The following is a 121,896-nucleotide window of genomic DNA, read 5'->3' on the forward strand; positions in this document are numbered from 1 at the left end:
TAAAAGGTATTTCTGAGATATTTGTATATCTTGGAATTAATTGTGACAGTTGTTTATCTGAATTTAGATGATGATAAATTTGAGAATCATTCTCAATAAGGTTGAAAGAAAATTTACTAGTGTTATTGTTTGGCACTTAAGTTTTTTTGTATGTTCCTGTAAGAATCAATTCTAGTAATATATGTGAAAACTGCTAGTCACATACCTTTCAGTTATTGCTGATAAAGGGTAAAAGGGTGAGAAAATTAATGAAATGTGTCCCATACCTTGGATGTACTGCAGTCTATTAGAAAAGATACGTGCAAAGGAGGTAATATGGCACAGTATGGTTCATGCCGTCCTAGATGTACTTAAGGAAGTCTGAGGAGAAAGATTTTAGGGCAGTCTGAGGAAGCTTCATGAAAGATGATGATATTTGAGCCAGTTTTTAGAAGATGCAGATGACACCACCCTTATGGCAGAAAGCAAAGAGGAACTGAAGAGCCTCTTGATGAAAGTGAAAGAGGAGAGTGAAAAAGCTGGCTTAAAACTCAACATTCAAAAAATGATGATCATGGCATCCAGTCCCATCCCTTCCTTGCAAATAGATGGGGAAACAATGGAAACAGTGACAGACTTCATTTTCTTGAGCTCCAGAATCACTGCAGATGGTGACTGCAGCTATGAAATTAAAAGACTCTTACTCCTTGGAAGAAAAGTCATGACCAACCTAGATAGCATATTAAAAAGCAGAGACATTACTGTACAGACTAAGGTCCATCTAGTCAAAGTCATGGTTTTTACAGTAGTCATGAATGGATGTGAGAGTTGGACCACAAAGAAAGCTGAGTGCTGAAGAATTGATGCTTTTGAACTGTGGTTTGGAGAAGACTCTTGAGAGTCCCTTGGACTGCCAGGAGATCCAACCAGTCAATCCTAAAGGAAATCAGTCCTGAATATTCACTGGAAGGACTGATGCTAAAGCTGAAGCTCCAATACTTTGACCAATTGACATGAAGAACTGACCCATAGGAAAAGACCCTGATGCTGGGAAAGATTGAATACAGGAGGAAAAGGGACAATAGAGAATGAGATGGTTGGATGGCATCACTGACTCAATGGACCTGAGTGTGAGCAAGCTCCGAGAGTTGGTGACGGACAAGGAAACGGCATGCTGCAGTCTATGGGATCACAAAGAGTTGGACATGACTGAGTGACTGAACTGAGCTGAACTGAAGTAACAATTTTTCAGGGGGAAGAAAGAGAAAGACATTTCAGGCAAAGACTGTAGGATGTGCCAAGACAGGAGAGAGATCAAAAAGTTGTGTAATTGGAGATTATGGATTCTGTGGGGAGGAGGCATGGGTTGGGGAGTGTTGGCCAATGATAGATAATAGTATGGGATATGTGAGGGGCACTTTATGCAGAGATTTTTTTTTAACTCCGTAATAAGATATGGAAATGGATTCTCTGACTAATGGGGTGCTGTTAGTTTTAGGAGATTTCAGATATGTATTTCAGTGTGTCAGCTGGCAGAAAGACTGCAGAGAAGTGGAGAGAAGAAATATTGCAGATGGAAAGATGCATGATAAGAGGTCAGTCACAATAAGTTTGGATGCATCAAATCATAAATGGCTTCTCTGTGAAAGAATAAATCATTTTAGGTGTTGTTATAAGCAAATGACGTGCATCTTTTATTCTTTTGCCATAAAAATTAGTGCTCTAGGGAATATAAGACATAAGCCCAACTTCTTGAAGTTTTGTGGCAAATATTAATGACAAAGAAGTAGTTGTCATTACTTGTAGTTCAAGAAAATTTTATGTAGAACTAATGATACCGTTGTTTTAATCTCTTCTGTTATATATCAGATGTTCTCTTTTAGAAATATGTAACACTACAGGAAGGAAATAATAACCATCCTTTCAATTATTTAAAACATTCTTCACCTTTGTCATATAAAATCTTTGAGGCCAAGGAGGCTTCTTCATTAATGGGACTACAGTCAAGGTGAAATGTTGTGTTTTTATTTTTAAAACATTTTTGGCCACACCCCACGACACTGGATCTTGACCAGGGATCACGCCCTTGCCTGTGCATTGGAAGATGAAGTCTTAACCACTGGACCACTAGGGAAGTCCCTTGTGTTTCTATTTAAAGTTGTCTGAGTAATCATTTACATGGTGTATTGACAATATGCATTTTTCTTTAAATATTACTCATATAATTACTTATTTTGAGTAGGCAATTTGATTTTGAACATAAAACTGTAGAATTAAAGTATTACTAGAAGTATTACTAGAGACAACATCCCTAATCCAGCATCCCCATTGAAATAGAGGAGGAATCTGAGGGGCCAGAATTGATTTTCCTAGATTACACTGCTAGTTTTATATCAGAACTGATATTAAAAGTCAAGTGTCAGAACTTTTGATCCATTTCTTTTGTTTTACATTTTCCATGTCCACAAAAAATGGTCAGCAAGGACATTCTTTATGATTACTACTAGTAGTTTGAAATTTACAAAAATGATTTTTGATATTTTATTGTATTCTAGTTATTTGAAAATTAGTAAAATGCATAAGTTTATATAGCCATTATCTTTTAACTACAGTATTTTAAATGCAGAATGCAGAATACTCATTTTTCTCTCCACACAAATGGTTTTTCTTTACTAAAGGATTAGTTACTGGTGATTTAGTATCATGTATTTGTGATTTAATATCACTTATTTGTGAATTTAAGTTTCTTTAATTTCTTGGTATTGTTATTTCTGTGTCCAACTTGATTAATTCTATTTTTAACAAAATTATATCATGAGGTTTAATAATAAGAGGATTTTTCTTGTGAAAGTAGTTATTTCAGAAATCTATCAGATTACATTAGCAACACTAAATTCTGAATGTTTTCAGAATATCCTTCAGCTAGGTATATTTTTTAAAATATATATTTTTTACAGCTGAAGATGCTTCTGACCATAAGATCATTTAGATATAATACATATCAATAGATATATTTGGCCAATAATTATATAATGGGTACATAAAAAGGTTAAGGACTTTGCATAGTAATACTTGACTTCTCTGTGGTGTTGGCAAAACCTGAAAATTGGCTTGAACAGAAAGAAGCCAGTGAATTCCAACTAAGTCACCTTATGCCATCTACATTGGTGAAATTGTAAAATGCATGTTTAGATCCAACTCATTAAAACTATAAGCATTATAAATGGAGTTTTCCATTGAGAATAAATATTTAGTTTTAGCCTGACATAAATCCAAGGGACCCTGGAAAAAAAAGATTAATATAATTTCTCAGTCACTACATCATTAATATTTTATGTATAAATAGAAATTCATAAAATGAATTTAAGTAGCAAACTATGTACTATAACATTTATTTACTACCAAGAAATTTGGACATTGTGTAGTGAGGAGTTGAGATTAAAATGTTTACAACCAAGAGAATTAATTGAAATTGATAACAGTTGTAGATGGCTACTATTATTGTTGTTAAACTTGCAAGTTGGAATACTTGGGCTTGATCTTTTGCACACAGAAAAGTTCACAAAAACTGCTTTTAATTGACTTTATAGTATTTCTTGGTAAATCGTGCAGTAGGTTGTTACAAAATTCATGTGAACTTTTATGTATACAAATGTCAGATCAAGTGCAGGTTTCATTAATTATATATATTTTAAACTTCCAACAATAAAAACAGAAGCCAAGAAATTAAATACAATAAAAAATGAAATATTTATTCATTTGGCTCAATAATGACATAGCTCACCATTCTTTTTAATAATAGCAATTCCCTGCATGCAGTTCATCAATACACTACAAGTAAATAGTTGTGTAAAAGGAATTAACATTACTCTTTTGGTTTGTGCAAAAACAAAAATTTATATCATGTTAAGTAATTGCACAACTTTGCCACTATGTTCATGGCTAAAAGGGACAGAGCCCAAGTTATATCTCTGATAGCTTTAGTGCAGCAGGAATTAAAAAAATAAGACTAGTCTGCATAAGCAAATACTACAAAAGTTGAGTTAAAAAAAAACCTTCCATGAATAAAGGGTTATATTGAGGCAACCATAGTTGGTAGAAAATGACCTAGGTTTGAATTTTTGACCAATGTACCCTACTGGAATGATAGAAAAAATATTATAACAAAGAAATCCACAAAACCCTTGTCTAACTTTTATTTTAGGAAATTATCCATTGAAAAGTCTAATGGATTCAAAAGTTTGGAGTTGTGATTAAAAATAAAAAGCAAAAGCATAAAGTAAAATAAATTGCCATGTCATCAACTTGAAAATAATTATCTTATGTATAAAATGCAGCAAATAAAATTGATCATATTTTTACATTATTTATATTTAAATAAGTTTTGGACATATTAGCAAAATACGAAGTATATGTTTTGACAGTAGGCAGTATGCAGTGTGTTTCCTTGAATCTAGAGAGACACCATATGACACTCAAATTGAATTAAAAATGGAAAAGGAAAAGTGCTTTTAAATAACTGCAAGCTATTCTGCTTGACATACTAGACATAGAGCAGGTTGAAATCACTGTACTACCACCATGTGACTTCTAACCAAGACTTGTGAAGAATGGATTGTGTAAAATAGAGCAGCATAGGCAATTAACATGCATTAGTGATAGTCTTCAAACTATTTATGTTTAATGAATGGTGCAGGATACATCCCTGTTGGAAGCTTGCAAAAGACACATATACTGTGGTACATATTTGATTTAATAGAAGTTGTTTATCAGGATATATATATATATATGTATGAGTATATATATATATATATGCAAATATGCCCCCACAGGATAAAATAACTATTTACATAACAGAGGGTGTGTTTAATTGACATAAAATGTCAGCTTTGCTGAGAGCAGAAGATGGCAAAGCAATACTGCAGCAGAAAGTGGAACAACTATTCTAAATGATGCTTTAGATATACTTTTCTAGAACAGATTTATTAGATTACTTTTTTTGGGAAAACATTTAACCAAAATTAAATATAGTGCTCTGGAACTTAGAATAAAATTTGCACTTGCTGAAACAGAATACTTTGCATAAAAATAATCCTTTAAAAATTAGAGGAGACTTTACAGGCACATAACTGTATAGATAAAAACAAATGTAGACTAAAACACTTTCAAAATTAAAGCCGGCTAGAAAATGGAAGTACCTGATATTATTGTTAGCATTTTTTTCTGGTTTTGAGCAAGAATTTCATCTCTTGGGCAAAGCTCTTGTCTGATTTTCAAGAAACTTGTGGAGTAGGAACACAGGACTGTTATATTCTTTTTTCTCAACCTAAAGCTCATTTACAAAAATAGTGATGTAGTATTATGAATAAACTATGAATTAGCGACCAGGGAAATCCACTAGAACAAATTTTGTAAAAATATGGCAGATATGGAAGTTAAAAATAGAGTAGATGCAAGTACTGTACTAAAAATGTTTGGTGTGGTTACAATGGATCACTTTGCACAACTATCCCTATGGTCTAGGTAGCCATTGAATTTCTCCTCAGCAGTGTCAGCTGGTAAAGAAAACAGTAACCTCTTGTCAGTGTTGATACCCTGACTCACAGAGTTGTAGTGACACTGTCTTATTATAGGCACTGACCATGAGTATTTGTTAAAACAGTCAGTTTGGCATAGACCTCCTCTGGGAGTTCAGTTGACACATTAAACTTTACCTTCTTAGGCTGTAAACAATTAATCACAAAGATAATTCTTTGTTTCTTTTTTTACTTTTGATTTTCCCTGACCTCTTTCCCTTTGCTTTCTTTTTCTGGTTTGTCCTTCTCAAATTTTTCTTTGTCTGGCTTTGTTACACTATCATAGGAAGGAGGAGAGGTGGTAGAGGAACTTCCATCTGTTTTTTCTGGGGTGGAGTTCCCATTTAATTTGTCAATAATCATGTCATCTTTTATAGGTAAGTCAATCCTCCCTTTGATTGCCTCTTTGTTATACTCATTTACTACCTTCTTTAACCTTTGCTTTAAAAGATAACACCTGAAATTACGCTGAATGATAGCAGCAGACACCTCCTCTTGTTTGCGTTTCAGAGTGGTTGTAATGGGCTCATAGGAGACTTTGGAGGGGTTTGACGCCATGAACCGATCTTCCATCTGAATTCGAAGGGCGTCCATCTCTCCACTCTCACCCAAAACACGCTTTGTAAAGGCAAATAAGATGTCAAGGCAGTGGATCCTGTCCCCACTGACCATGGGCAGGTCCATGGCAATGAGCTGGACTTTGTTCGGTTTTGCTATGAGAAGAGGAGGATCCAGGGCAGCTGCAAAATCAGAGAGCTTGGAGAACTCTATGAACTGGGTGGCGTCGGGATCAAACTTCTCCCAAACCTCGTAGAACATCTCAAAGTCGTCCTCACTCAGGGGCTCTGCGCTTTCCTCAGTAGCAACACTGAAGTTCTCCAGGATGACAGCAATGTACATGTTCACCACGACCAGAAATGATATGATGATGTAACTGACGAAAAAGAAAATCCCAACAGATGGGTTTCCACAGTCTCCCTTAACTGAGCTGCCAGGGTGAATTGCGTCAGGGTCACAGTCCGGTGGTGCACTGTTGAGGATAGGCGCTAGCAATCCATCCCAGCCAGCAGAGGTGGTAATCTGGAACAGGCAGATCATGCTGTTGCCAAAGGTCTCAAAGTTGAACATGTCATCAATTCCAGCTTCCTTTTTAACATAGGCAAAGTTGGACATTCCAAAGATGGCATAGATGAACATGACCAGGAAGAGCAGGAGGCCGATGTTAAACAGCGCAGGAAGGGACATCATCAAAGCAAAGAGCAGCGTGCGGATCCCCTTGGCCCCTTTGATCAGACGCAGGATTCGGCCAATCCTGGCAAGACGGATCACTCGGAACAAGGTAGGGGACACAAAATATTTCTCTATCAGCTCAGCCAGAAACATACCTATGGAAAAATACAGAAAACCACTAAACAGTGAGTATTTTAGGCTTATATGAATTGAAAACAATAAATTTGTTTAATGAAATAAAACTCATAAATTTGTTAGGAGTATAAATCTTTACTATTTGGATCCACTTCCTATTATTACCAATGAAAGATTATAGAGTTTAATTTGATAATTCTATAATGTCATAAACCAATATGGACTCTTGCAAAATACTATAAATTAAATAATCTCACACACTCGTGTGGCATTTTAAGATTACATACTCCCAATTACTATGAATAGTTATATATGAAATGTTTCAACAACAAACAAAGACTATTTCTGAAATCTTCAAATATATTGCTTTCTTTTTGAATACTGTCATTTTTGAATTAGTGGAGAATGACCAAGAGTGCTGAACTTTAGATCTGTACACATGATGATTCTCAGACCTAATTTCCATGTTACACAGGTGGTAGGCTGTGGGGGATTTTTTCAACAACTCTACTTCTCTGTAAATAAACCATTCTTACCTACGATGGAAAGAATCACTACCACAAAATCAAAGATGTTCCAACCTATGGTGAAGTAGTAGTATCTGAGGGAGATCAATTTCAGCACAAATTCTCCAGTGAACAAGATAATGAATACAAGGTTGATTCGGGACAAAACTAGAGTCATATATTTGCTCTGGTCATCAGTTTCTACCATCATAGTGACCATATTGAGACAGATAAGGATCATGATACTGATATCAAAAACTTGTCTGGTGACAAAATCAAAGACCATTCCTTGGAATTTGTTCTACAAAGAGAGAGAAAACGAGAAGGTTAATAGGCATATTTCATAAATAATGATCCACAAAAATGCAGATGAAGTCCTTCTGTATATGGCCCATGGGATGTGTACCCTTCTCACACTGCCTGAAACAAATCTGTTAAAAAAAGAGAAGGAAATGAAAAATGTCATATGACAGAAGCAAAGCATAATTGTTTTATTCAGATTCTATGGGAAGACAAAGCTGAATGACATAAATTGGTGGCAACTGACTGATAATGTGCATGGGCTTTGCTTGATTTTAATAACTGGTAATTTTTACAAAAAATATAACAACAATAAAGATTTACAAAGTAGGTTAATGTAGACAGACTTTTAGATGGATGAATATGCCAGTTGATTTATCAACACTTTAGGAATTTTGAATTTTGTTGTATTTCTGTCTGTCCATGACTCAAAATATCAGTCATTTTTTATTTAATTCTGCTTCTTCTAACAATAATACTTAAGTGGCATTCAGTAAAGTAGGTTTATTTCCTTTTGTGTATGCTGTCCTACTTTCTCCCTCCCCTCCCTTCCCTCCTGCCCCCGCCCCGCCACCCCGGCCCAGACTGCACCCTCTTAAAAATTATGCAAAGTGAAGTCATTTATAAGATTCATGAGACTTTGTCAAGTCCTAGTTCAGCAATTATAGGCTATGTGACTTTGGGTACAATATATATCTTCCTTGGGTCTTAGTTTCCTTGTTCCTTACCCATCTAAGAGGATAGATAATTTAGAATACAATTCTGTGGACATAATATACCATCTTTTTGTCTTTTCACTATAATGAAGCTCTACAGGGTATGCGTTCTGGATAAATCGTGTGTGTGTGTGTGTGTGTGTGTGTGTGTGTGTGTGTGTGTGTGTGCTGAAACCAACTATTTTGATGACACCCTTTCCTTTCTAAGCAGGTGAAAAACTGTTCTCTGTTACAACAATGGAGAGAACAAACGGCACAGAGGGAGGCCATGGATGTTGAATGGGACAAGAGGGGGGCCATGTAACAGATCAGAGCAGGCGAAACTGGGTGCACTGTTGGCAGCTGGAGCACGAGCTTGCTTTGGGAGCAGTTACCGGGAACTCTGACTTGGAACTTTTCAACTGACAAGTAAAGAACATTGCCTCATTTTTAAGAACTTAGTAATTCTCAGAGTGTAGTAATTGCAACTTGTGTTATACAATATGTACTTTACAATTAGATCATAGTATATATATTGGTGATATCACCTAATATGTTCTGAACCAGCACTGCCCAGTTTCATCATATGGAAATAGGGCTTTGGAATGTTCAAGGAGATGAGTAATTCTTACTGCAGGCCGAGGTATGGGTTTCTGAGGTTTCTTAGACCCAAGTTTCTTCATTGCATTGTAGTATTTTTTCTGTTCCTCTGTCATAAAGATGTCTTGACCTCCAAAGTAAAGACATAGTAGGAAACTGGTTACAATCCAGCCTGTTTTACAGCAATACTTTTACAAAAATATTTCTGAGTCTTTCCTTTAATCCTTCTTTTCAATTTTTAAATGGATCTTACCCTACTTCATATAGATTTATCCTGTGAAATTCTGAGTACCTTAACATTATGTAAAACCCATAATCTCATAAAACTGTGATTAGTACAGAATTCTAATTTGATAATATTACATTTAGAAGGAGGCTCAGGGGTCTCAAATATATTTTCATTAAAGAAAAAAATCATAGTCCATTTCAGTGTTGACAGCTTTATTTTTTTATTCAACACTTTTTGAGCACTTGCTGTAAGACAATGTATTCAGTATCAGAATTACGTAGATCTGTATCTATATGCATCTGTATGTAAACAAATAAAACAACCCATCACTTCAGAGATAGCAATAAACTCCAGGATTCAGAAACAGGCTTTATATATGGGAGTGGTTCAGATGTTAAAGAATCTGCCTGCAATGCAGGAGACCCAGGTTCAATCCCTGGGTTGGGAAGATTCCCCTGGAGAAGAGAATGGCTGCCCACCCCAGCATTCTTGGCTGGGAGATCCCATGGACAGAGGAGCCTGGCAGACTACAGTCCATACATTGTAAAGAATAGAACACGGCTGAGCGACTAACACCCTTAAGCTAGACCTTAGAGGATGATTAAGGGTTTGCTAGACAAAGCATTTTAGGAGGAAAAAAAAATATCCTGTGTAAAGTGATGGAAAAGAGCATACCTTGTTCAGAAAAGGGCAGAAAATCCATGTAGCTGTGTGTGTAGCAAGTGATAGTGTTAATGGTGGGTGGGTGGTTACTGAGGAGGAGGGAAGTGAATATAGAAAGTGTGTGGGAGAAGATGAAGCTGGAAGACTGGGTGGAGAGAATTCCTGAAAGGCTCTGTAAGCAAGGGTAAAGCATGCAGGTCCACTGGATGTTTTGAGGCAATATGGTCATATTTCTAAGTCAGAATGACACTATGCAGATCTGCAGAGGATGAACCTGGAGAGGAGCCACCAGTTAGAGGCTGGAATCCTCTGCGGCTGAACTGACCACATAGTGAATGGAAAAGAGTATAAAAATGACCTAAGTTGGTCATGACTATGAATGTCCTGGTTATTGGGATGTAAAAAAAACGGAATCTCAGAATGGGGAAAGGCGAGAGCTGAGGAATACTTATCTTCTTTTTCTGTTGGTTGAAGTTATCTATGATGACACCAATGAATAGATTCAGAGTGAAGAATGACCCAAAGATGATAAAGATGACAAAGTATAAGTACATATACAGATTTTCTTCATATACAGGCTGAAGTTTAACCTAAATAATATTGAAAATATTAAATAACATTTAAAAACACAATAAGTACTTGGGCTAAATTAAAAATTTGGTGAGTGTTGTTACCTTCTGTAGAGCTATTTTTTGCCTTGACATGACATATTGTTCTGCAAAAGCAGTTCTTTTTTTAAATTAGTATGACCTAGTATAATCTGCCTGCAATGCAGGAGACCTGGGTTCCATCTCTGTGTCAGGAAGATTTCCTGGAGAAGGGAATGGCTACCCACTCCATTATTCTTGCCCAGAGAATTCCAAGGAATGAGCAGTCTGGTGGGCTCTAGTCCATGGGGTTGCAAAGAGTCAGACATGACTGAGTGACAAACACTACTAGTATATTGAAAGTCTGTAATTTTTATGATTGTTCTTGAATCTGTTTTCCCATTGGGGCTTACCTGTACATATTCTTTAGAGTAAATAACAGTGGTATAAACAAGGCAAACATTTTGAACCTACTGTTTGTCTTACTATAATTTCTTTTTTTTTTTTTTTGCAGTTTTTTCAACTTGGGTTTGGAGTTGAAACCCAAGATAACTCCTTATCTTGGAGTTAAAGCTTTAATAACAGAATATCGACTTCTAAGAGGAAAATTCAGCATAAACAGATGTGTGCTCAGGAACTATTTTTATTCCTATTTTCTAAATTGAGTTTCCCTGAAACTTGCTTACTTTTATCATGATATTTTTGGAAGCTGCTTCACAGACTCTGATTTATCATACTCTCCAGGGATGGAGGAGACTAGTTCCTTCCTGTCTGAGCAGTTTTCCCAAACTTAAGAGTCTCGTTTACTGGACTGACCTGACTGACCTGTTATTAAATGTATAATAGACATATATGAACCAAAGTGTCATTTACATGGAAGTGAATTGGCTTAAAAAGAGAATCTCTACATGCAGTTGTCAATGTTCTGATGGCTTCTAATATAATATTCTGGGCCTTTCAGTTAAATTATCACAAATGTTCACTATGGAAAAGTCTAGTAACTATAAATAGTTATTTGAGTGATACTTACATCTCGTGAATCAACAGCTGCATACATAATGTCCATCCAGCCTTTAAATGTGGCCTGTTAAACAACATATATTTGAATTCTGCATAAAAACCTAATCCAACAGTATGCATTTTACCATATGAAAATATGATAGCTATTACAAATAATTTTTGTATAATATTTTGAAATACTCTACAAAGAGGCTTGAATTCTCTACAGTTGAAATTTCAATGAAACTGAAATCGAATAGGATTTTATTTCAAACTGGAACTTGTTTTGTCTTGGAAGGTATTCTGGTTTTTCCTGTGCTAACATTTAACTAGATGAATCTCAGTCTCAAATCACTTTCGGAAGCTAAGCTCTATCATTCAAACCTCTGGTGTGTTTACGCAATCAACTGTTTTGGTTAATTTCTTGATTAGTTAATATATTGTCAATTATGTCAAAATAATTAAATATTACACATTTAAAAATCCACACCAAAAGATTTGCATTTCCACACCTAATAGCTCTATACCCTGAAGATGTAGATACAGTTAATTATCTGGCTAATAGTCTATACCTTTAATTAATTACTACTATATATATTATTATTTTAATACACAAAATTGCTTCTTTGGCAATTATTGGTACAGAAAACTAAAAATGGTACTAACGCATTAACAATAATAGAATAAGAAAAAACAGGAAGCAGAAATATAAAACCATATTAAAACATACTAACAACTGAACACTGGGGAAAATACATTAAGATCACTGCAAAATATCTTCTTTACAGTCAAGCCAAGCTAATAGTACAGCTGTTAGAGCGCAGCTGTTAGAGCACAGCTGTTAGAGCGCAGCTGTTAGAGCACAGCTGTTATCATCAACTACTTTTGTGCTGTCAGATATTAATCACTCAAAGAACATCAGAGAGATGATTTACTTAAATCTTTTTCAAAACTCATACAGTAGGTACTTACCACTTGAAGCAGTGCAAGATAGCCAGCGCCAACATTATCAAAATTTACTTTCACATTTTTCCACCGAGCTTTCTTGCCAAGAGCCTGACAGTCACTCAAATTGTTAACTTCACTAACATCAAACATGTTACCCGTTGTAGTGTTTACACAGTGATAGAACTTGCCAGCAAACAAATTCACACCCATAATGCTAAAGATCAGCCAGAAGATGAGACACACCAACAGCACATTCATGATAGAGGGAATCGCTCCAACAAGGGCATTCACAACGACCTAGAAGAGGAGATAAGGATAAGGCAGCTTACAAATCGTTAAAATGGAAACCATTTCTCCCATTATATAGTTAACATAAAATGGGTGTTTAATTAGTTAAATAAAAATCTGGGTGGACAAGTTGTTTCTTCCAATATTTTCTAGAACATATTCAGTAAGGGAAAACAGACAGTGACACAACTAAAAAGCTAAAGGATTTAAGGAAAGCAAAATATTCCAAAGTATGAAAAGAAATAAACAAAAACCTGATAGAGTAAGATGGAGTCAGAAAATGTTTGTATGCTAGGGAAAAACAGAAAAAAATGTATTAAATACCAACAGAAGAAGTAGTCATCATTCAGCAATTCATTTTAATTTTCAAAGGTATTAATGAATAATTGGTGGTTTGAAAACATGGTTAAACAAACTCACTACAAAGAAACAAAGTAATGATAATGCCTTAAATCTGTGTCCCCAGATCAAGCTAACTTTTGATGATGATGAAGAATAGTATTAGGAATTTACAAGGTCATTTTTTCCCCTATTGATAATTCCTAATTTTTTAAAAAGTGAATTAAGATGGGAAATAAAATGGAATTTATCTCTGGACATAAAAGTACTGAACGTATTCCCATTATTATTGTTCCAAATCTCTTAATGGTTTACTTCAGGGCACTCATTACTTTACCAACCCAGGCCAACCTATTTGTTGAAGGAGAAGTTCCATCACCTTTCCTCTAATTGAATTCAGAAGAGATTAATATGTATTTTCAGATCTCTAGCAGTTTGTATGTTTTCTTATCTAATTAATCTGTTTTATCTAGTTAATTAATATTGTGACTATTTTGTTAAGCACTTATAAGTGAAACTATTATTTTTAAATACTGAAACATTATTTTAGAAATCAACACCAAAGAATTTTAAATTAATATCAAAACTTGAAATCCAAAATTATAAAAACTTCATATACTAGTTGAATCTTATTTCTTATAGAAATTGTCATGTATATTATACCAAAACCAGGTATTTTTTCTCTAAAATTTGTGTAATATGACCTCCCATAAATTTTCTTATCATCAAGTAAGTGCATGATACCTTTTACCATATTTTATAGCTAGAATATTAATTCTATCATATTATGAGAATTAAAAATGTTAATGTAGAATAATTTTCAGATTAGAGCAAATTTGGAAATTTTTAATTTTGTTCAGTTGCTGTCTGCCCTCAAAAATGAATTATTGATATGGAACCATGCAATTAGATGAAGGCTTAAATAATGCCAGTAATACTAAAAGACTGGTATGGAAAAAACTTGAAATTACATAATAATTTTTAAAAATTTTATCTTGTGTGTTTATTTATCAAGTAACAATGAAGTAAAATTATAATGTAACACTAAGCATTTCCTTGCTTACAGCACATCTGGAGAGTGGTTTCATTCTTCCTGGTGAGTGAATCTCAAAGTCAAGGCTGAAGTGTTTTTAGTGCTTCAACAAACCACTTCCTAACATAAAAGCCCTATGGCCTAGAAGAAATTCAATATCCATGTGCATTTGCAAGCTGGATTAAACAAAGCTGGCCTTAGTGCTAACTAGTATTTTGAGGGGTGTGGCAAGTAGATGTGAATATTGTGTACTTTATGTTTAGATGCATAAAATGTACACTAAGGAAGAGAGATGGAGGGGCAAATACAAGTGCTAATGGAAAAAGTGAACCTCATTCAGAATGCTCACTTAAAAGGGAGGTCTGTAAAACAAACCCCAGGGGTTGCCTGCAATGCTTAGTTAATTATCCTAACCCCTACTTAGGTTGCTTAGGATATGCAGATTTTGTCAGAGGCTACAATTTAGTGTTGTTTTCCTGCACAACAACTTTTTATTACCAGTATTAATGAAAGAAGTAAGGCACACAAAAACTTCATTACTAGTTATTTTTAAGAAATCCAACTACCTATTGAAAGGAAAAATATCTCCTCCTAAGATGAATGTCAGTAGTAAACAGTCATTATAAAATGTATAAGCAGTGAAAAGAAATAAACGGCAACACAGAGTTTGTAGTTGTGTGGAAACATCCTTGATCTGTTACCAGGAGACCTGGATTCTAGTTTTAGTACTGCCACAAAAAATTTTTTTTGAGAGTCTGTTTTAATTTCAGGAGGGTAGGCGTAGTGATCTTTAGGATTTCTGCTTTGAAATTGTATAATTCTATGAAATAAGTGTCAGAAGAGTGTGGCACCCCTCTGTCTCTAAATCATTACCTACATTTAATTTTAATATGAATCATGAGAGCTTTTATTCTTCTTACCCTCATGCCTTCAAACCGGGATAAAGCTCTCAGTGGTCTTAAAGCTCTTAATGTCCGTAGGGATTTGATGGCACCAAGTTCTGAGTAGCCAAGAGCATTGGCTACCAAGCTAACCAAAGAAACCTGAAGAAAAAACAAATATCAGTCAGTCCACCAGGAAATAAACTATTGACTAGAGGCATGAGATGTAATATCTCTTCTTTAGTGCCAATCAAACAAAGCTCTAGACAGCCCTTGGCAGCCTTCATTTTCTACACAGTAGCGTGCTCATTTTACCTTTCCAGTCTCATACTAATTGCTTTTCTTCCCAGTGAAACTGGAGTCCTTGCCCATTTATGTAAACATCCATAAGGCCCTCCAGTTAGATATTTTACCCATGGAGCCCTTTTCAGCCTGAACATGGACCACTGATGATTCGATATTTAATTCAAAAGTCATATCCTTCATAGATCTGTGTTTAACATCATTGATTAATAATCATATTTCATTTCCAAGTTTTGCAGTATCCTGGTTACGTGTATTGCAGGCACTGACCATACTTCCAGGTCGCATTAACTTTTTATGGACTGAAATGAAACATTCTTCTTTCAATGTTTCTAATAATACCTGGTTGAATATCTTTAGTCAGTATATGTTGGATAAATAAACAAAGAAGAAAATATTGCCTGCAAAAACATTTTATCAGACCACATGGTTTCATAACAATGAAGTTTTTTTTTAACCTAAACTATTGGATTTATGATTTAGAATACAATACCTCTCATTCAGAGTGATGATATATCTTTCTGATATTTACATAAATGTTGTATTACTTAAATATATGAAAGGTTAAAGAAGACATGTCTTTTTTCGGGAGGAAGAAGCACTATTTGCTCTGATTTTCTTTTAATAGGCTGGCTTAGTTGCTTAGTCATGTCTGACTCTTTGCGACCCCATGGACTATAGCCTGCCAGACTCCTCTGTCCATGGAGATTCTCCAGGCAAGGATACTAGAGTGGGTTTCCATGCCCTCCTCCAGGGAAGCCAGCATTTATTAAGTGTTGAACGTTTACTATATGCTAGGTTCTGTTCTGATTGTCTTATACCTATAAATCTCCAGAAGTATGTAGTATTACTTTTGCTTTTCACTGATAAAGAAGTTGAGTTTTTCCCACAACTCTCCACTTTAAAAAAAAAAAAAAAAAAAGAAGATATACAGAGTAGAAAGAGATGAAGTTAGAACCCAAGTGATTGGACTTCAAAATTGTATCTTAACCTTTTCCCTCCATTATCAGAAATTCATTCTTAATCTGAACCACAAAACTCAAGAAATGACTTGAATGATTATCTTCATTTCTTGTAAGGATTATATATAGCTAGTCCTTTTCTTGATACAGAGGAGAGAGGATAATTTATAAATCCACTGAATGGCCTCAGGACCATGGTGTAAAGGTGACGCCAAAACCAGAACTGAGACTTTAAGGCAGATGGAGCCACTATCCCCTTATTGTTAATATTGAACAGAAAAATAAATGACTTGAATGTTAGACTTGACTAGTGGCAGTATAATTTACTGAGCTATTAATTTCTGTCTAGTGTTCACTGCTACAGAAGACTGGGAAGATGGGGAAGGTTATTATTAGAGAACACACAGGCCTTCTACATTCTGGACTCATCTGCCTCAGGAAGCATTCACAACTTCTTTGAGTTTCTGCAGCTGCTTCTGAAGACTTATCTTCCCAACCAGGTCCTGAGACCTGGGCATTTAAAGGGAACATGAAAGTGTTAGTCGCTCAGTCTTGTCTGACTCTTTACGACCCCATGGACTATAGCCTGCTAGGCTCCTCTGTCCATGGAATTCTCCAGGCAAGAATACTACCATTTCCTTTTCTAGGGGATCTTCCTGACCCAGGGATCAAACCCAGGTCTTTTGCATTGGAGGCAGATTCTTTACCATCTTAGCCACCAGGGAGGCCCCATTTAAAGGGAAGTGACAGGAAATTTCTCATGACTGTGACATAAGGAAGCTCATGCTTTAAAAGGAAAGGAAAGATAATGGCTAGAACCAGGAGATTCTGGAAGGACAGCAAGTTGTGGCTTCAGAGCTGAGAGGCACTACTTGCATATAACAACCCCATCACACTGGGGTGGCTCTGCTGGACACTAGTGAACCCCCCTTTTTTATGCACCTGTCATTTTGTGTAGAATAAAAACTCACTTTATTGCATTAATTATTGTGAAAAACTAAATTGGACATGGCTGAGTGACTTCACTTTCACTTTTCACTTTCATGCACTGGAGAAGGAAATGGCAACCCACTCCAGTGTTCTTGCCTGGGGAATCCCAGGGATGGAGGAGCCTGGTGGGCTGCCATCTATGGGGTCGCACAGTCAGACATGACTGAAGTGACTTAGCAGCAGCAGCAAATATGGTTTAAACTCAATTTTGAAGTTAATTTTAAAGATTTGAAATAGTCTTAAAATTGGAAGATGATGCCTAATAATGATGCCTAATGCACCTAATATCGGTGCACGCGGGCATGCTCAGTCATGTCCAGCTCTCTGCAGCTCCATGGACTGTAGCCCACTGGGCTCCTCAGTTATATTGGTAAGGTGCTGTAAAACTTACAATGATCTTTTCCACTCATGAGCTGTGTCTCAGAGTAGTCAAATGATTAGTCCAAGAAAAGGTAGCAAGGGGCAAGAACATAAGTGGAATTTCTGTTTTCAGGTCCGGTGTGATTCCCACCTCAGCAACTTCATACTCAACCTTTCAATACAGTGTTTTAGTCGCTTATGCTCAACACAAAAGACATCCTTACTAAGGTATCCGAAGTGTAACAGAACCTCTTTACCAAAAACTGAATTTTAAACACAAATTTACATGACTCTAGGTACCTTACTATCCACAAAATATATGAAACTGTCTGTGCTAGACGCCTGGGGGTGGTTTAGTTGTCAGGCACACCTTCCACGTTCCAGTGGCAGTTGAGACTGGGAACGAAAGTAATAATACAGGAAAGAGTTGATGGTTCTGAAGAAGACCTTGGAAGTCCTGTGATTGTTTAATGAACCAAATGATATGACATTATTTCCCTTAAAAATGGCTAAAGATAATTTTTTAACTTCAGTATAAGCAGTTAAAAGATTAGAACCATAGGATCACCTCCATACATTGAAATGATACATTTCAGTGCAAAAGCTTGCTTGATTTTTAATGGAGAAATTTAGAAGTGTTTCTATTAAAACCAGAAATGAAAAAAAAATGCCAGCTACTAACATTATTTTTCCCCCAACGTTATTAACACTTTCTGTAAAAAGAAATAAGAGCTAAAACAGTTAGAAAAGTAAAAGTCATTATTTACAGATTTGTTAATGTTGACCTAAAAAAAATCAGAATAAAATGAAAACTACTCTAAACAATAATATAATTATTTTAGGTTCTAATATATTTTCCATATTAATTTTTTAAAGTTTGTATGTATCTTTTGAAACTGCACAAACCTTAAAATATTATAAAGAAAAAACAGTATAAGAATAATCTAAAATATTATTGTTTTAAGAAGAACAATCAGAAAGGACAAATTCCACCCAATATTAAAGCTAACTATAGGATCTTCAATAATTAAAGCTGTCATATAAATAAACAAAGAAGTAAATGAAACAAATCTAATTTGGACCCAAGGCATACTGGCATATCAAGTTTTAGCATATAGAAAATGGTAGTATTTTAAATGAGAGGTGAAAGAAACAAGGGGGACATTTTAAAATGTTTTAAAATGTCAAAATCATTTTGAGGACAATAGAACTGGAGCCTTACCTCACACCTTACACCAAAATAAGTTCTAGATTGATCAAAAATTAAAACATAAAAATGAATAATGAAACAAAACTCAAAAAATTTTGAGAAAAAAAGCATGAGAAAATGTTTTAATAATCTTAAAGCAAATGGTCTTTATAAGCATAAGAAAAGGCTGATATATTTGATTATTTGACTAAATCGATATGAAAACCTTTTTACATGGCAAAAAAAGCTCAAAAGACAAACGCCCAAGTCGGCAAATCAGTCATACCACGTGTGACAAAATAGTAAACTTAGTTAATGTAAAAAGAAGTCCTACTAATCAGTAACAACAAGGTCATTAACCATAACATACAAATTCCCTCTAAACTTTCATTTTAATATATTTGTTTGAACAGCACATTTATTTATACTCTGTATTGAAATTCAAATAGAAGGAAATCTAAAGAATACACAGAGAACGCACAAAGGGACAAGAAGGAAAAAGGTTTTAAAAAATTCCCGAGTTTAAAAAAAAAATAAAGTCCACTGGAATGATCACTTTCTCCACAGAGCAAAAGCAGCAGCAGAAACCCAAGTGCTTGCAGAAGTAAGTCAAATTTTTCTAGTGGGCTCTGAAAAGGTTCTGGACCTGGAGGCACCATGTTCTCCTAAAACAGGGGGTAATGCATGGCACTGAGAACAGAATTGATTCAAGTCTCTACATAGGGAAGCTGGGCATTCTTGACTGCCTTCATCCACTTCTCCCCAGCTCTGCTAGAGAGCATAGTGGAGTAATACTCCTTCGCGGCTTACAAAGTAAAATCTGTATTTGCTACAGAGGTCAGAACATAGCAGCAATAATCTGCATTGTGGTTGGATTTCCCTGTTAGACCACAAAAGCCTCTTTAATACATCATACAATGGAGGGTTTTCCATTAATACTATCATAGGGTTTAAACAGTCTGTGGTCTAACTGAGTATTTCCGAGAGCAGGCACCTAACGTTTCAGATTCCTGGGTGCGTATCTCCTCCCTTTCAGCCCAGAACAGTTCTGTTTATTGTCAGATACACAGCTTCTAAAAAGGGCTCAGTTGGTGGTGAGGGACAGGTACAAAGCATCCATGGAAGTGATGGCAGAGGGCTCTTGGCAAAGATGGGAGACTGGGGATAGTGGAGATGGCAGGATTCTTCAGCTGTGATGGGTAATGTAGGAGTGGAGTGAAGACCACCCAGTGTTTGAGCAATGAAGAGCAGTTCGTATGCATCATCAGTCAGGAATGAGAGCCCTTACACTTTTATATAAGGGGTGTTTGTAACTCAAGGCTGCTTTTTACTTTGGACATTTTTCTACTTTTATCATAGGTTTTTGCAGTTTATTTGTCTATAGCTTTATACATGACTCGGAAATTCAGAGGAGGGCATGGCAACCCACTCCAGTATTCTTGTCTGGAGAATCTCCATAAACAGAGGAGCCTGGTGGGCCACAGTCCATGGGATTGCAAACAGTCAAACATGACTGAGTGACTAAGCACAGGAAATTCATAGTGCTCACCAGACATGTAAAGGCATCTCAGTAATGATGGTTTTGTTTATGGCAGAGGGAAACTGGAGATAACCTTAGTGCTCATTCCTGGAGAACGGATGAGTAAATTCTGGTGGTACATCACTGAACTGCACTGTGGAATATAGATACTATGGGTTCCATAGGAATTTCATTTAAATATTCCAGACACCATTTATTTTAATAAAATGAGGATTTTGAATCAGGTGATTTCTAAGTTTGCTTTCTTGCCTGGAATTCTATGATTCAGTAATTTCAAGACAATTAAAGCAATATAAAACAATATGTTATTCACGTTGGAAAGATAAATCGCGGTAACTTTACTAATGGATATATCATCTTTAATCAAGTACTCACTCTACTGGGAAAATACTTGAGTGCTGGTCTGATTGATAGCATGATTACTTATGGGGTATGTATTAATAATTGGGAATCTATCCTTAGGTTTAATTATCATTATTTCTAGGAAAATAAGAATTGTTTTTGACATTTAATATAATGAACATGTTATCGGGTTGGCCAAAAAGTTCATTCGGATTTTTCTATACAGAAAAAGTGAATGAACTTTCTGATTGAACTTTTTGGCCAACCCAATATATAATAAGTTAATAGGTAAGGAATTATCCTGTGTCTAATTTCTTAATTTACAAAATCGAGATCATAACAGTGGATGGCTCAGTGGTGATTGTGATGATTAAATGATTTAAGGCAAAGATTAGTCATTATTAATATTATACATGAGAACCATTATCTGCCTTCACTTTCATGCTCAGAATCTTAGCAGTGGTGAGCTGGTATAGTCTCTCACGGGAATGCTTTTAGAAAAAGAAAGAGCCATGTGGATCTTTCTAGGAAGCCATTGCTTGGTCCAGCTAGTCATTGTGGTGTTGGTATGGTGTTGAAGAGAAGGGTTCAGACCTCCAATTCATTTTTCAGTTGGTAATCTGGAGTAGAATTTGCTGATTGACTGTGAGGTGTAAAAGAGAGGGAGAGGCTGAAGATAGGACAGTTAGCGTAGCTTCATAAAAACACTACTACCAGAGTAAACAGGACATTCAGGAAGAAATGCATGATTGTAGGGTAAAAGTAATGATTGTACTCATCAGGAGGAGTATCAGGACGTATTATCTGGGAGGCAATTAGAAATGTGAATGGGGTTTAAGGAAAGACCAGAATTGTGCTGAAACTCATAGTCTTTTAAAACATGGAACACAGAATTTATGCTGTTAATAGGATTATTTCTTTAAACCTAGCCAGCAAAAACTTTTTCATATTAATACACTGATAATGGTGAAAGAATTAGATACTCCCCAAAAAGGAGCAAAGTGAGTCATCCCTACTAGGAGGCATTTGCAGAAAAAGCCAAAGCACATACTAGACTGTTTACATAGAACCATGTCTGAGAGACCAGAAATTGATATGAAATGACAGTAATTTATAGCTATCCAGTTCTTTCATCTCGAAGTTCTCTTAATTTAATCAAATCTTTCCACAAGAGCTGCAGGTAAAATTCATGGCGGGTATGTATTGGTAAGACATCTTATTGTTTTCATTCACCATTGCCGAAGCCTGCCATCTTCAGAGTGTAATGTGAGAACTGTTCGACTGGTGTAAACTTTTTGACCTTTAAATTTATCTTGGCTCTGTTGCAAAACACAGAACAAAGGAGTACAGTGCTAGACAGAGGTATCTCTGTTGCCTATAGCTGTGTGACATCTCTAAATTTCATTTTATAAACTTCATTTTATTAATAGCAAAGTAGAGGTAATATTAAGAATTACATCACAGGATTGTTGAGGATTAATAATATATTATTAAAGAGATACTGACAATGAGATTTGTAATGTAGGCGGTTAGGAAGCAGGGTCATTAGAGCCAGACTCCTTGGTTACAAAACCAGCTTAGCCTCTGTCTTAGTAGCGTTAGTCATTCAGTCGTGTCCAACTCTTGTAGCTGTAGCCACGTGGATATAGCCCGTGGACTGTAGCCCACCAGGCTCTTCTGTCCACTTCAGACAAGAATACTGGAGTGGGCAGCCATTCTCTTCTCCAGGGCATCTTCCTGACCCAGGAATCAAACCTGGGTCTCTTATATCTCAGGCAGATTTTTTACCATCTGAGCCACCAAGCCTCTTTCTTATTTACTGTGTTTACAACAACAACCTTTCTTTGCCTTAGTTTCCTCATCTGCAAAATGAGACTAATTTTGGTTTCTAACTTACAGAGTTTTGAAGAATTAGGTGAATTAACATACATAAAGTGATCTTAGCCACAGTTGTACATTAAATCAGCATTAAATCAGAGTTACCAATTTTCTCTATTGTTAGGTAAGGCTCTTAATCAGTGCTATTCTGACAGGAAGGGCTAGGCATTTATTGTGGCTACTAGTAGCAATAACAATTCTGGCTTCATTATTGAGGATGCTGATATGTCAAGAATAAATGTTAAGAACTAAGGTGGGGGTTACCAGATTCTAGATGTTGATAACAATTGAAAATACACATTAGATTCAGAAAATGTCCCTGTTCTGCTTTTGTTCACTTCATCAGAGCAGCCGATGAGGATTCTAAGGAGCACTTGAGCAAGCAGGATGTCTGAGTAGCAGATATCAAGCATCCATTTCAGCCACATCAGCAACCTGTGCTGTCTGTAAAGTGGAAATTACTTGTGGGCAATAAATATTTTATGATAGTTGAATCTTTACCTGGAGTGTGTTTTGGACACTTAGCAGCTTAGAATAATTTAGAACCAAATTTGAAGTTGTCAGGATAGATGCCCAGTGTATTTTCTTAGGATGAAATTTATGCAAAAATCTATAAGGAGTATAAGAAATGTGATTTTTTCCCCCATAAACTATGATCAATTTAATACATGTTCAGTTCATTCTGTGGATAATCATAGCATCTAAAATATAGCTTGTATAGTTATAATACAGGATAGTTTGGTTTTCATATCTTTTGGTCTTTGGATAGGACAAAAAAGTATACAGAATCAGAAAAAGTGGTCCATCGAGTATGCCATTCTGTCAAAGAAAGACATGGTTTAAGCTGTCCGACTTGATTCCAACCAGAATTATCATACTTGCTGTCTCTGTCTCCTCACCTCCATTCTTTCCTCAATTTTCCCAATGTTTCTAGTACTCTATTCTAGTACTTTCATGAGACAGCTCTTAACCATGACACCAATGATATCCATTCTGCCAAAACTAACGTCATTTCTCAGTACCCATGTCACTTGCCTTCCTTGCAGCCTTTGACTAAATTGATCCTCTGGACTTCTATGATACCATGTATATTCTGTTTTCCTTTTTCTTCTAATTGCTACTTCTCAATCTAGTTTACTGGATTTTTTGTGTTAATTTTTTTTTTTGGTAAAAATACCTTGTTTTTTTGTGTAACTTCTAAAAGTTGAAGTGTCCCTAGAGTCTGGTCTGGGCTCTTGTGTTTATCATGTTGCATTCTCTGCCTAGGTGAGCTAATCCAGTTGCTTCATGACTTCAAAAACCATCTATTTCCTGATGACTTCTCAATTCATAATCAGGTGTTAACTTCCCCTCGATCCCAAGACTTGTGTAAACCTCACCGCATACTCTTCAATGTCTAATTGGCATCTCAAACTTAGTACATCCCTCTTCCATCTACCATCTGCTTGTCCTGTCAAGCCTGTTTTCTGATCTTCCTGATTCCAGTTAATGGTTTCATCTTCTACCCATTTGTTAAGATTGAAAAAAACCTTTTTTGAATCTTTTTCTTCATTCTTTATATCCAGTTCATCAGTAAGTGTTAACCACATTAGTCTAAGACATAATCTTCTCTTTCCTAGACCATTAACACAGTTCCCTCATTGGTCTCCCTGGTTTGACATTTTTGCTGTTCCTTCTCCATAGGCAGATGTGATAATTTAAGAACAGTAGGACAGATCCATGCTCACCACCCCTCCCTTGAGTTTCCCATTGTATCTGTCATCAGTGTACATTAAATTACATTCTCGGCTTTTGGGCTATGATGTAGTATTGGAGCTTCACAGGTGGCTCAGTGGTAAAGAATCCATCTGCCAGTGCAGGAGACACAAAAGACACAGGTTCGATCCCTGGGTTGGGAAGATCCGCTGGAGCAGGAAAAGGTAACCTGCTCCAGTATTCTTGCCTGAAAAAGTCCATGAACAGAGGAGCCAGGCGGGCTACAATCCATGGGGTTGCAAAGAGTTGGGCACAACTGAGCGACCAAGCACACATTAAATAACAGAAAACATGAACTTCTTACCAAGGCCCTTGGGTGCCTTTCTGAAGTCAGCATCTATTACTATTGCCTGTTTCATCACTCACAAGCACAACAGTTTTCTTTCTGTCTCTTGAGTGTCCTTGGCTCATACTTCAGGATCTTGAGATTGCTTTTTTCTATTCCCTCAGGTATTCAAATAACTGGCCCATTGTTATAGTCAATGTCTATGTACCACCCCCCCCCCAAAATTCATATGCTGAAACCTAGTCCCTAGTGTGAAGGTATTTGAGAGTCTCTGGGGGGATTAAGTCATGAAGGCAGAGCCCTCATGGGTGGGATTAGTGCCTTTACTTATAAAAGACACCCCAGAGAGCTTGTTTGCCCCTTCGTCCATGTGAAGACACGGTGAGAAGACTGCTGCCTATGAATCACAAAGTGGGCTCTCACCAGACACCGAATCTGCTGGTGCTTTTTCCTGGGGCTCTGCAGCCTCCAGAACAGTGAGAAATAATCTGCTATTTATAAGTCACTACATCGATGATATTCTGTTGAGTGTGTATATGTGATCAGTCATGTCCAACTCTTATGACCCGATGAACTGTAGCCTGTCAGGCTTCTTTGTCCATGGAATTTTCCAAGCAAGAATCCTGGAGTGGGCTGCCATTTCCTACTTCAGGGGATCTTCCCAACCCAGGGATCAAAACTATGTCTCCTGGATTGCAGGGAGATTCTTACTACTGCACCACCGGGGAAGCCATGATACTCTGCTACAGCAGACCAAATGGACTAAGACACTTTGTTATCTTCCCAAAAGACACCTTCCACAGACACTCAGGCCAATGCTCTCCTCCAGCTCCCATTCTGTAGTCCTTCTCTGTCTCATTACCCTGTTTTCTTTCATAGCGTGATCATCATCTGCTTTTATCTTATTTTTGGATTTGATTTGTTTACATCTTTACTGTCGATTTTATTTTCTCCTAGAGTGTTAAATCCTGTAGATCTAATAGAGCTTGATTTGTCTTATTCATATCTCCTTTATTTAAAATAGCTTGTGGCCCAGTGTTCGGAATTTTTATTAGATAAATGAATGAATGTTAATGGAATGTTAATGAATGCATACTACCTTTACTTGGAGGTAGGGAATTGAAAAGATTACATTTGTACATAGATAAGTTTCTCAAAGTTTAAAAGCCTGTTTCTTCTAGTTTGAAGTTCATATATACTTCAGTTTCGGGAGTTTTGCTTTGTTTCCTATTGAGCCTTCTGTGACTCTTTGTTAGAACATTATACCTGATGGGCTGTGAACTGTTTTAAGCATGTTTTACTTGTACTTTCAAAAACTATTTTAACTGTACATTTACTTTAGCTTACTGGATCCAGTGGTCTGAGATTAAGTTGTTAGTTAAGGTTACATTAATTCATGCATTTTAGTCCCTTCTTCAGGAAAAAGAAGAAAATAGATTCATTTACTATAACATAACTTGCCCAGAGGTACCCAGTTCCATTCTACTATTAATAATCTAAATGTACTAAAAGGAAAGTAACTTGGGGGGCACCATTCTTTGACATTATTCACTAGATAATTAAGTGTCTATATTAGGTTTCTAAGGATTCAAATATGATACAAGACTTTGATAGATTTTTGCATTATATTTATTCTTTCTATATGAGGGAAATGCATGGAAATAAAGTACAGTGTAATGAGTATTTCAGTGAATATAAATTTTTCAGTAAATTAAAATATTTCAGGAAATTTGAGAATTTTCTGGAGAAGTTCTGTCGCATTTGTAAGTGATCTTCATACATGACAATTTTTTTTTTTTGAACTGGAGAAGATTCTTTTATATTTTATGTTCCATCATTTCAGGGAAAAGCTGGAAATTATAAATGCTGAGTTCCAAAGCCAGTATGAAGATATAACTATAACATTTATACCAGTTAGATGAGAAATCTACAGGGAAAAGGAACACTGAATTGAGAATTAGGAAATTAGGACACTAATCTCAATTGTGTTACTAAGTAGTTGTGCTATTTTAGGAGAATTCTTTAAACTGAGGCTTTAATTTACAATAAACTGTTTAGAGTTGGACTGTGAAGAAGGCTGAGTGCCGAAGAATTGATGCTTTTGAACTGTGGTGTTGGAGAAGACTCTTGAGAGTCCCTTGGATTGCAAGGAGATCCAACCAGTCCATTCTGAAGGAGATCAGCCCTGGGTATTCTTTGGAAGGAATGATGCTAAAGCTGAAGCTCCAGTACTTTGGCCACCTCATGCAAAGAGTTGACTCATTGGAAAAGGCTCTGATGCTGGGAGGGATTGGGGGCAGGAGGAGAAGGGGACGACAGAGGATGAGATGGCTGGATGGTATCACTGACTCGATGGACGTGAGTCTGAGTGAACTCCGGGAGTTGGTGATGGACAGGGAGGCCTGGCGTGCTGCGATTCATGGGGTCGCAAAGAGTCGGACACGACTGAGCGACTGAACTGACTGAACTGAACTGAAACTGTTTAGAAGACTGTGTAAATAAAGTCTAGATACTCTTTAAGGTCCATTCCAGCTGCAGAATACAAAAATATTAGACTTCTCTGTTTGGAAACTTGAGGACAACACTGAGATTCTTCTCTATTATTCATTAAAGACCAGACATGAAAAATTGGAAGTCATTTCTGATTTATTAATAGTGACTTGACTGCAGATTTCTTCTCAACTCAAAGGGTTGAACATGCATTTTGGTTATAGAACTGTGAGTGTATATGTGGGGAGAAAAGGGAGTAGCATTTCGATAGGCCCAGACTTGTCAAAGATGATAAAAAGAATGAATAAACAGATACAGCAATCATTGATTCACAGTGACAAGTGTTAGAACTAAAAATAAGGTGCTTTATGATCATTGGGAAACAGCTAGAGATAGTGCTTAAAGCACCTTTTTGAGGGTCAGGAGGGGGACTTAGAAGCCTTGTGCAGTGGAATATCACAGACTACAAAAGACCAGCTTACTGTAATTTTGCCCCAATGCCTCTCCGTTGCTACAGTAAAAAAGTAGGCTGCAAGTCAGACAGGTCTCATTATTGATACAGTTCCCATGACTACTCACTTCATGGTAATCCGATTCAGAATAGGACTTCTACACCTAACTCTTTGCCTGGTAAATATCCCATTAGCTACTGGGATATCTAACTACCCATGTAAGAATGGAAATACATTTTATTGTCTCTGTGGACTTGTGGCTGAATGAATACAGTAAATAGGTTATTTTAACATTATTCAGCAACATGCATTCTAGTAAGGGATTAAAGTGTAATCCTGACAGTTTCCTGGCCCCAAAGCTGTCTTGATTTTACCTCCTAGAGAAACTTTTTTTTTTCGAGTGTGCTTTTAATGAGCTACACCTGTCAATGAACAGATTGTTAGATATTCCTTACCTTCAGACCCTTAACTTTCACAAAAAGAAGAAACTCTGTCTGTGTTTTCTCTGACTACTGTCCACATTGTTAGGACCTCTTCTACTGCTTTCCATGAGATTTTCCTCATTTTTGTGTTCATTGTAGTTTTTAAAAGGTACTTGCATAATTGCGGCAGAATTAGTGCAACTAGGTTCTAATTAAAGTCAAGGTTTTAATTATAGAAATAAATGAAATATCACACTTGCCTTTTAAAAAATACTTTTATAAAAATCACTTGGGATACTTACATCGACGATCAAGAAATCTAGCCAGCACCAGGCATTAGTGAAATATGTCTGAAATCCGTAAGCTACCCATTTGAGAAGCATTTCCAGGATGAATATGTAAGTGAAGACCTTGTCGGCATATTCGAGCATGGTTTTAATAGTCTTTCGCTGTTCAATGTATATGTCTTCAAAAGCCTGTAAATCAAGAATGCTTTTATTTTACTTGAATGGCTTGCCTGCACCAAAGACTTGATAAAATTGCAAGTAGTATACTTGGCACAAAGCACTAATTTGAGAAATATTGGCTAATATTAGATTGACATGGAACCAGACAAAATCTAAAGACTGAAGCTAATGGAAAATATTGGCAAGGAAATGTCAATAGTTTACTGATTTAGTGTATGCTTTCTTCCCTGCCTCTCACCCCGTAATCTCTATCTCAATTACTACTACAAAGACATGCTTTTAGAGAAGCAATGTACACTCAGAAAATAATCAGAAGTTCTATTTATGAGGGATAGACTTGGCCTATTCTAACCTTACTTTCACTGATGCTCTGAATAATCTGGCTCATTTTGAAAGAATAAATTAATTAGACATAAAAAAAATCCACCAGCAGTCCATAAATATTACTATGACTGTTAGGGAGAATTGGATGGGATTTGACATAGTAGGTAATGTAGTTACAGAATACCCCTATAAATGGTTGTCTCAGTGAGGAAAACATCTATTAGAAAAACACCAGATGAGAAATTCCATCTGGCTGTTCATGGTTCTGATTTATTCCTTACTGAATTTTGTATAGTTAAACCCTGGGTGCCAAGCTCTGCAAGGTGTAGATGTACCTCTTGTTTTGCTCCTTAAACTAAGGGGATGCTTCTGGTATTTTTTGAGTAAAACTATTTCACTGCTGCTGCTGCTGCTGCTGCTAAGTCGCTTCAGTCATGTCCGACTCTGTGCAACCCCAGAGACGGCAGCCCACCAGGCTCCCCCATCCCTGGGATTCTCCAGGCAAGAACACTGGAGTGGGTTGCCATTTCCTTCCCCAATGCATGGAAGTGAAAGTGAAGTCGCTCAGTCGTGCCCGACACCTAGCGACCCCATGGACTGAAGCCCACCACTAGAACCTGATTCTTGCCAATATGTGTCATACTCACCAAAGCGCCACTGCTGAGAAGAATCATGAAGACAATGAAAGTCTCAAACCAGTTGTGTTCAACAATGCTGTAGCAGGTTTTCCGAAGATTCCACCAGATTTTTCCTTTGCCTTCTTCTATACTTACTTGACAGAATGGAAATTTTTTAATACATCCTAAAAAGACAGCATACATCATAATAAATTAGAAAAATAAATTTTCATCTTATGTAGGAAGAAATTAACTTTGCTGCTCCCTCCCCATCCTAATCTCAGATCATCATTCTATAAAGTAACTGGCTACTTCATTCTGTAGCTATTTTCAGCATCCATCCTGTATAGTGAATCATTCTCAGACTTACATATCAGCCAGTTACCTAGAATTCAAGGAATTACTTTACCGAGAGTTACCTGAGTATAAACAGTTCCATTCTTGAACACTGCATAGGATCTCTCTTTGCCTCAAGGCCAATCATAGATAAGGACACCTCTGAGGTTTGGGGAAAAACTGCATGTTCAAATTGTTTATTCATTTTTTTGATGTGATCCTGGATTTTTACTCACTTCTTTTCACATGGAAAATCCCTCTGTTTTCCTGGGTATCATCCTCTGTCAGTTTTCCCAAGCTGTTTATTTTCAACCTCAGAGCTTTTCTTAGTCACACCTATGACTCATCTTGTCAGTCAGTATCTCTCTTCCTTTGTCCTCCCCCTCTTCACTTTCATATTATTTCTAACTTCCATCCACTCTTGGGCTCTCACTGTCTGACTTACTACTTATGGGATTCAGTCCAATCACATTGAATCAGCAAATCTTTATTGATTTGTGTGCTGGACACTGTACTGGTGGCTGTGAAAATAACTTGGTCTCCCTGCCAAGGCTCTGCAATGCATCTATATCCCCCAACAGCTCTGGTCACAGCACAAATTAACCACATTTGAAACTGTAAGAGATGGGGTATAGTTATTGCAGCATCTATAAACCAAATCACAACATTGCCAGTGAAGTCTGAAGGGATTGCTTTATCAGTAATGAGAAGATGTTCTAGAATACCATTTATCTCCTACGGTTCACTTCTCCACATTCTGGGATGAAAAAAAGGACATGTCAAATTATCTTATTGTCCAGGCACAGAAACTGCTAATATAATCAGGAAATACAGATAAATGAACTTTTTGGAAGAAAAGAGCAAAACAAAGATAAATATACCTTCACTGTTTCTTTGAAATATTTCGTTCAAGTGAGGTATATTTAGTCTCTATAAGGAAAGAAGGGAGTTTGGATTTAACCATATTAGAGCTTGCTTACCTTCAGTAAAACAAGCTTCTGGTTTAAGGTCCTCCTCAGGTTCAAGTTCAGCTTGTTCACCTTCTCGAGGTGGAGCAACATCAACTGTACTTCCTTCAGATGAGCTGGTTGCATTTAATTTCTGGAAATAAACCCCATTGCAAAGATGTGATTTTTCTTCCCTTTTAATCCATCAGTTTGAAAATGCTCAGACATGGTGTGAAAAAAAATGGTGGTGGTAGTGATAGTATTGGCTCTCTTAACAGTCCTGATAATTTTGTACTCATAATTTAACATAAAGTCTTATTATTCAAAACAACATAACTACTAACTTGATTCAGACAGAAAATGGTTAGAGAGCATTCAGTATGGGTGATTTGGAAAGGAGTGATTATACTGATTGACTTCATGATCTCTGTTTGTCTATGGATGCCATGTGAAAATAATTTCATACATTAACACTCAGGCCAAATTGAGAATACTTTGATAAGTTTGGTATACTGACATTCACAACTGATTATATTAATTAAAATGCTTCAAATCAAATTGTTATTTCCACTCTTCCAATGGAAATTTTCAGAGGGCAAAGAACATTACCAGTTGTCTATAACTACAGTTCATGTTTCTGTAATTTTAGAAAGGAAGAGCAGCAGATTAACATTAGTCACAGTCATTATATTTCAACTTTGTGCTATATTTTTCTCTGGCTTACATAATTTTCTTCTTACTTTACAAGCTGAAAAATGATGGATCTCTCTCTCTCTTTTTTTTGAACTGCTTAAATGAATTCCGTACTTGCCAAAGAATGCTAAATGAAATGGAAATTTCTTCATGAATGACACTGCTCAGAATCTATATAGACTTTCACTAGGAGCGTATCCTGAATTCAACATGTGATCAGGCTGTGAATTTTTCCTTTAAATAAATCACTGTGACATGCCACATGGCTAGGAAGAGCCACTTTAGTGTTGCAAGAATAAATATCTTATAAGAACTCTAATACCACTTGGGAAGACAATATGGATGTGGAATTTTTTATGAAAAGTGATGCAAAGATGTCACATATAGCACAACCAGGCAATGTAAAGCTTTTAGAATGAAAGAACATTGACATATTAATGGTTTCAAAGGCCCCATTAACTTTAGTAACTGAGAGGTAGGGTCACTCTGCCCTAGCCCTCTGAAAGAGTTAACATGTTACTGAAAAATACCTGAATGACTACCTAAATATAGGTCATATTGGAAGATATCTGACTCAAAATTTGTAGTTTTTTGAAATCACCATGTAAATGTTAGTTTAATATTTTATAATGTGAACACTGAAGAGTAATATCCAGGTGATACTTTCGGTGGTATTACTCGGAGAATGAGGTTAACTATGTCCAGTTAAATATATTATGAAAGTTACCCTAAGTCAAGATATAATTCTATAACAAAATATCTCCATGTCCAAAATATGCTAAGGACAGAATAAGCCATTAATTATGGCTGATGGTTCATAGGATCATTATAGTAAAAAAGTTTTACCATTAAAATCCTCTACTTTTTGTAGAGGTGAAAGTTCAAGACATATTTTCTTCTCTCAAAATTTTTCCCCTTCTTATAGCCAGAATGTCTTTACTTTTGTAAGAAAATCCCAGGAAAGCTACTGCTGCTGCTGCTGCTGCTGCTAAGTCGCTTCAGTCGTGTCCGACTCTGTGCAACCCCATAGACAGCAGCTCACCAGGCTCCACCATCCCTGGGATTCTCCAGGCAAGAACACTAGAGTGGGTTGCCATTTCCTTCTCCAATGCATGAAAGTGAAAAGTGAAAGTGAAGTCGCTCAGTCATGCCTGACTCTTAGCGACCCCACGGACTGCAGCCCACCAGGCTCCTCCACCCATGGGATTTTCCAGGCAAGAGTACTGGAGTGGGCTGCCATTGCCTTCTCTGAGGAAAGCTACTGCTGAATAGAACTGCAGTAGCTTCTGGTAAATCCAAAAACATACTAAATAACTTTTCCCTTTCAGTTTTACTGGTTTATAGGTTGGACACTATGACATTTCATGAGTGGCAGCAATAATATCCACTGTATATATAAAACCAATAAGAAACCAAATTATTTTGAGGTTAGTTATAAAAAGCTTAATGTTTCTTCTTCCTCTTGGCCAATCCAAGCTGAAGAATTTATTCTGAGCCCGGTCATGATCCCCTTTCCATGAAGCTTTTCTTTATTATGATTTCTCCATGTTAAATTTTATATAACATTTTGTTGATAATACTTGTTTGCTTTGACCAAATATTCTCAGAAATATATATGTATATTTCATATATATACATAAAATTGTATAATTATGTACATATATACACATATATATTAGAATGTACACACATACACATATTTATACACCAAAAGATCCAAGCATAGAATAGACACTAAATAGGCTGAATTTATGAAAAATGAATAAATGAATGAGTGAATGCATTTTGTTATTACTCTTATAGAGAGAATTATAGTGTTTAGATAATTTGATCTCTTCATTTTGATACACAACTCAGTTGTGGCCTTTACAGAAGGTTTAATTTTATTAGAAAATGCATTTTCTTAATGAATAAAAATTAATTAATGATATTTTAGTGATAAAAGCATGTTTCCAAAATGTTTTTCTAAAATATTGGCAGACATTCAATAAAGAAATCTGAAGGAAGAAAGTAATAAGCATATATGTATATACGCAAAAATACACATATACTTTTCCATTTGAAAACTTTAGAAAATATACTCACCCTTCACTTCTTATTTTACCACTGTTAATACAGTTGTGAAATGTTCAATTTTTTGCATTATAATTCTGTCATATATTATTCAAGAGTCTTATATTTAAATACAAATACTTATTTAAAGCAAATCCTTCACAGCACAAGTAATGGTAGGCATTAATCTGAACGACAGTTCTGCTGTTTACCAAATGTTGACCTCTGGCTGTATTTTTGTTGTTGGTATTGTCTTTAGATTGTGAACTTTTGTGAATGTGGTTAATATATGTTTGAATGTAAATAATTTCAATTTTCTAAATGTCTATGGAGGTTATGTACATTGTAAAGCAGAGAGGGTCAGTGTGTGAGCTAGTTTACCTCCATCTGCCTGGCATTATGAAGCGTAGCATGTCTTTTGGAAACAGACAAGGACTAAACAATAACAACAAATTCTGCTCTCAAATGAGCAAAACCCATTTTACATGAAGAATTGCTTCACTGTTATCCAGGAGTTGTTCTGAGTATAAGTATAAACTCGTCAATCTTATGCTCTGGAAAACTCCTTAAGGAATGTTCAGAGACTTGATGTACCAAAGCTTAAAAAATAGTTGGTAGGCTAGTGTTCTTGTCACTAAAAAGTGCTTTGTGGAAGGCTCCTTTACCTCTGGAAATTGACATAAAGCTAATCTTGATAGTTGGAGAGTCAGTCTAATTCATGGTGTAGTCTCCCTAGGCCCCATTTTTTATCATACGAAAGTACATACACTTTATCCTATGAATTTATAAAAATGCTGTATCAACTATATAAACAATTTAAAGTTGTGAATTTGTCTACATTTATAAATTAAAACTTAGACTGTGTTCTTATTAAGTTGCAGCAACTTACCAATTAAGATATACAGCCTGAGTTTTAGTCACTGGAAACATACAGAATTTTACTCCTGTATTTTTAAATTTTAAAATTTATATCCTAGAAAACTACTTAAGCATTTAAAATTCTGTACATGGATATGATAACTATCTTCACAATCTAAACACTTCTAATTAAATTCATCACTTTGGCATTCATACTCTGATAGAGAGTAATTTGTGATACATTTTATCATAACCATACCAAAATGGCTTCCAAATTTATTTAAAAGCATGTAACTAATTTAAAAGCAGGTGACTAATGATAAATACAAAGTATAACTTACTTTCTTTAAATTGCCATAGCTGTGATACTACAATGATAAAAAACAAAAAACCAAAGAAACCTGAAATGAAGTTTTCCACATTAAGGAACTTGGTGACTATACTAAATAACTGAAATTCATATTTGTTCTCAATTAGTCAGAAAAATGTAATGAGGTATATAGACATAACAGTAGAAAGCTTCCATATAAAGCCACATAGTACAAGCTCATCACTTGTTTCCTTGTACTATTTTCTCCCTACCCGTCCAATATTTTATGACACTTAAGGTAGACTCTTCCATCCCTTGTAGAAACTACCGAGTCTACAGAGGGATGATGGCTTATGCTCTACAAATGCACACTGGAAAGCAGGTTTGAAGATGCAACATTCTCCAGGCCTAATTCAGCCACAGAAAACATGCCTGGCTGTAGCAGAAGCCTGGCGCAATGCTGTGGAAGCTGCACGCTGATCCAAGAACCATGTTGTCAAAGACATGGTACCTGAATGTCAAGTTTTCAGGGTTAGCTGCAAATACAACTCATAAGAAATGACAGAATCAGCCCCCCAAATGACCATTTCCCCTCTGATAACATGATCTTATTTAGAAATTCCCCTTTATGGCAAATATGGCTCTTAATTTTTATCCAATTAAATAGTGAAATTTAACTTTCAGAAATAGAAGAGAATGTTAGCAACTGGCCTACTTCCACCGAAATGCGCTCACATTTCATTTATTTTCAGTCAGCTATCAAATGTTTGACTCTCACAAATTGCTGTACGATTCAAAAGGCAAAATTAAAAGATTCAGCCATTACAGATTGCCTTTAAAATCTAGCCATTTCTTTCAAAACTTCTGGGTTTCGTCTTGCAAGTAGAAGCAGACAATCTTTTGGTTATACAATCTCTTAGGGCCTTAGTCTGATCTTTTGGATATGCATATCCATATCTTGACTTGGGATATCTCACTTGAAGAACAGATAGCCACACAGTGAGACCATGAGGCTCCTATTCCAAGGCACGAAGAGCATGACTAAAACCAACAACTCTTTTTTCTGGACTACTCACTGAATGGTGAAAAATATAAACCACCTCTATTTGGTTTGACCTCAGCATATGTTGTGCAACAACCCTGATGCTCCTTTTATTTTGAAAGAGCCTTACTAAGAACACAATATAGGAAATTGAAATTAATTATATAGTGGTTGAAGGGTAAGGCAGAGGGGCATCCAGCAGGCCAAGGAAAAGATGGTTTATCTTAGGAAGATATACAAAAATTTCTATCTAAACGTGCCCTACTTTTTATTTTAGCAGAAATAAACTGAAGCACCAAAATTGTTCCCTGAAGATCAAGATAAATTTGAAATGTCTCACATTCAATTTCACAAAGAACATTTGGAAGGCAGTGAGAACCTAATAGAAATGGGAAGCTAGAGGTTTTCTCCCATTGCTCTCCAGATTCTGAAAACAGAGCACAGGGCCTTTTCCAGAGGGGTACATACGTCCTTGGGACCTTCAGTCAAGCATCATTTTCAAAGTTTCCATAATGGCTTTGAAAAAGAGGGAATCTTTACAAACATTGTGTAAAAGGTAATTTTCCAATACCATTTAATTCTGCCCTGCTTGTGAAGAAAAAATAATCAGATTTTCTTCAATGACTAATAACATATTGTTTTACTCCTAAAACTAAAAAGTCGTTGCTAAGTAAAATTACATAAATCGCCAGGGACTATATTTTTTTCTAGTTTTTATTTATAATTTAATGACTGAATTTGTTGCATTTTACAGTTAATTCTCAGTTATTCCTAAAGAGGAAGAGAGTATGTATTAATTAAACCTGGAGACAAACCACAAGATCTAGTCAGATTTTTTTTTCCCTCACCAAAAGCCTTGAAAACTTTTCATGAACTAATCCTCATGAACTTTTTACTTTTGCTTTTCAATTTTTTTTTTAAGAACACTCACTATGGCTGCTATTCCAGTAACAGGAAAAGTTGAGTCAAGAGAAATTACCGAAAGGTTTATTTCATCCACAAACCTACATTAATTTTTGGAAATATCCTTTACTCATCATAAAACTAAAGTTAATAATTAATAATAATCAAAAGTAGTCTCCTTTTTGCCTGCTCAGTTTGGGGTTGAACATCTAGGGAGAAATTAATGTAGATCAGGGGAAAAAGACCTAACGGGTACACTGAACCCATTACTTAATGATCACGATGCAGTGAATTTTTCCTAGCCTGTATCATGTTGCTTTTCATCTTTTAATTACTTGATAATGATCACTTAGAGTTCTGCAGACACATGACTTAACAGCTTTTCCAAACTACATGAAAATCCAAGATATGTGGTGCCCAAATGTATACAGACTATGGCCCTTCATATCCAAACATTCATGATCACCTTATTCTTTTTTTTTTTTTTAACAGAGGCTTCCCACAAAACATGAAAGCAAACATTTCCATCTGGAGCACACGAATTGGATGGGTTGAAAATTATATTCACAGATCTGAATATAATGATCTGAAAATGGCAATACTATTGAAAAAAAAAAAACCTGCGAGGCTCATTTTGGTAATACAATTTACTTATAAGGGCTGAATCAACAACAACAAAAAGTTGTGATCTTATTTTAATGAAACAAAAGCAGAAAAAAAGTGCATGCTCTCAAAGTGAACTTTAAACATTTCTATCATTTAAAAATAGATATAAATCCTATAGAGCATGCAATTATTGCTTTTAAAAGCCTAAAAAGACTGAACTGGAAAGTCATTAGCAGAGTCAAATGTGGTGTTGGGACTGCCCGTCTTGCCTGACCATGCTGTGAGTGTCACACGATTCAGCAGACAGCAGCTGGGCACGTCTAGCACTTCCTTGCCATGGCAGGGGAAGGAACACAGCTGAGTAGCATGCAGGCCAGTCAAAATTTATTTAGAAAGTGATTGTACATGTACAACTTGCTTGGGTAACCTGGGTAAAAGTGGTGACACGAGCCTCTGGCTGGTTTAAAAACACCAGAGTTTCATTCTTGATGGCTCCAGCTCGATTTTACCCCTGTGAGAAGTAAGAATGGTAAGCAGTGAAGGTCACAGGATGATATTCCTAGATTGTGCTATGGAATTCAACTTCAAATATGATTCTTAAGAGCATTTATTCTATATCCTTCACCTAGGAAGACAATGAAACCTTTTAAGAACTAAATTGTAAAAATCCATAGTTACATAAAAATGTCAAGAAATTATGTTTCTGTGAACTGTAAAAGTATAAAAGCAAAATTCTATATTAAATCTTGTCACAAGACAGGTATAATATCAAGTTTGCAAAAATAAAAAGATCACTATTTTGAAATCCATGACTTCAATTTCCTTAAATTTTTTCATGCAAAGCTTTATGTTTGCTTCTATACCAAGTCTTTTTATGCTAGTGGTCCATAGAAAGATACACATATATAAAATTTATATTACATAATATAATAGCAATTCACATTTTTATTTTTTAAAATTCCTAGAGATAATTTCTCCTCCACTGTGATATAGCTACATATACTTTATTATAAAAATGAGTGGAAGTAATAGAGTCGAGTTTTTAAGTACTATCTAAATTAATGATTAATTCACTGCCTCTTTTTAAAGCACAAATAATGTTGCAAAAATTTTTTTCTTTTCTTTTTCCTTTCTTTTGAAATATATCATTCTGTTAGGTTTAACTTGTATGATTTTTCACTTTGTCAGCAAAAAGATATTTTGTGTCCCCCAAAGCCCAGCCCAATGTGCTTTTCCTACTTGTGTTCAAAAAATTAATAAACATAAACCAAAATGCTATTTTATGGATATATTATTTTGAATTTGTGTGTGTATGTATGAATATGTATGTGCTATAGCTATTAAAAAAGAACAACCCAGCCAACATAAATATAAATCTGACTTGTGACCTGTGTTCAATGACAGCAGTTTTCAGAGATTTCAGATTAAAACTGAAATTTGCTGAAATTTATCTAAATCTGTTCTATAATGCTTATTTTTGCTTTTGTTTTTAAAAACAGTGTACAGTTGACCCTGGAACAATACAGATTTGACCTACTCAGGTGTACTTACACACAGACTTTGTTCAGTAGTAACTGCTACAGTACTGTAGGGTCTTCAGTTGGCTGAATTTGCTGATGTGGAACTGCAGTTACAAAACCATGTATATGGAGTTAAAGTCGCTCAGTTGTGTCCTACTCTTTGAGATCCCTACAGCCCATGGAATTTTCCAGGCCAGAGTACTGGAGCAGGTAGCCTTTCCCTTCTCCAGGGAATCTTCCCAACCGAGGGATCGAATCCAGGTCTCCTGTGTTGCAGGCGAATTCGTTACCAGCTGAGCCACAAGGGAAGCCCAAGAATACTGGTGTGGATAGCCTATCCCTTCTCCAGTGGATCTTCTCAACACAGGAATCAAACCGGGGTCTCCAGCATTGCAGCTGGATTCTTTACCAAGTGAACTATCAGGGAAGTCCTCGTATATGGAGGGTCAACTGTAAATTGTACCGGGATTTTCAACTGGGTGTAGGGTTGACACACCTAACTCTCATGTTGTTCAGTGGTCAACTGTACTTTTAAACTTTGTGTGAGCATACGTGAGAATTGCCCTATTATTTTTAAAGGTTTTTCTGGTACTATTTAAAAATTCATCCACAGAAAACGTATGCTTGAATTTAATTTTACTGTGCAAAATAATTTGAAGTTTTATCCTAACTTTATAGAAGTATTTGATTTTATATTAACTTGCAAGTATTTTCCCTCTATTATATCTGTATATTTTAAACAATTTAATTCAGTAACTGAATTCTATCTACCCAAAACTAGCTAGGAAGAGGACAGATGATTATTTTAAAAATTCACCCAAAAAAGAAAAAATTCACCCAAAAAAGAAATCTTATTCTGATAATAAAATGTTTTCAATGGCTTGAAAATAAAGATATATTTCCTTGTTCCAAATTTATGATTTTTTAGCTATTAAAAAGATAGGCTAATAAGGTAGTAGTATTCTAAAGCAATCATTTGAAATATCTGTGGACATCACAGAGTTTTTGAAGTATTCTGGAAACCAACTTTTTGGTAAAAAGAAATGAACATATATCATTTCCATGAGTGCAGTGAGATGAAACTTATAATATTAATGTAGCAAAAGTTTCTCAACCTCTTTGGCTTTCCTGTCTCTTCTTGACCCCAGGCTAGTCTTGTCCCTAGTCTTCCCTTGTTTTCTCTTTGCAATTACTTCTGTGGCGAACTCTTTTGTTTTTAAGGAATCAGATAATGATGAAATCTGTGTTATCATATCTATTTTAAAACCCTGACTGCTCATCCAGGCTGTGGTTACCATTGTATCCCACTTCTAATTCAGTATATCCCAGTTGAATTCCTTCTTTTCCCATAAACCTGGTAACCTAAAAGATCATTTCAGACAGTTGCATTACCGTTTTTCCAACTTCTCAAACTCTTTACTAGGTTTGTCAAATTGCCTGTTAATCTCATCTGCCATACTTATTACCATAGCCCATATTTCTATCACCTTGTTATTATCAAATGATTGTTACCACATTATTCCTCAAGATAACCCTTACTCCTCACTCTAAACTGCTTTACTCATTACTAGGGAATAAATTTTCCTAAAACATCACTTTCCTATTGCTTTTCACCTGCTTCAGAACAGATAGCTCCTTATTGATCATATAGCCAATTCCAAACTCTTTGGCTGATTTTCAAGACTGTATTATCTGAAACTACCTTACTCACTGAAACATACTTCTCCACTTTCTCAACCAATACATTATTCATACTGATTATTTCACTGCTGCACCTAACTACCAAGCTCACTCTAACTCTGGTTTTTGTTTAGTATTTTCTGCTTTTGGCTTTCTGTTCATGTATTTGACCCACATTTCAAGGCCTACTTCGATTTTATCTCCTCATTTAGCAATTTGCTATGTTCTTGCTGTTCTCAATACCTATAGTCTTTATAAGTCTTATAGTCAGTCCTTTAGGATTAAACTTTTTAATAGGCCTTTAATGGTTTTCTGAGTTAGTATTAGGCTTCCTTGAAGATCTTGAGAATTCCCTGAAAAGGGTTATATTATGAATCTCTCCTTTATCTCTTCTTTACCTTTACTGCCCAGCAGAGTGCTGAGTTCACAGAAGTGCTCAATAAATGCTTGTTAACTAATTGATGATTTTCTTAAGTAAGTCTTTGTCAAGTGATGGGAAATAAAATTAGAACTGAATTCTTATCTTATCAGAAAGAGCAACACATAAATTAGAATTGAACTCATTAAGCAGACTTTGAGTGGAATTTCAGAGAAAGGACATTATACCTCATTTTGTATATATTTTTACCTTTTTCAAAATATTTCCAAATGTACTGTTATATCTCAGAAGCTCTGAAATGCCTGAAAAAAAAGGCATGTGAATTGTGACACTGTCAGCTACTTATACAAATTCTGTTGCCACAGAATTCAAGGTTCCAAACTATGCAAATATGCTCACAGAATCAGACATTATTTACTGATTCCTATGGTGTCACTATTTATACTTTTAAGTTAAAACCTGTCTTTATAACTCTGTGTTAGACTTAACTTCCTACTAGCATATAAGAACTCTATAAATAAGAAATAGTAAAAATTTTAATCTTGCTCTCCACAACACAGAATTGGAGAATTAATAGCCTTGAACTACTTTCATAGACTCCCTGTGAATTCTAATCCTGCAAGAAGAACATTGCCTTCCCTTTTTCCTTTTCTTTTAAATAAGTAGTAATATGACAGTAAGAATAGCTTTTCAGTCTATAGTTCAGCTGTAATCCTTAAGTGGAGTTTTTCCAAGTAGTTCTTAGTATTTCCAGGTTAATCTGGAAGACCTTATAAATATGTTCTTCCTTGACTGGGCCAAAATGTAATCATTACTACTCTTATTTCCCTAATATGAATAAAATTTTCATTAATGAATAACACTGTTATCAGTAGTCAATAAAAGGTTCAGAGGTGAGCAAAACTACACAAACATTCACATTAAAATATCATAGCAAAACTTAACATATTATAGAAAGTAAAGATATGACACTTTCACAATGATCAGTAAAATATGGTTTGTTTATTTTTCTAAAAAGCATAATGTAGTGTATAAAAGAATGTGTTAAATAAAATCTCCTTTTTGGAAGGCCATATTTTTTAATCAGACTTTAAAATATCAAGATGAATATACTAACTATTCAGAGTGATGATGACCTGTGAAAAGTTGGAATTTCAATGGAAGGAACTCCCAAAGAAGAATATCTGATAATTTTCCAATATTACTGTATATATGGCTTTTAATATACTTTTTAATAATGCCTATAAACACAATAAAAATTATAAGTGGCTGTGGTACATGGTTTGTATAGGAAATGCAAGAAAAACTTTAAAATCATTCTTACCTCTTTGCTTTCTTCTAGTTCTGACTCACTGCTGAACTCCTCAGTATTTAAATTTTCAAAGTCAGACTCTCCAACAGCAATTGGCACTGTTACAGTGAGGCTGGGATTGTTTATGAATGACATATAATCGTTTTCATCAATTACATATTTTTCAGCACTGCTTCCAGTACCTACACCACTGGTGGTTCCATTCCCATCTTTAAGATAATTAAGCTCTTTGCTTATTTCAATTCCAGTATTATTAGACACACAGCTGTCTATTTTGTTGCCTTCATGGATTTCTATAACTTTTGGCTTTCTGAAAAAGGTGTTTTGGAAACACTCCCGTATCTTATTTTTCACATAATCAATTCCCTTTTGCATCCTTCCTACTGCAATCTGGAGATTGTTCATTTCATTATCATCATCAGTAGCAGCAAGATTGTCTGAGCTAAATGAACTCAACAATAAGGCCAGAAAGAGGTTCAGAACCTAAAAGAAAAAAAGAAAATTTTGCTGTATTAATATTGAAATATGTGTAAACATAATAGCTTAAACAGAGGACTCACAGCTCTTTGTTAAAATTAATTCAACAAATGCTTCTTGACTGCTTGCTATATTTCACACACCTTGTCTTAGTCACATGCTATTGAAAGAATCTGGTATCTTCTACCTGCTCTAAGGGCAAAATGGTAAAACAAATGATTTTCCTTTCAAACGGAGGACAACCAGGAAATTGGAGCTTCTGAGGTTTAAATTGTGTCTACTCAGGGTTGCTAGTGAAAAGACAAAATCCCATTTCTGTGGTTTTGGCCAAAGAAGAAAAATGAACTATTTTCATTTTAGTCATTTTACCAGTTTGTCTAGGGAATGTTTAGCTTTGTTTGTGTAAATAATGAATTTATTTAATAGCCTGATGAATTGTATTAAAACAATATACTTGAAATGTAAATTCCAATGGCCAAAAACTTTTAGAGCAGCCTGGTGGGCTGCCTTCTATGGGGTCGCACGGAGTTGGACACGACTGAAGCGACTTGGCAGCAGCAGCAGCAAAGGCAGATTACATAAGGTTTAACACATTTCCCATCAATATACTTTGAAGTATATCTGTCCAAATAGTTCAACAGATGGAGAAAAGTCTAAAATTATTCCAGGGTTTCGGCTAGACCCATATAATGTAAATTACTTTTCTTTTTCCTTTTTTATTTTTTTTTTTTGAGAAAATATGGTGAAATCTCAGCATATCATTGGGATACATGAGGGAAAATATTATTCAATTAATTGGCAAAATATGATTAATACAGGAATAGTTCATTATAACTGATGAAAAAGAAAATTTATAGGAATATTTTTAGCTTGAAATGTAGTTATTGAATTTCAAAAAATGTTACATGGTAGGAAGACACACACTTAGCCAGAACCCCAGTTTATTTCCTTATTTTTGTATCAGATTTGTTCAGAATCTAGAACTTCCTTATTTACAATTCTGAAAAAAGTTGCATGTCCACAGATATCCCACAAACCATTTTTTAAGAAATCTCATTTGATATGTACTTCTCAAAGGAAAGTTTCAGAATGATGAAATAAAGAAATACTCTGACAGTGCATAATTTAAAAATGTAAGCATTAAAACACACAAACATACAAATTGTGGTTCTATATTAGTGCTTTTAAGTCAGAACGAAAAGTAAATCTTTTAAATCTGGTCAATGTTTATACATGTGTATAACTGAAACTACAATAATTTATTTTACTTTAATAAAACAAATTCTAGGAAAAATATATTTAGTCTCCTTCCAATTTTTTTGGATAATTACAATACAGAGCTAATATTTCATTGAAATTTGTCTTTAAAATTTGATGATATGCAACATATGCCTCTGAGTAAACAAACAATATGAACTATGTATGTGTAAAGAACAATTTCAACACAGAATAGTCTTTTTTTCAGTGTAGAATTACTGGAGATCATTATCTTGTCACAATAATAATAGAATAAAAAATAATTCAAGCCATAAAAATAAAATTAGGACAAATCAGTTTTGATGCTGAAAACATTTCTTTGAAGAAGGAAAACTCATATTTTTGTCCCAAGACTTTCACAGATATATATACCTCATGTAATCCTCACATAAACCACAAGATTTCAGTTTTGTTATTCCAGTTTCATAGTTTGAAATTTGAGCCTGAGGGAAGTTAAGTAACTTGCCCCCGCTCAGAGTCCTAGTACTGGGATTTGAGTCTGTGTTGTTGATGGTAAAACCAGATATGTCTGTTCCATCAGGCTTCCTTCCCACCTACTATCTGATCTTGCCCTTAAGAATGAGTGCTTGTAATACATACGTACCACCAGGTTTCCAATGACCATGACCAGCATGAAGACAATAAGGCACATGGTTTGACCGGCGACCTCCATGCAGTCCCACATGGTCTCTATCCACTCTCCACACAGCACCCGGAACACAATCAGGAAGGAGTGGAAGAAGTCGTTCATGTGCCAGCGAGGGAGTTGACAATCACTAGAAATCTTGCACACACATTCTTTGTAGCTCTTCCCAAAGAGCTGCATGCCGACCACCGCAAAAATGAAGACGATGATGGCCAACACCAGCGTGAGGTTACCCAGAGCTCCCACTGAATTACCGATGATCTTAATTAGCATATTCAGGGTGGGCCAGGATTTTGCCAACTTGAAAACTCGAAGCTGTAGTCAAGTGAAAATGTACTCTTAGTAGTAATCACAATATAATTTTAAAAGTTAGACATCATTTTATCAGTATGTTTCACTGTAGACCCACCTTTGAGGAATATAAAATTTCAAAGCATACTAATTCAAATTCATAAAAAAGTGTTAATAATACTGGAATTGTAAATCAAAACATAATATCATTCAAATGAAAAAATAAGAGAAAATATTTCAAAAATGATAAATAAAACATTTCTGCTTTTTCAGCAGATATGTCCATAAAAACAAATTAATATTTTAATTATAGACATTTGTGAATTTAGCAAACTAATGTCACCTCTGACTATACTTTAGAGAGTAAAAACAAGTATTAAGAGTATGAGTTATATATTTTTCATGGACATTTAAAATATAAAAGTAAATGAACTAATTTTGGTAAACATAGAAAGTTTAGTTCAGTTCAGTTGCTCAGTCATGTCCGACTCTTTGTGACCCCATGGGCTGTAGAACAAGACCCAGTTTCCCCCTCAGTCAGTCTCTCCCATCAGAAAGCTTCCATAAGCCTCTTATCCTTCTCCATCAGAGGGCAGACAGAATGAAAGCCACAATCAGAAAACTAACCAAACATAAAAAAGCTTGTTTCAGTTTTAAAAATACACATTTTACTTAATTTCCTATAAAAGTTTGCATATATTTAAATATTTTTTTTGCCAAATTCAAAAATTTGTTATACCATTTTCTAAAGTGCTAATGGGCACACATTTTCTTCCCTGTTCCTTTACTAATATAAGTTGATAAAAAAATTAATTGGGTGTAAGCTTTTTATTTGCATTTCTCTATAGTCTTTAAAGCAAAAAATCTTTCATGCATTTAAAACAATTTTAGAAGCACATGTGTATTTTAAAATGTGTCTTACACAGCTAATAATTATGAAGTGTTTCAAACATTTTCCATCATTCTTGAAAAACAATCACACTGATTCATTTTTTAAATAAATGTTTGCCAATGAAAGATAGAATATAAGCATAGTCTAAGCAGATACCAGTCTGAATGATCTCAGTACAGACAGTCCCTCCACATTTGCCAGGCCAAGCTCCATCAAACTAAGGCTGACAATAATTCCATCAAAGATATTCCAGCCCTCTTGGAAATAGTAATATGGATCCATGGCGATGATCTTGAGGACCATTTCTGCTGTGAAGATCCCAGTGAAGACCTACAGTAACACAGAGAGCAGTACTTCACAAGCATTGACAAACTTTTAACGCTGAGAATTTGTAAAGAATATTAAACTGTTACGAGTAAAAATATCTAAAATTTAAAGTGAAAAAATGTGACAAATGGATATACAAGTTTAGCATTTTTTTCCTGGGGAATATTTTAAACAGGTTTGTGTTATCTAATGAATCTGCTAGATTTCCAAGATGATGCTGAGTTTATAACATTTCGTTGTCCATATTTGAAATTTAGTACAGGTAGTTTATTATTAATAGCTACTTATAGCTATTGTGTTACCCTATACTTCTACCATAATCACAACCAATTTTTTAAAAATATGGCATTAAGAACAAATCTATGTATTATTGGAAGTCACTCAAAAATTACTTCAAATGCGGAAAAAACATAGTTTGTTCTTGATTTTTATGTTGTTTTATTCAATGGACACCATTCTTATTTCTATAATTTTATAAACATTCCTGAAATAAGAATGAGTTTTCCACAAATGTTTCTATAATTATTATCACTGGATTTGTGCCTCAGAATTAAGATTAATGGATAAATAGAGCAAGGAACTGCAGATTTAATTGAAAGCAGTAGGAGAACATTCTCAGTATGCATACACCAACAATTAGGACTAATAAATTATTTGAGAGGCTGGATGAATGTCTATTTGAAAATGGTTTTGTTTTTTAACTTAAAACCACAGGCTAAGACACCCAAGGACATGAAGAGCTATGAAATTACTCTTGCAAAAATTCTTTTAAAGCAATTATCTTAATTAACTATAGATAAAAACTGCATATTATGACTAGAGCATACCACTTAGCAAGGTAAATCAGCCTTTACCTTGAATGAACTTTATCAAAATAACAGTATCATGATTATTTGGTTTCCTAAAATATTAATTTAAGGAAATCTTGATCCACTCTTAAAAATGTGTAAATGCAGCTAACATCTCACTTCCCCAATCACAGAAAAACCTAAGAGAAATACCCATCCCAGAAAAAAATAGCTTAACTTCAGTTAGCATTCATTCATTCTAATAGAAGTAAAACATAATTCAAGTAAGCTTAGTGCATGAAAGTCCAGATATGTGGTATAAAGCACATTAAAAATTGTTTTTTTCTTTTATATAAGAACTCACTCTGGAGTACTTTTTCCCTGTTTAATGTAAAATAAGTTCTAAAGTTTTAGGAGCAGCTACTATTTAAATAAACAGCCTAATTATAAAAACATATTAGTTAAATTCAGTTAGAAACAATCCGGGTAAATATCTCTTCCTGTGGAAAATCATACAGGTGAACTTTTTAGTTCTTCTGAAATGACATGAGGATGTTCTACATTTTAAAAACCCTTAAATTTAAATTCCTTTTATATTTATAAAAGGAATGTCTTAAATTTATATTCCTATAAGTTTATAATCATGAAGTTTATACCATGAAACTTCTCTTTAAAAACATTTAAATTATAATTTGCAGTTTAATGTCATAGCCTTTTCTCTCTTTAAATGGTTTCAATTTAGGCCCTAAAAATCATTGATAATTGTTTTTGTTACATTTCAATCTAGTTCAGCATTGTCAGCGGTTAAGAGAAGACTAAGACAGTTAGCAAAATCATCAAATGTTTATTGTTTGGACTTAGGCTAATTATATCTTGTCTTCTGTGGAAGCTTTTTGTTTTTCGAAAGTGTGGATTACATGCTTCTGTAGACGTTCATTCATTCATAAAAAATTGCTGCTTACTTGCTAGACATTGTTTTAGGCTTTGAAAATAAATACAGTGCTAATTAGGACATACAAGTTGAAACTGCAAACCCAATTCATCTAGGCTGATAAATTTCCTATGGACAATACATTTATAGGCTTCCGGAGCAGGAGATGTTTAGTGAAAAATCTTTAATATTGTACGTGGTGACACATGACAATTAGTAAAAGTATAAGCACTAAAGATAGGGATGAGAATCAGCCTGAGAGTCTGGACCAAGAATAAACAAATTGCAAGCATTTTGGGTTGTTTTGAAGGACACTGAGCTTGAATGATCAAATGTTAGGGGTTAAGGTCTCAATTCAGGGATAGGAAAAGTTCCTTACTGAGTATTTACTTAGAGAGGAAAGTTCTGTTGATACATACATTAAAATGATAGCAATGTTCATTCTAAAGGCTGAAGTTTGAATATTGGTCAGTTTGCTCCATAGGATCTCTACTTGTCCAGACTAACATTCCATTCTTTTGTAGTGAATTTGACATACCTGTAGCCTCCTTTCATTCCATTACTATTCGCTTCTTGTTTTAATACTTTTAGTTTTATCACACCCAGGCCTTTTGGGTTTGTACCTTTAAATATTTGTTGTTCATTCTTTTTTGGATGATGAAATCAAAACATATTTAAAGAAAAATGATGGGAAATCAGTCAACATTTATGATTTTCTTTTCTCCCATCTGTCAAATGGGAATATTGAGATGATTCATCATGTCTGTGTTTAATATTCTTGGATTTCTATCAGTATTATATTGCTTAGCAAATTTTATTAGAAATTGAGGTGTACCAATAATTATTGTTACATAACAATTTTATTAGTAGTGCTTAGTAAGGAACAATAATCAATTTTCTCTTATACTAGGAAAGGAATTAGGTAGCCAAATAGCACTTCTTCACTGATGCAAGAGGCTTCATAGGTGAGTTCTTGAATCTGGTTTCTAACGATTTTATCTTTCAATAAAAAAAGCCATTTTTTCCCTTCAGTTATGTCCCTTTTCTAAGATTTTGTATTCACATCCTAAACCACACCATTTAATTAAAATAATTTGCTGATCATGTTTCTTTAGGCTTTTATTTGAAAATAGCCTATAAAATCCTTAGAACAGGTATAATTCTCTAAGTTCCCATCTGGGTCTAGCAGAATAGAGGGCTATCCTGAATCTTTAATCTCTAGTTGGGAGAGTTGTAGTAAGAAAAACAAATAGTGTAGGAGCTACAGATCTCTATCGATATTCCCTGAAGAAAAAGTTACAGGTTAGTTGGAAATGTTTATATGATGAAGGGATTATGTAACCTACTATGTCTGATTGAAGATTTTTTGCTTATAGAATCAGTAAAATGAGTGTATGTTTTTAATAGTAGTTAAAAGAAACAAAAAAAAAACCACAAAAACTAAACAGAATCTTAGAGAAACTCAATCAAGAGTTGAGGTCTCTTGATACTTAAGTTTGATTAGTGCAATCAACAGGGAAATGATATAATTTGTATATGTTTCAGCCGAAAGAGGATACAAAAAAGCACATTTATCTAAATAAAGGCTGAAAGTGCCACAACTCTTTTATGGCACAAATTCAACCAGAAACTCAATTTCCTTATTTATAAGGCAGTATGGAATCATTTGAATAGTAATAAACTAGTCCAGAGAAATTTTAAATTGATTTTAATAAGAAAACTATAAAGTCTTCACAAAATACACAATGCAACACCCATCTATGGTATATAACGTAGATCCAAAGTCAGCTAAGTACCCATAATATAAGCAATATTTCTCTCTCACACAGAGAGAAAGAGAGAATATTAATGAGCTTTTAGCCAGTAGTAAGAGTCAGTTTACCATTCCCCTGTTCTCACGGTTACAGTTAAGCGTTTCCTGTCACCTTGTTCTCTATCTTTGAGTCTTGTTCCCCTAACACTAAACTCAGCTTACCCATGGTTCTGCTACAGTCAACCACTGATGAGTATTTCACCTCACTTCTCTACCTCATTATCTCCACTGATACTCAAAGTTATAGATTTTAGCATCAGGAGAGACAAAAATCGTCTAGTCCCAAACCATTGTACTCATGAGAAAACAATATTTCTGACTTTTTCAAGATCAGATTTTTAGCACAGACAACTGGGCTTGGACCCGAATTTGGTGTTTTAGTCTGGTTCTGTTCCGTTTGATCATCCTATAATCCAATATCTCTTATCCTGTGCTTCTGTTACACCATTGCTTCAACATCAAAATTCTTTAAGACCTCAATTTCCTGCGTCACTCTGACAAATTTCCCAAATTGTTCCTAACATTCCAACTTCCCTAACTGTCCTGGGAAAAATACAGAGCTAGACCGGAAGTGTTTTCCATCGGTATTTCAAAGAAAGATTAATAGCGTACATAAGAGGAAGGAAGCTGTTTATTGAGCACGTGCTAGACGCCAGGCAAAGTGTTGTGTTTTCACATTATCTCATGATACCTTCACAGCAGCTCTGGGAGATGAGTATAATTATATCCGCTTCAATAATAGAAAACAAAGACTCAAAACTTTTTATCATACTTGTCCAGATGCTACATTATTAGTAAGGTCAAACCCAGTTCTACCCGATTCCAAAGCCCATGTTCTTTTATGGGTAGGAAACAAACAGTTGGTTATTTATCAAGCTACAACCATGTAAACACTCTGAGAGATACAGAAGAAAAGTAGGATGTGATCTCTGCCATGGAGTAATATGCAGTGGAATTGAAAAATAAGAATTATGATGCAACAAGAAAATGTTTAATGTTCAACCATGTTCTATTCACAGAAATGCATTAGGAGTTAAGAAGAGTGTGCTCGGTATGGACTGAGAGTCATATTAGAGGAGAGATGAAGCTGTGGTTGGACCTTAAAGAATATGAAGAATTGAGATGAAGTGATTTGAGTCAGGACACTTTGAATATGAATATAGAGAACAGTGAACTACTTTCCCATATATAAACATATAAACATTTGGGTTATAGTGTCAAGGCTGTTCTGAGAAGACTGATGATGACTGGTTAGGAAACAATGGAAAATAAGATGGCATAGGAAGGATGGGATTAGAGGGGGAGTGTTGAAAACCAGGCAAGATTGTTGAACCACAAATATAGACAATAGATACTTTGGCAAGATTAAAGCAGACTGAGTGTAGAGTACTAGAAATACAATTTTAATGGTAGCTATAGAGGTAAAAAAAATTGATACCTAGAAAAAAGGAAACAATGGGTCTTGATATAAAATTGTATATAAGAAATAAAGGTTTCTATTCGGAAGCTGGCAGCCTCTTTGAAACTGAAAGACTACTACTAGAGGTAATACAAAACTAACTTAAAATTTTTAAGGCTTTCAATAAACTGTGAGAAAGATCATCTTTCAGATGTTTAAAGTTATCCTGGGGCAGTAATCTATAACTGCTGGAAATACAGAAATAGAACACAACTTATAAGAGTAGATAATACCTAGAGCTGTTGAATACATACAAATATTGAGTGAAAAACATAGCCCTAGTAGGCAAAAGAAGAGAAGTCCAGAAAAGGAAGCAGAGATATAGAGTGATTGGAAAGATGAAGGAGCCAATCAGACCAAAAAATAAATAAATAAATCAATATCTCAGGTGTCAAAGATGAAGAAAGTCTCAAGAATCTGGTGGGTGTTATACTGAGTCAAATAATGCAGTGAAGTTGAGGTCACTTATTGAAGCAGACACTTAGACAGTTGTTTGCCCACTGTTCCCTTTCTTCTTTCTGTTGGGAATTAATCCTCCACCTGTGCAATTCCTCAGAACTGCGATTTTCACATGAATCTACCTCCGCCAATGTTGGTTAAACCAGGGATGAGCATCTGATCCAAGCTATGCTAATCAGAGTCCTATCACAAGAGTCTTTAAACTGGAACTGAAAAAGAGATTCAGTGTTTTTCCATTGCAGAGGCTACAAGATTTAGAACCAACAAGGTATGGGTGATCATATTTCCTGACCTACAGACAAAAGATTCAATGAATGGTTGGGCTACATCCAATCCCTTGGTTAAAGCATTTCCTGAAGCCCAGTTGCAAAATTATCCTCATATGGTTTGGTAATTCATCTTTTTCTTTCCAGTTCATGAGACAGTCTTTTTATTTTCCTCTTAAGCTATTGAATTCTGTTTCTATCTTGTGCCAAAAAGAAAGGTCTTGATTAATAAACTATGTAAATTCTTTTTTCACTTGTTCATCCATTTCAGTTTCTTCATGTGGAAGGAGGAAATGTATATGTCAGCATACACATATACATATGTCTACCCAAGTAACATGAACCAGAGTGTGGCTAAATTACAAATGCATTTTTATCAACTGTTTCTTCCCTTGTGTGAATTCTACTGAAGCATTTTATTAGGCAGTTCAATTTGAAACAACTATGCCCTCGTTTGCACAGAAATTAGTCTTTATGTATTCCCTTCAAAGAACTATTTCTTCATAAGCTGTGTGTGTTAAAACTACATGCTTATGGAGCCAGAATTAGACCTCACAATTTCTGCTTTTTTCTCAGCAAGATTGACAGTAAAGATTTTAACAAGTTTACAAAGGGTAAAACACTGTGATCAATCAGCACAGATGTTGGTCTCAACAGTCAGTATTCATACCAGTTGAATTCTAGACCTTATGCCTGAGAACTCCTTCAATATTCCTTTAGATATTTCTTCCTATGAGAAAAGAGGGTATAGTTCGGGGGTTCTGCATAGCACAAATGGATTTCGTCTATGGTCTATCTGCCCTATTTCTGACAAAGTAAATAAGTAAACTTCAAATGAACTCACCAGGTTTCCTACAGTTAACACACTACTGAATTGACCAGTCATGGGGTAGTGCTCCATGGCCATGAAGAGGGTGTTTAAGACAATGCAAATAGTGATGGCAAGATCAACAAATGGATCCATAACAATTAAATTCACAAGATGCTTCACTTTTAACCACGCATCACAGCAGTCCCAGATCAAGAACATATTGGCAAATCTATACCAGCATGGTGGACATTTCTGCCTAGATTCTTCAAGTTCTGGGGGAACAATAAAGAATGAGATAATAAACAACGATATAAACAAATTACTGTTGTTGTAGATTATACATTATTTGATAAAATTGATACTTTTACTTAGGGACGGAAGTTCATTTTAGTTTATTGAGAAGACAATTCCATTAAATATTTCCACAAAATGTTTATCAAAAATGTCTTTAAGCTGAAAAAATACTTCAAATTTAATATTTTGCCTCAAGTTAAATAACTTAATTACTTATTAATTAGGTAATGGGTTATTAAATTGCTATATTTTCTTTAACAAGACAGAATTGTAAAGTAAGTTTTAGAGAACTATTAAATGCATCGATTACTGTTTCTTTTGAAAGAGCTTTTTCAGAATACTTTCTAAAACTGTGATTCTTATTAATATGTGTGACCCTTTCTTCTCTGTCTCCACATTAGCATCGATCTTGTACACATCGAGATATAGTATGTTTTCTTTTTAATACAGATTCAGCCCCAAATCTACCTCTGTTATTCACATTTACTCATTTTTGTTTCAGAATTCTAGCCTATTAAAAAGGTACCAGTAATTTAATGGGTGAAATAGATATGAAATATATGTCTATTTGCATATCCAATAAACGAATAGACTAAGATACAAAATATAATTGAAGTTTTCCAAAGAATTTATGTTAGATATGAATTCTGATTGGGATTTATAAAATGACAGTGATGTAATATTCCTCCAAACTTGAAGAAATGGGGACTTATTTAATGAATGAACAAGGAAGTAATAGTTGTCCATTCCTGTGTGTCAAAATCAACAAATATTTGTGTCAGCTCTTCATTAAAGGAATGTAATGGTTTCTGTGTATGTGGAAGATGGAGGAAAGATCTTTTCTTAGGGTTCCTATGGAAATGGAACACAAGTTTTGATTTCTCCAACTCAACCCATATCCCTCCTCAACCCATCACCACTTCTATGCCTGGAGAACAGATTGAAGTTTTAGAGATATTTCTTTGTGCTTCTGCATACCAAAACTTAAAGAGAAGTTTTTTCTCTAATTGCTAAAGGATAATATAACATAAGGATAAATCCTTGCTGATGAGCTGTCAAGTGGTGAAATAATCACTTGGCAGGTGAGAATTGGAATCAAAAAGAAATAGAGGCAATGTGTAATCAATGTAATCAATGTGATAATAGTGTATTCCAAATAATATCTACTTAGGTCTCTTATACAGTTCTGATCTTGGGTAACTGACTTTCATAATTCCATGGGAATAAGTAATAGTTCTCCAATATTAATTGTTCTGTATATAATCATAGAAAGCTGACTATCCCATGGCTGCCTTCTTACCCTCCATCGTGTTAGTCAAGATGCTGGCTATGCTCATGGCTCTTTGCCTTCCGGAGGAATCTTCTAGCATCTCCATTGAAATCTGGTAAGAACTTAGCCTTCTCTTTCTGACTTCCGTTTCAGTGGTGGTACCCTGCAAACCAAATACTGATGGCTCAAACCACCCTTTTCAGTGAGTAATACAACATAACATTAGCATTTCTTTGGAAAGTCATGCTACGTGCAGTTTTCCCAAGTAACAATTTTCAAGTAATAATAAAATACTAATTTATTATTAAGTTATAAATACTTAAAAAAATCACAGGTGATACCCTACAGGATTAAAACAAGAATTTACCAGTTGGATGCAATTGTATAAGGCAATTATGTTGCAGAGATATTTTAATTTACCTGTTGGAATTTCCAGAGAAATTTTTCATAAACCATATATTATTTTGTTTAATTCAAATGAAAAGTATTTTAGCTTTTTCAATAATTGAAAATCAGATTAATCTTCCCCCAAAACAAATAACAGTATTATGTAATATTAATATTAAGGCTGAATTATTTTCTTTGAGGCTATATTGAAAATATTGACATATATGGGCCGATTTTTTTCTATGCACAAACACAGGTGTACAATGAAATGTGTGTGCTTTCCTGAGATTTTTAAAATTATTTCCATGTGCCATCCTATAAGAAATCAAAACATTTTAGAGTCATTTAATAGACATCAGAACATTTAGAGTCACTGTAAAATATTGGCAGTTGTACCGAAACTGCCTGTTATCAGTATGTTGGTCATTAAATTATTTAATTTTAAGTATATGAAATTTCCAGAATATGAATAGATTATTATACAATTCTGGGTGAACAGACATCTGTAATAGGTTGTCATAGTGCCCATTATTTTGTGTTGAATTTGCAGATAGGAGTTTTCACTCCAAACTGTAAAAACCAGGCTCTTTTAACCTAAAGCATTTGAAAGTTAATGGTTCCATACACTTCAATTGGTTCTCAAGATTCTATTGTTTTTTTTTCATTCAGTAAAATCATATGTTATTTTTAAGGACTTTCATTTTGGGGAAGTAGGATAGTATAACAGGCTAAACCGCCCAGGCCTTGATTGTTTCAAATTGGTGTATAATGTCAGTAGTAGCTAATTTATTATCTATTATCACCTCTGGCCGATGTCCAGTAGGTGAGGTTAGAGCTGATGGTCCACCCACCAAGGAAACCACACCATTGCAATCCACAGTGCTGTGCATCTTCCCATTGGCTGGAAGCCCTGGCACCATCCTGGATGACATACTGGCCTGACTAACGTTACTGTTGCGTCGCTCTCCGTGTCTGTGCGGCACAAACAGTGAGTCTCTCCTGCTCTCGCTGTCTTCAAATGTACTGTGTTCATCATCAGCAAAGTCATTTTCAGAACCGATATCCTTTGCCCGACCTCTGAAGCTGAAAATACTTGTTTTGCTATTGCGTCGTGGGGAAAACAGGGAACCACGGATACTTAACAGAGACTGAGGAGAGAGCAAGGAAGGAAAGAATGGGGACAGGGGACACAACTATTTAATGAAAGTCTTAATATTGCAGAATCTATTTGCTTTTGGGTAAGAATAGTCTTGCTCTTAAACACGGTTTATCAAATTTATAGAGAACACATATGTTTTGATATTTTTATTAAAGACCACAATACAAATTTAAGTAATTTTTCTGACTAGGAGTTCTAATATGCAGGTTACTAAGTGCATGACCACTTCATTTAATCTTCACTGTAGTCCTATGAGGTGGATTTTGTTATCGTAATGTTCTAGGTGGGGAACCTGATGCTGGAGAGGACAAATGATTCTTTTTGATAGGTGGCTTTCACTCCTAAATGCTATAATCTGAAAGGGCACACAACTTGGAAAATAAGTTACAGTTCAAGTGAGACTGTTGGCTTGAATTTAAAATATTTGGACCAAGTATGTTTCTTCTGGATGATTTAAAAACAAAGGCATTATCTCTCCATTCTCTTTTTTTGAGTTTTAAAAGGAAGTTACTGTTATTTTCTGGACCTTCTTGTATTTTGCACATGGGCATAAAAGCCACAAAACTTATCTATGATGCTGTCTTCTAAATTTGCTAAGTTTTCCAAATGGCTACTAATGATTCACCTTGTTTGAGAGAATATATGCCATAGCAAACACAACAGAGAGAATTCCTAGATTGCTGTATAAATTACTATTCTTGCTTAAAAATTTAACACTAGTTTTAAAAATACTTATACATATCTTCACCGATAAGGCTGATGTAGAGGACTGCTTATCCTTCTAATATCAATTTAATTTTATTAAAAGGAACCGGATGATTAAAAACTCTAAAACTTACATATATTTATGAATAAATCAAGTAGACAGTTTCTGATATTAGATAATGCGAATTTAGCATGAAGTCCCTTCTTTCATTTTTTGAATGGTTTTTAAATCAGTAGCACCAAATAATTCTTTGTTTGTTTTAGCCTTGATGATAGTTTTCAAAAACATCTCTAGTCTCCTGCAGAATCTTTGTTTACTCCCTTCCTCATTGACAATGGCATTTCTCATATTCTATCCCCGCCCCTGCTCCAGAGACCTCTCATGATCTGTTCTAAGTCTCTGTATAGCTGAGTAACATATGCAGATACATACACATACATATGCATACATATCCACATGCAGCTGGAAATATACCTAGACCTTTCCTTTCTCCCATGAAGTTTCAATATAAAACCAAAAATAGTAATTTTAGCAGAAAAAACCATAAGGAGGGCAAACTCCCTCAAGTTTCATTTTGGTCCCTCTGCCTAATTAGGTCATGCTGATTTTATTATGTCCCATTTTTAGCTTTATTTTATGGCTTTTCCCTGACTGCAAAGCACTAGAATAATCTTGTTTTTGCCCTCTGTCTTAGTGATATTCTGGAAAGATACTATTCATTGAGAAATGTGCTGTTCCTTTGGATTTGGTTAGAAATAGTCACAGGAATTAATGACTGCTCAGCTTATCCAGGCTGAGACTGTGTCTACGTGACACTCATTCATTGTAGCAGGTTTGTCTACCCAATGTCAGGCAGTAGCTAGACTGATTTTCCAGTCATCAAAGTGATCAAGAAATTAGACATTGTGAAGACATTCATTCAGCCCTCAGTAATAAGGAATGATGATGTTTTTAATCGCCTCATACTCAATTTAAATTATCAATATAATATTTTTATGTCCACACTCATGTTTTGAAAGCTTGGTGTGTATTTTTAGGTCCCAGCTTTTTGGAACTGGGATTCAGTAAGCAGGGGTAGGACACTGTGGTGGTGGTGGTGATGTCTGATTCTTGTGATCCCATGGACCGTAGCCTGCCAGGCTCCTCTGTCCATGGGATTCTGCAGGCAAGAATGCTGGAATGGGTTGCCATTTCCTTCTCCAGGGGATCTTCCCAACCCAGGATTCGAACCTGGATCTCTTATATTGCAGACAGATTCTTTACCAACTGAGCTATGAGGGAAGCCCCAGGACACTGGATCTGAGAATTCAAACATACATTCTAGGTGATTCTAGGTGGACCTCACCCTGACTCAGAGGAATGCCAGCTTTGAGAAGAAAGTGAAAGTGCTAGTCACTCAGTTGTTTCCGACTCTTTGTGACCCCGTGGACTGTAGCCCACCAGGCTTCTCTGGCCATGGGATTCTCCAGGCAAGAATACTGGAGTGGGTTGCCATTTCTTTCTCCAGGGGATCTTCCCAGTCCAGGGATTGAACCTGGGTCTTCCGCATCACAGGCAGATTCTTTACCATTGAGCCCCCATGGAAACCCTAATACCAGCTTTGTCTTACACTAATTCCTAAGATGGTTCAATTCAATCATCTTCATATACGTGTATTAGGATATTGTCTTTGGAAACTTAAAGCCTGTCTACACATACTGGTCGGGAGTGTGTGGTATGTGTGTACATCTAAAATGTATGTGGTACAATGCCTTTAATTTGCACATTTTTATGTTGACATGTTTTCAGAGGCGTTTCAAATCCTTGGGTTTATTTGAAATTTCTATTCACTCTTTGGAAAGTATAATAATGGGTGTGAGCACAGCTTTCAAGACAACAGAGACTGAAAAAAGGAGATAGCAAAAATAGTACTCAGAGAAAATAAGCCAAAAATAACACTGGAAGATACAGCAGAGTGCAGGGAATACCCACAGCTGTGGCAGCCCCTTCTCTAGGGAAAACAAGCTTTCATGCACTAAGGACCAAAAGCCCAACTTGCTTTGCCTCAGGCATGCCAAAATATAAATTCTGGGTATCTTTTTTTTTTTTGTCTTGTTCTTAGAAGGTAAATCTGAATTCTTTTTCTTTTCAGTAGCAAAAGGTAAAATTTTGAAGCATTTAGGTGTAAGGACACAATCTTGCATGCAAGGACTGAACTTGAAGTGAATTGGGAAGTCAGAATGGAAGACACAGAGAATTTGAAAATGTTCTAATAGAAGCATGGCATTTCAAGTTAAATGTGTGTGGCTTATCCATGTTTTCAGTAAGTCAACAACTACACTTGGTTCTAGCTATGAAGCTTCTGTTTTAAAATAAATTGCTTCCCTGTGTTCAGACAACATAGATAAAATCTTGGCGGGAGGATTCACTTTCCATTGTTTACCTTTAAGTACTTTTTCATGTTGTACTATGAACATGTACTCTGTATTTAAGAATAAAATAATATAATAAATGTAAACTAACACCTAAAATTTATGTTAGTAGAGGACAGGGTACTCATAATTTATGGCTAGTTGGCCTTAATGATTTTAAAGATATATTTGTTTTGCACATTATGCCCTGTCCACCTGAGTTTGTTTGTGTAAACAAACTCTCTTTCCTTTTAGAGAGCTTGTTTACACAACCAGAAACTGTAAAATGCTTCTGGTTTATTTTTGTTTGTGATTGCGTTAATGTTTTCTGCATGCTTTTGCTGGGGTATGTAACTATCAATGCTAATAGGCTATTTCTTTTACTTTGTAACGTCTGTTGTCTATTTTATCTATTTATCTATCAGTCTACCTGCCTATCATCCTCCCATCTCTCTCTCTTCCCATCTCCCTAACTGTCTCACTATCTCCAAATACGAAATGAACTACATATAATGTATGTATATACCAGTTCTGTTTTTAGTATTTTAACTCTTGACTTTCAGCTAACTCCTATTGCTGTTGCTCCTCTTGTTTCACTCAACAGAGGCTTCTCAGCTGCTTCTTGAACATTCTGGGCATATTACCACATCAGGGCCTTCCACTTGCTCTTCAGTGAGCCTAAAATGCACTTCGATAGATAGCCTGTTCTCTTGCCTCCTCAAAATCTTTGCTGCAAGGTCTCCTTTACAGTCAAGGCTTCCCAAACCATCCTATTTAATTTTTTTAAAACACCAGCTAGTGCTCTTAATTTTCTTTTCTTGCCTTTCCCCTCCAATTGTACTTATCACTTTCTGACATAGTCTATGACTTACTTATCTTGTTTATTGTCTGTCTCCTCCTTCTGTATAAAAATCCATGAGGTCAGTGAATTACATTGTTTTGTTCATTGAGTTGATTTTTTTTCTAGAGCTATTTCTTTCCTCTTGTGAAACATAGTAGGTGAGCAATAAATATTTGTTGGTTGGCTGACCCAGGTTAAAATAATTAGAAGAGTTAATAATTCATAGCACATGAAATTCTAATGGAACCAAATAGGGTTCAAAGCCATAACTGTACTTATCACAGATTTCATAACTATTTACTCTTCATTATGCAACTGATAATACTTATAGACAGAGTTGATTCTATTTACCCTATTTGACTTGAAAATATGCTGAAGAATTGGGTACTTGGCATTAAATCAGAGCAAAAATAGACTGTCTTTTATTTAATTCTCTTCGAGAGAATTTGGGTCATAATTTCATCCTAATGTATCATGGAATGACACCATATCAGCATAATAGAAGATCACAACAGTACAGTTATCACATCAAAAGACAGAAACAAAACCCAGAGACAATTCTTTGCAAAATCCATACATATCTTGCAGTAATGTATTTAATACATTAGATATTAGTAATATCTAATACTCAGATACTTAAGGCAGAAAATCATATGCAAAAAAGGTCGGTTCATTTGAGGTTTCAAAATGGAAAATGTAGACAAGAGATTACAAAACTGCCTCACTGAAGGAAAAAGTTTGATAGATAGGTTTCACTCCTCCTACCTCCCAACAAAGCAGATTGAGAAAATGGCCTCAAAATACTATAGTGCTTAAAACTGATTACTGTAAAGTAAAAGTTATTAATGATTTAATAAAAGTCTCTTTTAAAGACAATTTATGATATACATTTAAATAATCATATTAAATGTTAGTTCCCTGTCCCTCATTTACACCAGATACTACAAAAATATATGAAGATACAGAAATGACAAAACAAACTGGGATCCTTAGTAGAAAGCTGTACCTGATGAGGGGAGTAGAATTTCTTGTCGCTAGTTAGTCGATTTCCATCCATGGAGAAAAGGAAACTTCTTCTTTTGACACTGTCCTCAGATTCAGACTTGGGAAACCTGTTTCCCTCTCCTTTGTTGTTTCCTTCAAGATTCTCCCTCTGTCTTCTTTTTTTTCTTCGGTTCCTCCACTCCTTGGCACTTTTGGAGCTTAATTTTGATGCTTCTGATGAACTTTCCAAGAGCTCTCCTAACCCACCTATTCCACTGAAATCTCTTGAAGCAGCTGATGCTGCTGCAACTGCCTGTGTAAATAAAACCAGGCACTATTTAGAACATGCAACTTTGGAAAACAGTTGACTGTGGTACATATGTTGTCATTTAATACAATGAACTATGTTTGAAAATGTATGTTTTTCTGGTCATTTTTATGTTTTACTACAAGAGAGTTTACTTAATAATGATACATTTTTGCATAGTATAAAGTGATATGTTAGCATATGAATTAGAAAAGTCTGGTTTGGCACATCTTCTGAAGTCTTTTTTAAAAAACTCTGTTGAGATTAGCTTCATTTCAGGGAACAACTGTTCTCTTAAAAATATCTTCTACACTTTAAAAGCAAATGTTCTCTTAGTGGTGGTGTCTGGTCTGATTACTATTCCAATTCCATCCATAGGTTTGTTCCTCCCACTTGTGATTGTGAACAACTGAGTGGTATTTTTTTCTTCTAAATCTAGGACAAAAGACTTTTCTTTTTTGGTGAACTCAAAGCATTTAAAGTATCTACTTTTTACCTCTAGGGGGAAGTAGTAGGAATGTATTGGCTAATTTCTCCTCTTCTTTCATTTGAATCACATTCAGTACTATTATTCGCATTTCTGGGTTCCTGCGTACTCATCTGCTCAGTCGTGTCCAGCTCTTTGCGACCCCATGGACTGTAGCTTGCCAGGCTTCTCTGTGCATGGGATTTTTCAGGCAAGAATACTGGAGTGGGTTGCCATTTCCTCCTCCAGGTGATCTTCCTGACCAAAAGGTTGAACCCGCGTCTCCTTCGTTGGCAGGCAGATTCTTTTCCACTGAGTTACCTGGCAAGCCCTCCCATTCCTGAGGTCATATTAATCCCAGAGTCTAACACGATTAATTTATTGCATAGCAATTTTAGCTTAAAATTTTAAATGTTTATTTATTATTATTATTACAAATAATAATGAAAGATTAACATATCAGTCAATAAATATCTGTAATAATCATTCAAAGGATTATGACTACTTCAAATATTTTCTTTCCGTATTTCAACATTGAGTATACTTAAGCATTTTAGTATATGTACTGCTGAAGCAAGCACTTCTTAAGCATTTTAAATTTCTGTACCTACTAAAGAAACACAGCAGCTTTGAGGTGAAACATGGCCTGCCAAATCTTTTGTATTTTTATTTACATGAAAGGTATTTTAAAATGGGAAATGATCTAAACACTAACTGGAGAGGATATGAAATTCAAAGCTGAGTTCTCATTAAGTATGTTCCTGTTTATAAACATAATCATCAAAATGGAAATAATTAAAATATTAGATTACTGGTTCAACTCTTTACATATGTCATTACTGAATACAAACAACTCTAATACAGCTGCTCTTTGTTCTATCTTCTCCTCTTCGCCACTAGACATATTCTTGTCTATTCCTATAGATAGGAATTCTGTCATGTATTTGTGTATGTGTGTTTATGTCTGTCTGTCTGTCTGTGTGCACATTGCATATTATGTCACTTGACATAAAATAGATTCAGTAAATGTTTGGTGAATAAGGGTAAAAAAAAGGCATTATAAAGTCAGTTGTCTCAGATACTGAATGGGGGTATGGGAAGAATAAGACAGACTTGACTTTTCAAGATCTCATAAAAACTAGGTTTTAGAATAGTCTACATAACAGAAATATATTTTAGAAAAGAACATAAAACTCATATTGAATGCTTTGACAACATTTTCTCCTTTGTTTTCTCCTTCTTGAGAAGCACACCCTTCTAAGGAGTTCTATTTCTGAACCTCATCTCAACTAAAAATTTTTAAAAAGATATAAAACTAAAGGTACTATGATACACATTCCATGGGATCAACATCACCCCACAGATGGGAACCATAGTACTAAATATATGCGTTGGGCCAAGAAACATGTAAAATGTTTATATTGATTGCTATATTCATTATAGAAACCCAGATCTAAAACTTGATAAAAGACAATCCTAACATTTAAATGAAACATTAATTCAGAATTTATATATTTATAAAATGCATATAATCAGATATCCAGATTTTTTTTTAATTGAAATTTTCTCTTTTTTTGGCTGAGCCATGTGGTATGCAGCATCTTAGTTTTTAGTTCCCTGACCAGGGATCAGTCAAACTCGTGCCCTCTGCAGTGGAATCTTTGCGTCTTAAACGTTCAACCTCCATGGAAGTCCCAATTAAATTCTTGATCATGGATATCACTTTTAATGTCAGTAATGAAAGATGATAAATATTAAGAGCCCTTTATAAATATGAATAAATTTAATATAAAAGTATAAAATAAAGTGGATAAATGAAGGACTAATTTGAGCAAGTTAAATATAGTTGCATAGTGCATGATACATAGGAGATACATAATTTACAGCACTCCTTGAGAGAATGAAAGTATACATATTTCTTTTTATCCAAATAAAGTCCTTAATTTTCCTTTCCACTTTGTATAGAGAAAAACAGACAATGCATAGTGCCAAATCATTTATTCACTTGTTTGTTGTCAGGAAAAAAGGAAGTGGAAGTGGTGGTAATAGTCTCTTGACATAATTCTGAAACTCAGGTCCATTTAAATCACTTCCAGAATTTGTTTTGCATAAGACATGATTTCCCTTCCTAGACCGGGTAAACAGTTGGAATAACTCAAAACCAAAACAGATTTTTTGTAAGGCAACAACGGTAACCTCCCGACACAACACATTTTCTGTGTCACTCGTCAGCTCGAATCTGTCACTTATTCCACTTCCAGGGATTTGCCAGTTCCCTCAGAGGCAGATGTTTCCTGTCACCTCCCATGTCTGTGTACCTGTTTATACGCAGCTCTGTGACATGCCAGCGTCCTGCTTACTTAGGCTAATAGTGTTACTTTCACAGTGGGTTTGCTGAATTCTTATTGTAACAGATAACAAATATGTGCTTAATATTTCCACAGGGAATAACGATTTTGTTTTTCTTACCTCTGTGTGAAACAAAAGAGGCTCTATAACTTACTGTATCTGTGTGTGTTTAAAAAATAAAATAAAAATATATCTATGACTGCACTTCAGTGTACACATAAGATCCAGTTTTAAAATCTCATTTTAAAACCTCAAGACATTAACTATACTTATTATAATTCTACCCCAAATTATATTGGGCCTCTTAAATGTCACTATTTCTAATTTTGTCCCAAAGTTTACTGCTAAATTTTTCCTATCATACCAGTATATACTGCTGCAGAATACGCTACGCTGAGCACTTAGACATTTAAAGATCACAAATTAAATGCCAAACACAATTATGATGACATAGGACAAAACATTTCTTTATCAGTTTGTCTTTGTCTTTTAAAGTTGTACTTGGTTTGTGAGCTGAATATGACTTTTTTTTCATGTCTAAACAGTGACTAGCACTTAGAGGTCTTTGAATATATATTAAATAAAAATGTAAATGATGCTAGACTTCATGAAGTCATTAGCTAGATAGCAGCTTTTGAAGAGTCACAGGTGATTAACCAGACTCACATTACACTGTGCAGCCCCAGTGATCTCACGGGTGTACCAAGTCTCCCTGTCTTTCTGTCCCCACATCCCACCTCTCCATCAGCATGGGCTATTTACTGGTCACTGTTATCTGCATTGTCAAGAAGGAAGTAAAATTAGCTTAGCATCCGTGCCATCCCCATCAAAATTAAAACACTGGGATAAGTTACCCTGAAATCAGTTTAAACTTTTGTGTATATGAACTTAAAGCTGAATCAAATCATGATTTGATCTCTGGACTCCAATAACTAACTTTCAAGTGAAAAGAACTGACATTTTGGCTGACCTAATTAGGATACAGATAATTAGATTCTTTAAACTTCTACTAGACATAGTGTATTTATTGCTAAATTTTAAAGATTATACTCTTTTAACTGATGTAATATTGTACCCTAAAATGACTGCATTTCAGAACACATTCTTACTCGCGTCCTGTAGGTCGGTTTAGTATTGTCATGCACATTGCTTTGCCTGTTTTTGTAAATGATGATAGAATAACCCAATGCTTTAAAATACAACTAGTATGCACTATCTGTGTATATGTGTGCACACATATATATTACTTCCTATAACTTATTTTCAGCTTTGAAATGAAAAAATTCTTTGCCCTGTAAATAGCTACCATTTCATCATCTTACAAATGTGTTTTATTTGTAACAATCTGGAATAAACTCTTGAATACTTGAAATATAGGAGAAATTCATGGCAAGCATGAGGTATACTTTATACGTTACACTCAAGTTATCACCAAATTAGTTTTTTATAGATCAATAAACTGTAATGATGATACTACTCTGTACCCAGTGTTAACAGGAAAATAGAGGCATCATGTTCAGCAACTATTAAGTATATGGTTGGTCTGAGTAACCAGATAAGCAATTCATTGCCAAATCTGTGTCACCAAAAAAAACAAAAAAAATCTTCAGTAAAAAGTACCTGTTGCTGTATGTTGTGCATCTTCAGAGTAACTCAGAATTATTAAAAATTTAAATTTTCAACACATAATTCCAAGGATATACTGACATTCAAATAATGCCTCTAATGTTTGGAAACATCCATTTAAAAAAGTCACTATGCACAAAAATTATTTGGATTTCTGCTCCTGGTTGAGATATAGTAACAGATCTGATTCACTCTTCCTCCTAAAACAACCGCTGAGCAGCCTAGATACATGTAACAATGGTATTGAAGAAATTATGAATGGGGGCATTGAGTTGAGTTTTCAGAAGGGTTTTCATGTATCAGTAGGGGATAATTAACCTTAGACTAAGTTCTAAGTTATATCTAACAAATCTTCAAAGATTTGAAGATGGAAAAGGATCAAACTGTTTACAAGTAATTTAACTATGTTCTCAAACTAAGATCAAGAATTTTTATAGGAATACAAAAATATCCAGCACCCCAAAAGATTAAGTTTCAAAGGTCCGGAATTTAATCAAAGTTTGCCATAAATCAGGAATATATAATCAATAATGAACAGAAATGATTAAAATAGATCAAGATCTGACACAGATGTTAGAATTAGCAGACAAGGACTTCAGGACTCATAAACATTTATTATAACTGTATTGTGTATGTTCAGTATGTTACCTATGTGGGAGAAGTAAAAGAAATTCCGGTCAAGCTTTTCAAGACGAAAGCTATAATGTTTGAAATGAAAATACCCTGGGTGGGACAAAGACAAATCTGATGATGCAAAAGAAATGATGATAAACTTGAAGATGTAACGGTAGAAGCTATGTGAACTGAAATTAAAAAGCTAATTCTAAAACTCATATGCAGCTACACATTAAAAATATATTTGACCAAGAATAGTCAATACAGTCTTGAGAGATAAAAATAAAGGTGGGGAGTTACCACTATCTGATTTCAAAACTCACTCAATAGCTACAGTGATTAAGAGAGTGTGGATTTGGTGTAAAGAGAAATAAATCAATTGAATAAAATACAATCCAGAAATAGACTTACTCACATATGGACAATTGATTTTGACAAAGTTTCAAAGGCTGTTTAGTGGAGGAAAAATATTTTGTTCAACAAATGATGCTGGAATAGTTAGGTATCCAAGGGGCTTCCCTGGTGGTTCAAGTGGTAAAGAATCTGCCTGCAATGCAGGAGATCTGGGTTCAATCCCTGGTTTGGGAAGAACCCCTTGAGTTTGGACTAACTACCCACTCCAATACTGTTGCCTGAAGAATTACATTGACAGAGGAGCATGGTGGGCTATAGTTCATGGGGTCACAAAGAGTCGGATATGAGTGAGCAAATAACACAATCAATTTTTAAAAAGCCTCAACTCTTAAATCACACCACCTTACAGAAAAATTAGCTTAAAATGGGGTCTTTGACCTAAATATAAAACATAAAACTTGCAGAAGAAAAATTAGGTGAAAATATTTGTGATGGAGACTTGGCAAAAATATCTTAGATGCGACACCAAAAGCAAGATCAAAGAAACAGAAAAAAATCTTCATAAACTGTACTTCATCAAATTTAAAACTTCTGCCTAAAAATGTACAGTTAGGAGGATGAAAGACAAATTACAGATTGACAGAAAATATACGCAAGGAGTAGTTATCATGAAGGGCTTATTTTTTAATACATAAAAATTACTCAGTCTCAATACTAAGAAAACAACCTAGCTAAAAATATGGGGAAGATAGTTGAACATCCACTTTACAATAGAATCCATACAGATAGAAAATAAGAACAAGAAAAGATGCTCAGCTTCACTAATTGTTAAGAAAATGCAAAATGAGACAGAAATGAAATACTGCTTAGCAGATTGGTCAACAGGCTTCCCAAGTAGCTCAGATAGTAAAGAATCTGCCTGCAGTGCGGGAGACCTGATTTGATCCCTGGGTCAGAAAGATCCCTTGAAGAAGGGAATGGCAGCCCCCTCCAGTATTCTTGTCTGGAGAATCCATGGACAGACGGGCCTAGCAGTCTGTGGGCCGCAAAGAGTCTGACATGACTGAGCAACCAACACACACAGAGAATGGTCAATAAGACTGACCATACCAAAGCCGGTGAAGAGGCAAAGGATATAATTCTCACTGACATGAATTGGATTTTGATTTGTCTTTCCATTACTTTCATCTTTAAATTTATGTTTTTTCTTGTAATCAAATATTGTTCTTCTCTCTTTTTTCCTCAAGACATGAATGCCCCATTCTCTATGCCCCTAGCCCAAACAGCCTTTAATACTAATGAAAATTTAAAGTTGGCTCTAATAGCAGATGCCTTCCAAATATCCTGATACCCTGTTGTGCTATAGAAATCCTGAAGAATGATTAAGCGTAGGTAGGCATGAAGTTTTGAGTTCAAAATTTGAGATCACATTTGAGATCAGTCTCAATACAGAATAAAACTTCAAGTGTAATTAGGGGTGAAATAAGAATATTTGGAAATACCAGTTATGTATCTTTTTTTGTATTAAACTGAAAATAAAGTTCTTCCCTGAGATTTCATAAGATAATTGCATAGTTAACCTCATCCTGAATATGTTTTCTACCCTGAGCTAATTTCCTCATGAAAGTGAAAGTCTCAGTCCTGACCAACTCGTTGTGACCCCATCTACAGTCCATGGAATTCTCCAGGCCAGAATACTGGAGTGAATAGCCTTTCCTTTCTTCAAGGGATCTTCCTGACACAGGAATCGAACCCAGGTCTCCCACATTGCATGTGGATTCTTTACCAGCTGAACACAAGGGAAGCCCAAGAATACTGGAGTGGGTATCTATCCCTTCTCTAGCAGATCTTCCCGATCCAGGGATAGAACTTGGGTCTCCTGCATTGCAGGCAGATTCTTTACCAACTGAGCTATAAGGGAAGCCCTCAGTTCCCTCATATATAATATCTAAAAAGTTACTTTGACTCTAGCTTAGGAAACAATTTCAAGTTTCAATAGCTTTCTCTTTTCTAATGACAATGCCAGTGTGCCATATGAAAAGCCAGTACCAATTTTACCTCTGTGGTACAATATGCCTACTTTAAATAACAATAACAATGATGATGATAATAATAAAGCAGCTTTGCTTATTGTCACTTAGTACCTGAGCTTCTTCCTGTTGCTTTTTAATCTGTTCCAGCATCTGCTGAAATTCAGCCTCTTTCTGCTCCGCCTCTTCCAGCGTTGCCTGATTCTGTTCCTCATAGGCCATGGCCACCACAGCCAGGATCAAATTCACCAGATAAAACGAGCCCAAGAAAATCACCAGCACAAAAAATATCATGTATGTTTTCCCAGCAGCACGTAATGTCTAGGGGGAAGAAAAAGATCAATCTCAACAGTATTTTATAAAATGTCCCCAAAGAAAGATCTGCTTACTAACATTAGATAGTTGGAAGACGAATGCTTATTAGCATACAATGCATTTGACCAAGATTATTTATTTCAAAATGCACACACACACAAGTGAAATTATTTGAGACATGATTGTAGTGTCATTCGATGTAAGCATACACATTTTAAATTTGTACATGTTGGATATACACTTGAGGACTACTAAAATGCTTTTTCTTAGAGTGTATAATGCAGGGAAATATTACAAGTAAGAACACTATTTTAATTCCTTTCAGTGGAGTTACTACTCAGTCCACACTATCTTTCCGCATCATCTAGAGATAACATCTTTCTTCCCTCCTAATGCTGATTAACCTTAAGTTGAATTTGAAAATTTTATATAATTGAATTTTAAAATCTTTTCACATGTTCTTGTTACATCCACAACTATATTATAAGCTCAAGTCATGAACATTCTCTGCATCCTCCATAGCCCCTAGCAGAATGCTTCTCAACAAAGAATGTCAAAATACGTGTACTGACTGAATGAACAGTTGGGATCCTAGGCACACTCGCTTTATGATGGACCCTTCTCAGTATTTTAGAGTATTATAGACAAATGCGTATACTTGTGATTTCATATATGCTCATAAATTTAAATTCTATGCATGCTATTTTGAACCTTACTGCTGTGCGCTGAATGCGAGTGTCCTACCAAATCATGTGTTAAAATCCTAATGCACAATATGATGGTATTAGGAGGTATGGCCTCTGAGAGGTGCTTAGGTCATGAGAGTGGGACCCTTATGAATGGGATTAGTGCCTAAGAGAAACAGCCTCCAGAGAGATCCCTAGTCCCTTCCTCCAGGTGATGACACAGCAAAAAGCTATCAGCTTATGAGCCAGGAAGAAGGCTCTTGCCAGAATGCTGGTGTATTGATCTTGGACTCCCCAGTCTCTATAACTGTGAGAAATGTACTTCCGTTATGGCATTTTGTTATTGCAACCCAAAGGGATAAAGACATTTACCAGCTGATAAAGGTTCTCCCAGTAGTCTTGAGTCATGAGTCGAAATAGAGACAAGAAAGCCCAGCTAAAAGTGTCGAAGCTTGTGTAGCCATAGTTGGGGTTTCGGCCAGCCTTCACACAAATGTATCCTTCTGGACATTGGCTGCAAGAGAGAGGAATGGAGCTGGGCTCAGCAGAGCAGTTATAGCTATTTGAATCCATATTGATTTATAGGAATTGTTAAAACCCAGAGTTGCTGTCTGTGATGAATTTTCTTGCTTTCATATCCGGAACACTTTAGGTAACTGCTCAACAGTGAAACTGTTATCAGATGAAATTTATCAGGAAAACCAATAGAAAACTTAGGTGCACAGGAGTCCTATTTATAGACGTTTAGCATGGCAGAGTGGCAGAAATCACACATTTTTGCACAGACACCTCTCTTTTCAAAGTGGCAGCAATCAATGATTAAAAATGAAAACCCAGAAAACAGCCAAAAGGTAGGGAACTGCTTAATGAGTTACTTAGTTAGCAACTTCTGTAAAAATTTCTAAAATAAAATTTTTATTATAGAATAATTTTAGATGTGCAGAAAAATTACAGAGTACAGAAACTTCCCATATGTCCTATGCTTGGTTTCTTGTATTACTAACATCTTACGCTGGTATGTTTTAATCAATATTGATACATTTTATTAACCAAAGTCCATCATTCATTCTTATTTTCTCAGTTTTTCCTTAATATCCTTTTTACATTCCAAGATCCCACCCAGGAGGCCACATTACATTTAGTCAGCGTGTCTCTCTAAGGCTCCTCTTTGCTGTGACAGCTTATCAGATTTGCCCTTGTTTTTGATTAGCCTGACATTTTTTGAGGAATACTGGTTAGGTATTTTGAAGAATTTCCTTCAATTGGGATTTGTCTGTGTTTTTCTCATGATTAAATATTGAGGTTATGGATTTTTTGGGAGGAAGACCACAGATGTAAAGTATCATTATCTTACATCATATCAAGGGTACATGCTATCAATATGACTTATCACTGTTGATAATAACTTTCATCACCTGACTTGAGATAGTGTTTGTCTGGTTCCTCCACTGTAAATGTACTCTTTTTTTCCCTTGTTTTTCCATCCTGCTGTCTTTAGAATAGTCATTATGTGTCGCCTACACACAAGGAGCAGGGAATTATGATCTACTTTCTTAAGAGTCGAGTATGTGCAGAAATTTATTTGGAATTCTACATGAGATTTATCTATTATCTTATTTATTTATCTATCATTCAATCTGTTTTATGAGTATATACTCATGGATATTCATCTTACACTTTGAATTATAATGCAATTATATGTATAATATCATTGTATAGTTTTGCTTATGTTGTTCCACTTTTGGCCATTGGGAGATTTTCAGGTGACTCCTATATCTCTTTGCCATAATCCATGGTGGTATGTATTTTTTTTTGTTTGTTTTTCCACACTTTCTTAGATTCTGGCACACGACATGGTCCAGGCTCATCTTTCATATTTCCTGCCCCAGTCCTAGAATCAACCATTTCTCCAAGGAGCCTTTGCTCTTTTACTGAACAGCGGCATTAGAAACCATGACAAATGCGTGTCTGTGTTTGTGTAGACACATTTGTCTCCTCGCCCTGCCAACTGAGGGCCCAGAAGCAATGACACTGCCTTGATGATAAACATGGCACCCAGACCTTGGTTTCTAACACTACACATATAGCTACCTGCCTAGGGTAAACTAAACACGAGGTCATAGTCATTTTTCCAACTTTATTTCACTATTGCTGGATCATTCCAGACTCCTCCCTTTCCTTATCTGTAACCCCTCACTCCAAAAGTGAGGAACCTGAGTTCTGTCATCTACTATCTGTATACTTAATTCTTCAGTGCCAGTGTACATGCACAATTGTTTCTGGATTGTTAATCCATACTGTGATGGGAAACAGCTTTATCAAGAAGAGTATAGTTCCTTTTGCCTTTAGTCTTATAGGCTCCATTCATTTCCAAAGTTACTTAGATTAATACCTATTCCCTTCCTTCGGTTTATTATTTAAATGTATTTAGATACTTGTCACATTCTGTGTTTCAACCTGAGATCTCTCATCCTCACATGATTAGAAAAAATTTGCATATAGTATTAAGTCTTTGTGCTGTAAAGTTTTGTAAATTTGACAAATAATATTTACCATTTTGGAGTCATACAGAATAATTTCTCCACCCTAAAAAAGCCCCTATACATCACCCAGTCAAGCCCCTACCTGGAACCCCTGGAAAACATTGATCTTTTTATCATCTCTATTATATATCTTTTCCAGAATATCATGCAATTGGAATTATATAGATTGTAGCTTTTTCAGATTGCCTTTTTTTTTTTACTTCTTAAGATGCATTTAAGGTTCATCAATATTTTTATGGCTTGATAGCTTATTTATTTTTATTACTCAATAATATTTTATTGTATGAATATACCATGGTTTATTTATCTTTTCAGCTCTTTAGGGACAACTCGATTGCTTCTGGTTTCTTGTGATTGTGAATATAGATGGTATAAATAGATATTTACATCAGACTTTTGTGTGGATATAAATTTTCAAATTAGTTAGCTAAATAGTTAGTGGAGTAATTACTGAGTTATATGGTAAGACTGTGTTTATTTTGTAAAAAACTGCCAACTTGTCTTTTAAGTGACTACTATTTTGCATTCTGGCCAGCAGTGAATGCATAAGAATTCCTGTTGTTTTGCATCTTCACCAGCAGTTGGTATTGTCAGGATTTTGTTGTTGTTGTTAATTTTAGTCATTCTAATAGATATATGATAGTAACTCATTATTGTTTTACCGTTCAACACCCTAATGACAAATGATGTTGAGCATCTTTATATACCCATATTAGCCATCTGTGTATGTTCTTTTGTAGGTATCTGTTCAGTTTGCCCATTTTAAAATTGGGTTATTTTACTTTTTTAATTTTAAGGGTGCTTTGTGTATTGGGGGTACAAATCATTTATCAGATATGTATTTGGCAAATATTTTTCCCACTCCATGGCTTGTCTTTTCACTCCCTTTACAGTGTCTTTGCAGAGCAGATGCTTTTAAATCCAACTTATAAATTATTTCTTTATGCTATGGGGGTTATATTTTAAAGCTCATCAAAAAATCTGAAGTCATATAGCTTTTATTCTGTTTTCTTAAAGAATTTTTATAGTTTTGTGTGTTTTGCATTTAGGTTTATGATTGGTTTTAAGTTACTTTCTGTGTATAGTATAAAGCTGTATCTAAGTTCATTTCATTGCACATGAATCTCTAATTCTTTTAGCATTCTTTCTTGAAAGCACTTTCCTGTCTCCATTGAATTGAATTTGCTTTGTCAAAAATTAGTTGACTGTGTTTTGTAGTCTGTTTTTTTGAATCTCTGTTCCCTTTCCTTGATCTATATCTAGTATTTCCCAATACCATATTGTCTTGATTACTATAGCCTTATAGGGAGTCTTAAAATGGAGTAGATTTCTTTAGAATTTTATTTGATGTTTAACAATAGAGTGACTATCAATTTTACCATGTAAATTACCTGACCCATAACAGATACTCAATAAAGGGAAGTGATTACCGTGGTTTAATAGAGATAAAGTATACATTAACCAACTCTTTCCAAAGTTTTATCTAAGCTTTTACATTAACTATAATAATAAAAACAATAGCCAACGTGCAATGAATGTCTATGACAGACCAGGTGCCAGTCCAAGTGCTTCAGTAACTGATCACCATAACAGCCTGGAGGGAGAGATGATACTACTCTTCAGTTTAGAAAAAGACTTAAATACAGGGAGCTTCACTCTTCTCCAAGGTCAAGAGTTTGTAAATGGTGGAGTTAGTATTTTAACCCAGTATATATGAACAGTTGGAGCAGGGAATGCCTACCCGCTCCAGTATTCTTGCCTGGAAAATCCATGAACAGAGGAGCCTGGCAAGTTACAGTCCATTGGTCACAAAGAGTTGGACACGACTGAAGTGACTTAGCACACACGTATATGAACTGTAGAACTTATGCTCCTGTTCTCCACCCTCTCCTTATCAAAGTTTGGAAAAACTATAAGGAAAAACAAATTCCCCAAAATTCTATCTCTGTTACTGGTATATGGTTTTTTTTTTTTAAACTTTTTATCTTTACTTTATTTTACTTTATAATACTGTATAAAGCTGTGGTACATATACACAATGGAGTATTACCCAGCCATTAAAAAGAATACATTTGAATCAGTTCTGATGAGATGGATGAAACTGGAGCCAATTATACAGAGTGAAGTAAGCCAGAAAGAAAGACACCAATACAGTATACTAACACATATATATGGAATTTAGAAAGATGGCAATGATGACCTTGTATGCAAGACAGCAAAAAAGACACAGATGTGTATAGCGGACTTTTGGTATATGGTTTTAATAATCCTCTTAGATCTTTATGACCACACCAGTTTCCCATCTTCTGCTATTGCTACTGCTAAGTCACTTCAGTTGTGTCTGACTCTGTGTGGCCCCATAAACGGCAGCCCACCAGGCTGCTCCGTCCCTGGGATTCTCCAGGCAAGAACACTGGAGTGGGTTGCCAGTTCCTTCTCCAATCTTCTGGGATGACTCAAAATATGTTCTCTGTAAGTTCTGCTATCTAAGAGTCACTATTGCTATCCCTTGGCTTTAAAAAATTTCACTCTTGATCCTGAGTTATGGGCTTCAGTAAAGAATCCACCTGCAACGCAGGAAACCCCGGTTTGATCCTTGAATTGGGAAGATCCCCTGGAGGAGGGCATGGCCACTCACTGCAGTATTTGTGCCTGGAGAATTCCCCATGGACAGAGGAGCCTGGTGGGCTAGAGTCCATGGGGTCACAAAGAGTCAGACCCAACCAAGCGACTATGCACAGCACAGCACCCTGACATAATTAATTTGCAGTACTTTTGGCAAAATATGTTAAGTATGGGAGACTAGCAGTATGACTAAGACATTACAGCGTCTCTTATTGTGTAATGTGACAGAAAAGAAGTGTAAAATATGCAGATGCAGACCAGAACATGCCTTTGACATACATCTGCCACTTGGATTCCTTGTATACAGGGTTTCATCCAATTTCAAGAGTATCTGAGTTTCTCAAAGCAGTTTTCCAACTGGGTTTGCACCCTGATGACCATGTTACAGCCTGGATCTTTTCCAATCAGGTCAAAACTTGTCCCATCAACACATCCTGGTAGTGGTTTATGGTTTAATAGTTAAGTCATGTCCGACTCTTTGTGACCCCATGGACTACAGCCTGCCAGGCTCCTCTGTCCATGGGATTCTCCAGGCAAGAATACTGAGTGGGTTGCCATTTCCTTCTCCAGGGGATCTTCCCAACCCAGGAATCGAACCCGGGTCTCCTACATTGCAGGCAGATTCTTTACCAACTGAGCTATGAGGGAACACATCCTAACATCAGTCAAAATGTGCCCATCTTGTTTTTCCTTCCCTGTAATTCTTAAATGACTCTGATGGATTTTCAGATAAGACAGACACTGGACCTTCATTCTTGAAAGAAAAATTCATGTACATCTTATCTGTGAAATTCTGGATAAAAGGTCTTCACTCAAAGGGATGATTTTAATGACTATGAGCTTAGAATAAATACCAATCCCAAAAGATGGAGAAAGTACTTCCTAGGCAAGTAGCACCACTCTTTATTAAACACATGCAAGACTACCCTTGTATATTTTCTTCCTATTTACTTTTGCTTTTTCCCAAAGTGTTCTACATCGTAAAAAAAATTTTCCTTACCCTGCATCTGATCCATTTCCACACAGTAAAGGGTCATTTTGTCCATCCAGAACATAAAAGTGACCTGTTAATATAAAGAATAAACTATTTCATATCAATCCTGTTGACATTAGGGATAAATAAAATTTGTTTATCTCAGTTATTTCCAAAGTGGACACCAAAAAAGTAATTTACAAAGATGGCTTCAAGCCCACAGCCTCAACTATTTATAGTTGAAAACTCATTCAGCAACACTAAGATTAACAATGGAGCAATATTTCTTACTGTCATCTTCAATGTAATCCTTCCAGTTAAATGTGCTCATTGTTACATTAACAAATGTCCCATTTGAATTCATTGTGCCATTAAAGAAAGAGGTGGTGTTGGTTTCAAAAGCAGAATCGCTTGGGGGCCATTGTAAGCATTTATTCCGCAGGTTGCCCATGAACAGCTGCAGACCAATTAGAGCAAACACGCTCAGACAGAACACAGTCAAGATCATGACGTCAGAAAGCTTCTTCACAGACTGGATCAGGGCCCCCACGATGGTCTTTAAACCTGTGGAGAGAGAATGAGGTCAGCTGAGGAAGAATGTCCCAAGCCACCAAGTCTTCTTAATAGTCATATACATTCTCTCTCCCCACAAACAGTTGCCTGTCTGTTTAGACCCCAAAGCTTTATGGACAGCCAGATGGTTTGGGAAATGGATGAAGAGCAGATTTTATTTATGAGCAGTGTGCTTTTGGGAGGTTTAAAATGAAAGGGTAAATATCTAGGCAGGAAGTTTTGTTTTTTAACGTGTAGTTTTATGTGCTGCCGTGAACATGTAAAGAAGAACTTGCAGTTATTTTTCACTTCACATTTTGTGTTTCAGGAGGCTGTTTCTCTCCAACCATTTTGTTAATACTAGCTTTCCAAGTTGCAGTGGTTTAGAGGAGAAAAGAATTTTAAGATAATAAAAATCCCATGCCATGTATTACATGCCATTCAGTAATAATCTTTTCTCCTTTATAAGAGGAGATCCACTTTCAAAATATATCTGCAGTAAATGATAAAATCTAAGTCAGTTAGTAAAGCCATGATAGCAAAGCTTTTATAGGATGTAAAAAAGAAAACATTACATCATAAATGCACAAAAAAGTGGGTGAGAAAGAGAGCAAAACTAGTATTTTGTATAGACGCCTCATGCAATTCTCTGTTAAACTCAAAGGCTGACTTTATAAATAAACATTTAATTTCATTTGGCATTCTTGAAGATAAAAAAACAAACATAATAAGCAACAAGGCTAATGTCATGTGTAATTTCAACCTCAGTATTATTACGGTGTATTTAAAGTCAGTCTCGGTGTTTAACCTAGCTCTCACCTGGAATGACTGAAATTGTTTTCAAAGCTCGGAGAACTCTGAAGGTTCTCAACGCTGAGACATTGCCCAGGTCCACAAACTCTGTCACATATCTGTAATAGGGAGTTCACACACAAACACAATAACAGAAAAGTTGGAGATATAAGGGGTCTACCATGTTACACCAGTTTCTCCTTACCTGGAATTACAGAAATAGTTTTCAGAGCTCTCAAGACTCTGAAAGTTCGAAGAGCTGAAACATTGCCTAGGTTTACAAATTCTGTTACATACCTGTAGAATTAAATCAGAGTTACTGATAGTTTTGGCAAAGTTTATACTAAATAAAGAATGAAAAGTGGGTTGGTTTGGCCTATAGAGCCCCTTGAATTTTATGGAAATGCTAGCCTTCAGGGTGCCATGTGCTAAAAGCTGCCTTTAAGGAATAAAATTTTGTTGCTTTATTTCAATACAGTTTTTACTAATATGAACGTTTGTTTGCAAAACTAATTAAAGTACAGTTGGTGGTATTAAATTTATAGTCAATGAATAACTTCATTTTGATGAAGTAGAAGACTATGACATGAAAGTAATTCCATTTATTGCTCATTTATCAGATACATTTACCTTGCAATATATATTCTAATATGTATTCTCAAAATATATGAGGCATATAGTTAATTTGGCTAACAAGCAAACTCTACATTTAAAATATGTCGCAACAACCTGTTTCATGCTACAACTGTTTCATGCCATGGAGCTTAACATGTTTTTAAAAATACCCACGCCATGACTATGACACTGAAATCCAGCCAGTTCCATGGGTCACGAAGGAATGTAAAATCTTCTAAGCAAAATCCTCTTGCCAAGATTTTTATAAGTGACTCAAAGGTATAGATTCCAGTGAATGTGTACCTAGGAAAAGCATCCAAACAAAAATTAGCAATTTCATTTGAACTGTTAAAATATAGCAAATCTGATTCTTTTGTGGTTTTTCAGTTCACTAAGATGGAATTCCTTATTCCCACCTCCAAAAAATCTACTAGTTCAGTCTTATGAGTAAAGGGTTAAACTGAAGAGAGAATACCTTCTACTAAGAATTTGATCTTGTTTAAATATTTAGGTTTGATAGTAATAGTTTTGTGTTTTATGGATAATCATCAGGCTTGATCCTATAGGGTAACACTGTCCAACTGAAATTTAATACAAACTACATATCTAGTTTTCAAATTTCCAGTAATCAAATAAAAAGAAGAAATGAGTAAACTTAATTTGCATGTTATTATTTTATTTAAACCAATGTGTCTAAAATGTTACCTCTTCAACAATTAAAAGTAGCCACATTTCAAGTTTGAAATTTCAAGCTGTATGTGTCTCCCTTCTCCCTCACTAGACAGTATAGCTCTAGAGATAACATTTCTTGGATTTGTTTATTATAATAAAACATTTCATTCAGACGTCTTAATGATTAGAATAATTTAGGAGATATTTTATGTATCTAATATCAAAAATGAACTTCCCCTTTATATCCTTAAGATTCAGGCATAACGCTGTAAATCTGCTTCTCTCATATGCTCACCAAAAATTTTCAGTTCATTAGTGTTCTGTGTGTATGTGTCTACACAATTACCAAAATTCAAGGATAACAAAATTCCTGAATTTAACCTCACATCAGTTACTATCTCTATGCACTTGGGCCAAATCATTTCAGTTCAGTTCAGTTGCTTAGTAGTGTCTAACTCTTTGCGACCCCACAGACTGCAGCACGCCAGGCCTCCCTGTCCATCACCAACCCCCAGAGTTTACTCAAACTCATGTCCATTGAGTCGGTGATTCCATCCAGTCATCTCATCCTCTGTCATCCCCTTCTCCTCCTGCTTTCAATCTTTCCCAACACCAAGGTCTTTTCCAATGAGTCAGTTCTTCGCATCAGGTGGCCAAAGTATTGGAGCTTCAGCTTCAGCATCAGTCCTTCCACTGAATATTCAGAACTGATTTCCTTTAGGATGGACTGGTTGGATCTCCTTGCAGTCCAAGGAACTCTCATTTAAACATGCTCAAATTCAAATTTCAGTCCCTCAGCTAGTAAAATACTTTTCTATTTGCTGTTTGGTAGAGCATTACCAGCCCTCTCCTTTGAATGTTGACAATATAAGTTATTTCTGTTTCTTCCAAAAATAGTTGGGAGACAGTATTTGTTTTTCAACATTGTATTCTTTTTAAAAAGTATGATCTAAGTTTCTTCTTCAGATCACTTCACTCAACCCACAAAGATTAAATTTACTTTTATTAAAATTCACTATATTTTCCAGTCTACTAGTATTTTATACATGAAAAAAAGGGAAATTATTTTTTGCAGTTTTTTTTTCTGTAGAAATTTCTCTCTTATGAGGGAGCAAAGAAATCACAGGAAAATGTATGTCAGAATTTTTATGTCTAGTTTTCCTAGGAATGTTCTTTCTCCTTTTTAAACAATGCAATTGATTTCACGAAGAGTAAGAATAATTGCTCTCTTTACTTATTATGAAGTAGCTGATTTTATTAGGAAGAGAGATAATTTCCAGTGCCAAGCTTATGGTTACTTGTGTTTTGGTTTGAATCTTTGTATATTTACATATAATCACCATGATATTTCTGTTTGAGAGATTCCAAGCATAACAGAAGACCATAAGAGACAGCTCCCATGTATGTTCTGTTTATTATATTAGTAGATAATGCCCTGTGGTTTATGCTTAGGCAATGCTAAGTTATTTACAGAGTTGTTAGGAGCAAGATTCAAGTCCCTACTCCTATTTCTGTTTTGGGGAAAGTAAGAAAATTTGGGAAAGGAATACATGGTGAGTGTTAATAGCTATCCAAGGAAGAGGGTCTTAGAGCTTAACATTTAAGACAGCTTTGCACAGGACAGGTGTTCAGATATACCTGTTAGAAAGCTAGATTGAATGGGTCAGTGAGAATCAAGGGGGACCTTGATTTTTCCTGGCTCTGACCCCACTAGGTTCTTAATCATGTTGTTGATTCTGTCCATGTTACAAGGTGTTTTCCCCCTGTAATTTTGATATCTATAGAAATGATTTGCCTTACATAATATGACTCTCACTATATAATATGGTCCTTGGTATGCCAGCTCTCTGTATAGGGAAGATTTCTGCTATGAGTGACTTGTATTTTCTTGTCAAAACTGACTTCTCTTTTCATTGGACTCTGTTTTTTTAAGTTTTTTGTTGTTTGTTTCTTTTACTGGAATCACATTTTGCTTGTTTTCCTGCTGCCTTGCTGTCAGGTGACTGGAGATAATTGATTGGGAAACCTGTGCAAAGTTTTCCAACAGTGTAAAGTCAAAAGCTTTTGTAAAGCTGACTTTTCATAATGGATATAAGCATCTCTAAAAATAACTTAAAAGAAAACTGCATATTCAAATAATGATATTGGTGTCCCCTTTACTGCCTTTTAATAACATTATATAAATAAATTCATATATGTTTAAGTATGTCAATAATTTCTGCAGGGAAAAATACATACAGAATAGTTTTATAAAGGTATATCCACTTGTTAAGCCCCAAACTGTAAATGTTAACTGAGAATTCTGTTACATGGCTTGCCTCAACATAAGAACTGGATTCTCTACTAAAATAATTTCTAGGGAGCTTTTTCAATCTACTGTCAAAAAAGTCTTTAATTTGTTGTCACTGATGAATGATGGCTTAGAATGATTCTGTAAATTCTCATAGAAATCTATAAAAAACAGCAATGAAAATGTCAGTATTTGTTATAATAGCTTATCTCCTATTGGAAATTACTTTAAAAATATAATGGTAAAAACATACAATTTCTTTTTCACTAAAACAAATACCTGATCATTGTATTAGCCCATTACATAAATAGACTGTCTAAGCTAAACACCTTCTGTTTCACTAAAAAAAAAAAAAAAAGCAGGTTTCTTTCATGAATAATCTTATATGTGATTGACAAATTGGGGAATAATGCTGTTATAATGAAAAGATTTTTAGTTAAAGCACAGTTTTCCTCAGTGCATTAATGTTTTGAAATAATCAGGGGCACCTTTTCCTTCACACTTATATACAATATCCTAAGCAATAAAAGACCTTAATACTACTGCAGAAAAATCAACAGACGTTCCTTCTTTAGTACAAGCAGGGTGTAGTTTAACATGCCTAAAATACTGTGCTTAGACTTTTCCCTCTGTATTAAAATATTGAATCAAATGTTTTACTTTGATGATATCATTGCCAGGGTCTCCATTTCAAGGGAGGAAGGACAAGGCCCAGGTTTAAGACTGCAGAGAGGTTGCTGGCTAAGACTTTAGGTACAAATGTCCACAGAGATTTAACTGGGCCAGTGTCTTTTTATTGGGATTGTTATGTTTTTTTTTATTAGTATTTGAATTACAAAGTTTTAAAAGTTTTGAGAGATCTGTCCATAATCACATTTTCCCCTTAAGCCTTGTTATTATTTGAATATGGTTTTGCAAAGACATTTTGCTTCCTTTACAGATTTGTGATGTTTCTAGCACACGTGTGTCTAAATAATCTATGTATCTAAATATAACTAAACATCAAAATAACTTAAACACTTAAGTGTGTTTTTTTAAAATGTACCTAATCACTGCAGATGGTGATTGCAGCCATGAAATTAAAAGACGCTTACTCCTTGGAAGGAAAGTTTTGACCAACCTAGATAGCATATTCAAAAGTATATTCAAAGTTGACATTACTTTGCCAACAAAGGTCCGTCTAGTCAAGGCTATGGTTTTTCCAGTGATCATGTATGGATGTGAGAGTTGGACTGTGAAGAAAGCTGAGTGTCGAAGAATTGATGCTTTTGAACTGTGATGTTGGAGAAGACTCTTGAGAGTCCCTTGGACTGCAAGGAGATCCAACCAGTCCATTCTAAAGGAGATCGGTCCTGGGTGTTCATTGGAAGGAATGATGCTAAAGCTGAAACTCCAGTACTTTAGCCACCTCATGTGAAGAATTGTCTCATTGGAAAAGACTCTGATGCTGGGAGGGATTGTGGGCAGGAGGAGAAGGGGACAACAGAGGATAGGATGGCTGGATGGCATCACCGACTCGATGGACATGAGTTTGAGTGAACTCCAGGAGTTGGTGATGGACAGGGAAGCCTGGCGTGCTGCAATCCATGGGGTCACAAAGAGTCGGACACGACTGAGTGACTGAACTGAACTGAACTGATATAGTGTATAACTGAATTTCTTAGTGATATAGAGCTAAATACCTAAATCAATTTTATCAGAATATAACAATAGTAGTAATATACTGAAATAAAATAATTTTATTTATGCTTAAATGGTCATTGTATTTTATCTAAAATGCATAATTGTGATTCAATCTTAACTTTTATGATAAGTGATTATTTAGCTTACCAGCTAGTATATATAATTAATAACTTTTCTTAATCAAATGCTATCATTTGTTGGAAGAAATATCTATCTCATAGGAGAAATATGCCCCCCTCCAAAAAAAAATTCCCTTATTTTTTCCATATTATGCAAATAATAGTTTCTCAGAAGTGTTTAGTTTGACTTCAAAAAGTGGAAACCATAAGTCAGACCATAATTAAAAGGAGATTGCTAGAGAATTTGAGTGTGCATTTCTCATTCCAAGAAATCATTTTTACTTACTCTACATTCTTTGTCCAGTCTGGAGGATTACTCAAGGTCATAAATACACAGTTGGTCAAGATAGTGCACATGATAAGCATGCTGAATAAAGTAGATTATAGTTAAGGAATAAATGCTAGTACAATATTGTGCAATTTACAAATAATCCAATACGAAAAAACCAAGTTACCTGTAAAAGTAATTTTACTTATTTGTTTTAAAACAATGACAAAGAAAACAATGAAACTCTGAGGTCTGTCGTATATTCTTTGTATTCTTGCTTCGCTGTTTTTTTTTATTTTGCATCATTCCCTCACAAAACTGAACTCAATAGAAAGAGATCTCTGTTTGAAGCCAATGAGAATTTTCTAGTGTAAGTCTAAAAGTTATACTTCAGATACCCTTTAAAATGTCCACTGATGGACAAAAGGTTAATGAATGGAATATAATAAGCCTAAGAATGTATAGCTCTGTGTATTCAGGGATTACATTGATTGATTCTACTGCAATTAGGAACTCTAGTAGCCTGACAGTGATGGAACTTGTTCCTTTAGCATTTACCATGTAAGAATAAAGGGAGAGACGAATTTTGCTGATGAGCTAGTTTTATTTTCTAACTTTTTATTTTCAATTGCGAGTACAGGACCTTATCAGGATATTTAATTATCTTTCTGTATCTTGTCCATACCATACCTAAACACACACTGTTTTTAAACCTTTCTAAGAATTAGCTATAATGATTTCTCTTAGAATTTCAACCCAGCCTTCACTCTAAGAAAACTTATGATTAAATTTTTTGAAGTACATCTTTATGTTTTAAAATGTAAATATTTTCCAATATCAAACCATAGACTGGGAGAATTCAAAAGCACTTCAAAAGACTATCAGTCCTCTTTCCCTGTCTCTAGGTTAACTCTGTCCCTTTGGTCCCTCTTTTAGTTTGTATATTAACTTGTTTTGAATCTGTTTGTATAAGATGCTTATTTTGGATCACTGCCTCTGAAGATCACCTTTCTAGTTTATTATCACTTCTTGAGAGTTTTCTTGAAATCCATACCTATTATGTCATTTTACATATAGTTTTTGACTATCATTGTAAGTAGTTTTAAGTTCAATGATTTTTAAATAGATATTATCATTCAGATGCATAGTAGTTTAATATTTACTGAAGGAAGAAAACAAGGAAGGAAAGTCCAGGTGATGAAGATACAGAACCAATTAAGGCACAAAAATTTGAACATTTGGAATATAGATAATAATACTAAGCACAGTAGGCTATGCTTCTTTAATGGTGGTTATATATGGTCTAATTGAGGTTAATAAAAGTTTGAAGGAGATTTGCTGTTGTTCCAGCTACACGGTGTGTTTCATTTACTATCATAGTTTCTTTTTACTACTAGAATCATAATTGTCATTCTACAATAATCTTGTTATAAAGAGCAGAAAATCAGTGAGTACAATAGATTAAATAACAAGGTTACCAATTGGTCTGAAAGAATTATATATATATTATAAAAAGAATGACATTCTTTATAAAATCAGCTACTAGAAACAACATTTAGACAATTCACATAAAAAGGATATGAATGTACCAAAATCTTAATAGCGATTTTCCTAATAGGGTTTAGTGGAGTTAAAATATACAAGGCAGAGGTGGCACTGAATCGGAAAATTGCCTTCCCTTTATTCAATACTATAAAAGTCTGAAAAAGAACACATGAGAAAAAATTACTAGATTAGACATGTGGCTTACATGAAGAGCTTACACACATAAAAACTTTTTACCTGATTTGTTTGAACTTGTTTAAGCCAGTTTGTGTAAGTATAAACATATTAGATATCATTTTTTCTCCCCTAAATTAACATATAACTACAAATAAAGATATCATGTACTATTATCTAATCTGTCTCTCAGGTATCAACTTCCCAATACAAACTGATGATCCTACACAAAATTTGTATCAAGTTGTAAATTAACTTTGTGGACTCTAATTCTATTTAAGGCTTACCATCTGTCCCCAGTTTTGGTAACTTTTCAGATTATTCTGTACATACTGGTATTAAAATAATCTTTTATAAATATTTTAATTATATCAAATATTTTAACTCCAAAGTTTATGAAGCTATTTTCCCTGTGGTAGTTGTCCTACTTTAAAATGTTCAAATAGGTTGAATAAACTGGTTTTGCTGGTTCTACGGATCTGCTGTAATACTGAGAAGGACCAGCCGCATTAAGAATAAGGCTGAAATACATCATCTCGAAGGGCATTCTGTCACTAAATTCCTATGACCTGAAACCTATAATCATCAATTTAGCATTTAAGCAGGGCTTTCCTGGTGGCTCAGATGGTAAAGAATCTGCCTGTAACGCAGGTCCAATCCCTGGATTGGGAGGACCCCCTGGAGAAGGGAATGGCTACCCACTTCAGTATTCTTGGGACTTCCCTGGTGGCTCAGATGGTCATTACCTACTAGGTCTCTCTGGAATCATCTTTTATTTCTTTTCCCACCAAAGCACCTTTGTTCCAGCCAATTCAGTTCACTTGTCAGTCCCACTTACTATCAACTTCTCACTCTGATTCTCAAGATGAGTGTCATAGAATCCTAGAGGAAGGAGGCACCTGAGAGGTCATGTAATGCAAACTTACTTTTGTTCAGGTCCATAACAGACCTGACAATAAGGTTCCATCTACAGTGACCCACTCTTATAGCAAATGTTCTTAGTTCTGTCCACATGTTAGAATCTCCTGGGGTAATCTTAAAATTGCTGTTATACGGGATCCACCGGAGAACAACAGAATTAATTTCTGGAGGATGGGCATAGACAATGGTATGTCAAACATTTTCCCCTAGTGATTCTGTATGCAGCCACGGGTTGAAAATCCCTACTCTCCAGGAATGTCCTCAGCTGCCAAAATCATCTCCACCATTATGTCTTTCCAGATAAGTCACACTGCCTTTTGATCACTCCCCAATTGTTTCCCTTTTCCAGTAAGTCTTAGTATATTAATATAAACGCATTGGCACACTGCTTGTAATTATAGTCAAGCAGCAATTATTTGTACAGTTCATTCCACTGAGGACTAGCTTAGAAGTTGTTATAAATCACTGAGCATAAAGAACCAGTTAGCTACTTTTTTTTTCCATTTTTTTTTTACACAGCATTTAATAGCCTGGATTGCAAATAAACTCTTGTTTCAATTAACTGTGAGTTTACCTTTAAGATGCTATTTACTTTAAAGATATCTATTCTATATAACCACTTAGTTATGAATATGTTTTCACTATTCTCGTTTTACACGATCAATTTGAATGCCATTAAAATGCATTGTGATGTTGCTTATATGATTAACTAAGGGCTGTATCCTAGACATTCATTTTCACTGACAACATGCTCTGTTTGAATAGAATATTGTGAGTATAATATTTACATTTAATGAATAGAAAATATTTATATATAAGTGTAAAGCACAGAGAAAGCGACTTCTCTGCATGTTGCCTTTTTGTATTCAAGACCATCGACCTAACCAACTATTTTCTATGAACTGTAATCTATAGATTTGAAAAATGCTTTGATAAGGGAAAATAAGCTATTCTTTACTAGCACTGAGATTATTCACAAGTGAGAGTGGGCACTGGGATGCCTGCTCTTCAAACACAGATGCATTGAAATATTTTTTTAATTCATAGGATTAAATCATTTAATATTACATTCAAGCAATCTGGGTCTGTTTAGACATTCAATGACAGCAGTATCATGTAAAGTTTGCCACAGTTTAAGGTGCATTTACTCATTTTTTTTAAACAATATTCCTGAAAAAGCCAACTGCAACATTGAGAGGATTTTATTTTGAAAAATCTCCAAGGTCAGAGTGAACAGAAATGAACTGTTTCTTTAAAAATGGAAGCCTCACCTCTTCCCATAAGATTAGCTTTTGCAGTACCAAGGGGATTAAAAATGACATGCCAAGGGCATCTTCAGTGAATTTACTGACTCTGGAATAAAGCAGACCTTAAGAACACAATCCCAGTTCATTTCTAGAGAACAACCCCTCACAGAAAGAAAACCTTGAGTTCTGAGAAGTCCTGTATGGTGAACAAATGACAAGAAAGTCATTTGAAATTTAGGGCTCTTTTGTTGAGAGATACATCGAAACTGAAAATTATTTGAGAGAATGACTGATAAATAGAGGACAGATCAATAGTGTCAATTCCAAAATCTGTTCTCCAAGAAGTGATAAGTAATGATGTGACTTAAAAAAACAGTACTATATATTGCTACTAAGATGATGAATGTTATATCTGGAAGTATGTTAAACTGGTTATTATCTACTCTAGAATGGTGCTTGCTTCTTTTTTCCAGGTAAATGCACATTTTACAGGTTCACTAAAGTTTTTACTACTTAACGCAAGAATACATTCTCTGAGTAGAACCATATCCATCAGAGAATTGAAAATTATATAATTTTTAAAAACATTTTCTTTCATTATATGATAAACATAGTATATAGTTTTGCTTAGTGATTAAGAGCTCTGGAGCCTGACTGCCTAGGTTCACATCCTAATTCATCACTTAAGGAGTGTAACTTTGGGCAGGCTACGTAACCTCTCTGTGCTTCACTTTCCCATCTATACAATGAGGTAAATATAGTACATGCCTTGTTTTTCGTTGAATATGACATAAGTTATACGAGTTAGAGCACTCAAACAATACCTGACAAAGTATGAGCATAGCAAATTTTCGCTATTACTATAATCACTGTCACTAGTTTCAAGCTTCATCTGATCAATTTGAATGCCACTAAAATGCATTGTGATTTTGCTTATATGATTCAATTAGGTATGTAAAATTGTAACATTAATTAATGGAATCAAAGTTTCATAATGCTTTATAATTTTAAAACGCCTTTCACCTGCAATTATTCCATATAATTAACAAGCTCTAGACCATATTTTAAATTCCAAAACTTCTCCATTAGCTTCCTACATAGCTCCTTCTGTCCCAAGAGCTATTTTCTTCAACAGCCCCTCAGTCTTCATCCTTATAGACTTATCATAAAGGAAAGCAGGGCAAACAACAGTATACACTCTAGATGTCTCTTAAGATGACACATGGCCTATTATGAATAAATATGGGTTCTACTCTTGTTGTGAGACAGGGAGGCAATAAAAACTGACTTTGTTAGCACATAGAGAGCAATTCTGTTTCCTAGCGGCAGATTCACATTAACCAAGCTTGAAAGCCTGACATAAAATTAAAATGTCAATCTATTTATATACAACCAGATAGATCACTGTCACACGGGCTGGAATAATTGTTGTAGCATAGCCAGCACATTCTTTCCTTTAGCAGATCTATGGGAAGATGAATTATAATAAGATAATCTTTGTTGAGCGTGGAGTCCAAATAAGCTGACTTAATTAATTAATATGGGTGTTTGATGACGTCTCGACTAGGTGGCACAGTGTAGGCTCTCCCCAGTGAAACGGCTTTCTGAGAGGAAAGTACTTTCAGGACTACTACTAACTGAAAATCTGTCTCCCTGAGAAAATGTTAATATTTTTCTTCATTATTCTCTTTTGCTCCTCCTTAATTTTACCAATTCCCTATCTTAAGGACACTTCCTTTCTTTAAGTAGCAAATACTTTTAATCATGTCAAAGTATAAGTCATACTGCCATCTCTTGAAGGTCTCTTTGCAAATATATAGTTTGAATCAATAATTTCCAGAGGAGAATTTTCTTCCAGTTTCTTGGGGAATATCTCACTTTCATCAACATGTGTAATAATATAGTAACTAAATTTCAAAATTTTCTTTACCAATTCTATAGTAAAGTACTGCAATAAGTTACTTTTAGAACTGTATGAATATATATTATATGCCACCTTTCATGCAGCTAGTTTAAAAGGAAACAGAAAGAATCTGTATTGTAACATTATCCTCTGTATGTACATAGTTTCAGAAGCACTCCTTCAGAGCAATAGGGCTAGTTCCAGGTCTGAATGTTTGTCAGTTTCTTTAGCCATCATTGATCTTATACGTTGTATGCAGCTTAAAGAATACAGTTTCTTTAGCCATTCCTTTTAAAAGGGCTGGCTTTGACTAATAAAAGTGCTCAATTTTTCCTTTAATCTGTAAGCCAATAACTCTTGGCGATATTAATGTTTCTTTAGTTTCTACGTGGGCCAGTTTTTATGTGTGTGAATGTGAAATATAAATCATGGTTGTAAGCTGCCAAAATACCTAATTAGAGAGCACACAATCTATCATGAATTTTTTGCACTTCCTATAAAATACTGTACGGTTGGTTTAACATCAAAAACTAGCTAATTCTGACAGAATTATGTGGTTATCATAGTATTAGGAAGACACAGTCATAATTGTTGATTTAAATAGATGGGAAAACTTGAGTTTCTGTTTCTGTTTTTTGTCTTCTGTTTCGACATTGTTTTTTTCTCAGAGTGAAAAAAACTCTGGAATGTAGGTGTTCTGGAATCTAGCCTGTCACAGATTACGTTTAAGAGAAACTCCCAATCAGGTTATTGGACCCAAAAAAATGTATCTTTGGGTGAACATTTTTTTCTATCTTCCTATAGGAGGATGCTAAATAAAAGATTATTTATTACCCTCTAGAATACAAATCTATCGTGAAGAAACCTCAAGTCAAAGAACTAAAAAATAAGGATATGTACCCTGTGACTCTTCTTTCATATAGCTATTATTCTGTTTTTTACTATGCATTTAAATATGTCACCAATAACAGATGTTTTGTTTTGTTGGTGTCAATTTTAATTTTGTCAATATCAGTGACTGTGAAGCTGTAGAAATGGTTCATCTCTATATCACTTCACTTTGGCCAGATCTTGACTTCCTTTCTTATGTTTCTGCTGATTATATTGTACTTAAAAATAAGTGGAAATAAGTATTATAAAATCTTAAATAATAGAAAACTTATGGTGCAGTGTATCCATGAGCCCCAGAAAAGTGTATTAAAGTTCCAAGTTAAAGACTTATGGGAAGGATAAAATCAACACTCACTTTCTTATTGATATAGTAGGGGTCCAAGTCCTCCAGTGGCTCTGACACCATCCCTGGAGGGATGTCTCCGTAAATGAATGGAAGATTCTTTCCAGCCTCCAAGTCACTGTTTGGCTTTGGTTCGTTCTCATCATCATTGTCTTGTTCTCTCTTGGGTTTCTTGGCTTTCTCTTCTGCAGCACGTTTTTCGATAGCAGCAAGAGATTCTCTAGTAAAAAGGCGGAAGCTTTCAGGTCCTGGGGGTACCAACAGTGCCTGTGCCATCTTTTCATCCTGCACATTTAATTACGTTTAGCTTCTTGCATAAGAATAGCCTGCAATTAAAAAAAAATACATGAGGGTTAGGAAAGCTAGAGAATGAGAGAGATTAAGAAAATCAACCAAGATATTATTTAATATTTCTTATCTCAAAGAAATAAGAAATAAATATTCTTATTTTAATATAAAGTCTAAGTAGTGCTTTTCATGCTGCACTACAAATTTTAACTTAGAAATATCCAATCTAATTTTCAATAAGACAACTTTATATGTCTATCAAATGTCTGTTCTGATACCTTTACACCAAAGCATAGTAAACATTTGGTAAAGATTAGTGCCAAGAATGCTTGTCGATAAAATTACTTCAGTTCAGTTCAGTCACTCAGTCGTGTCCGACTCTTTGCGACCCCATGAATCGCAGCACGCCAGGCCTCCCTGTCCATCACCATCTCCCAGAGTTCACTCAGATTCACGTCCATCGAGTCCATGATCCCATCCAGCCATCTCATCCTCAGTCGTTCCCCTCTCCTCCTGCCCCCAATCCCTCCCAGCATCAGAGTCTCTTCCAATGAGTCAATTCTTCTCATGAAGTGGCCAAAGTACTGGAGTTTCAGCTTTAGCATCATTCCTTCCAAAGAAATCCCAGGGCTGATCTCCTTCAGAATGGGCTGGTTGGATCTCCTTGCAGGGACCCATTATTTCTCTCCCTCCTCCTTTTATCATATCTTACTAACACTCCAAAGAAAAATATCCTGGGGACAATACAGTGGTATACCGCCGACTCATAAAATCTCAGGGTAGGAAAACACTTTTGTGTAACCCAACCACTGTTCTAATTACCAGCGTCATTGAACACTGGTTCTAAGGCAAGGCCTGACTGTCAGCATCGACAGAGAAGTCAAAGCTGCTTCCTTTTAGCTTTTCACTTAGGTTCCTCCTGAGGTATCTTCTGAAGCAATGCAGAATGTATTTCCTTTCCTGTCTGCTGCTCTTTAAGTGTTCCATGACAGTTTTCATCTTCCTGAATCTTTCATTAGGTGTAGGGTAGTTTTTAAGGAATGGACTGTGGAGCCAAATTCCTTCTGTTCTAAACCCTGGCTGCCACTGTTGAGCGGCATGACTTTAAAATGTAACCCCTCAGGGCTTCAGTCTTCATTTATAAAATGGGGATAATATGAGAACTGAACCCCCCAGGTTAGTAAGGAATTAATAAATTAATTTGCATTAAACATTTAGACTAGTTTCCAGAATAGGAAGCACTGTGTTAGTGTCAGTGATCGTAATCTAATTATCTTTAGTTCCTTCCTTCAACCATTTCCTCTGTTGTGGTTTCAAGCATCTTTGCAATTCAAGCCACTGTTCCTTCAATAAGGTCCTAACTTGCTGGAACTACAGCTGACTGTGGAGCTTCAGGAATGGACTGGGGAATGCAGAGTACAGGGGCACGTTCACACACGCCTACTCCATGGCTGGAAGAGGAAGGCAGGAGACAAGGCAGACATGTGGGGTGGACCTGCTCAATTTCCCAGGGGAGGGAAGAAATTCTATCTGCTGGATATGTGACAGAACTGTCAGAAATACAGGAAATCAGCTACATAAATTTTGAAACATGAGTTAGCAGTTATTTTATTTTGCATTGTGCCAAGAATCTCATTTTTTAAATCCATATAGAAAATAGAAACAATAACAATGAAAGGCAATGAGTACATCAGTCATCTTGTACAATGATCTACAACCATGGCATCAGAATAATCATGGAAGTCATCTGTGACATTTCTCTATCCCCAGACACCTACCGCCCTCTGCCCCCACACTTACTCTAGTCACCATAGTAGTTTATCCCTAAATGGCATTCTAATTCTTGGCAGTTCATTGCATGGAGATAGTGAGTTTCCAGAGAAGGAGAAATTCTACATCTTATAGTGACATAAGAAAAATGATACAGCATACTGTATGTTTTTTGAGTGTATATCTGAATTACTGGTTCCCAGGTCTGTCCCAGTGACAAAAAATATTTTAATACCTATGTCTTTCCATTGAATTCATATTCATAATGATACCATCATTATATTTCCTGCTATTATGAAGGTATATTCCAGATAAGTTATAAATTACCAGACTTGTCAAAAAATTGTGCCATATCCCCTACTAGTTCTGAAAAAAGAATTTCTGATTTGTGATGGGACAAGGCTCTTTCTTACGCTCCATCAAGTGGTGTATGGATCAGAAGGTTTGGAACAGTTATTCTGTTTTACTCAAAAGTCAATCAGCTCTCTATTTTGTGCCTTCTAAATTCATGGTAGATGCACAAAGTAGAATTAATGGTTTCAGCCATTTTATGTTAAATTCAATGGCGACAGTCATTTCAACTCTAGGCAGCTGTGGAATAATCACAGCGTTGGTACTTTTCAGTGGGGAAGGAGTTTGCCTTTAACTGAAAGCCTTCAATAACCAGGGATGTGTAATCCACCTGTCTCTTATCACCTGTCATGAATTGAATGGCTAAGGGTTCTTCCCAAGTGCTAAATGAAAATGACAAAGCATGAGAAAAATATCTTTAAAATTTTCTGTGGAACTTGGCTGCTCTCTTAAGGGACAAGAAAGGTTGCTTTTGTAGTTAAGCATTTACTTGAACTGATTTTGGTTTCTTTATTGACAGTGGAATGAAAACCTTGCAGCAGTTGGTTTCAAAGTCTGTGAGTACTGAGTTTGTGGCATTGAGTTTGTCACTTAATCTTCCTCAACCTCTTTAAAGCACCTGCCTGCCAATGCAGGAGACATAAGGGACACAGGTTTGATCCCTGTGTCAGGAAGATCCCCTGGAGTAGGAAAATGGTAACCCACTCCAGTATTCTTGCCTGGAGAATTTCATGGACAGAGGAGCCTGGTGGGGCCCCCAGTCCATGGGGTTGTAAACAGCTGGTCACAACTGAGCACACACAAGCAAGCAACCTCATTGACATAGAAATAGCTTATCATATATGTGGCAACACTTTTCCATAAAGAAATAACTGCTTTTACTCATTGAATTAGAGTCTCCTGGCTCCTAAGTTTTAAAATGAAATTATTTTAAACATATCTAATGTAGAAAATCTTCCAGTAATCTTCATAAATGACTTTGATTTCTCTGAGATGACACAAAATCATGAACATTTATTTAAAAATAAATAATTCTTTAGCTTTGTTCACTTATCAGGGGCCAGAATAAAGATCTCGAGTCTTGATCAAAAGGAAGTAAAGATGTCTCTTTGAAATTACCATGCTGGTGTCTCTAAATCCTGAGAAGACAGTCCAGTTCTAGACTCAGCTTTTTGTCTTCAAGGAGACCTAGGGTTTGCTTAGTATTTGTGTAGGCTGAGACATTAAAGATGATAGTGAACAGAGTTTCTTGGGGCTTCATCTATAGTGTTGCTGTTAAGAAACCTCTCATAGTTCTTTAGTAGTTCTATTTTAATTTTTTTCTATTCTTTCTTGTTCTTTGTGAGCTTATTATACTGAGCTCTTACATAATTTTATATTCCTGTTAGGACAGACTTTAAAAAATTAATTCCTGCTGATGCCTTGGTGTGGAATATCTATTATTAATGAATATATGTGCATTATAATTTATTAAAACACACAAATTTAACATACCAAATTTCTCCAGAACTGTCCTTGCAAGGACAAAAAAAGGAGAAAAGATCTGAGGAGATGATCTCTTTGATTGAAAATTCAAGTGTCTATGTTTGTTAATGTGTATCAATAAAACAAATGCATCCTTCTGTTAATCAAGAAAGACTGTGGTTCAAAATATTTATTACAGGGATGGGTGACATAATTTTAAACCTGGAAGGAAACTTAGGGTCATTTATTTAGGAAATATTTATTGAGGGACCATTCTATATCAACAGTGTGCTTGAACTAGGTACCTATAGTCTCTGCCCTTAAGGAACTGACTGTCTATTAGGAGAGACAGATTTTTATACTAATAATTATAATATAATCTTATATAACTGGTTATTGTCTGAGCTGCATTAAAGGGAGGAATTTATTCTACCCCGGGAAGGGCATGGTTAAGATAAGATTTCCTAAGGAAGTGATATTAGGGTAAGTTTTGTAGACTGGTTGGAATTTGACCAATTAGTTGTAGTGGTGCTGGTAGATGGGGGAAGGTTGGGAAGAAGCCATATCAGTAGACACCTATTAGGTAGGCAGGGGGGAAGCATGTTTATGGACCCAGAAATAACAGAGCATGGATTGTTTGGGAAGAACTATAAGAAGTTCATTATGGGTGGAAGTCAACCTGCCTAAAAGGGAGTGGAAAAATGAAGGAATGGAATTTAGGCAGGATATAGATCACCAAAGGCCTCAGTCAGCATGCTAAGGAAAGCTGTAGGTGGGACATGCATGATCACTTTAAGATTGGAAAGATGGTGGCAGTATGAAGGATGGACAGATAGGGAATGATCCTAGAGCCATGGTTTTTAAACATTTCGGTTTCATGATCCCTTAATGCTCTTAAAATGATAGATGACTTCAAAGAGCTTTTGTTTAAGAAGAGACTTATCTATCCATATTTACTAAAAATTAGAATAGAAAATTTAAAAACATGTCTTGATTAACTTGTTTACATATAAAACAGATTTTTAATGAAAACAACTTAATACACCAATCATGTTTCAAAATGAAAAGAATTAAGTGAGAAGGATGAACTTGTTTTACATTTGGGCAAATCTCTTTACTGTGTGACTTAATGAAATATAGCTAGATTCTCATATCTGCTTAAGAATTCAATCTGTAGAGATTCGTTGTTGTGATTAAAGTCACAGAAGAAAATCCCCTCAAAAATATGTAGTTGGAAAATAGGGAGTATTTCAATTTCTTTATGAAGCAATTGTGAATATTTTTCTTTGATAAACATTAAAACTCTACAAATGGTAGTTTCTTAAATTAGTTTCAGTGTGGAATCTGAAACTATCAGTGAACTTTTGATTGATCTTGCCCTTTGGATGGATTTTGTACCATCATGCATAGATCATTTGGAAAATATCAGCACATTGCTAGGCAGATTTTCCAAATTTTGACAAATTTTATTATGTAACATTCAAAAATAGCATTTGTTAATATCACCATTGATCTCTAGAGAAGATCATAATGTATTGGGAGACTGTCAAGCTCCCAGTTCAGTTCAGTTCAGTCTCTCAGTCGTGTTTGACTCTTTGCAACCCCATGAACTGCAGCACACCAGGCCTCCCTGTCCATCACCAACTCCCAGAGTTTACTCAAACTCTTGTCCATTGAGTCAGTGATGCCATCCACCCATCTCATCCTTTGTCCTCCCCTTCTCATTCCCAGCATCAGGGTCTTTTCAAAATAGTCAGTTCTCCCACCTTCAGGTAAAAACTTTCCAGAATTCCAGTTTCTCCTTGAAAGCTCCAATTTTAACATCGACAACAAATGCTATCATTTGCTTTCCCTGAAATGACAGGTTTTTCCTTTATTCATTTTTGAGACTATATCTGCCAAATACCCAAGTCTGAATAACCATAGTTTGTCAGTTCTTTTTTCAAGTGGAAATGGTGTTCCATGAAAAAGTAATGCACATTTGGCTCCTGACTGACACAGTCACACAGCTCTTTTCCTTGAGACAGCTGTAGTGCTTAGCCCACAGCAGAAATGTTTTCTGTATTCTTTCCCTATCATCATACAGAATATTAAAAATATGTGTTCCTTAGGGTCAAGTTTTAATAAAACTAATAATTTTTACTGCCTCATCAAAGATGTTCTTATGTGAACTGGCATTTTTTTTTTCTTACCAAAAATGGTGGTGAAGAAAACAAGGACTCCTCCTACAGTCTGGTGCCACTGCCTTGATTCCTGCTCAAGCGTTAGCAGTTCTGCTTCCACAACTCTAGCACCATAGATGCAAGTGTCAGAGCAGTGAACAAAGGCAAATGACAATTTGGTATTTTTTAAGAAAATAGTTTAGACCTCACAGACACTCTGAAGCAGACTCAGGAACAACCACGTGACTGAAAAGCACCCTTTGAGAACAGCCTCCCTAAAAGGAAGCAGATGGACACCAGTGGTTTAAAGCAAAGGGCAAGAGAAGTTTATTGTCACTTTATTACTACTGAAAGAGACGGGAATACCAGACCACCTGACCTGCCTCTTGAGAAACCTGTATGCAGGTCAGGAAGCAACAGTTAGAACTGGACATGGGACAGCAGACTCGTTCCAAATAGGAAAAGGAGTACGTCAAGGCTGTATACTGTCACCCTGCTTATTTAACTTCTATGCAGTGTACATCATGAGAAACGCTGGGCTGGAAGAAGCACAAGCTGGAATCAAGATTGCCGGGAGAAATATCAATAATCTCAGATATGCAGATGACACCACCCTTATGGCAGAAAGTGAAGAGGAACTAAAAGCCTCTTGATGAAAGTGAAAATGGAGAGTAAAAAAGTTGGCTTAAAGCTCAACATTCAGAAAACGAAGATCATGGCATCCGGTCCCATCACTTCATGGGAAATAGATGGAGAAACAGTGGAAACAGTGTCAGACTTTATATTTGGGGGCTCCAAAATCACTGCAGATGGTGACTGCAGCCATGAAGTTAAAAGACACTTACTCCTTGGAAGGAAAGTTATGACCAACCTAGACAGCATATTGAAAAGCAGAGACATTACTTTGCCAACAAAGGTCTGTCTAATCAAGGCTATGGTTTTTCCAGTGGTCATGTATGGATGTGAGAGTTGGACTGTGAAGAAAGCTGAGCATTCAAGAATTGATGCTTTTGAACTGTGTTGTTGGAGAAGACTCTTGAGAGTCCCTTGGGCTGCAAGGAGATCCAACCAGTCTATCCTAAAGGAGACCAGTTCTGGGTGTTCATGGGAAGGACTGATGCTGAGGCTGAAATTCCAATACTTTGGCCACCTCATGCAAAGAGTTGACTCATTGGAAAAGACCCTGATGCTGGGAGGGTTTGGAAGCAGGAGGAGAAGGGGACGACAGAGGATGAGATGGCTGGATGGCATCACTGACTTGATGCACATGAGTTTGGCTGAACTCCAGGAGTTGGTGATGGACAGGGAGGCCTGGTGTACTGCGATTCATAGAGTCGCAAAGAGTCAGACATGACTGAGCTACTGAACTGAACTGAACTGAACTTCCTACTTAAGGGTGTGGACTTGGCAGTCAGGACTGCATTCAAGCCCTGGCTCCACTATGTTCTAGGAATGTGATAAAAAAATTTTTTTTTATTCTTCATACTCTCCAGGTTCCCTATGAAGATAATGATAGCAATGACAGCACATAGTTCATAGAGTTAATGTTAACCATTAAATGAGAAAATGCACTGAAAGCTGAACAGGTGCCTGGAAGATAGAAGGTCTTCAATAAGTTAGAGAGAAAACAAACCATGGCTGGAGGTTTGTATTGAAGGCACAATTAGAAAGAAAAAACCAATGAGATTTTGTGATGATTTGATATGAAGGGTGAAGAAGAGTTACGAGGTTAAGCTCATCTTCAGATTTCTGCTTTAAGCCTCAAGTTTAACCCAACCAAGAAGTAGAGGTTTGTAGGAATAAATTCTGCTTGAGTTTTATTTAGTTTGAGATGCCTGTGAGACAACTGGGTGTATATGTATCTGAGATTCAAGAAAGCTGCCTGGGCTGGGTAAATGTTGATTAAGGAGTTACCAGTTAAAGCTGAAGAATACACAGTACATTATTTAGGAAAAAATTGGAAGTATGAAGAGGCAGGACTCTTGTGATTACCATTTTTTAAGGAGAGGGAACACAGAGGATATTAGACAGTGAAATTAGAACAGTTATACAGATGCCCAAAGAGGAATTTCTAAGAAGCTAATTAAAAGGCGTGCAGTGGATCTGACAAAAAGTCCAGCTCCCTGACTTTAAAATAAATGAGGAACAGCCACAGAGAAGTAAAGTAATCTTCATTGAAGTGTCTGTCTATTGACAAACACAGACTGTTGCCCTAAGGCGACACATTTTCCGTACATTCTGTTCTTGACTGATTTTTCCTATTATTGTTGACATTTTTTATCTTGAATCTTACTATTGTGTGATTTGATATTAAAGATCTAAGCTGTGTATACGTACAGAAAAATAGATTGGTGTAACCCAGTTCAGTTTTCCAGGTTCACATATCTGTGTGCTGTGATACTAACATAAGCTGCTGAAAACATGTAAAACCAACAAATACAATGAATACAAAATTAATAATTGTTAATGAATCAGAATTATGATTCTGATTAATGAATGAGAAAAATGGCACAGTAAATATTTGGGATATGCCGTAGCACTACCGCAGCAGAAACAGAAGTATTTTTTCCATTAGTCATTGAGCCCGTGAAGTCTCATCTTGCCTAATTTTCCAGAACAGAAGACAGTTTGGTGAATTGTATTGGTCTATAGCCTGTTAGTATCAATAGTCTCTCTCTGTCTCTCTCTGTAGGGATTTTTATAATTATGTTACAGACAAAATCAATTAGTTCTGGTCTATTCCCATGGAAACTGAATTATGTCAGAGGCTATAAATTTGCCATCTTCAAGGAAGGAGAGTTGCTTTGTGTCATACAACTTGAGAGATCAGGGAAGGAAAAAACAACATCCGAATATATTTTCATGTACTTGAAGACAAGAGAGAGAGTTGTCAGGGAAAGACTGGTTTCATTACTGAGAATAGGATGCTGTCTGTGTTTTCTTGGTATCAACAAAAGAAATAAGAAGGGTATAATTTGAAAGATAGAATGGACCAATTAACTATTTTCCTACTAAAGAAAGTTATTATTTTTTCCAAAGGAATTTTCATTTAGGGCTTATAAGTGGCATGTGGGACCAAAAGCATATTTTATCAAAGGCATACACATAGCATTCAACACATTATAATAAAAACCATTGGGCACTCGCCAAGGCTGAATAAAATATTATTGTCTGTGTTTTAAAAGTTTTGAAATTATTGTTTTGTTGGTGTGCCTACCTAACCAAGTGACTGAGGATTAAATAATAATAATAGATAAACCTCAACTGAATGATCACTATGTCTCAGATACTGTCATGTAATTTACGTATACTAACTTATTTAATTGTCATTTTAACCCTATGAGGGTATTACTGTTTTCCCCATCTTACAGTTTGGAAAACCTAGGTATAGGTAGGTTGGAGAATTTGTCCAAGTTACAAAGGTAATAAGGAGTCAGGATTTGAATACAGATAGTTTAGGGTAAAGCCTGGGTCCCAAGCCTGCAAAATGAGAAGAATTTTAGTTCCTGTCTTCAGAAATGGAATTACGATGAGTCAGCTACCTTATTAGGAGGTTATTATGTATAGAGTTTGTTATGTATGTATTATGTTAGGAATGGGGTGCTACCATCTAAGAAGCAGAGCAACAGAGTCCTCACCTTTGCCTTAAAATACAAAACAAACAGGAATGAATGAATAAACATAAAATGCACATCTAATAGATACCTGTTCACATGTATGTTAAACATTTTGGTTCTATTTAAAGGTAAATTAAAAGTCTGAGCTTGCTGCTTCATCTTGGTAACATATCTCTTGTTCTTAGTGTAATGTCAAGCAATTCAGTATTGATTAACGGTCTGGAAAAACCTATTGAGAAAGTGACTCTGTAGTGTGGCCAATTGCAAATTAAATCTAGACTTTCTCTACTATTGTTCCTTTCCTGTCAAATAAACACATGATCGTCCATACATAAATATTATTATTGATTTACTAACTGTTTAATAAAAGAACTATTTTGGACTTTTTCTACCTGGACTTAATGTCAGGCATCTGAAAAAAATAGCTGAATGTGAAAGCAGAAGTTCATCTCTGGCTTCAGCACAGTTTTTGTCTTGGAAATAATTATTATCTTTTAGGAGATGATGTGGCCTGTGACTTTATCATTATCAGATAGATATACACTCAGAGAGACAACTGCTAACTAATAATGACAATTAAGCCAATACTGTAATAAACAAATCAGCATCATTGGTTTTATCAGCTCCTCAGTTTGTCTACTGTGTGTCTTCCCAACAGCCATTCCACTTCAATACCTCCTTCAAACCCCTTGCCTGTCATTGTTTAGGGATTAGGCATTTGGTCCAGTTCTGGCCAATACAAGGTGAGGGCAAGTCTGCCAACTTGGCGTCTGTGAAAGATTACTTCACTCAAAAAAGACTGAGGGGGGGACAGAATTCTCTGTCCCATGGACATTGTCGCATCAGGGTATGATGGTCCTATTGCCATCCCTTGAAACCAGGAAGCATGCCATTGTGTGGGCAGAGCTGACACGCTGAGGGTGGCAGGTCACAGAGACAGATCTACCCTTGGGCTCTGGATGGATCACTCACCTCCTGGACCCAAACAGCCTCTGCACTGCTTGTTAGTTCAATAAACATCCTTTTTGACTTAGATAATTTTAGACAGATTTTTTCATTAGTTGCAGCTGATACACCAAACAAATAAACACTCCTCGGTAGGTTCAAAAACACAGCCAGTCCAGGAGCCAGCTTACAGTCCAATTCTGACTACATATTTGGATGTCCTTTATCCTATACACATAGATGACCTACAGAACCAATTACCAAATACAGTTCAACTGAATACAATCCTGGGTAATTTGCTGAATACACAAGATGAATGTGTCTCTTGAGAGAGGAAGAAATAAAACGCTGGTTTAGTTTCTCTTTACTTACATCAATAGCCTTTGTCATCTGTCCACTCCCTGAGGTCATCACTGCCATGTCGCTTGACTGTTTTTCTCTGTGGGAGGAACAAACTAGCAAGGAGGCAGGAAATCCCTCTTCTGCCTCCTTTTTGTCCTGAAACTGTTGCCATTGTCAGTTTACTAGATTTTAGTTTACTTTGCACAAACACTATTTAGACCCACTAGAAGTTTAGGTACCTTAGATAGTCACAGCACCTTTTTGCGGAAAAACTCCAGGCCAGTTCTGGGAATTATCTCATTCGTTCTTATATGACCCTTAGAAGAGATTCTGTGTTTTCATTCCAGTATGCCACTCTGCCACAAATCCTTGACAGGTATCTCATCCCTGATGAACTCTGATGTGGCTTGACATTACCTTCCTTGCTCCGTGATCTGTGAAGAAAGAGAACACAGGTGGAGTGAATCCAGCACCTTCGGCATTTGGATTGACATGGGCGCTCTGTTTCTGGATCTGGATTTTGTATGCACTTTGTTTACTTATAGTCCTAGATCAGGAAATCAGGATTGACACAAAACATGTTGTTTGAGCCTTATGAGCAGCGTACCCTTGTGTGCTCAAGGAATGAGGGGACCGGGAACCATTGTCAGGATCCTGCAGTGGGCATGGGACTCACCTCCTTCAGTGGTAACCTTGATTCCAGTCCTTCTGAAGACAGACTGGAGCTCCAGGGCATCTGCCTGTTCACCTCCTACTTCTTTCCCTCCTCTCCTCTCTTTACTACTCCTTTGCTTCTTTTCTTCAAATACCAGAAGAGACCCTTGGAGTGTATGGTACACATGGAGGTTACGGGTTATTATCCTAGTTCCTTTTCCTTTCCACCTAAAATCCCATTTTATTTGCTAAGATAAGACCAATAAACTTTATTCAATGGCTTCTAAGAATAAATTTTAGATAAGCAGAGGTGAAAAAACCAGCATGTTAAACCAAGGCGTAATGACATCAATCTGATGTCATAGTTCTTCTGGCTATAACCATTAGCAATGGCTAAGCCTAGTTAAACCAATGATTTTTTAAAAGGATGATATATGAAAGTGAAAGTGTTAGTTGTGTCCGACTCTTTGTGACCCCATGGACTGTAGCCAGCCAGGCTCTTCTGTCCACAGGATTTTCCAGGCAAGAATACTGGAGTGGGTTGCCATTTCCTCCTCCAAGGGATCTTCCCAACACTGGGATCGAACCCAGGTCTCCCACATTGCAAGCAGATTATTTACCATCTGAGCCACCAGGGATACCCAATCAGTATCGCTGATTTAAATCAGCAATTAGTATTTTTTAAAATATTTCATTTCATGCATGCAAATTTTACATGGCAAACCAGTCTGGATCCTCATGAATGAATCTCTTTTTACAATTTACTGTGAAAAAAAAAAAAGTCCCATTAAATGTCACCTTTTAATTTAATACATAGTTGTTTTTTTTTTTTAATCTTCATCTCCAGAGGAGAACTCACTCCTAAGCAACCAATCTCTTCTTTAATCTTTCATCAGAGTGATCTTTTAAAAATATGTATCTTATCCTTATTAAACTTTGTCAGTGCTTCTCAGTGAGTTATAGTCACTTAGGAAAGTATGCTGGTGCCTTTATGATCTGGCCTTTGTCTCTGCTCTCTTTCACTTGGTAGCAACACAGACCTGGCTCTGCCATTTGTTAGCTGTTTAACATTGAACATGTTACCTGACCAGTCCAATTTTTAGTTTCCTCTCTGTTAATGGAAACTATAATACCCATGGAGAGAGGGTTGTTGTTAGAATTAAATGATCTTCACACACAAACACATGCATGTAGAGTCACTTGTACAATAGCTGGTATAAAGTAGGTTTTCCATAAAAGCTGGAGGTTTTAGTAGTAATAGAAGTAGCAATAATAGGAATAACAGTATTATAGTTATTATTACTTTAATAATACCCATCATCAGATCTTGAAGCATTAAATTGCATTCAAGCATTAAATTGTTAAATTTATAGTCTTCAAATAAATGTTAGTTGCTTCTACTTTATAGTCACAGGCTAATAAACACTACTTCTTCACAGCACATAAATGAGTTTTCGGTACCTTGATCTCCATCCTGACTTATAATGAGCATGGTATTAAATAACTAAAATATAAAATTTAGATATTCTAAATTATTTGCAGTCTTTTCTCTGGGGACATTTTCAGCCTTTTCTCTGGTGCAGGGGTGAAGTTAGGAGGACTAAGTACCAAAGAGGAACTAAGAACTTAAGGAGGAAGAGAAGAGTAGGGTCTGAAAAAGCATGCCAGAGAGTCCTGATCTGCTTGAGTTCTTCTTCACCCTCCCTTGTGAAAATCACTGATTCACAGATCAGACAAAATATATCTCATGGCCTGGGCTCCAAATGGGAGAGATTTTTTTCAGTCTCGAGTACACATGGGAAATAGTGATTTCTGCATGTGGTTTCATACTCCAATTTAGGTCCAATACTTTGAGTTGTATTATGTTTTAATAAGATCTCTATCTCACTCATCATTCGAAGTAGACCATGGTTTATAGATTAATTGTAAGATAAAATAGGACTACTTGAGTTAAGAAGAGAATGAGGATTCTTTAAATCAGTTTTGAACTTCAGTGAGCATAAGAATCACTTGGACTACTGATTAAATCTGTAGACTTCTGGGTTCAATCTCTGGAGATTCTGAAAAAGATGGTCTTGGGCAAGACCCAGGGATCTGCATTTTAAACCAGTTCCTTAGATTAATTTGATGGAAATGGTTATCCTTTAGGAAGGATAACCTTTAACGGATAAACTTTAAGAAGGTTATCCTGAAAGAAAAGAGTAGATTACTATGAATATGAGATGGTCACTTTATACAATCAAGGCTGGAATTTAGCTCTAATGTTCCCAATAGGTAAGAAAAAGTGGAAGCACACAGAATCATATGTATCTGGTTTTATTTTAGGAAACAAAACCAAAAAAGATTCTTAAACACTATGTATGAAAAAACAATCTTTCTCCAAGAACCAAACTGAGGGAAGAAGTTTTGCTATCAAGGGACACTACATAACATGCTTAGCAGATATCTTAAATTTAATTTCACAGAAGACCCATACAAGGTTTAATCTAATAAGACTTATACTAATGGTTAAAGTAGTTGAACTCAGTGAATTCCATTAAGATGGCGATGAGATAAGATGATTTAGAAACTATACTTTCAGATTATTTAATATAAGTATTGGACTTACAGATCCCCCCAAAATGGATAGCCTGCCTTTGAAATTATCTTAAAAGAATTTTAGCAGTTCAGAAATTAAGGGGAATTCTTTATACCATGAATGAGGACGTTGTTTTTCAAAGAGTATGACAGAAACTTTACTCTAAAAAGGGTAGGTGTCACCAGCTGGGGAACTTTGGACCAATTTGCTTTAATTTTATTTTTCTTAGCTCATTTTTATTTTTACTGTTAATATTATTAATTGTAAATTAATACCAACAGTTGAATTTTCTAGAGATGAGTTTTATATTTCCTTTTGTGTTAGTTTATCCTAACAATTGATCTATCCTTTAATTTCTTCTAGTCCAGTGTTTAATTTGTGTCTTATTCCAGCTCCATTGTTTTTAACCTTTATTTTGCCTCTTTGGTTTATCCTTTAACTATTTTGGCGGCTTCCCTGCTGACTCACGCAACAGTAAAGAATCTGCCTGGCAAGCAGGAGACCTGAGTTCAATCCCTCACTCAAGAAGATCCCCTGGAGAAGGAAATATCAACCACTCCAGTATTCTTGCCTGGAGAATTCCTTGGACAGAGGAGCCTGGTGGCTACAGTCCATGAGGTGGCAAAGAGTCGGACATGACTAACTTTCACTTTCACTTCACTTAGCTGTTTTTAGCCATTTATGCAGCTTCCTTTCCTTTCAAGCCATTTTATCCTCCTTTATGTTGACATAATGTACCTGCTTCAGAATTTTCCAGATCAAATCCATTTCTGGCAGGCATTCGACTGTAAAACTCTGGGGACTCAGTTAGCTCTTTGTGCAGGGGCTGAAGTAAATCCAAAGCCACTCACTGCGGAGTTCACAGCTACTGTCATCAGGTCCCTGGGAGCGTTTCCCCATGGGGAGGGGACCTCCTTCCATCTGGATGGGATTGCTGGTTGGCTTTCAGCGTCTGTAATAGCCCTATCCTACCAGCTGTTCCTTTGGTTTTAGGACTTGAAACTGTTATCAGGTAGATAACTTCAAATGGTCAAATCACCAAGATATTATGAAGTAATACACTGGGAATTTTGTCTAGGAAGGAAAACTACACATCTCCTTCTCCTGGTACGTCAGATTCTCCTGGAGCAAATTTGACCATTATAAGACTAAATGATTATTAATTTGGTTAATTTAAATTAACTCAGTTAATTTAAAATCTGGGATTTCCTTTCTTTGAGTTGTATTAAATTCATTTCTGCCTTACTTTAAAAATGTTGAGGCTGAGACTCAGGAGCTAAGCGTACATTCTAAAACAGTGACTTCATTAACGCGCAATCTTGAACAGGTTTAATCATCTACATTTTCTCCATTTTCATCATCTTCAACTGCCTGTTGCTCATGGATTTTGAAAAAATAATGTACCATTTTACTTTATTTTTTTATAAAGAGATAAGATATAATAAAAACAAAAAGTTGTTGTTATTCAGTTGCCAAGTTGTGTCTGACTCTTTTGTGACCATATGGACTGTAGCCCACCAGGCTCCTCTGTCCATGGGATTCCCAGGCAAGAACACTGGAATGGGTTGCCATTTCCTCCTCCATAAATAAAAGTTAAATTTCTCTAAATACATGATTTAAAAGATGTATTGGAACTCGGAAGCCCGGTATTCTAAAACTGAAAAGGCTCCTTCTGCCGACTAGTTTCACCACTAGAGTTTTTGTCAGTGGTCCTCAAAATTTAGCATCAGAATCACCTGTAGGACTTTTAGTAAAACACAGCTTGCCAGGTTCCACCCTAGAGTTGTTTGTAGATACAGGTGAAGCCCCAAATTTTGTGTTTCTAATAAGCACACAGACGATGCTGATGATGTTAGCCCAGGAATCACATTTTGACAATGACTGGCGTATAGGATCCAGAAATTTTGTTTGTTTGTTTGTTCTGCTTTTTGTTGTCGTTGAACTTAGAAGCATATGTACCAGTCAAACTGCTCTCATTTTTATGATTTCTCAAAGATAATAGTCATAGCTTCTTCAGTCTCATTGTTTATTTGTTTAATGTCCTGTGGTGTAATTCTTCTGAACCTGGAAGCTTAAAATGATTTATGGCAGTATTTCACAGAAGCCTGCAATAGCTTTGTAAGCGTCTCCCTGATTCCGGCCTGACTCCCATGGAGCCTATTTTCACCCAGCAGTCAGAGTGATTTGGGGAAAAGAGAAAACAAATCGTGTTATTTCTCTGTGCAGGAGCTTACAGGAGCTACCCAGAGAAAAGGCCAAACTCTTTATAATTGCCTCTAAGGCCTTATGAATGGCTTTCCAGTTACCTTGCTGAACTCATCCTGAACTCATTGCTCTCCTTTTCTCTCACTCCTCTCTAGTCACACTGGCTACTGGCTGTCCTCTGCACCTGCCAAACGCAGATATACTGCTCACTCTCCTAGGAGTGTTCACTCACTCTAGATAACCTAACTTTCTCATCTGCAAGTCTTGGCCAAAACTTTACCTTTTCAAGGAGCCCTTCTGTGCTTCCCCTCCATCTCCTTACCCCACTTTATTGTTTCCAAAGCACTTATCACCTTATCATGTACTATATAATTAACTGATTTATAATGTCTATTATTCACTTTCTATTTTTCCTGGGTAGAACATAAGACTTATAGGGGCTGGAATATTCCTTTCTTGGTCCCTTTTGTTCACCAGTGAATCCCAAGTGCTTAGAACAGTGCATGGCACATAGTGGGTGCTCAACAGACATTTTTTGAATAAATGAATTATTTAATGTTAGTTTCCTATAAAGATTTAAACTTTTTACTTAGATTTGCTATTTCAAATTCAGCCTACAACTACTCTTTAGAAAGTCTTATATTCTATTTAATGCAGCATATTTTATAATGGCAAAGTCTAGGAAAAAACTGAAATATCCACTCATAAGGGATTGGTTAGGTAAATAAAGTAACTTAGTTTTGTGTCATATAGCCATGAAGATAGTAAAACATAGGAAAGCAACAAAAGCCAAATTCTCTATAGGCACAATCTTTGCTAATAATGTAGCTGTATTTCTTCTAGATCACATACATACGTTCAAAACCTGTTTACCTCAAAGATTATTGACTAAGTATGCTGAGTTTGGGCTTCCCTGGTGGCTCAGGGGTAAAGAATCTGCTGTCAGTGCAGGAGACCTGGGTTCAATCCATCCCTGGGTCAGGAAGATTCCCTGGAGAAGGAAATGGCAACACTCCAGTATTCTTGCCTGGGAAATCCCATGGACAGAGAAGCTTGGGCTACAGTCCATGGGGTCTCAAAGAGTCGGACACAACTCAGGGACTAAACAACAACATGCTGAGTTTATCAGACCCTCTTTAATACAAAGCAAAGTGAGGAATGAATATTTTACTCAAAGAATTCCACACTTCACAACTTCTTAGAGAAGGAATAGTAATGATAGTAGAGGAAACTGACTTGCTCTGTCCCAGGCACTGATTAGCTCATCTGTATCTTGACAGTAACTCTGTGAGATAAAGGTGATTATTGTCCTCATTTTGCACATAAGGAAACAATAGGGTTCAGAGAAGATAAGTAATTAGGATAAGTAACACTTCCAGAGTCACATGGCTAGTAATCATGCCACCAAATCCAGTGTCTTTTTTTTTTTCTTAGAAAAAGTAAAAATCAGAGGCTCTCCCTAAAAAAAAATTTACTGATTTGTTTCTCCAGCTTCATCTTACATGCTCTCCTACATGTGTGCTCCTCCCTAGTCAAATGTATCTGTTTGCCATTCCCCGAAAGACCCTTCTCTGGCCTCTGACTTTCAGAAACCTTCCCTCTGCCTGAACTCTCACTCACAACCAATTGCTGCCTGTTAAAATCCTACCTATACCCCAAGGCTCATCATACCTAAATTCTGAGTCAGAAGTTGTTTTGCCTTCCTCTGAACTCCAACAGCTTGCACATATTGTCTTTACAATGCATATAATAATTATAATACTCTGGCTTCTGCTTTTATTAAGGATGTGCCTTATTGCTTCTACATTTTAAATTTCTTGAAGATAAAGATTTTACTGCTTATCTGGCACAGTCAGTAGGATATTATTAGATATCTTCTAAATATAAGTACCTAAAACAAATTCTGCTAATGCCCTATCCAGTGTGTAGGCTCTGGTCACATGTAGGAATTGAATACTTAAATTATAGCTAGTGCCAAATCTGAAATGATAATATTTTGGAATATTGGCTTAAATTCCAGAAAAAATATCAGCATTAGTAACATTAATTTCACTTGTTTATTTTGTCTTTTTTTAATGTTGGCATCTAGAAATTTTCAAAGTACATATGTTCATCACATATCTGTAGTGGTGAGTGCTGGTTCAGTATATACCTTTCCCCTATTCCTTTTCCATCCACCAAGTGATCAAACCTACTAACAAATGAATTAAGAAAGCAGGCCATCCCCTGTTCTGAGATGCTCTAAAAGGGAGAGGCACACTCTCTCTGTATCATTTTTCTGTTTCACTTGGTTAGATTGTTGTTCTTGTCTGTAATTCCTAGGATTTTGTACCAAGAAACAAAAGTGAACATTGTATGTTTGTGCATGTGCGTGTGCCTGTGTAAGAGACAGAGAAACATGAAAAGTAACATTTAAGCACGTTTAAACATCTAAATCAGAATATAACCAGAATTATAGAAAGCCTTCCATTTTGAAGTGAATTGGCATCAAGGAAAAGAGAAAGCAAGCAGAGTGCTCAGCCCAGTAAAGGGCCCTTGGTCCAGTCCTATCGTGATGTCAGTTTTGCTTCAGCCGTAGTAGACAGCCCTACTAGCTGCCCCCAGCCACGTCTCTCCTGCTTGCTGGTGCCTTGTGCTTTAGGCAGTTTCTTTCCAGGCAACCACAGACTGTTTACTGACTGTAATCAAAATGACAGCACGCTGTTTTCACAACCCAGCGTTAAGAGTCGATTGCCTTTTTCACTTGGCAACCTAAGGGAGCTTGAGGTACAACTTGCATCACTTCAAGATGGCGGTGCTTACTTCATATGTAACCTGCATCCTTTGAGGCTTAAACTGCGGAGGAATTGAGAGTTAGCTAGCACGCAGCAGGGAGGCTGTAAAATCTGCCTTCAGATTAGTGCTAGTGGTAAACTCCACCGGAGCACACTTATTTAGGTGTGGCTGCAGTTCTGCTGTGGTTCTTCGCCAGCCAGAACCCAGCCACCTGAGCAGCTTCTCTTTTAAGCATCCCCACCCCAACCCCACCCCATCCCAGCTAGATGGTTATAATGTTGTGGAGTCTGATCACCTTGAAGATGGAGAGGAGATGCAGAGGAGAGTGTAATACAATAGAAAACATGCCCTACCCCTAAGAGAGCCAGAAGAAAACAGAATGAGGGGAATGTAACCTGTGATTCAAGTAATCTGTAAGGTCTAGGCTTGTCCTTGATGTCACTTGCTGTGACATGTTGAATGCTCAGTGTTTTTGGTATTGAGTGTCTACATCTGTTATGGAGAAGGAAGCAGGGAAGTGACTAGTTGATATGTAATGCCTCTTTTATCTCTAAAGCACTGGAACTCTGTGCTTGGTGTATTCCAACATTCATCCCTTCTGAAGCACAGTGATCTGAGGGTACAGTAGTTACCTTATACTCTGAACTCAAAGGGTCATTGAATATTGGACTAATGATGTAACTGGGGTTGGCTGTGTTATACCTTTTAGAGTCTGTCTTCATATTCAGAATATTTTATGGGCTATGTGCTTGTTCAAATTTGAGCTATTTTTTTTTTTAATGAATCAATATGATGAATACCTTGAGAAGAGTATAGCTGGAGGGTTGGTTGCTGAAGAGAATTGTCCCTCACATCCTTTCTATTTAGATACTCAATTCTGTACACATAATTTCTTCCTAAATTGGTGATATCAAAAATCTTCTATACAAATAACAATTAAAAAAAAACTAACAAAACTTCGAGTCTAGGTTTCAGTGAAATACGATCAGTCATGGAAGAAAATGTGAAAACACAGAGTCTCTATGTTTTTCCTTCAGCCACTTAGCACATCATTGGTACCAAAGTAGAGCAAAGACTGTGCGCTGCGAGTTAGGTGTAGATGTTACCACTTATTTGGGTTTCCCTGTTGGTCAGCAGTAAAGAATCCCCCTGTAAAGCAGGAGATATTCAATACCTGCATTGGAAAGATCCCCTGGAGGAGGGCATGGCAACCTACTCCAGCACTCTTGCCTGGAGAATCCCAGGGACTAAGAAGCCTGGCAGGCTTCAGTCCATAGAGTTGCAAAGAGTCGGACATGACCGAAGTGACTGAACATGCACCCACATTACCACTTAATTGCAACAGGATCACACAGTGGAGGGTCTCTGCATGTAAACACAGGAGGAATACTGTTCAGAGCTCAACTCTTTGGGGGCTAAAGGAAGCCAGAATGCCACAGGCAAGAGAAAATTACATTTGACGCAAAATTTTCTTTAGAGATTGCAACAACCAATATGCTAATTAGAGTCAAGACAGGCATAGCCTGCCTGGCCCTTCCCAGGATGCAGGATCTAGCAAGACTGGCTAATGAGGGCAGCAATCATAAGGAGAAACAAAAGCGTTGAACAGAGGAGATGCTAGGAAGGACAGAGCTGGAATTTGTGGCGTTTCTACAGTGTTCCATGTATGGAACTCGAACTAACTACTCAAGGACATGGATAATTTAGGATTCTGATAAAATTGCCTGTGCAAAGTTGGGCATTGAATTCATTTATTCTTCAAATGTCTTTCTCCTTTTAAAAAAATAATAAGACTTTATTTTTTTAGGGCAGTTCTAGGTTACCAAGAACTTGAATAGAAAGTTCACAGACACAGAAAACACACTTATGTTTACCGAAAGGGAAAGGGGAGGGGAGGGATAAATTTAGGAGTTTGCAGATACAAACTACTACATATAAGATAAACAACAAAGGTCTACTGTATAGCATAGGGAACTATATTCAGTATCTTATAATAATCTACAATGAAAAAGAAAAAAATGCATATACATATATATGAATTACTTTACTATACACCAGAAACTAACACAACATTGTATGTCAACTACACTTTAATTTTTAAAAAATCCAATAAAACATAAAATATCTATCAAATGTTGAAAAAAAAAGTTCAAAGAGTTTCCAAATCAAGTGTGCCTTTTTATGTCTTAAATATTCAGTTTTCAAATTTTTTATTCAGGAAGAAATTGAGAATAAATAGAAAGTATTTTGTTATGCATAAAATTTCCCAAATTTAGCTTTCCAGAGGGATCTGGATTATTGGAGAAAGTGAGTATTATTTTATGGTTACATCTGTCTCACAGAATGTTGTATGAAGCGTAATACAGTTATATAGTACATTTAATGGTTATTTAAAAGAAATGTGTCTTAACGATGACTCAGGATAATTTTGAGACACAGAGTAAACAACAAGTTTAACACATGTATGAGAGAGCTTACTACTGCAGTTTCCAGGGCGTATTTTAACTCGTGCTAATTTGCATAGAGATCTGCATCAGGATTTGGATGTACCCTGCCACTTTTCATTTACTCCTAAGCATTACCCTTCCCCTTTTCAAAACATACTTAATGCTTTTGAATAACAAATTGGAATTCTTTCCCCCAAAGAATCAAGTTATTTCTCACAGTTGTCACTGTGTTGGTGGAGGAAATGGTCATATCAACTGTAAATATTTTGCTCTCTACACTGACTAAGGTGTCCTTACCTTTCATTAAAAAAACATTTCTTTTTGGTTCAGGCTTTCATTCTTATTAATATTTTACTGGTTTGTTATTTATATTTTTATTGTAGACTGCCTAAGTACTTTGAATATAAAGGTAGGATGTCATTTTTTAAAAAAATCACTGATCTAATCCCAGTTTGACAACCCAAGCACCATTTCATCGACGTCTACCATAAACTGAGCCCAGATATAATATAGTGTTGCTTCTGTTCACCATGCAACCACTAGCCTCCTGTTTCAAAACACATGTATTCTCATCCTGAGATTTAACAGATCTTTCCTATAGGATGATAATTTTTGTGACTTGGTTGAATAAATGGTAGAAGTCATGAAGAAAGCATAGTTAAGTAGAAATAGTAAAGGATGTTTCTCCAGAGGAAAGACTTTAGGATATAATCTGCTCTGAAGGAGGGAGAGGATTGCTTTTATAGAGGCTACCACAGACTCTCCCTAGTTGTGGAAAGAATTGTGGAAAATCAACATGGAAAAGCAACTGTGATGTTAACCCAGAAAATGTTGAAAAGGCTGACTTACCTTCATAATGGAATTCGTTTTAGGAAAATCAATTGATTATTAATTCCACTTAACTTTTTTTAGGTTAATTCACTTCTTCCTCAGAAATGCCACTTTCTGACAATACATTTTTAAGTGACTTTTGGCTTTAAATAATTTGTTGGTTTATGGATCTGCTTTATCTCTAAATCTGCCACAATTGAAGTTTCAATAATTCGAAATCAATGTTTTGTTTCCAACTGAATGAACTGGCTATTCAAAGAATTATCTTTCAATGACCACTCTTATTTGATTTTAAGACTTAATTTTCAAAGGAACAATTTACAAGGTACAGAATAAAAAGAGGGCAAATCTCTGGTTGTACAAACTGAACTTCATGGATGCTTATGTCTAAGAGTGCACAACGGTTTGCATTGTTAGTTTGGAAAATATATCACAACCAGCAGCTGGGTCAACTTTCTAATAGAGGTAAGGGTAGGAAATTACCAGTTTGAAATATAAAACTGCTTAAACATATAGAATAAATACCAGCCTTTTCAACTGAAGGGGAAATGGACACAAATGTACTTTTTGTTACTTTAAGTATTTGCATAGTCTTTTTACTTAACACGTGCCCACTTGTTAGAATTTTGAAATTATTCTAAAAGCCATTTCTCAGTTGCCTTTCGCTTCTCTAGCCAAACTTTCACTAGCTTTTCTTGTTTTGCTCCATCTTCCTTTAGTCAATTGCTTTTCAAACCTGACTGCAGATTTGAACTATGCTTGCAGAGCTTTTAAACACTGATGCCCAGGCTCAGCCAGCGCATTTAATTGAATTGGCTTAAGGTGGAGCAAGCTTTACTGTTTGGTTTTTGTTTTTTTTTTAAGCTTTGCTCTTTTTGAAGCTTCCCAGATGATTCCAGTGTGTAGCCAGAGCTGTGCCCCACTCTTTCTGAATAAGCTCATCATGTTTTATCTATTTCCATTTTCTCTCAGATGTTTTCATATCTATTTCCTTTAAACTGTTCTTTTCCCTCCTTTTATTATTATTAGTGAGGTTTAAAAATCTGACTTTTTTTTGCAGTTTTCATTTTGCTTTTTCTTTCTAATTTTCCATGTACTGGTGAACAAGTTCTCATTCCAGACATATATATTTGATTTTTATTCTTATCTAATACCACCAAGTTTTACATCAATGAAAAAGAATATATTTCATTATATATGCAATATATTTGTGTATTATATACTTTTGTCTGTTCTTTCAATGTTAATATAATAATATACTTTAATTTTTGGAATTGATATATCAAGATTGATAGTAGAACCCCATAAAAGTGTTGAAAACTAATATGAAGAATGGATTTACTTGAGTTGTAATCATTAATGGCTATGATTAAAGAGACTTTAATAAGATATTTTAGAACTTTGAGACCATGTTAACTCAATGACATGTAAATATTCTATTAATGATATCTTTGATCTTTTCTCAGCTAAAGGACATGTTTTTCCTACAAATTGCAATAATTTCAGAACAGTGTAGAAGTGAGAATATTACATACTTCATAAACTAGCATAGCTGTAACAAGATATCCATAGCAAAAGAAGTATTAATAGCAACAAAAAAAGGGGAGTAAAAAGATCTAAGTAGATAAAATTCAGTGATATAATTAGCAGCAGTAAAAATAGAATTATGGGAGGGAATATGTAGAAGATCCAAGGATTTGAAATGAAAGAGAAAAATGATGGGCAGTTAGTTAAGCCTGGAGGAGCAGATAGGAAATATGAGTGCCTGTGTGGCACTTCCTCCAAATACAGTCAAGCCATTTCTTCTCCATGAAGTTTATTTACCATTATTGGTAAAAATACTGGTTGGATTGGCAAAAGGGAAAAATACCTGGCCAAAGAAAACATCTATTTCTGCTTTATTGACTATGCCAAAGCCTTTGACTGTGTGGATCACAATAAACTGTGGAAAATTCTGAAAGAGATGGGAATACCAGACCACCTACCCTGCCTCTTGAGAAATCTGTATGCAGGTCAAGAAGCAACAATTAGAACTGGACATGGAACAACAGACTGGTTCCAAATAGGAAAAGGAGTACGTCAAGGCTGTATATTGTCACCCTGCTTATTTAACTTCTATGCAGAGTACATCATGAGAAACGCTGGGCTGGAAAAAGCACAAGCTGGAATCAAGATTGCTGGGAGAAATATCAATCATCTCAGATATGCAGATGACACTACCCTTATGGCAGAAAGTGAAGAGGAACTCAAAAGCCTCTTGATGAAAGTGAAAGAGGAGAGTGAAAAAGTTGGCTTAAAGCTCAACATTCAGAAAACGAAGATCATGGCATCCGGTCCCATCACTTCATGGGAAATAGATGGGGAAACAGTGGAAACAGTGTCAGACTTTATTTTTGGGGGCTCCAAAATCACTGCAGATGGTGACTGCAGCCATGAAATTCAAAGACGCTTACTCCTTGGAAGGAAAGTTTTGACCAACCTAGACAGCATATTCAAAAGCAGAGACATTACTTTGCCAACAAAGGTCCGTCTAGTCAAGGCTATGGTTTTTCCAGTGGTCATGTATGGATGTGAGAGTTGGACTGTAAAGAAAGCTGAGCACCAAAGAATTGATGCTTTTGAGCCGTGGTGTTGGAGAAGACTCTTGAGAGTCCTTTGGACTGCAAGGAGATCCAACCAGTCCATTCTAAAGGAGTTCGGCCCTGGGTGTTCATTGGAAGGACTGATGCTAAAGCTGAAACTCCAATACTTTGGCCACCTCATGTGAGGAGTTGACTTATTGGAAAAGACTCTGATGCTGGGAGGGATTGGGGGCAGGAGGAAAAGGGGATGACAGAGGATGAGACGGCCCATCACTGACTCGATGGACGTGAGTTTGAGTAAACTCCGGGAGTTGGTGATGGACAGCGAGGCCCGGTGTGCTGCAATTCATGGGGTCGCAAAGAGTCAGACATGACTGAGCGGCTGAACTGAACTGAACTGAAAAGTCCCTTGGCCATATCCTGCCTATAGGTATGCTTTGTGGAATCCATCCAATATTGCAAATAATTTGAAATAGATAACAACATTTAACAAGAGGGAAGTTTCTCAAAAAAGAAATCTAGATTTTAAACTTCTTTGGAAAAACCATTAGATTCAATAGTCTCCTGGCCCTTAGGAGCATCCCCTCTTTAGAAAGCACATGTGCTGTGGAGTTTTTTAGTCCCAACCTGACTTGCTTTACTCATTTCTCTCACCTGCATCATGCATGTAGGAATTTGGGCTTATTTCTTGGAGAATTCATTCTTAAGTGTATGTCCATCCATGGTGTAAGTCCCATGAAAAGAAATTGCTCAGAATACTTTGTCTATGGCCCTACCATGCTGAATGTACTCAATCTCATCATAATACTTTGCAAAAGCAATTTACATAAAGAAAAATAAATGTTACAAGACAGCAAGGACACAGAGAAGCTAACAAACAGGTGATTGGTTCTCAAATAGAAGCTTGAGCCCATAAAATGTGTCCTATTAATAAGCTCTGCATGAATTTTTGGGGTTTGGTTCAGAAGTGCAATGTCACTTAATAACAGGAGCTGGGATTTAGTGAATTATTCCAGTTCAAGCTCTTGGAAAAAGAAAAGGACAAAATGTTCTGTACGACCGAAGTAAGAATAGAGTATCTTCTGAATATTAGGAGATTAAAATTCCCAAAAGTGAGCTTCTTGGCAGAAAATGGCCAAGGTTATTTAAGGAGTGACTTCCCATCTTTGAAATCACCCATTGAATAAAAAAATATTAAACTACTGTTTAAAAATTTAAAGACCATCATTTCTTTCTCTTTCCTCCAGCTCAGAACTTAATCACATGCAGGGCTCCCTATATGCAGTCTAGAAAAGCATGAAAAGCTAATTCAACTATTACAGAAATAACTCCAAACTTTTAAAAGTTTTCTCTGAACTAAAACAACCCCTGAGAATTCCCTAATACAGCTACCACCTAGCATATGCTTATATGCACTGTATTTGTGTTTAATAGGTAAATTTAATTTGTAAGCATGCTTATAAGTTACTTTGCAGTTACTCTCTCTTCATTTATCTTGAGCAGAAATTTCTTTAAAGTTCTCTCTATAAAGTCCTTTTTTACTTCAAAACCTGGAAAAATGACGTAGAGTATTATAAGAATCACTCAATAAATAGGAGGAATATTAAAGCTTCTGTTATGCAGTTGAGTGGGTATTCATATAAAATTTAAAGAATTCTATTGTGGCTGATTAGATGTCTGAACATAGATTCAGATTTCAGATATCCACAGAGCTGGTGTCCGTCAGACAGGTCAGCAAGCACATCTTTGCTTAGCAAGAGAGCAAGGTTTTCTTTATTAACTTAGTTTCAGGTAAAATTAACAGAAAATTAACACTATCCTGCTCTTAACTCTATACATAAACCCACTAAAATGTATGCAAAGAATGTGTTAACTTCACCCCAGGGTGAAAAATATTATCAAGTAAAGCTGAACTAAAGTGGTAGCTTTCTAATCAAAGATAAATATATGAACTTGCAACCCAAGAGGCAATACAATTGGCTTTTATCCGTCCCAGATTTCATAACTACCTCAAAGAACAACCTACCTCAAGAACTTGTAGTTTGGATACCAGGTTCTACATTGGATTGCCCTTAAAGGTGTTTATGGTGTAAAATTCAAGTGGAAGTAAAGATAATTTGGGATTAAAGTTAATAAAAATTTAAAATAGATCCCTAGTACATAAGTGTACTGTTAATATCTTAAATTATATTTCAGGAGTTACGTGTGTGTGTTAGTCACTCGGTCATGTCTGACTCTGTGACCCTGCGGATTGTAACTCACCAGGCTTCTCTGTCCATGGGATTCTCCAGGCAAGAATACTGGAGTGTATTGCCATTCCCTTCTCCAGAGGATCTTCCCCACCCAGGGATTGAACCCTGGTCTCCTGCATTGCAGGCAGATTCTTTACCATTTGAACTATAGGGAAGTCCTTATTGCAGGAGTAGGTGGATAAATTAATCCTAAAGTTTTAGAGAACTGCTAAAACAATCATCAATATTAAGGTAGAATGAATAATATATTTTAGATGACAAGGTAAACATTATTGCCAACCTTCAGTGAGTTCACAGTGTTCCTATACATGAATGATAATGAGAAAGAAAGCAATCTGCACAGCCACTCAGGCAAGAACATTTCACCATCTAGTCACATTTCATTCCTCAGTGAAAAAAAAAGTGTAAGTTTTTGTATGCTTACACTTATGGGTGCTTTCATTTAACCCCTAAAAATAAGGAATCAGAAGAGCTGGGAATGAGCTGGAGTCAGGAAGATGGACTAAAGCAGGGCACTGTCTAACTGAGAAATTTTCCCCTCGTGTCTTGAAGACTCTCAAACTCAAGGCCATTTCAGATCTGTCTAATCATGAGCCCATTAAGGCATCTTGGCTGCCATGAAGATGAAACTGACATCGCAGTTATTTGAGTCACTTTAAAGAGGCCTAGGGTGGTTGAAGGGAAGGATTGGGAGGCCTGGGGTGCTGAAAAGACCTCCCAGCTCTAGCTCCCTAAGATCCCAGTAGCACACAGCTGTCAAGACCATGAAACTGTTTGTAGAAAAAATCCTTTGTAGGGAAGCAGAGATTTTGCTGTATTTCAACAGTTTCATCCGGCACAGTTTGACTTTCCACCTTTTATTGCACCATCAATTCTATTTAAGCAGTAGACAGTTTGAGTTGATCACATAGCCCACACATACAGTCACTTCTGAGATTTAAGTTCTTTAACTTGATGGTCATAGTGGAAATTAATTCTTGGGGAAACATAGGTTTTTTTTGTGTGTGACTCTTCACAGAGGCCTACTGTCTAATAGTTGTATAGATTAAAGCACAAGCAAAATAAAGCCTTTTTCCCCTATTTTGTTAAAAAGAAAAAAGCCTTTGAAGTGGAGTCCATGATAATGTATCATTGGCAAAACAGTGGTCTTCTAGAAGGTATGAGAGTTCTATGAGCAATTCAGGAAATGGCCAGGATGTTAACACTGATTGATGTTATTATAGAGAACACATTTTGTTGTTGTTTCAGCAAGGGCATGCTTCCAGGATAAGAACTATTCCCTTTTCAACTACGGAATCTCTTGGCAGTTTCACTGTATTCTTCCTGTTGTGGTAGAAGATGCACTACCATCACCAGCATTAAAAAATAATACCTGTTCCTTTTGGCAAGCGTTGGTGAACAGGGGAGGAGGGATGGGTTGGCACTTAATTGTGCCCCAGGATATATAATAAACACTGGACAGTCAGTATTTATTTACACAATCCTGCAATGTCGGCATCATCATTCCTGTTTATACAGGTGATATAATAGAGGCTCAGAAGGTTTAAATCTTTGTTAGTTAATAGTGGACCTAGGATTCATTTGGGAATTCCCAGGTGGCTCAGTGGTAGAGAATCCACCTGCCAATACAAGAGACACAAATTCGATCCCTGGGTCAGGAAGATCCCTGAAGTAGGAAATGGCAACCCATTCCAGTATTCTTGCCTGAAAAATTCCATGGACAGAGGAGCCTGGTGGGCTGCAGTCCATGGGATTGCAGAGAGTTGGACACAACTGAAGCAACTAAGCGCACACAATCACGTATATGAATCAAGCGCGTACACATACATATAAGATTCATCCCACTAGCCATCGCTCTTAACCGCTTCTCCATGTTGCTTTCTGGTTGTTCCCACACAGAAGAAACTGGCTAAGGACCTTTAAACATCTCTATTTCTCTATCCTCATGTTTAGCACAAGATTAATGGTAATATAAAACTCAGTGAAATGAGAGATATATCAGATTACAATCAAGCTGAGAAATCAATTGGTGAAAATCCAGATAAATTAGGAACAATGAGTGAAAAGTGTCCTTATATATCCTTGATTCCCATTTCCATCTTTTACAAGGGTCCCTTCTGAGGCAACAAAACTCATTAGCAGCAGAATTTGAATCAGAAATCAAGACTTCCAGCTCAGTGCCCAACCTATTTTTCTCTACCACACCAGTGCATTACAGTATTATTTTTGACCTAACAAATGAAGTCACTACTAGTTCTTTTTAAGAATAAGATACCAAATGTATCTGATATATCATTTAATTGAAACATGTTTGATTTCTAACAATTTTCAAAGAGCACATTTGGTGAATAACTCTGTATGCATTTGCTCTTCACATGGTTACTACACATATAGAAAGAATTAAGAGATTCTTGCAACTATACTGATAAAAATATTACTAATAGGAACAAAATATAAGCATCCATTCATAAATGGAAAACAGTTCAGAAAGACCAGCTCTGGTGTTTACACAGAACAAAGTTACATTCAGTCACCTGTAGTGAAGCTTGGAGTGTACAATATGCTCAAGCCAATTAGCATCCTTTTCTGGGAACCCTTTTCAAAGAAACAGTTTTCTTTATAGCCAATGGTAGGAGCTCGAAAATATACAAGACCCAGGAATTTTCTCTGAGGCAACCACTATTTTGTAATTTTTTAGAGGAAGTATTATTGCTAGCCAAAGTAAAATCTTGGATGAGAAATCAGTATTTTTCCATATCATTAGAGATCATAGTTGTTTTTAAAGCAGAGGCCACAAGTTCTATTTTTAGGCTGGTTTGACCAGTACTGACTAGAAACCCATGTTGAAATCAGAGGTCTTTATTCCACACAGGGCACTCACTGCTTGGACTGATTGTGATGAAATGTTTTCATGCATAATCTTCTAAGCATATATACTTTTATTCGTCTCCCTATGTTACATTACACCACCTGTTGTATTTTTTAAAAACCTCTATGATTTTTAAAACTCTTCATTAAATTAATACTTATAGATTTTCTGCCAATAATTTTCTGTTCTATGTGATTGGTAATTGAATGCAATCTTTATGATTATTCTATAAAATATTTTAAAGAAACTGCAGAAAATATATATTATAAAATGAATAATTGCTTTTTGTCCAAGTAGCCCTCCTTGATAATTAGTAGTAATAATGATAATAGTAACCAGTCATTAAAATATACACAGAAAAAAATACAGAAATATATGAAGCTTATAACTCATCAAGAGGGTACAATACCCTTTTAAATCAATAAAGTGGTAAATAATGCAAAATGAATATGTTAAAATAAAGAAATAACACATAATGGAGTATTTAGGGATAGTTTTATTACTAGAAGGTTAAATCTCATTTTAATGGGTTAGTATTGGTGAGAATAGATTATTTTACAGACAAATGATAATGTTTTTCAACAGCTATCCACCTCTATATTGTTATCATTCCCTATACGCATGGCCTCCCAAAGCTGTTACAAAAAGACTAAAGCATGAGAATGACAGTCCCAATGTCACTATACATTTATGTTCAAAAAATACTAGGCACACTGGAAATTTAAACAGAGAAAGTATAGCCACTAAATCAATTAGGTGAGCTTTGTGTAATAAAAAATATTTTCTCTTGACTACAGTGAATCATAAGCATCTACATGTTTCAAAAATACAAGCTCAGTAATGCCTAGTCTGTACCATAAGTCACCATTTCTAGACAGAGGCTCTTCCTTTGAGATAAAGGAATAGTAAGCAGTTTACACATCAAAGGATGCGTTTGGTCCTTGTAATTGACATTAAAACAACATTAGGTTAAAAATAGCAGCATGAAGATGATTTAAAATAAGAGAAATGATCTGGTTGTTATATTCTATGTTTCAGATAATTGAATGTTTTGCCAGCTTACCTGATGAAACAGAGCCTTATGGATCACAGCATAACAAAGCCCGCATCCAAGATGGTTAGAGTATAAAGAGCCTTCCCCTGCAGTTGTTGAGATTTTTGGCCACAGAGGTTTACATATTAACTACAATGTTTTCCTCCCCACCCCCCTTTGCTTTCTCTCTGAACAAGAAAACAAAGAAACCTTTCCAGAATCCTCTCTGCTTATGCCTCCGCTTCCTGTTCTGAGATTCACTCTATGGTACCCAACATATATCAGAAAACAGCTTTGAGGGGGAAAAAAAAAGAAAAAAAAAAAAAAAAAAGCTGACAGCACTCGACATAGTACCGCCATCTACTGGCAGACACACAAAATTGAACAAAACGATGAACATACCCATTATTCTTTATCATACCTATGCCCTACACATGAATATGTAAAAAATATTCTTTTGCATACTAAATTGTTGGAGTATGCACAGTTTTCTGATATTATATATTTTTCTAAATTGTATAAGTTTACAATGTTGATTCAACCATAAATGAATACAATTAAAAACCCTCCAAATTTCTGTTTGAAAATCAGGTTTATGGACTACATGTAGAGTTTTGCAAAATCTCTCTTGTAGCCTGCTCTAGTCTTCTGAAAACTTTATCTTCCCACTGGATGAATTCTTTCTGAGTGACTAATCTGTCTCCTTAAAGAACAAGGTAATAGTCATTCGCCGGCAGTCATTTTATGTTGCTTTTTGGTAAAACATTAGTAATATCTGGGAAGTATTTTTAACTTCAGTGAGGCTTATGCAATTTAGATCTATGGGTTATGTGCTCTATGTATATGACTGGAGGAACAGGTGAAATTCATCTTACATATGATAATATAATCAAAGGTTATATATTATTATATCTAGGTCTTTAAAATATTGTAGTTGAGAAAACATGGCTTATACGGATATTGAAGCACACAATACATAAGCAGAATGACTTTATCAGTTTATTAAGAGATTTCTTAACTAATCTAAGTGCATTTCATTTGAATTTTCAATTTAATTTAGAGAAAGCAACTATAATTTTGTTAGTTTTTCATTAATTAAATATGTTCATATTAGGGAACACCTTAATATGCATCAGGCTCTATGTTAGCTTTGAAAAGACAAAGATGAAAACACAATGCTTGTCATCAAGGAGCTTATGTATAATGAAGAGAGAAATATAATGGGTGCCATTTTTTTTCACTATGCGCTCAAGGAGTGTTGTTTACTTAGTTTTTTAATTCTAGCCCCCATTTGCCTAATGGAAGAAAAATAAATCCTGTCCGTTTGAGGTGGACTGAGTCACTTAGGGATCTTTCTAGTGATTTCAGTTTTACAA

General features: G+C 35.8%; 1 protein-coding gene across 1 annotated transcript; it reads right to left on the bottom strand.

Annotated features, from left to right (window-relative positions):
• Positions 3,713-120,838, bottom strand: SCN3A (sodium voltage-gated channel alpha subunit 3). Its single transcript, XM_005676033.3, has 28 exons — positions 120,551-120,838; positions 100,534-100,728; positions 89,368-89,681; positions 83,913-84,031; positions 82,350-82,439; positions 77,474-77,602; positions 76,712-76,803; positions 75,632-75,904; positions 75,368-75,431; positions 69,572-69,713; positions 68,313-68,519; positions 60,474-60,764; positions 55,175-55,519; positions 54,015-54,147; positions 52,454-52,692; positions 45,723-45,896; positions 44,342-44,698; positions 42,016-42,486; positions 30,682-30,802; positions 29,396-29,550; positions 28,260-28,433; positions 15,028-15,150; positions 12,472-12,744; positions 11,531-11,584; positions 10,366-10,503; positions 9,054-9,158; positions 7,457-7,727; positions 3,713-6,940 (listed from the first exon to the last, which is right to left on the bottom strand). Exons 3-28 carry the CDS (start codon positions 89,629-89,631, stop codon positions 5,745-5,747), a joined length of 6,000 nt encoding a protein of 1,999 aa, XP_005676090.2. The 5' UTR covers positions 89,632-89,681; positions 100,534-100,728; positions 120,551-120,838; the 3' UTR covers positions 3,713-5,744.

Source organism: Capra hircus, chromosome 2 (genome assembly GCF_001704415.2).
Source record: "Capra hircus breed San Clemente chromosome 2, ASM170441v1, whole genome shotgun sequence".
Lineage (NCBI taxonomy): Eukaryota > Metazoa > Chordata > Mammalia > Artiodactyla > Bovidae > Capra > Capra hircus.

What these genes read in the sequence shown, in the direction of transcription:
- SCN3A (XM_005676033.3), bottom strand. Translation starts at nt 89,631, where the DNA reads ATGGCACAGGCACTGTTGGTACCCCCAGGACCTGAAAGCTTCCGCCTT. An exon ending in TTCAGTGTCATAGTCATGGC is followed by an intron (nt 76,804 to 77,473) that starts GTGGGTATTTTT and finishes TCCCTATTACAG; the next exon opens with ATATGTGACAGAGTTTGTGG. An exon ending in AGCAACAGGAAGAAGCTCAG is followed by an intron (nt 60,765 to 68,312) that starts GTACTAAGTGAC and finishes TTATTTACACAG; the next exon opens with GCAGTTGCAGCAGCATCAGC.